The sequence below is a fragment of the Centruroides sculpturatus genome, unplaced genomic scaffold, assembly GCF_000671375.1.
Source record: "Centruroides sculpturatus isolate CEXI.00-Female unplaced genomic scaffold, Cexi_2.0 scaffold1, whole genome shotgun sequence".
Lineage (NCBI taxonomy): Eukaryota > Metazoa > Arthropoda > Arachnida > Scorpiones > Buthidae > Centruroides > Centruroides sculpturatus.
The window spans coordinates 439,130-583,308 of record NW_019384326.1 but is presented as its reverse complement, the minus strand read 5'-3'; the positions used below and the strand labels follow the sequence as shown (position 1 = coordinate 583,308).

The following is a 144,179-nucleotide window of genomic DNA, read 5'->3' as shown; positions in this document are numbered from 1 at the left end:
AGCGAAAACACGCGAAAAAAATTATCACTTAAAATTTAATTCAAAATAAAACTAATATTGAGCGTAATCTTTTTAAAACGGCGCTTTCTTTCTTGTAATAATTATAATTTAAACAATTGTATAATTTATGACTTCGCGGCGTCGGGAGTTGTTATCAGCGCATCGCTTACTACGCTACCTAAAACAATATGGCGGCTTTAAACGGTACAAATTGTTTAATGTATCGTGTAAGCATTAAAATCATACAAAATTTTTGGTATTTAATAGTAAATTTTAAAAATAAATTAGAAATTATATTTGTTTTCGTATTTTATTTTTAAAAAAATAACAATAAATTCGAAGAGAAATTCAAAAAAATTAATTTTTGCAGCGGAGGAAAATTCACTTGAATATTTTGGAAAATTTTAATTGGTTTTATATAATTAAAATAAAACATTATATATATTATATATAAATTTAAATTTTAACAACGTAAGGAAGTCCAAAAGTTAGTTGACTGATATATTTTTCTCCATAAAAAAATCCTCAAAAAAAAACTGTTAACTGACTTTTGGACCACCCTATACGTATAATATACCCGCCACAAAGTAGGCATTTAATATATATGTATAGGATGGTCCAAAAATCAGTTGACAGATATCTTTTTTCAGATTTTTTTAAGGAGACTGAAAAATATGTCTGTTAACTGACTTTTGGACCACCCTACACACATATATATATATATATATATATATATATTAAATGCCCACTTTTTGCCGGGTATATTCAGTTATGGCTGCAATAAATGCTATTTAATATGATAAGTAATGGTGGTTTTAAAAAGTGTTAATGAATCGAACCCATTAAAATGAATGAATTCTAATAAATAATATAACTTTTTTAAGAAAATTAAATAAAAAATTAAAGCATCTTAAATATAAAAAAAATAAATTTAAAAATTTATTCTATAAATATTCTGTTGCTTATTTGATTCAATTTTAAAATTTAATCGCATTTACCCACGTCACTAGATGCGATGCTAAAAAGATTACCAAATGGCCAATTTCAATATCTTCTTATCCAATAAAACTTGAGTTTATAACGAGGAAACTTTTTAAAAATTCGATTTTTTCTAGAGTTAACTTATAAAACTAATCTACGAATCGTTCTCCAACACTTACTTTTTTTTTAAAATTTAATTTAATTTCTGTAAGTTTTTAATTTACATATTTTAATTTTAGAATTTAAAGATGTTTGGGAGCTTTCAACATCACTTGATAATCATCACGTGATTCGTAAAGGAGGAAGGACTCCGTCGCTTCGTCTCCGTTTCGGACGTAGAGCTGTCACTCCTTTCATTTCACCATTAAAAATTCACTAATTATTAAATACATTCCATTGCTAATTAATTAAAAAAATATCAAAAATAATTTCTTTAATTAATCTTATTAACAAAGAAAATACATTTAAAAAAATATATGAAAAAAGCGCAGCATTACGTAAAATGTCAATTTATTTTATAAATGTCATAAAATAAATAAAATTTTAAGTGACGAATCAGTTTAAATCACTTTATTCCTTCGATTTACTTAAATAAGTTCAAATTGAGACATAATTAAATTAAATACAATCGAACCTGTACAAACGAACGAATTGGGTAATTGTAATAAGAATTTAATTTGAATTATTATTTAAATTCGATTATTTTTGAATATATTTTGAACATATTTGACCTTCTTGAATCTAGTTCCATCGCCAAATCGAACACAATCGTGGAATGATCTCAAGACACTAACCAATTCTTCAAGAGCGACTGGTTGTCTGTTCAACAGTCCCATCACTACTTCTGAATCCAATTCACCTGAATTAGGAATAATTGGATTATATACGGCATCGAAAATAATTTCTCTATATTAATTTTCCTAATAAATAATAAAAGAATTTAATTTTCACTACAAATTGATTCCTAATAGCTTAATTATAATTATATATATTTATATATAAATTATAATTAATTACATTCTCGAATCACAAATATTTAGAATGATTTACATTAAAACTAAAATAAAATCACTTAAAATCGGTTATAACACTTAAATTTAAATATACAATTAAGTATCATTTTAATTGTAATTAATTAAAGCAAAATTAAATAATCCACATGAATTAATTTATCCTAAGTTTATGATATTATAAAGTTTATTTTATTAATAAATTATTTATAAATTAGCCTTTTATTGATTAAAAATAATTGCTTATACAACGAACGTATATAATTCTCAATAAAATAACATTTTCACCTAATAAACTTCAAGTTTATTAACCCTTTTAAAAAATAAAATTTAATTTTGAAATTGTTACGTAATCAACCAATCAAAATAGAATATATTACAAATCTGAATTTTGAAACTGATTATCTGAAAAAAAATAGTAGTGGTTATAATGATTCCATTACCCAGCTGTAACGTTGTGTAACGTTAGCCGCATGGTGGCGCTTCTTAGTGGCTTAGAACAGGGTCTATAAACACAAGGTCAGGACACGAATGTTTCCTATGGAGCCGCCATATTGGGTCCTTACTTCCAAGTTTACGGTATAGATTTCACGGAATTCCTTTTATAATTTCAAATCGAGTATCTTTTCATTTAGAGCAGGGGTGTCCAACCTTTTTGTTCTTCTGGGCCACATTGGAAGAAGTCATGGAGTTTTGGGCTACAAGTATATATAATATATTTGTGACACAATCCTTAAATATACAAGTATATTTAAGGATTAACATGTCTAGATTGTAGTAATAAGTATTAAAACTTTATCACGAACAAGGATATTTTAAAAAATTACTTCTACAGACCCTTCCAATTTTTACTTAGAAATAAATAAATTCATTTATTATAAAGGAAACAAACAAAAATTTATTTGAAAAACACAAATATTTGTTTTATTTGGGTCTCTAATTAATAAAAAATGACGAAACACCATTTTAAAGTGCATTTTTATTCGACTAATATATTTATAAATAATANATTAAGGCTAGGGCATCTAGGCATTAAAATAATACATAATTAAGTTATAACTTAACACTTTGGGGGGACCCGAAATCGAATCTTGGCGGTCCAAAAGCGTCAGGAATTTTTGATGGTTTGGTCTGGATATTTTGGACCCGTCTTTAACTATCCGAATCCGCGATTGGCTTGAAGAAAAGCCTTTTGGTGCCTGTAAGGCAGAGAGAGAGTAAAAAAGGAGCCAATCGCCATTCGTTTTACTTTTAGTACGTGAACGCTTATTGGTTTAATAGTCTATTACTTTGTTTTCAATTGCGCGCCGACTGAAATCGGAGGCGATTCAAAACCGACCAATCAGAATTCAGTATATTCTGTACCCGTATGTAACAAGATGTCTGCGCATGTATCCTAGCCTGCCAGAGGCCGCGTTAAGAAATGAACGGGGATTCCCCAAAAACTTTCCGAAGTAAAATATTTGAAGTCGACACTGTACACGAGGTCTTCTAATTCAAATTTACCAGCACCCCAATGTAGCTACGCAACCATGAGACCCGATATATTTGGGACCATCCCGAAAATTTTTTTTGAAAAGATTTTTGACACAGCCAAGATTATATCCCAAATACCCCAGAACAATAAGCTTGCAGATTACAGATTAACCACCTCGGCTATTTCATATTGCGACTTACAATGCGATCAGTTTGATGTTTATTTGTATGCGACAACGAGACACTCTGCCGAGGGGATGCTCCGGGGGACTTTATATAGGAAACAGGCCCTTATTTAGCTGTTATTCAGCTGTGGAAAAAACCCCGAAAACTCCACGTGGATGGCCAGTTGGCGAGGTGCAAACCCGCAACCAGCTACCAGTGTTTATTATTTTGTCCACTTATTGATAAGTTAGTCTATTTGAAAAATATTCTTGGGTTGACTATTTTCGCCCCATTTTGACATCAAGATATTATGGTCGGCCTAAGAAATAGCAAACGAGAAAATAGCAATTTGGAATTTTTCATTGGAGTGAATTTTACAGAGTTTGTACTTATAAAAGCTTACATTGTCACATGCAATTTGTTGCATGTGGCAATGTTTCATGTTTCTATTTTAATAGAGCCTATAAAAATACCATTTTACATTGCAACTTTACGTATTATTTAATAAATTACAAGTAAATTTATTATAAATTTTAACGTTTTAATTTTAACGTTTAGGCTGCATATGTTATTATTATTACTTTTTTTTAAATTTAATTTTGATTTTACCACTGAAAACTTTAATACTGTACTTTGAATAAAAGTTCGTAAATTGATTTTTAAATTCCGTTATTTAATTTGAAAATTTAAATTCAATAAGGTGGAAATTAAATCGCCCCTTCTTAATGCACTAGACAGCCATTTTGCGGCAAGATGCGACTACAGCGCCAAATGTCGGGAGCGAAATTAATTAATTCGCCTTGCGTGAATTTCACGTCATTCTTTCCAATTTATCGTTGTAAAACCGGGAGAGATGACGTCAAATTGACGTGGAACGTATACAATGCCAAACAGAAACGAACAATAAAATCAGATTAAATTTAAATTAGCGATGTTACTGTCAAAAATTGTCATTTTTATCCTCTTTTAATTTATTTTATTCGAATATTTCAATGTAAGTAGATTAAATAACGAAGATTTCCATAAGCTGGTTTAAGTCACGTGATTCGATTGGGATATTTAAAGCCAATTACATGACTTTTTACTCGTCATTTGCGGGCGAAAGTCTAAAGGGTGAGAGAATATTTTGATTTAAATGTTTTAAAAAAATATTAAAAATTTAATTAAATTTTTATTCTTGCAGATAAATTAAACAATTTACAAAATGGCTCTCTTCAATTTCTTATGCTTAAATTTAATAATTTTCATCATATTTTCTGATACTTCTCATGGCTTTAAGAATCCCCCATTCGATGTGCAAAGTAAGTAGAAATGTTTTGTTACGCTATGGTGGCGCGCGCCAAACGCGAAGCGCCACTTTACTGTTTTGCTTTAATTCTATATTTCTTGCATTTATTAATATTAAATTTTACACTTTAAGATACGTTTTAAATCAATAAATAAATAATTTAATTTTTATTAATTAATAAAATAATAAATAATTTACAATCTGTTATAAAACGTTTAGGAATTTTTACAACGAGGTCAAGCGCTTCTCTCCGAGTAACGCGACGCGCATCCAGCGAAAACACGCGAAAAAAATTATCACTTAAAATTTAATTCAAAATAAAACTAATATTGAGCGTAATCTTTTTAAAACGGCGCTTTCTTTCTTGTAATAATTATAATTTAAACAATTGTATAATTTATGACTTCGCGGCGTCGGGAGTTGTTATCAGCGCATCGCTTACTACGCTACCTAAAACAATATGGCGGCTTTAAACGGTACAAATTGTTTAATGTATCGTGTAAGCATTAAAATCATACAAAATTTTTGGTATTTAATAGTAAATTTTAAAAATAAATTAGAAATTATATTTGTTTTCGTATTTTATTTTTAAAAAAATAACAATAAATTCGAAGAGAAATTCAAAAAAATTAATTTTTGCAGCGGAGGAAAATTCACTTGAATATTTTGGAAAATTTTAATTGGTTTTATATAATTAAAATAAAACATTATATATATTATATATAAATTTAAATTTTAACAACGTAAGGAAGTCCAAAAGTTAGTTGACTGATATATTTTTCTCCATAAAAAAATCCTCAAAAAAAAACTGTTAACTGACTTTTGGACCACCCTATACGTATAATATACCCGCCACAAAGTAGGCATTTAATATATATGTATAGGATGGTCCAAAAATCAGTTGACAGATATCTTTTTTCAGATTTTTTTAAGGAGACTGAAAAATATGTCTGTTAACTGACTTTTGGACCACCCTACACACATATATATATATATATATATATATATATTAAATGCCCACTTTTTGCCGGGTATATTCAGTTATGGCTGCAATAAATGCTATTTAATATGATAAGTAATGGTGGTTTTAAAAAGTGTTAATGAATCGAACCCATTAAAATGAATGAATTCTAATAAATAATATAACTTTTTTAAGAAAATTAAATAAAAAATTAAAGCATCTTAAATATAAAAAAAATAAATTTAAAAATTTATTCTATAAATATTCTGTTGCTTATTTGATTCAATTTTAAAATTTAATCGCATTTACCCACGTCACTAGATGCGATGCTAAAAAGATTACCAAATGGCCAATTTCAATATCTTCTTATCCAATAAAACTTGAGTTTATAACGAGGAAACTTTTTAAAAATTCGATTTTTTCTAGAGTTAACTTATAAAACTAATCTACGAATCGTTCTCCAACACTTACTTTTTTTTTAAAATTTAATTTAATTTCTGTAAGTTTTTAATTTACATATTTTAATTTTAGAATTTAAAGATGTTTGGGAGCTTTCAACATCACTTGATAATCATCACGTGATTCGTAAAGGAGGAAGGACTCCGTCGCTTCGTCTCCGTTTCGGACGTAGAGCTGTCACTCCTTTCATTTCACCATTAAAAATTCACTAATTATTAAATACATTCCATTGCTAATTAATTAAAAAAATATCAAAAATAATTTCTTTAATTAATCTTATTAACAAAGAAAATACATTTAAAAAAATATATGAAAAAAGCGCAGCATTACGTAAAATGTCAATTTATTTTATAAATGTCATAAAATAAATAAAATTTTAAGTGACGAATCAGTTTAAATCACTTTATTCCTTCGATTTACTTAAATAAGTTCAAATTGAGACATAATTAAATTAAATACAATCGAACCTGTACAAACGAACGAATTGGGTAATTGTAATAAGAATTTAATTTGAATTATTATTTAAATTCGATTATTTTTGAATATATTTTGAACATATTTGACCTTCTTGAATCTAGTTCCATCGCCAAATCGAACACAATCGTGGAATGATCTCAAGACACTAACCAATTCTTCAAGAGCGACTGGTTGTCTGTTCAACAGTCCCATCACTACTTCTGAATCCAATTCACCTGAATTAGGAATAATTGGATTATATACGGCATCGAAAATAATTTCTCTATATTAATTTTCCTAATAAATAATAAAAGAATTTAATTTTCACTACAAATTGATTCCTAATAGCTTAATTATAATTATATATATTTATATATAAATTATAATTAATTACATTCTCGAATCACAAATATTTAGAATGATTTACATTAAAACTAAAATAAAATCACTTAAAATCGGTTATAACACTTAAATTTAAATATACAATTAAGTATCATTTTAATTGTAATTAATTAAAGCAAAATTAAATAATCCACATGAATTAATTTATCCTAAGTTTATGATATTATAAAGTTTATTTTATTAATAAATTATTTATAAATTAGCCTTTTATTGATTAAAAATAATTGCTTATACAACGAACGTATATAATTCTCAATAAAATAACATTTTCACCTAATAAACTTCAAGTTTATTAACCCTTTTAAAAAATAAAATTTAATTTTGAAATTGTTACGTAATCAACCAATCAAAATAGAATATATTACAAATTTGAATTTTGAAACTGATTATCTGAAAAAAAATAGTAGTTGTTATAATGATTCCATTACCCAGCTGTAACGTTGTGTAACGTTAGCCGCATGGTGGCGCTTCTTAGTGGCTTAGAACAGGGTCTATAAACACAAGGTCAGGACACGAATGTTTCCTATGGAGCCGCCATATTGGGTCCTTACTTCCAAGTTTACGGTATAGATTTCACGGAATTCCTTTTATAATTTCAAATCGAGTATCTTTTCATTTAGAGCAGGGGTGTCCAACCTTTTTGTTCTTCTGGGCCACATTGGAAGAAGTCATGGAGTTTTGGGCTACAAGTATATATAATATATTTGTGACACAATCCTTAAATATACAAGTATATTTAAGGATTAACATGTCTAGATTGTAGTAATAAGTATTAAAACTTTATCACGAACAAGGATATTTTAAAAAATTACTTCTACAGACCCTTTCAATTTTTACTTAGAAATAAATAAATTCATTTATTATAAAGGAAACAAACAAAAATTTATTTGAAAAACACAAATATTTGTCTTATTTGGGTCTCTAATTAATAAAAAAAAAACGACGAAACACCATTTTAAAGTGCATTTTCATTCAAATAATATATTTTTAAGTAATATGCAGCCAAGAATGCAGCCGAGTCAAATTTCTGTAACCTAAAAAGTAGCCAATACGCCAAATCATATTTTTTACGCCAAACTGATAAAAGAATAGTGAAATTTGGCGCAAAGTAGCCAAATCTGGCAACGCTGATGCCAACCGAACCTCCCGAACAACAAACCAATATTGCCCTGTTGATTAGTATGCATCGGGTCATCTGGTATAGTAAGCGACCAATCACAAAGCATACTTTAAAGAACGCGTGACAGTCACTCGTTGAATATTGTTTTGGAGCTCTGACTGTTGAAAATAAACAGACTATACCTATATACATATGTTGTTTGAGTAAATTCGTTCGATGGTCATCTGATCGTTTTATTGCTTACCTTCTAAGAAATTCTCGGTTCCGTTTCGAATGAATTGCCTCAAACAATAGAGGCATTTCACCATTACTCTCAAACTCTCAACACATGTTTCAACCAACTGTGACAGAATAGGGTACCTAGACTACACTTATTTTAATTTAAAAAAAGTATATATATATGAAATTATTCAAACTTAAGACACCATTAAAAATAAAAATTGCATTATAGTGAATATTTTTTTAGTTTACCGTATAAGTTGGCGACCCCAAGAAAACCCGTCGCGACCCCCTTGCGGGTCGCGACCCATAGGTTGGGAACCCGTGGGTTAAAACATCGAAATATATAAAAATATTTAAAACTGGCAGACCCTGTCACGGGTTGTTGCGGCTCAAAATGTATCTATTATAAATGTATAACACTTCCCTCGTGGGGAAAGAGGGAATTTTTCGAAAAATTTCTTCTTAATGTACATTCCCTTGACGTACCCTATTAAAACGCAAAAAACCGCATCTAAAATAGTATAACAGAAGCCAAGTTCTTCACTTAATCCTGTCTCTCTCCCCTGCGGGGGGGATATCGAAAAATCCCTTTTTAGTATATATTCTGTTGACGAACCCTATTAAAACGCAATCAAAACCGCAAAAAACTGCAACTGAAATAGTATAAATAGAAGCAGAGTTCTTTTTGGTAAGCCTTAATTCTGTCCATTTCCCCCCAGTAAGGGAATTTCGACATGTATATTATATAAAAACACGTGCGTATTCGAATGCAGCATTGTATCAAAATTCAAAGAAATCGGTAGGAACAAACGAACATTACATTTTTATTTATATAGATAGAAGATGATGTGTTGTAGTTCATCCTCACAGAAAAGCAAACTTAGGGCGTAGTACTCGTAGCGCCANAGTATTCCTTCGTCATTTTCACACATCTCCAAGTATTTGAAAATATTTCCTTTTCACTCAAAAATAAAATATGTATAAAAGTTTACAGCTTTGTGAATTTTTTTTTTTTGAGTTTATGCCGTTGAAATAAATAAATAATTAAAAAAATAAAAGAATTTGTCGGTTTTGTTTACACGTTTATTGGGCCGCATTGGAACTTATCTTGGGCCGCGGGTTGGACACCCCTGATTTAGAGGTTACTCTGACATATAAATGCAACGTGTTTACACTAAAAGATAGTTTATGCGGAAAATAGCATTATTTCTATCAAAAGATGAAGTTATTAAAGCAATAATAATTATGCTTATTGAATATATTCAAACATCTTATATGGCTGCTGTTCCTGCTAAAGGAAAATAATGGTGAATATTTCTTATGACAATATTTATCACAGGAACCACATATTTTTTTGTTTTTTTAATTTGAAAAAGTAATTTTAATGGCCTAAAAACATTTGTTAAGAAAAGATTTTATAATATAAGTAAAGCATGTTTTTTCCTAATGTATATTAATTAAGAAAGTCGAGTAATTACCAAACAATAAAATGTCAGACAAAAATCTTTTAAAGCAGAATTTCTTCAATTATTTACGATGAAAATTTATTATTATTATTATTATTATTATTATTCAATTCTAATAAATCTGGTTTCTCTGTATATAATCATTAATAAACCATTACTAACTAATATTAACTCTTAAATCATCACTCTCCTGGATCTGTCAGCCGGAAAAACGGAAATCTTACACCTTTGCTGAAGAATTTTTACAGTTCGGTGCTGAATACCGAACTATTTTTTTAAAAAATAGATAACAAGAAATTTAACTAATTAAAATCGGAAAAACAAATAACTAAATTCTCTATAAAAACACAGTACACACATGGTGAAAGGACCCAATATGGTGACTGCCGCGATGCATCACTGTATTGTGTCCAGACCTTGTGTTTATAGATCTTGACTTAGAAAGTGCACCAGTGATGCCACTGCACTGGAATTTCCCGAAATACTGATAATATTGCATTATACATTACAAAAAGTTATAACTTTATAACTTACGTATCATAACTTATAGTTTTTTAGTACCTAGATGAACTTTTTAGGCTTAGTAATCACAGGGAAAAGGCAGGGAAATGTGAGTATTCCTCAAATAAAGGGTGGGAAATCTACCAATAAACTGTTGGCAGCACTGAAGTGCACAGCGGGATTGAATTGATGGAATAAGGCAACACAACACAAGGGCGATCTGCCAAAGTTGGAATGCTTCTCTAGAGGACTTTCTACGTGAAACTGGCTCATATTTAAGTGTTACAAACGTGAAAAATCTCAGAAAATTCTACGTGACCAGCTCGTTGGTAAGGTGAGAAGTCGCGACCAATTACCAGTGTTCGGTAGTTTTAGCCACTCCACCACTATTGGGCCTACAACTGGAATGTTAATTATTTTCAACCGAAATTTCTATCTGGGAACATGGATTTTATCACGGTTGGTAGCAAGTTTTTCCCTGTTTACTTAATACACGCTTATATTCTTAAATTTATTTAGTTTTATACTTTGTTTATTATAGGCATGAATGGTTTATTATAGGCATGAATTTGTTTATTATAGGCATACCTAGGCCGTATTTTATTTTATTTTAAAATAAACAATGTCATTTCCATTCCTTAAAAGTTTCGTTATGCATAATACAACTATGAAAGTAAAGATTTCATGGCAAGTATTATAGTTAAGTAGGTAAGTGAACTTTACAACTATGAATTTGCAATAGTGTTTTATATATTTCGTTGTATATGATTGTCAATCAACTAATAATAATAAAAATAAAACTTAATAGTATTTATAACACACTCATTGACAAAAAACAAAAAGTTACACGAAGGAGGTGTTTGACTCGAATTAAAATTTTAGTGCAAACATAATGGCCATGGTAATAAGCGGTTACAATATCATAACAAGAGGACGTAGCAATGATACAATTCAAAGCATCTTTTATACCCTGTTGGACTTCCTCTTGCTTGGATACATATGGTAATACGCTTGAACACGGACGCATACAGTTATTGTACGCTAGTCTGCGACAAATTTTCCCACGGATGTTGCAACTGTCGCTCTGGATCCCTCACACTTGTAGATGGCCGAACCCGGTGTACCATCTGGATCCACAAATATCCGATGGGTGACGCGTGGACACCGAGCAGGCCAAGCAAGTGTGGCAATATCACAGAAGCATTCCTGATAAACCCTATCCGTATAACAAATCATTATCTTGTTGGATGTTTGCAGCCATGCAATAAAAGGCAACACGTGAGGGACATTGACGACACAATTAAGGATGACCGATTGTTTACGAGATGGTTTCCCCGTTTATCACGTCGGTAAGGAGCTGTTCATAAATTACTTCCACATTTTTCTGGTGGAACTCGGGTTCAAATTCAGGTTAACCCAGAATATTTTTATGGGGTTTGATCAGATACCCTATTACCTACTATCCGCAAACCCGAATTCCGCATTGAATAGCGAATACTGGATTCGGTTGAAAATGCTGCAATTTGCCTTTCAGGCTTTGGTGTCTGCCTATGATGTCTAAGCAAAAAGGCCTCTCGACACCCGCAAACCAGAGGGGAGACATTTATAATTAGTATTAATTGATTATAACAGGGCATGAAACAAATCTTACCGTTTTTCTTTGCCATCTCGAACGTCACAAGTGGGCTTTGTCCACATCTTCTAGTTTTACAATAAATCAGAACAGAGACGTGAAGTAGTATGAGTAACTTGGGAGCGTTCATAATTATTCTACCACGGATAAATCTCCCTTTATTGTTATATACAAACCCGCTAAGAAGACATACAAATCTTTCTTAAATATTTAATATTATTTAAATTTGTACTTTTATATTTCTTGAATAATCTGACTTAAATTTTATTTAATTTAAGAGTGGTTTGTCCATCACAATACAATTTTACGTTAATAAAAGAATAAAAAAAAACAAAATTTTTGAGAAAGAAAACGAAATCATATTTTCAAACTATTTTCGTATAAATTCTTTAAACTTTCCTGGCTTCATCGGATTTCGAAAAATATTTAATTTAGTTTACGAAATCCCTTCGATATTTATTATACTAAATATGGAAATTATTGTTTTATAATGTATTTATAAATTATTTTATTTTATAATATTTCTTTTATTTTAATAACAATTTTAGAAACTAGATGGCGTACTGTGTTGTTGTTGTATTTTTTTAAAGATAAATTAAATTAATTACAGTAAAACGTTTTAAAAATGTACTATTTTACGATATTAAGTTTGATGATAAATTAAAATGTTTATATATTAAAAGTATAAATTTAAAAAAAAGAAAAGTTTTTAAGTTAAAAATAAATCCTGTCCTCTAGTGACCATTTTTTTTAACAAAATAAATGACCGTTATATTTTCGGATAAGTGACGTGTGACGTTATTTATCGGCTTTTGTTGATTCGTGATTGACATTCATGTAATATAAATGGCATCCAAGAATTCGTTTTTAATTAAAGGCTCTTAACTCAAATTAAATAAGAAAAATTTATTACGTATAATACAGTATTATATAATATACAATAATACATTGCATTTGTAGGCAATTTTACGTATGTAAAAAGTTTAAAAGGGAGTTGTTTTGGGGGTCGGGAACGGATTAATCCATTTTATATTGTTTCTTAATTAAAGAAAAATTTGTTTCGGTTGTAGAACAAATCGGCTTTCGAACAACTTTTAGGAACGACAAGTTCATTGCTGGTTTTTTAGTAGTTTTTTTTTTTTAGTTGGTATATTGTAAAGAGGAATTGCTTGGTATGCAATATTTCTTTTTTAATATAATAATTTCCAAGTGCCATTTAATGTATAACACTATGAAAATATTAACAGTATTGTGCTGCTTCTTTTCCTAATGTAAACAGTCGTTATTAGAAAGTGGGGTTTTAAATAATTCCAGTATTGACATATTTATTATTTTATTATACTCATCATTAATTAAATTTTCCTAGTTTTATATTTTATCACTTTTTCTTTTTTAAGTTTTCCATATCCATTTTCTGTAAAGTTAGACAAACATTAACTCTATGGTGGCGCTTCTATTGTAACCAGAGTCGATAGGTATACTGGGGCCTTATTCTGGTCACCGTCTCTGGTCTCGCGTCTCTCATAAGCCGGTCGCTGATTGGCTATTCCAAATGATTAGCCAATACAATGAGCAACATTACTTTGTGGAATTTGTTGATCGTTTAACAGAGTTCTTCCTATACAGCGTGATTGCAGTACAATATCTGAAATAATGCATACAAATTTCATAAATTATGTAAAAAAAAATATTGTATTTTATTATATCATTGTCTACGTTGGACTCTGTAAATTAATAGGACTTATTATACTGGTGTTTTTTCCATTTTAGCAAATAGAGGAGATCTTATTCAGAAAAACAAAATATCTTTCATTTTTTACCTGTACACTCCGTATTTGTATTCCGGACCTGACGATCTTTTTCGGTAGGTTTATATTACAATTCTATAACAAATTTTTAAATAAAAATTTAATCATAATTAAAAGTAAAANCTAAATATTGACACTTTCAGTTTTCCTCTATTTCCTCTCTTCTCATATCATGATTTTTCAAATCTAATACTGTATCTAACAATTTACTAGTTTTGTTTGATGTAGAATTTAAATTTATAATTAAAGTGTACTCATTCGCATTGTAACTTTTAAATATAATTTCCTCTCTTCTCATATCATGATTTTTCAAATCTAATACTGTATCTAACAATTTACTAGTTTTGTTTGATTTAAAATTTAAATTTATAATTAAACGTTTACATAAATTTTAATTATATCATATCATTTATTGCGGCGTGTTGTAAGTTACTGTTGCTGGTACACTCTGTTATGGTTGTCAAGTTACGCCGATGGGATGCCTTCCGGGAGGTCTTTTTAAGGGTAACTGGTCCCTATTCATGCGTTACAGACGTGGATAAAGCCCGGAAAGCTCCACGTGGCCAGTCGAGTGAGCCACGTCCGGGCGAGGCACGAACCCCAACACGAATTCCCAGTGTTTAAGAAATGGAATCGCTTGGCCACTGGTGGACCGTCTGTGTAAAGTATATTTGTTTAATAAGTAGGTGTATTTGCATTTTTCTATAGTGCATTTTATTGCATATCTGTGACAATATAATTAAAAAAATCATAGTTTTACCTTTTATTTTTTCATATAATTTATTTACTTTAATACAACGTGAAGTACACAATTTAATTTGATTAGGTATTTGGGATGTCATACACTTTGTATTTTTGACACATGAAATTGCTTTATTTATGACATTCGCATTGTGTCTATATATTTTAACAGTTTATAAGATATTATGTACCATTAAAAGTAGAGTATGAATGCAAAATTATCGATAGCCTACTCACATCTTTCCTTGTTTATATGTAGGTAAATATATATATATATATATATATAAGTTAACCCTCGATACACTCAAAATCCACTCTAAATTCACTTTTTGCTTTTTGTAACATTTTACACTGTGTCTATATATTTTTGAAGTAGGCCTTATTGCTTGCTTGCCCGCCCTCTGATGGGATGGTTGGGCGTTAGCGAATTATGCCTTAATAGCAGTTACAATAGAAGCGCCATCTCATGGAAAAAATTAAATAAACTATCTTTTATTTGTAAATATTACATTGAAATAGGTAAGTAAAATTTAGAGGTATGTCTATACATTAATTAACATTTTATATATTGTTGTATGACGAGTATTTATCAACTAAACTCGAGTCTTTTTGTCAGCGCACGCGTTAACTTTGGTCCATTCCTCCTATTTTATATATTGTGATCTATATTATCGCTGTATGATACGATTTATAAGGTGTAATCTTAGGTGTGTTCGACTGGTTGAGACAGGGCATACTTTTATGTACTTTTATTTTAAGAATTCGTTGGCTGCGTTCATCAGACCCATAGTTTCTAATCGGTTGAGTATTTTTCTGTTGAACGCCCTCTATACAAGCATTACCTGGAAAATCAGTGTTTGACGTCACGTTTAGGTAGCTGTCTTCCTTTGCCCTACCTTCAATAACATTTTTTTTACTCCTCTTCGAGCATTAAGAGGTCCTTTTAAGTAGCGCACACTGATGCCAATCCCAAAACGAACAGACTCCATTACAATTCAAATATTCAAATTACATTACGTAGAAACGAACCGATAACTGCAATTGGCCCATTCAAAACTAATAATAAAAACGTAATTCGAAATCACCAATCGGAGACAGCGTGATGATATAACTTGTGTTTAATAGGTACATTTTAAATAACGAATTCAATGACGTATTTTCCGAGAAATTTTTAACTAATTAATGATGAATAATAACAATTTTCAAATTGCTGAAATATANGTATGGTGGATTTAGGATGATGTCGTTTATGCTTAGTTATTATTATTATTATTATTATTTTATTTAAATATTTGCATTTAAAATTTTTGAATTTATAAAAATATTCAAATTCGATTTTCTAATCATCCCGATAATGGATTTACATAATAAAAAATCGAATCCGGATTAAGCGCCAGTGCCTTATTTATAAATTGATAACTTAATTTTTCTATACATTTACATTAAAATTTCTTAAAAACAACTTTCTTTTATTTAAAACTGAACATTTAACTTATAAATGAAATAGAAAACATATTTAATTTACAGCGTCATTTACCTTTTAATTTTATTTATTTATTTATTTATTAACTTACCACTTCTGTTAATTTTAACTTATCATTGACGCTTCTTCCAAACCTTAAAAAAAATTAAAGAAAAAATTAATTAAACAGAGATTAATTTCTTATGGATTAAACAATTGTTTTTGTGTCTGTCCATCAGGCCTTATTATAAGAAATAATTTTTTATGTTTTTATTATATAAAATGAGCATAAAATCTAAGATTATATTCTATTTTTATTAATATTTTTCAGGTAAAATAATATAACTGGTGTCATAATTTGTCAACAGATAAAAGTCCATTAGAAATGAATTCATCTTTTTCAATTTACAACTGGTTAATCCCATCAAAGTAATACATAAACTTCATTAAAGAGATTAAAGTAAATGAAGTAATAGAAGGTATCAAACTTTATTGACTTTTATTCTAGAGATTAATTTTTAAAATAACTTTTTAATTACTTCTTTGAATGATTTTCTTTCTCCATAAGCTCATTTACATAACTTTTCCCACACATTGCATAATGTTATTTTATTTTTATATTTTTAAACCTCTGATTTTTTTTAAATTTAAAATCAAATGCTTTTTAATAAAGAAAATTAATAAGTAAAATACATTTATAATAATTATTATTTAAAAAATTCTTACATTTGGAATTGTCATTTTTTAACGAGTTAAAAATAATAAATAATTTTTTAAATTTATAATTAAAATTATTGCTTTTATATTTTTTAATGATAATTATTGTTTTCTTTCTGCTAGTTTAAAAAAAATTAAACTTTTGCTGTTGATGTTTTTGTTTCTTGCGATTTTCTTAGGAACCTAAAAAAAGTTATGTTTTTTACGCTTTTTATAATATTACGGCAAATTTTCTAAAAAAATCACAGGTGTACACGTAATAAAATGATAAAATGTTATCGTTTTTAGAATTATCTCAATAATTTTTATTTTAACCTGCAAAGATTCAAAGGAACTACAAGTGATGTTTTCTCTTTTTCGCTATATTGCTATCAGAAAATTATTTTTTTCATTAAAAATATAATATAATATATATATATATATATTAATATGCAATATTTTTAAATTTTCAATATTTCTATGTTTAAGTAAGAATATAAAATTTTCAGCATGCTAATACTGTATAGTATACTGCGTTACATAAACGTGTATAACTACCAAACTATTAAACTAATCACAGTCAAAATTTGTGCATGTGTAGAACATGTAAAATGCATTAAAACGTCCAAAAATTATATTATATGATCAATTATTTAGAAAGTTACAGAATTTTGAAACTTGGTATAATGCCGCAAGATAGATGTAGCAAATGAAACAAATTTGATTTATGTAATTATCGTTTATTCACATTAGAACGCTTAAAATTTTCATAATTTTTAATCAAGAAATAAGATTTTTGAAATTGTAGGATGTAATACAGGGCTATACGTAGATATTTATCTTTAGGGGAGTGGAAGCTGATTTTGCTGATTGATATCTATGGCCTTCCCCATTCTCTCATCCCTCGTGCCCTTTTTTACACTTCTGTATTTCTCTTAATTCTGAAAAAATATATATATATTTTTTTTGTGGGGTTCACATTTGGGGTGAGACGACCCTCAAAACCACCCAATAGCTTCTCCCATAATAACAGAATATCTAGCATATTTTCTTTTTATAATTACCAAAACTCTACACTTACCTCGGTCGAGCTAGTTTAGAATAATAGCTGTCCAGACGTTCTAGAAATCGTAAAGTTTCGGCAACATTCGCTACGTCATCCCCTAAAGGATTTCCATCCGCATTCCAAACAGAAATTCCTATCAAGAAAATCAGGATAAAGAAAGTGAACTCGGAACTTACTCTACACATGTCGAGATGTGTGTGATGACAACTATTCACAACTAGCGATTTAATTGTATTTTGTACTCTGTGGTGCCGAATATATATTTTACACACTACAGACAACCAATAGGAGTAAAGGATAGATGATGACAATAGAGTAAATCCGTTTGGTCACCACCTCTTCTTAACATTAACCGATCGATCATTGAAAAGTTTCGAGTGAATTCGAATAATTTTTAATGTTCGAATAATGTTAAAATGTTACTAAATAAATCTTTAATAGGAAAATTTTATAAATTTCACAAATATTTATTAAAATCGGAAATACAGGTGAAATCGAAATGTAAAATTTGTTTGTATGTATGTTCTTTAGCACTTTAGAAACAATGAAATTTTTCATATAAAGGGAACATATATGTAAATCGCAAAATTTTTTACTGAAAATTTCATGTATTTCAATCATTATTAAAGTAGTATCGCGTTAAAATTCTTAATAAATATTTTTAAAGAATTTTTATAAATATTTTTTATTAACACAAAATTGTAATATAAAATTGAAAAGTTTGCGGATTTTATAATTATTTTAATATTAACATATTAATTAATTAAAAGTTAATATTGTTGACTACATGAAAACATTTGAAATCTTTGACATTTTAGATTATAAATTCGATCAACAACCCGCAGAGAACAAGAAAATTATTAAGTGTGGTCTTATGCCATTAATTTACATTTGTGTCATTAGTTCGATTTTCGAATAGAGGAAGTAAATTCCGTTCCCATTTAAAACGAAAGCACTTAAGTCGCTAATTAAGAAAGTATTATTGATTAACACGTGCCGAAAGTAAATATAAACACTTAGAAATTAAAAAATAAAAAAATACATTGTGCACAATTCGCGCACAATGTAAAAAATTTATAAAAGCAGCATCCAGAGGGCGCTTTTTTACCTTAATTTACAAGCACGCCCTCTGGCTATTAATTACAAAATGAAAAAAAGAAGTTTGTAATTATTTTTTAAATTTAAATTATGTACAATTTAATGAATATACTGTAATATAAATTCAATAAATATTATGAATATTTATTTACATAACTGTTTATTTAGTAACAGATTAGTCGTATTAAATCATAGATGCAGAAGCTCATTATGAATAAATTAGTTTTAAAATAAGATATATGTGCATTTTATTAGTGTATATAAATGTAAATTTATACATTGTAATAGAAATTCTTAATTAAACTACTTGAAAATAATTTTTTAAGTATAAATTTTTATATTTGACTGCTTGAAAGTTGTTAGTTTTGTATTATTAAGAACAGGTGATAACGTGCAAACTGGCCAACGAAGCAGTTCGGTAAGGCGTCAGTATAGCACTCCGGGGGATCCGGAATCGAATGCGTGCAAGCAACAACAGGAATTTTTGGGGATGATCTGTCTTTCAAAACCCGGCCGCCCCATTGTGGATCTGGACGAACCAATGACAGATATAGAGAAAAAGCAGTCTTAGTGCCCACAAGGCAAAAATACACATTATTATTTTAAAATGTAACAAATTATATTGTCGCGAAAAACAAACGGCAGCCAGTCGTTAGGAACACAAAGGGATATTTATTAACTCAGAGAACGTACTACTGCAGCTTGCAGTAAGAGAACAAGAACCGCCCTCAAACTGAGAGCTTGCGATTATATACTACGGAGACATGGTAGTAATATGTAAATGCTAACAAATTACCGTGTGTTTTCAGACCGGGAGAACGTACACACAAAAAAAACCCGCATCAACGAAGTTCGAACCGGAGACCTTTGCTCGATACGCGAAGACGTTAACCCCTGCACCATGAACGACACGGTGGGAAGAGCGAGCCGCGGCGGGAAGAGCGAGCCGCGGCATTATACCCTCCCCCAAAAGACAGCGCCTCGCTGTCGTTTAGGGATGCACTGACGGTAGGATTATCGACATCACTGGAAGAATCAGGGTATTGCAGACTGGGATCACAATAGGGCTTCATTCGGAGGACGTGGACGTATTCTTTGGCTTCCTTCGCTTGGACGTAGGATCGAAATCCTCGACTTCATAGGTAACCTCAGACAAGGGTTGAAGGACTTTGTACATGCCAAAGTAACGCTTAAAGGAATCCAGATTGCTTACGAGGAGCCAATTTTTTTTCCTCGATGGACCTTTATTCAGGGTATTGGCAGATTGAGGTCGATGAACGTGATCGAGAGAAAACCGCCTTCATTACACCAGAGGGGTTATATGAATTTAAAGTCATGCCATTCGGTTTATCTAATGCATCAGCTACGTTTGAAAGAATGATGGATAACTTGTTACGCTATCTGAAGTGGACCTGCTTATGTTATCTCGACGATATAGTCTTTTTTTCCGAAACGTTTGAAGATCATCTGGTGCGGTTAAAAGCCGTTCTAGGCTGCAGGCCTCCACCTGAATCCGAAAAAGTGTCTTTGGTGCTAACCAGATGAAGATCCTTGGACACCTCATATCAATAGATGGGATACGACCGGACCCTGAAAAATTACAAGCAGTCACCGATTTCCCTACTCCAGCAAATGTTCAACTACACCATTTGAAGAAAAAAGGTTTGAAAAACTACTTTCCAAGAAGTTTTTTAAAATGTAGTAAAAACAATTTTCTATCCCGGCAACATTTGGTGGTTCCATCTGTTACAATNCGGATTTTATAATTATTTTAATATTAACATATTAATTAATTAAAAGTTAATATTGTTGACTACATGAAAACATTTGAAATCTTTGACATTTTAGATTATAAATTCGATCAACAACCCGCAGAGAACAAGAAAATTATTAAGTGTGGTCTTATGCCATTAATTTACATTTGTGTCATTAGTTCGATTTTCGAATAGAGGAAGTAAATTCCGTTCCCATTTAAAACGAAAGCACTTAAGTCGCTAATTAAGAAAGTATTATTGATTAACACGTGCCGAAAGTAAATATAAACACTTAGAAATTAAAAAATAAAAAAATACATTGTGCACAATTCGCGCACAATGTAAAAAATTTATAAAAGCAGCATCCAGAGGGCGCTTTTTTACCTTAATTTACAAGCACGCCCTCTGGCTATTAATTACAAAATGAAAAAAAGAAGTTTGTAATTATTTTTTAAATTTAAATTATGTACAATTTAATGAATATACTGTAATATAAATTCAATAAATATTATGAATATTTATTTACATAACTGTTTATTTAGTAACAGATTAGTCGTATTAAATCATAGATGCAGAAGCTCATTATGAATAAATTAGTTTTAAAATAAGATATATGTGCATTTTATTAGTGTATATAAATGTAAATTTATACATTGTAATAGAAATTCTTAATTAAACTACTTGAAAATAATTTTTTAAGTATAAATTTTTATATTTGACTGCTTGAAAGTTGTTAGTTTTGTATTATTAAGAACAGGTGATAACGTGCAAACTGGTCAACCAAGCAGTTCGGTAAGGCGTCAGCATAGCGCTCTGGGGGATCTGGGATCGAATGCGTGCAAAGAACAACAGGAATTTTTGGGGATGATCTGTCCTTCAAAACCCGGCCGCCCCATTGTGGATCTGGACGAACCAATGACAGATATAGAGAAAAAAGCCGTCTTAGTGCCCACAAGGCAAAAATACACATTATTATTTTAAAATGTAACAAATTATATTGTCGCGAAAAACAAACGGCAACCAGTCGTTAGGAACACAAAGGGATATTTATTAACTCAGAGAACGTACTACTGCAGCTTGCAGTACGAGAACAAGAACCGCCCTCAACCTGAGAGCTCGCGGTTATATACTACGGAGACATGGTAAAAATATGTAAATGCTAACAAATTACCATGTGTTTTCAGACCGGGAGAACGTACACACAAAAAAAAAACACCGCATCAACGAGGTTCGAATCGGAGACCTTCTCTCGATATGCGAAGACGTTAACCCCTGCACCATGAACGACACGGTGGGAAGAGCGAGCCGCGGCATCATACCCTCCCCCAAAAGACAGCGCCTCGCTGTCGTTTAGAGATGCACTGACGGCAGGATTATCGACATCACTGAAAGAAACATCACTGAAAGAATCAGGGTCTTGCAGACTGGGATCACAATAGGGCTTCATGCGGAGGACGTGGACGTATCCTCTGGCTTCCTTCGCTTGGACGTAGGATCGAAATCCTCGACTTCATAGGTAACCTCAGACAAGCGTTGAAGGACTTTGTACGGGCCAAAGTAATGCTTAAAGGAATACAGATTGCTTACGAGGAGCCAATAGTTTCCTCGATGGACCTTTATTCAGGATATTGGCAGATTGAGGTCGATGAACGTGATCGAGAGAAAACCGCCTTCATTACACCAGAGGGGTTATATGAATTTAAAGTCATGTCATTCGGTTTATCCAATGCTCCAGCTACGTTTGAAAGAATGATGGATAACTTGTTACGCCATCTGAAGTGGACTATGTGCTTATGTTATCTCGACGATATAGTCGTGTTTTCCGAAATATTTGAAGATCATCTAATGCGGTTAAAAGCCGTTCTAGGCTGCAGGCCTCCACCTGAATCCGAAAAAGTGTGTGTGTGGTGCTAACCAGATGAAGATCCTTGGACACCTCATATCAAGAGATGGGATACGACCGGACCCTGAAAAATTACAAGCAGTCACCGATTTCTCTACTCCAGCAAATGTTCAACTACGCCATTTGAAGAAAAAAGGTTTGAAAAACTACTTTCCAAGAAGTTTTTTAAAATGTAGTAAAAACATTTTTCTATCCCGGCAACATTTGGTGGTTCCATCTGTTACAATATTTTATGTAAAGGATGTATGTACTGTACAAGATGCACTATTTATCTTCAATATTAATAAACGGCAACCAGTCGTTAGGAACACAAAGGAATATTTATTCACTCAGAGAACGTATAGTATAACTACTGCAGCTTTCAGTACGAGAACAAGAACCGCCCTCAACCTGAGAGCTCGCGGTTATATACTACGGAGACATGTTAAAAATATGTAAATGCTAACAAATTACCATGNCAATATTTTATGTAAAGGATGTATGTACTGTACAAGATGCACTATTTATCTTCAATATTAATAAACGGCAACCAGTCGTTAGGAACACAAAGGAATATTTATTCACTCAGAGAACGTATAGTATAACTACTGCAGCTTTCAGTACGAGAACAAGAACCGCCCTCAACCTGAGAGCTCGCGGTTATATACTACGGAGACATGTTAAAAATATGTAAATGCTAACAAATTACCATGTGTTTTCAGACCGAGAGAACGTACACACACAAAAAAAAAACCGCATTAACGAAGTTCGAATCGGAGACATTCGCTCGAAAGGTGAAGACGCTGACCCCTGCACCATGAAACACACGGTGGGAAGAGCGAGCCGTGGCATTATTGAAATCATTCATTGATATGAATGATTTCAATAGTGCTGGTTAATTATTTAATTTAATTGTTTTACTGTAAATAAATATAAACTTAAATTAATACTTAAAAGATTTGGTTTATTTTGTTAACGCTACACGTGGGGATGACTTCCAGAAGGACTTTTAAGTGAAACTGGCCCATATTTAAGTGTTAATAACGTGAAGAAAATGCGGAAAACTCCATATGGTTAGCCTGTTTGCTAGGCTCTATAATTATTTTAATATTAACATATTAATTAATTAAAAGTTAATATTGTTGACTACATGAAAACATTTGAAATCTTTGACATTTTAGATTATAAATTCGATCAACAACCCGCAGAGAACAAGAAAATTATTAAGTGTGGTCTTATGCCATTAATTTACATTTGTGTCATTAGTTCGATTTTCGAATAGAGGAAGTAAATTCCGTTCCCATTTAAAACGAAAGCACTTAAGTCGCTAATTAAGAAAGTATTATTGATTAACACGTGCCGAAAGTAAATATAAACACTTAGAAATTAAAAAATAAAAAAATACAGCAATCAGTTGCTTAACTTTCCCCGGCGACATTTGGTGGTTCCATCTGTTACAATATTTTATGTAAAGGATGTATGTACTGTACAAGATGCACTATTTATCTTCAATATTAATAAACGGCAACCANTTTTTTAGTTGGTATATTGTAAAGAGGAATTGCTTGGTATGCAATATTTCTTTTTTAATATAATAATTTCCAAGTGCCATTTAATGTATAACACTATGAAAATATTAACAGTATTGTGCTGCTTCTTTTCCTAATGTAAACAGTCGTTATTAGAAAGTGGGGTTTTAAATAATTCCAGTATTGACATATTTATTATTTTATTATACTCATCATTAATTAAATTTTCCTAGTTTTATATTTTATCACTTTTTCTTTTTTAAGTTTTCCATATCCATTTTCTGTAAAGTTAGACAAACATTAACTCTATGGTGGCGCTTCTATTGTAACCAGAGTCGATAGGTATACTGGGGCCTTATTCTGGTCACCGTCTCTGGTCTCGCGTCTCTCATAAGCCGGTCGCTGATTGGCTATTCCAAATGATTAGCCAATACAATGAGCAACATTACTTTGTGGAATTTGTTGATCGTTTAACAGAGTTCTTCCTATACAGCGTGATTGCAGTACAATATCTGAAATAATGCATACAAATTTCATAAATTATGTAAAAAAAAATATTGTATTTTATTATATCATTGTCTACGTTGGACTCTGTAAATTAATAGGACTTATTATACTGGTGTTTTTTCCATTTTAGCAAATAGAGGAGATCTTATTCAGAAAAACAAAATATCTTTCATTTTTTACCTGTACACTCCGTATTTGTATTCCGGACCTGACGATCTTTTTCGGTAGGTTTATATTACAATTCTATAACAAATTTTTAAATAAAAATTTAATCATAATTAAAAGTAAAATTGTAGTAAATAATTTTAAAGTTTGAGTTGTTTAATCGCTTCCTCTATCGTATAAAATTTTTTAAGTCGCCCGTCTTGTAAATAAATCTTCTATGAAATGAAATAAATTACACGTCATATTACTTTAAACATGTTTAAAATAAATATATTATTGATATAATCACGTCACACTGTATTGATGCAAGACTGTTTATTTTCTTCATGTTAATTTACACAATAAATTGTTGTTAATACAGAGACTGTTATCGAAGAAAGAGAAACAAAGAATGAATAATATCTAGAAAGAACTCGAAATAGCGTTACTTCTTGGATAGTAGTTACGATTGAAAAGTGCGCCATTACCACCGCTCCTCCCGAATCTGTAAGAAGCGAGAGCTGCGTAAACCACTTTTGTAAACAAAAGAAAAACAAAAATTCTATAGAAAATTGTAATTTTACCTTGGTCTTCCGGCTATAACGAAGAATTTATCCAGTTCTTGAAGATAAGATCTTAGTTCGTCGGGGCTGTTAAAAACCACAGGTTGCGATGCCACGTCCAACAACGAGACATCACTTCTATCACCATGCCCTTGAACCGTTACAGATGCAACCATGATAAATATGAGGCAAGTATAGTAATATTTACCCATTTTTGAAGTAAAAATATTCATCTGTACTGAATATAAACTGAGTTAATTTTTATTAAAAATTCTAAATTTTAACGTACTGTACCTTAAGGGATGTGCAGGTTTCAAGATCTAGGTTATATATGGGCAGCTCTGCACATCTCCAGTTATATTATCACCCTTTATATATATATATATATATATATATATTACAAGAAAGGATGATCTAAGTGGAAGCTGTCATGATCAGCCTGCTAACGAACAAAACACTGAGAACATTAAGCACTCTAGATGTATAAGAAACCTTGCTGTGCACCCACAATTAAGGAGCCTCCTGAATAGTATAGTGATTCATTTTGCTTAGAAAATAATTCCTGTGGAAATGACAACTTCTCAATAATATCTAATAAATCTCCCCCGTCTATCTTTGTTCTGTAAGTTTTTTATATCGATCATTATCCGCCTTTAAGCTATTTAAATACTATTATTGCTCTTTCCTCTTATGGATATTTTCGATTACACTCGGTATAATTAACGAATATAAATTCCTTTCTGTCGATATTTATTCCTCTTTCGTGATAAGTTATAGAGCCGGATAAATTTAGATGAGGGCTGAGTTAAGTTTATCTGAAAAAGTTAATTATAAGTTAAATACCATTAAATATAGTTTAATTGCTGTTTTAATTACTTAAACACGTGCTACAATATTTGTTTCAGTTTCATTTACAGTATTCTTTTCTTATCAATTTAATACTCGTTACTTATTTTTTACGTCATTACACAATTATTATTATTATTATTTTTTTTAATCAGTTTCGTTAATTGTAATTAAGCCTTTTAACTTGTCAATATCAGTATTTACAATTAAAACCACGTGTTTCGCTTAAATTAATCAATTCCTTCATTTTAAATAATCACTTTAACCAGCTGTTCTTTTTTTTTTAAGTCAATTTCATGATTTATTATTTAAAATAAAGAAACTGATTGATTTGAACGAAACACGTGCTTTTAATTTTTAAATAAATTGCACTAATAAATTAAAAAAAAGCCGGAGACAATTAATAAAACTAATTCTTACACCGTTAAACTATTGTTTAAAAAAAATCAGCTGATGAGTACGAAATCGATTAGAAAAGGACAGTTTAAACGGAAACAGATAATTTAATTAGAATTAAATTAGAGATGATGATGAATAAATTTGATAAAATAATCAGTTAAATATTGACTTTATTCGTTTTTAATTTAGTTTTATTTTAAGGCTAATTGTAAACTTTTTGTTTATGCACACGATCTCCACCAGATGGCGGTAAAAATTCAATGCTTTTTTCTATGGGATATGGGACACTGCTTTTTCAAAAATTGTCTAAAATGGAAGCAGATTTAAGCGTTAGAATCCTACTTAATTCTGCTTCTACTAATATATAAAGTTCAGAATTTGAAAAATTAAATTCGTTAATATTTTTATGAATTTTTAAAATGGTAATGAATTCGATTTTCAAACTTCCGAGCCTCACGTTAATAAAAGAATTAAATAGGATTATAACACTAAAAAAAAAACTGCTTGGTTCTATGCGCTTCCGTTTTCGACAATAAGTTTCCCATAGAAAAAGCATTAAATTTTTAACGCCATCTGGTGGAGATTGCGCGCATAACCGAAGAGGTTAATCAGCCTTTTAAACTGTTGTTTTCTAATAAACTTCATACTCATCAGCTGATTTTTTTAAAAAAAAATATCACTTTTTAATTTCGATTTTCATTTGATTTTAATTAATTTCAAACAGAAATTTTCTTGTAAATTAAAAAAAAAAAAATAATAATAATAAATTTCATCAGATTTATTTAAGTTAAATCAGCTGTTTCGATTTTAATGTTAATAAATTAATTTATTATTTAAAATATTCAATTTTATTCTTTACTAATCAATTTCGTCAGCTGTTTTTTTTCTTCTTTATTAATTAATCAATTTCTATTAGTGACGTTTTTATTGCGTCATTTTCATCAGCTGTTCTAATGTAAATAATCGATTTTCTATTATTTAAAACGACGAATAAAATTCGAATAAATAAGTTAAAAATGATTAATTTTTAAACATTTTTTAAAAAGAAAATAAATGTTTTTTTTTTTTTTTATTTTCAACTATTTTTGATGATTTCAATCGTCGTGACCTTCACGTTTTCTTCGAAAGAATCCCTGTTTTCTACGCCCTTGTTGAATGGTGAAATCGTTGTGCTTTACTTATTTGTGGTCGCCATTAGTCAGACGTCGCTACACAGAAAACATTTATTTAATGGTCAATAACCTCCTTAAAACTATAAAACTTTACGTCATAAATTCGTCTACGATTTTTTTTTTTAATTTCTAAAGCAGGAAAAAAAAACATCTTCGTATCACCTCGATGCCTAATCCTGTAAAGTGCAGCTGTGCATAGTTGACACACAAATCACTTCCTGGTGTAATTTATAAATTGAATTTTCATTTGTTAACTGTACAACCCGACCGATAATTCGTGTTAATTTATGATTCTATACTAAATGTACGGGTTTACACACGCGAGAATAAAGAAAAATCCCTAAAAAATTCGAACCCCTCCCCCTCAAAGTTGGTAAGTACAGAATTTTATTTTCTGAAAGGCGTCGATGTGAAAAATTCTGGTTTGCTCTTATATATATGTACTGTACTGTACACATCTCCCCAGCTGTCGATCACGTGACGGCCACTACTCGCACCGGTGACGTCAGCAACAGGTTGAAAGCAAAGTCGAACCCGAAAGACAGATAAGGAACGTACTTCGATAAAAAGTAAGTTTAATAAACTCTTTGTATATTTAAAGTGTTTTATAAACACGTAAAGGGTGTTACGTATAATTTAATGTGTAAAAAAATCTATTTACAAGTGTGTAATTTGTAAAGTTTGTAAATGAAGGAAGCTTTATGCATTTAGGTCAGAAGGTCACGTCTTTCATCTTCTAGCCAATTTCTCATACATTTCTGTTATAGACAATTTTTTTTTACACCTGTCAATTGCCCAATACGTTGACAGGATGTTATTTATGTACTGAAAATGCTGACGTTTTGCATAATCTATATGTATTATGTTGCATGCTAGCCAACACCCGTGCATAATTTTTCATTTATTCTTTATTAAATTACTCATTTACTGTCTAGAAAATAACATTATTCGTGTATAGATGCGTACAGTACGTGTATTTTTCTAATAAGTTTTCTTTGTGTGGATATATTTATGTATATATAGAGCTTAATTAGGAACAAAAGTCATTTTTCCCACTCCTATATTTAAACACGTTTTTCCTGCATTTTATTTAGGATAAGGATGGAGGATATGTTGTGTAATGTATTGTTACTTTGAAAATTTGCTCACCGCAGCACATTTTATTTTATTTTTGTGTGTGTGTCGGTTTTAAATATTCAATTTTTGTTGTTTTTTTTTAACTTTCAACTGAATAATTCAATAATAATGCAACAAGTTTCTTATTGTTCCTCTTAAAGCTGGAATTTGTACACTCAAATCTTAAATTGTGCCTTTAAATCTCTATATAAATTATGTTTCTGATTATATACGGCCATTTCTAATGCATTTGTAATCTGTACAGCTGTATACTTCCCTACAATTATTATATTAGTGACAGCAGAGTAATTCAGGATCAGTGGTGATGTCAAAATAATAATAATAATAGTAGTAGTAGTAATATTGAATACAGATTCTTTCAATAATGCAAATGGCACATTCATATTGAGTGTATCAAATTAATAATTGTAGATTTGTAGTAGTAATAATGGCAAATCTAGTTTGTATTTGGGGGTCCTGTCAGTTAATAAAATATAAACTTTGCAAGTGATTTTTGAATTGGGCTTGTAATGCTCTTGCTCATAGACCTTTCCAGGTTTTAGTATCATAATCATGTAATAATTAAACCCAGTGCATGGAGATTTAGATTTGTAACTATTTCTTTTGAATAAATAAGGACCTCTCGTGTGGAATGAAGCAATGGTGTCATGCTTCTGTTTTCTGCATTCATTCCCTTAGTACCAATGCATTTTTCAAGATTTGTTTTTCAATTTTTAGTAATGCTTGAACTGGTGCAGTATAAAGAAAGCAATGGAATTTTTTAAAGTTAATATTTAATTTGACATAAAGCTCTGATAGGTTGTTTGTAATTCTGCAAATTTGTTTATGTAGAATTTCTAAAATGTATAGTAGATTAGAAACAGAATATAACTTATATTTAGAAAAATAGAGTAGTAATCTGGCTTTTACAATACTCCAACACGGGTGCAACAGATTCATTCCTATGGGTATTACAAGATTCTCTGATACCTATATAATAACTTGCCCAATAATTTATTTAAATTGCAAGTATTGGGTGTGCCACACACGTATCCATTAACACATATCCATTAATGCCAGCTTCAATGATCTTGTCTAGTATTTTGATTATACTTGATGGTGGTTTGTAAGAAAATGTTCTGTGTAAATATCTGCTCAAAGATTGTATTAGATAACTAAGATTACAAATAAAAATTTATAATAATTTCTCCTAGTCTTAGTAATAGTAGCCTGAGTTTAATGAAGCAGGTGAAAGGAAGTTGCATAACTTCTTACATATTTCGGCATTTATAATGTGCATGTTGGTGACATTATTAGTGTAGCAGATAACTTCTAAACACAAGCAAACATACATTAATGATGTATGAAAACATTGACAATTATCTAAGATATCATGATAAAACAAGTGAAGAATTGAAGAAAATGCACATAAATGATATGGGTTTATTAAATATAATCACCCACTTGCTCAAGAGCATATAATGAAGGTGCACGTTCAATTTTTGATTAAAATTTACAGATTATCGCATGCAGATTGCTATGACGTACAAATGTTTATTTGATAGCACCGAACGTCGTAAATTAATCAAAGTTTTAGCGTCTTTTGATGTCGGTAGTCACTTTATTGCAAAATAGGATGTATTCTATAATGACAAACATCCTTTATGAGCAGGAAACATCTGCTAAATTTTATTACGTCCTGTAGTATTCTCTTTACAGGGAATATTAAGTGTTTTATTTTTCTTTATAATGAATTGTAAGGAATTTTATTTTTATTATTTTATGAAAGAAGGAAAAATAAAAGAAATTTATTCAGCTAGAAAACTTTCTTAAGAAGTTAGAATGTAATTAAAAACAAGACAAATGAATTGTCTTCGTCCACAATGCATAGGATTTCAGAGTATTCAAATTGCAAAATCTTGTGGCAGGATCTAATAATACTTACGAAATTCTAAACCGGTTGAGACGTGTGGATTAACTGTTGTCGAGTGCATTTGTTATTTTGTTTAATTCCGCTCTTGTACGATACAGCTCTTATTTAAAATTGTGGAATTGAGCATTCAGAAACTTGTTTAGAGATTCAAATTTATGTTCTGTAGTCTGATTTTAAACTTTTACACAGGTAGGATTTGACGGAGCATAGATCACTCACAAATTTTGGAACGTAACCGTAGTTGACATGATCAAACAGTCGTCTTTATTGAAGAGAACTCACAGCAACAAGAGTAACTCAAAACAAGGTAAGTTGCATCAAATTGCCACTTCTGCTTTGTATCGCATCGTTGTTTGAAAACATTTAAATTATTCGAACTTTAGGGAACAAGCACTGGATTCATTCGGCTGAGGCATTGAAAAGTGGACACGTCGTTTATTTGGTTAAAGTAAGCATTTTATAAATTCTGTTAAAATTGTTTTAGACAAACTAATTAATGATTTATTGGGTGAATTAATGATTACTGTAGAATGTAAGCAGTATTGTAATTATCTGCAAATTATGCTGTATGCTTCAAGCTGACTCTTAAAATTTGTAACAAATTGCCACTTTTGACTCTTGCAAACCTTAAATAGCATCTTATCATAAGGATGACAATGACAATTTGTGGCAGTGAAAACTGCAATTGGTCAGACGGCCATAGTGCAGAGAAGGATCTGGATTTAAATCCAATTCTGATGGCTGTTATTTATTGTGGGTAGATGGGCCATTGAGAACAGGAGAGCTGGAAATTTTTCCCCAATACAAGAGAAATAATTGGAGGACCATAGTGGTTCCTCTCCCTATAAATTAAGACTGTTTCTTTACTAACAAAAACCATTCTACTTATTTTATTTACCAAAAAACAAAATGGTAAAAGGGGCTAAAGAGGTCTTCTCTATCCTCTGGTCCTGTATAAGCTCTCAATAGCCTGTAGATTGAGGACGACACTTCAATCCGTCTTTCTTCCTTACCCGTGCTAGTTGACCTATTGTGGATTGGGCTTACCCATGACTAGTGTAATTGTGGTTGGCCATAACATTTGTGTGCCAATACTTCACATTTAGCATTTTTTTTTGTATTTATTTGTGTTAAACAGCACTGCAAAATAACAAAATATTAATGATATTGACTATTTAAGTTGCATTTAAAGAATAGTTAAACATTCAGATTAACTAATACATGTGCATAATTTAGCAATTTATCATTAATTTGCATTCAGCTATGCCTTGACTGGTAATGCTATAAAGTGCCATAAGTAGTATTGTCATCTTACTTCCATTTGTCTCGTCACATTCAAAGTTCTGTGGTTAATTTCTGTTAGTAAAAATCAAAACTGCAAGCTCAATTAATCTCTCTGTAGTTCTACACTCTGCAAAAGTAATTTCGCATTCTTCCTAGAAAAAAGAAATTACTTGTGGTTTTGATGCCAAACGACATCGGTACAAGGTCGACATTTTCCGTTAAGCACGGCTAATGCAAACTGTGTCAAAAACTTGATACACATCATTTGTATTCGGCACCACGACCATCATTATAATAGTAATTTGTTGGCAGTAATTTCAGCTTAAGTTTTCACAAAACAGGTTTTCTGGTAATTTAGAAAGAATGATGAAGTTTCTAGGAAAACAAAAGAATCGGATAAATATTAATTTAAACAATAAGGAAAACGAAAAATAATTTTAAAACAATTAGAATATTTTCATTTAAGTTTCTAGGAAGCACGGAAGTCGAACAGGCAAAGGGTATAGATGTTGTCAAGGAAGGAATCAGAAAGTTGAAGGTATGTAATTATTTTGTAGCAATAACAGTTTTAAAGCCAATGTTGAATCAAATTCTGGCCATTCAGTTCAACCAGCAAGTGAAGCGGGCCGATGGCACAAAGATTCCGAAAGTCGAACTGACCATATCCATAGACGGCGTGGCGATCCAAGAGCCAAAAGCTAAAGTTAGTATAAATGAAATAAAAAGCACACTAGAAGTCTAGCCAAAACTAAATATCTTTTATAATGTTTGTAGAAAGTATATTACACATATCCCCTACATAGAATATCATATTGTGCTGACGATAAGTCGGACAAGAAATTCTTCAGCTTCATTGCAAAGGAGATAGAGACCGATAAGCATAAATGTTTCGTATTTGTAAGCGATAAACTAGTAAGTAGCGTTACTTTAATATTCGTGTATATTTTTGCGGGACACTCGACTAACATGGAATGTTGTCCTCAGGCAGAAGAAATCACATTGACGATCGGACAAGCATTCGATCTAGCTTACAGAAGATTTCTAGAAACGTTTAACAAGGATCTAGAAATGAAGAAACGCTGCATGATATTGCAAAAGAGGGTTTGTATGGTTCTTAATTTTTTCTAATTCTTTTGAACCAAAGTTGAGCTCATTTTGTCGACAACTAGGTTTGTGATCTAACAGCAGAAAATGCCGAATTAAAGAAGAAAATATCTGAATATCAACAGCTTGTTGACGGCAATAAGAAATCGGATGTTCAGGTATAATTTCGCGTCTGATTTGTTCGTGATTAATTTTAAAACTTCTAAATTGTTACTTTTATATTTAAGGATCTTCTTGGTGACGAAATGCCAACGGTCGGTAGACGACTCGAAAATCTGTTGCTGGCCGACATGGAGGACGTCAATGTGGGAAACAAACATGTTACAAATGGTAAATCCTTCCAACGCAACAACATTTTGTAATCTTTGAAGCTAAAAGCCGAATCTTTCAGGTAACACAGATTTGTTTGGTGCAGAACCATTCAATCCAACACAATCGACAGTAGATGATCCCTTCGGAATGGGTGATTTCAGCGCTTTCTCGATAAAAGAAATAGATCTGGAGAATGCGATAGGTGCAATTGATAAAAAGCTTCTAGAAATGAGGGTAAGTCGAAGCTTGTTTTTTCACACCAAGCATAATTACAGATTTTTTTTTTCCTCAAATAGGATGGTTTCAGCTGTGGACTTTCATTTGGCAATGACGACTTCTCCGCAGATATTTTGGATACAAGTAAAAACTAATTGATATTTGTGATATATTTAGAGAGCGGAAGATTTATACACATTTTTAATGAAATTTATTGTATTTATTTAAGCAAAGATTAATAATATAGAAATTTTAGTAATTAAAACATTTTATTTTCTTATTTAAGTTTACATTTTCCTAGTCTGTGCTTCCTCATGATGGTTGCTATAAATTCAAACCGCTCCATACGATTTCTCAGTCGCTGATATGGATTCTGTCAGCAGGCAAAAGTTTAATTTAAAAACAGACCATCTGATATAGGTAATAATCACAAAAACATACCTGAAGAAATTCTAATGAATATGAAGATGCTTTGTGAGGAAGATGAATCACCCATGCATCGGAAAGAACATAAAACACAAACCTATATCGAAAACATCAATTTGTTATTAATAAGAACTTGTTAATTTTAAGATTTCACACAAGCTTACCCAGATGCAAATAGTTCTGTACAGTGTGTCACTTTATTCATACCATAACCGGTGAAACGCTCGTCGTACAGAGGTAAGTGAGCAGAATTTCTGTTAAAATAAAATCAATGTAAACACAAATTGATATTTTTCGTCGATATGAAAGCTAAACTCACTGCACAACTAGATACGGTTCGTATTTATCACTGTAGCCATGCACTTGATAAATTCTATCCGCCCTGTACCACTTCCAGTAGTCTGTGAGTCGGTGAGATTCTGCCGACTCGGATAATCCTGATCATTTGGTAAAGGAATGGCATTGTCTAAAGCTAATTTAAATTACAATTAATAGTCAAAAGGATACTAAAAGGAAGTATAAAGGGATCTTCTCTGTGAAGCAGCTGAAGTAATTCTTCTTTTGTTTGTGGAACATTGTCTCGTTTCTACTAAAAAAAAATTGATAAGAATCTCAGTCGAATTAATTAATTACAGATAATGCCAGGAGAGGGAGGAAATTCAAAAAATTACAACTGCTCTAAGAAAATACTTGGATTGCCTCTAGAAATGCAAACTTAGTATTCTTGCATATACCTTTTATTATTTTTACCTGAGGTAGTTCAATATATTCGAAGGCAGGCACTACAAAAGCAGTCTTCGGATTCGTGCGCAGGTGTTTAATCACCGATGCAAAGTGCTGTTGGAAATTCGGGGAGGGTTGGAAGTCCGCATCGAGCAGGAGGAGAAATTTAGTTTCTGTTTGTCTATTAAATTTAAGTAATTTATTTAAGGACATTATAGATATTGCACTCATAATTATAACTTACTTTATAGCAATGTTTCTCAGCAGATTGATGGGGTAGTCTCCGTCATTGCTTTGACCATAGACCAGTGTTACAGAGCATTTTGTTCCCAAGTTCAAACTCTTTAGCTTTTTCTGGATGTAAAGTCTAGATTAAAAAAATAATAATAATGCTATCATTATGTTTTCTCATTTTAATCATAGAAGAATTAATTTCAACAGCACCTTTAGTGTATTCAGTCTCCAACATTTTAGCAGAATTATCGTAATACTTTTACTAAATGTCACAATAATTTTGATATATTTTTATACAAGAGCTAGCCAAACAATAGAAATGACAAGTTTTCTCCCAGACCAATTATAGTTAACCCATAGCTCCTACATCACTGTCAAATTTTTGTATTATCATGCAATAGTGGATACAAGAGGAGATTACTGGCAAGTTGACTCTACTCACTAAAACAGTTAAATAATTTCCTAAAGGAAATTCCACACTTCTAATTAAAGAAAACTACCACCTCTATATAATGGCACAGTGTTGTGTTCAGTCTTTATTTACTTAACATTATATAACTAAACTGCTGAACTGTTAGTCAACGTAGGTAATATTTGATTCGGTCACCCTGTATAACGATAAATAAATAGAACACCGAACAGAGTCGGAGCTCAAGTCTCAAATTATTCACACTATTACATAAGAGTAGTCAAGTGGTATGGTTGGTGAACAATAAATGTATAACATTGAAATTCTCCAACTAAGAATAGGATTGATCTACTTATTATATGTATATGTGTGTTACAGTCTTTTCAAGCAAGCATCGATGGAAATGGTAGTCAATCATTGGTCATAGTTTTTCTACAGCATCTCACACACATATACCCATAATAAAATTAAATAAATGTTTTTAAATCTAGGAGGTCCCAAAAATGAACAAATGTAAGCCTAAATAGGGCATAAAGGTTGTAGGAAAGTTGTCAAGACAGACTAAACCATTTTAACTCAGTTGCAAAGGTCCTAGGGGAAGATATTTTCAGTTTTTCTGTTCTAATTGTTTATTGGTACCTCCTATTTTGTGAAATAGATTTAGTAGAAACATAGCAGGATCTTTAAAAAATGCTTTTGCATCTATTCTAAAAAGTTTAATTAATATTATATAGTATTTATTCATATAATTATAATATTTTTTAATATTTTGAATCTAATATCCCCATTCAGTCGTATGATATGCAATTATTTTCAGCTGTTTAATGAATTAGAATTATGAAACTTTTGTGCTTTACTAATTCATATCTTCCCCTACAATTTGGCAAAAGTGATTGTCTGTTTGACAACTTCAAGTTGGAAGGACCATGCGGTACATTACGTCAAGTATGATGGCAACCACGAAACTTTGGCCCAGTGCCGCTTTAACATTTTGCCAGTATTGCCCACTAGAGTGGCAATTAATGTCCCTCTATGTAAATGTTGTGAATGACCAGCTATTTGCATCATTGACTATAATGCTTTTTTCTAAGTACAATGGGTGATTGGTTAATGAACAATTCAGGTAGCAAACATTCTCTCTGAACAAATTACGTTCAGATCACCCACTGTATATAGGTGTTAGTCTATATTAGGAAGCAAAGCTCTCTAGTAATTATACCTTCATATTAATTCGTTGACAAAAATGCTATGCACCCAAACAGAATTATCTGATTTACTAGAAAACTCAGCATACAGCTATGTCTCTGACAGATATTTATATGATTACAATTGTAATCTGATTGCATGCCAGGTAATGCCACCATATGCCTTAAAATCACTCAGTAATCCGCTATCCAATAAAATGGCTGTGTTCAGAATTTTTAGTGTACCTGTTGTTTGGAGGTCTTTGAATGCCAAGCATGCTTGAGAATGTCTTTAACAGTGTGTACAAGCTTCCATGAATCCATTGCCCGAAAATCAGATCAGAATGGCCAGCCTATGACCTTTACATACAATAGATGGAGTTGGTATGACAGTCACCAGGAGAGATGATTACAAGACCAGCACAAACAGATACAATGGCATATTTTGTCCCCCATCCAGAGACAGGTGGGAGTCTTACTACAGAATTCCTGCCTCTTATCATACCATTGACAGACAAAAGCAGATGCAAAGCAACTGTAATGCATCATTGGCTTCACTTGTGGTCCCGTGAGAGAAAAGCACAGACTGCTACAGACTAGCATCGCATTGTCTTTACCAACAAACCCCAATTCTGTTTGGGACCGTGCTTCAATCCCTCCATTACTGTTGAGTGGCATAATGTCCCCACTGCTGGCTTGCTGGTCCGAGGAGCCATCTCGTACAAAATTAGTCACCCCTAGTAGTAGTGCGAGGGACACTGATGACATGACATGGGCACAACATTTCGTGTGTACTGTTGCCTTTCGTGGCAGGGCTTCAAACAGCTATCTTCCAGCAAGATAACACATGGCCAGACAGACATTCCTGGGAAATGTCTGTCTGGCTAAAAATAAATGGTCGTCTTTTAATTTGAACTGTTTAAGCCATCCCTCTGAGTTTGAATTAATAAGAGTTATACCATATACCCAACTATCACAGGCAATAGATCTGATCATGGCAAAGAAACCTTTAGTACCTTAAATTGTAATCATTGTGCAAATGTAATGATGGAAATTAAAGAGGAGACATTGGAATTAATGAAACTTTGTGCATATCTGGGTGCTTAGTTTTTGTTACTCTTATGACATTCCCAAGACATTTTTATTGCTATATGGTATGAGTACAGCACCACCTCACTTTAGGAGACTCCCCATGCTGGAGATCTGGTTGTTTCTTAGTCTAGCAGTTACAAAGATAGTCTTGGAGATTAACTGCAGAAACTAGACTTGTATATTTTTTTTTGTATTGTGCATCCCATTTGAAGGATTCAATGAATAAAATATTAAAGTTCTGTAATATGTAAAAGATGACAATCGAAACAAAATTATCAAGTTGGAGTTTCCTTTAGACCCTTTTTTTCTTTATCCACAATAAATAAAAACCAAAAACTCCTCATTAGGTCAATAAATGAGGTGCTTATACACTAACACTTTAATATTTTGTCTTGATTTAGAAACACAAATGCTTTGAAAGTGTCCAAGAAGCTTGGTTCTATATTGCCAATACTATGTTCTTTGTCTATGCATTATTTAATCAAAAATGTCCTATCCCAATGACTATTTCTCACAAAAGTCCATAAATAAACAAGCAATAAACTAAATGCTTAAAAATACATATATTTTAGCTGCAAGATTTCATTGCTCTCCCTTTAACTGAGTGATCAATCAGTAGCTAATGACATTTTGTTGCTTTACAATTTGCATACTGACCTGATTACATTGTATAATAGGTATCAGACCAAAAATTATGGTAATTTTTATATATTTTGGTCCCCCTAATGAGTGGTTTTCATGTACAATTCTCTGCTTTTTTGGAGAACAGGACAAAACATTCTGTTTAAATCCTAATACTTTCAGGGTTTCAATTCCATCCTTTAGTACCAAAAGCACAACATAGATTCTATCACTTCAAAGCTCCCAACTAAACTAAACTCAGCCAAACATATTAGTAGAATGGATGCGAAGGTGTAAACAGATGACCCCTAGCTTTGTATGCCTCCGAAAACTTCCCTTTGGTCCCTCATCTCTACAAGCCTTTTCTAGCTAGAAAGGAAACATGTTCTCTAACATCAACAAAACTCCCCTCAGATCAACTGGTTCTACACCACTCATTCCCATCCTTCCAAAAATCAAAACAAAATGTCTGTGTCTTTATTTTCCAGGTGAAAATAAAGACAAAGACATTTTGTTTTGATTTTTGACTAAGACTTCCTCTCTTTTTGCTAATCAAAAACTACATCAGTATAATAAGTCCTATTTATAAACAAGGTCCAAGTAGACAATCTAATGTCATTTACCACCAGACAATCAATTCTAGACAGTGCTAATTTTTTATAAAATATAGCTAATAGATGGCTGCCACTTGAAAAATAATAATACTGCACTTGCAACTTTTAAATTGACCAACCAGAGCAAATAAATGACATCAAGTTTTAAAAATGGAGATTTTCATTCTTGCTGTATTGGGAATTTGGCCAAGAGTCAAATCTGAAAGTTCCCTATAATGCAAGAATATGGCCTTAACACACTTTCTTGCCATCCACCTATAACTTTGTTCTTCTCCTTGAAAAATGTCATTAATAATAATGCCAGAACACAGGTGGGAGCAGACATGGATGCCTCTTCCAATATTCTAGGTAGGAACTAGGTGGATTTTGGAAAATTTTTGGCATTAGTCCCAAAAGAAAATACATTCTCAGGATGAATAGAAGGTGAGTGGTCATTCCTGTAGTGGGAGGTAAGAGGAATGGATATAATTGCATAATCTGTCCACAATATTTAGCATTAGAATCTATATCCTGCTTGTTGCAGGTGTTTTAGTACAACTAAGAATTGGTGAAGTCCCAAAAGTACTAAGTATTTAAAGTGAAATTTTTCATCTTCATCTCCAAAAAGGCTGAGAACTATACATATTTATTGCATTAATTTACCTGTTTTAGTTTGAATACATCTTGTATCAATTAATTGTACTTTAAAGAAGTCACTTTGCAAGTTAGTAGCTGAGACCAAGGTGATGCCAATGCCATCCAGGATACCATGCTAAGGCAATAAGACATTTTGATAAATGAAGGAAATCTAAATAACATTTCTTTCAGTTTTTGCATTTACATTAATACAAGAGAATTATACAACAAATTCAATGTACTTTACTTGTTTACATGACGAATAAATTTTGCAATAGTTGCATTTTGTCACACCATGGCAGCAAGTTTAATGAGTTGTTTTTAACCTTAAGGAACATTACTTGAGGTGACTAATCAGTAAAATAGCAATATATCACCATAGTTACCAAATGAACAATCAACCAGTAACTCAAAATCAAATCAAATCATCCTCTTGGTTAAAACATACCGATGCCACATTATGACACTTTTATATATATTTTTTAAATACAGACTAAAATCAACTACTATTACAATTACCTTTGCCATTCGACGTCTTCTTTAGTGGTTCCTTTCAAAGGAATGTACACGACTAGCGAAATCGGACCATTCCACTGAGTGAGACTTCTTTCCAGAATAGATATTCTGTCCATGGAAATTTGAGTCACCAGAGTCACTAAATCCGTCACGTCGTTAGTTTTGATGCTAAATGATTTAAAATCGAAATAAAGGTTAAGAATTGTTCTGCTATTTAGCAAAAAAAGTTAAAAATAAATTATAGTATACTCTTGTTTATTAGCTTTCCATAACGATTCTTCCTTAAAAACCCAATTCTGCAGTTTTCTAGAAGAAACTCGATGAGGGCATTTCTGTATAAGCTGCTCGGCGGAATTCCATAACTTCTGATGAGTTTCTAGAAAGAAAAGAGCTGATATTCTCAGATCCCAACTAGATTTTTTTCAATTACATAATGCAATTTGTAACACACTCAAAACTTAATACTTTTATGTCTTAGAAAAGGTCAATTTTGATGCGTGTGCATCGAGTCTATGGCTAGTATTAAAGATCTGCAGTTGTAAAAACAATTCAAATTGCTTTGTACTATTATAGTACATACTTTTATATTTAGCTACATTTCATTTTTAGTTTGTGTGATTCTATTGAAAGATTTAATAATATAAAGTTGACCATAACCTTTGTATGCCATGTGTATATCTCGCTAGAAACAGTTTTACGAATGCAAATTGAATTTGCACTCATTTATCGGTGCATTCATTTTAATAAAGCCAAAAATATAAATGAATTTTGTGTCTAATTTAATAAAAATACACACAACTCCTTCGAGAATTCTTAAAACAGTTTGCAGAGGAGGAGATTGCAGAAAGCAATGCATTTAGAAATTAATTTTGGCAAAATCTGCAACCAAAAGGCTTAATCTTAGTGTTTCTAAGAATGGCCATTTTAGCATGAACGTAATGTATTACTCAAAATTACTCAGTTTGGCATTTCAACAACGAATCAAAAAACTTTGTTTATGAAAGTCATGGCAGTCTACTGCTCCAGAGATCCAGGATCGAATCACCCGGGAATTTTTTTGGGGGGGTGGTCTGTCCAGATGTCTGTCCCTTGTCACCCAGCCATCCCGACCTGGGCCCAGCTGAATCCAAAACGGACTTATTAAAAAGGCCCTCTTAATGCCAGCAGGGCAGAGTGTTTTTATAATGTATAACAGGAATTGCTTTCTTTAAATACTTTTAAACATATTGTCGTTCTGCACGAGGTGACGATTAGTCACACCGTTTCCACTATTGGAGTCATCATAACTGATACAAAAAATATAAATATATAGGTATAAATGATTAAAAATACTTTTTGCTCGTGTTTATCTTCAAAAATGCATAGCCTATCTCAACTTGCTAAAATGAATAAATTCCTTGTATTAAGAAATCTTTCATGACACTAATGAGAAGTTTATATTTATCATTGTATAACTACAGTGCTGTATCTTATGTACTATTATTATAAAGCTCATTGTAAACTATTTAAATGTATTTACATCCAATTTACTTTAAAAAAACTTAAAATTACACACTGTTTTCTTACTTTAAATTTAAATATTCTGCCTGCCTGCCAGATGGCTGTATGGTAAAGTCCGAGCAATCCAAACAAACCCTTCTGAGTTTAAATGGTGTAGTATAGACTAAACTAGACCATCGTTCTCTATCCATCAATACTGCTGGATGATCTCTTTGCCGATCAGAGCTGCTCATTTGGTGTAATGTATAAACGAGGCAGTTCTAGTAGGTATGCAGTTCGTGCATACTTGCATACAAGTGGCTGGATCCCCAGACTTACCATTAGTGTACTTTAATGAATAAAATGAATATTTTAATACAGTGGTTGTCAACGAAATAGATTGATATTTGCATAACAATGGACAATATAGCCACACAGTTTATGGTTATAAATAAAGCCAAAGTGTACACATTGGGTGTTTCACATGGGTGGCAGTGGGTTTGTTTGTCAAACTGGAGGATTTAACAATGAGACTCCCACAAACCCTACGATTGTGTCTTCAGGCCTTTAGTCCCATACTACGACAAAACACTTGTAAAGTTTGACAGTATGTGTATATATATATATAAAATTAAAGAAATTTTTATTTTATGGAAGCACTAAAACATAACTTTGAACAGGCGCCTCTTACCCACGGGCAGCTTGATTTGCATGGAATTAAATATATCAAATATTTTTATTGATTTTTTTACTCCCATCAACTATATGGAGCTGTCAGTGCAGTAGGCTTTTGCAGGTTGGACGAAGTTATGAATCTACTTGTATTGATAAGGAGCCAAACTATCTCTAGCATGCAGACAGGTAAGGGTCCAGAACTAGCTCGTCAAGTGAGCAATGGGTGATTATGTGGAAGTTTTGTCAGTTACCAAACAGGAATACTTGATTGCACTATGTATTTTCCAACATAAGTATTCCATCCAATAGCAATTTCTAATTCTTCCAAAATTTTCATCCATATATTATTATTTTTTTTTTAAATTTTATCATGATATTCTCCCCATGACCAATCATATAAAAGTGGATTTTTACAGGTGCGATTTCGACACCCGTAAAGGAGTTGTCGCCGGGCAATAGTCTATACAAATCCATTTATCTGAACAAAATTGTATAGTGGAAACTGTAATTTAAGGCACTATGGCACTAAAAGAGAGTTCTGTGTTTAAGCTGATTTGAAAGCAAGTGTAGATTATATGTTGGTTTTAAATTACAGGTAACCTCCGTATAACACGGCACTTCTATAGCATGGATTCACTCTAACACAGTTTGAGAATTGGTACCATCCCCCGTATAACACGGTACTTTTATAGCACGGATTCACTCTGACAAGGTTCGAGAATTGGGTAAAACCCTCGTACAACAGGAAATGTAATAAACTTTTACATACTTAAGTAATAATAGTTCACGAAAATTATTATTTTCGTGAACTATTAGTACTTAAGTATGTAAATTTTCTCTTCTCGCCTTCTGTCGATACACGTGGTCCTTCTCGAAACTTGTTTCAATGTTGCCAGATCGCGACGCTTCTGCTTCTGATGTTGCCGAATGTTTTTCCCTTATTCCATACTTGCTTTATTCTTCATAAGTGCTTAGCACCATATAAGGAAATTTATAAAGACCTTTTAACTAGAAGCAAGCAATCTAAAATTACATACATTTTGCAAAAGGTAAAGCATGGATCTGAAGATAATGCAGAAAAATGCTCAGAGGATAAGGATAACTTGCCAAAAAGAAAACGCTCTCGGTTAATTAATAGTGTTTTTAGTGATGACGAAGAAAACATTGTTTAATTTATATTAATATGTATCACTTAAAAAAATTTTAATGAAGATATTTATCTTAATTATGAAAATATACTAGCATGTTTTTTAATTTTTGGAACCTAACCCTCCTTTTCGTATTAGTTCTTTGTTTCGTATAACACGGATTCGCATAACACGGCAATTTTTTGGAACGTAACTACCGTGTTATACGGGGGTTACCTGTACAATTATAAATCAATCGACTAGCTTTTCTTTTGTCCAAAGTCACTAAGAGCATCTTTAGAAAATTGACAGACATATTCATCTGCACCTCACTTTTCAATCCCCATTATTCATTTTCTTTGTGTCGATTCACACCATGGTGTAAGAATACGGGTGATACCACTCTCTGTTCAAGGATGTTGACAAAGTGGTCGAGCTTACTCGAGTATCCACTAGACATTGTGACAGTGTAGAAGTCCACTTTTTACAATTGATTACCACTATCAACAATTGCTAATCAAACTCTAATTTGATTATTTTATTGAAATTAACACAAAGTAATAGAATACACATATAATTTTTTAAAAATCTTCATTAAACTGATATTTTTATACTCTAAAAAGGTTGTTGACAGAGAGTGATGAGTTTTTCCTTATTTCAAGGTGTTTAATGTTTCTCAAAATTGTTTGTCAAGGAGTTTTATAAGGAGCGCTAATGATATCCTTTCCATCATTTTTATATACTCTCCACGAACAAAGAATTTGATGCGGAGAAAAATGTTTTTCACAAACATCGTAGCATTCGGTCAATTCTTGAGCTGCACATAGTATTGCTTATTTTCATTTTTTTAATAATTCCAAATCTTTTGGTGCCTTAAATACATTTACTATTGTTTCTTTAGATAATAAATAATTGCCTTTTCAACTATTTATGCATCATTTAAGACATGATTTTGTAAGAATTTCTTAAAAATACTGTCAAACGAGGTGGTAATAATTGGTAAATGACAATACAAAATGGACTTCCTGATAAGACAGGACCCAATGACAAATGTATGGAATACGACCGCATTCCTGATAAGTCTTTGACAGTCAAACAGTTTATAGGAGTGGTATCCTATAACCTGTATTCTTACACTATGATTCACATTTTAATTATTACTACACATTCTTATTTGAACTTTAAAACCTTGAAAATCTTGGATTTTTGGTTAATTCCCTCAGTTTTTATATAATGTGTCATCATTTCAGAGAATTGCTCAGAAACTGACTGTTGAGTTTGTCATGTATCATTACTTGTTTTTATTGCTGTAATGCAAATTTTGACAATTAAAATATAATTATATACATTTAAAACGATAGACTTAACTTCATTGTGCAATATGGTTTACATTACATTGGTGAATCATTTTACTCTACTTCATAAGCAATCCAGATATCAGTCCGGGGCACTGGGTAGCTGTGACATGTTCCTGCATCGCATAGTTTTAAGATGCCCTGGATAACACAACAGAGTCTTTAGATTTATCCACTCCAATTGCGACAGTATTGTGATCTCCATAGTCTCACGTTAAGTGGTTACGAGATGTTGTTTACATACAACAGCATTACTTTCTGCCATACTATTAACAAAACAGAAGCTAAATACAGTGTCATTACCATTTTGCTTTGTTTTATTCATTTTTTAAACTCTGTAGTGTACGAATCCATTTTATATTAATTAAATTAACATTCATTTAAACTTCAAAGTTAAGTATTAAATTTAAGAGCTGGCAATCGAGTTTTCAACTTGCGTCAACTTGGAAGCAATTGTATATATCATAAGATGCAAAGCATAATTTTCTCCCCTGTCATTATCGGAAACCAGGTTAACTCAACACAGAAACCCAGCTTTTGATGTTTGCCAATCAAAGGCTGCCTTTGCAGGACTTTGCGGCATCTCTTCTGATCTTTTATTTTTTTTAAATGGATAAAAATTATATATAATGCTCTCAGTCCCAAGAAATCCACATAAAAATGTCTATGACCAAAGTAAAATTTGAACTCAATCTACACAAACTAAAAATCCAATTTTGACAATTAAGTGAAGTATATATGGATCAACCTTGTACTTTCCGACACTGTTCCAAAGACTTGCCAAACCAAGATCATATAATAATAATAATCAGGGGCGTGCCTTGACATTTGACGATAGGGAAGCTGTGTTTCTGTAAGAAGCCGACATCCAGGGCAATCAGTCAATCGCGCGTCAGTAATGGTCTAGGATCCATTCGTATCGTTTATTCGATAAGCCAGTAAAAACCGTAGACTTCTCTAAATGCATTTTTAATATCACAATTACATTCCGAATCGCTAGCCATGATATAAGGGCTACAATTAAAAATAAAATAATAAAAACTTACTNAGAAATTTGTAATAAGATACATAATGCGGTTATAATAAAATATTGTGCGATTATTTTCATATAATTAAAATTGATATTTATTTATTTTTTAGAGAATACGAGGGAAGCGGCGCTTCCAACGCTTCTAATGACGGCACGCCACTGATAATAATAATAATTTGATAATATAAATCTTAATACTGCTAATTGTATACCTTTAGTACCTCTAAAGCATTATAAACTGCTAGAAACTTAAATATGGATTAAAGTTTTGATTGGCATTTGCATTTAATATCACTGACACTTTTTTCTGCTTAGAAACATATTAATAATTGCAATGCAACAATTCAAATGAACATGCACTACAAAATGCCATCTGTGACCATTCTGTCTGACAGACGGAATTTTACCTGACTTCTCTTAATTCTGTCAGGATTAAAAGCAGTGCTGGATCACCAGATGCCAGAATATAAATGCATAATTTGTATAATTTGATCATGATTAAACGAAGCATCATTATTACAAAATTACAAACAGATTATCGCTTACTACTATTTAAATGTTTCGTATTTATTTCATTTAAACTAAAAATTAACTTAGTAAAAGATAAATTGTTCTTGCGACTCACCGTGTTGAGGAAGAATGCTGACATCCGTAAAGTGGACAGTACCCGAGAAGCCATAACATGTTAGCATGACGGTGATGCTTGCAATGGTTTTGTTTTCTGGAGTTTTGTAATTTGCACTGTGTAGAGTTTGCGGTTTTATATTGGGCAAGAATTGAATCCTGAAATATTTTGCAATCATTAAAATCGAGTGAGCAAATCTAGGGAGGGCAAGTTTTTAATTTGTGTAAAGAAAATTGCTTTACACAGTTTAATTTAACACTGTTTAAGTTCATTATTTCTTTAAAAAGTTTATTAAAGCTCTTGTTAGCAATAAAAACTCTTAAGGGGATGATTGCACCATCTATCATCCCTCCTCTAGATCTGTCCCTGGTTAAAATTATAATTTTAAAGAATAGGAAAATTTAAATGTATGAAACATTGAAAAATAAACAAACAGAACAACCTGACTACATCAGAACTTTCATCCGATAATTTTATGAGAACAAAGGCACCAAATGTTGCTCCACTTGTCTGCAAATAAAAATAGTTTACATTATTTTAAATATTTAAATTAGCAATTGTATATTATTATATGTATATTATATACAATGTCTGTCTGGTAAATCCTTTGAAACATTTCTGGAATGCTTCATTTGAGATACTGCACAGTACAAGTCAATCGACTCAAACAATTTGACTTCAGTTTTAATTTGGGGAGTAAAAACAAATTCCACCAGTGCTAGATCAGGTGAGTAAGGAGGGGAATAACAGTTTTCTTGCATTTTGCCAAAAACTGACAGATTAATAGCAATATGTGCACAGAGCATCCATCAGTTTGACTTCCAAGCATAGAGCCTTTTCCAATGATAGTCTCGTGAAGACGTTTACTTCAAGACATTACTTCAAGATAATATTCCTTTGTCATTGTTCTGCTTCTTCAAAGAAATTCCTGGTAAATAACTTTCTCAGCATGACTTTAATGCTAAGAAAGTTAACATCAAATACTATTTTTAACATTTCAAATGTCTTCACGATAAAGGATTTTCCCAATTTAACACAAAATTTCACACAAATTTGCTGTTTGTGAAAATCATTTGAAACACTTTATTCTCATTTTAAATACAATAAAAATCACAAACACACAACACTCGTTGATACAAATGGGGAGAGCTATGCAACATTGTGCAGTGCAGTTTTCACTAAAATACTTACCAATGCTGCCACTGCATGGAAGCATGATTCACATTCCGTTTGCACTCACTAGCAGGCAAATTGGAAAGTTCAGGAACTTACCAGACAGACCTTGTAGAGTGGAAACTCAATTATCCAAACTGGTTTAAAACAAGTAGAATGTGTAGCATTGTATGCACCACAGAATATATAGACTCTCACCGAAAACCTTGACCTTTAACCACAGAATATAATATAGAGAGAGAAACTTTTTATGCAACTGGTAATCACTACATTGTCTGCCAAAGAGCCTATTGCTATTCACAGGCTCTCTAGTCACCTGTCGATCGTAGCACCATGAAGCTATATCTCATATGCAACACTTCTTTATGAGTACATATATGATCAAGTTTTTCAGAATTATAATCAACAGATGAAATGTCATGAAACTTTAAATGCACAGTGTTTATGTTGTATCCAAACACAAAAGCAAGTGTCTGGATTATCCAAAAGATCCTAAGCTCCTGTCAAGTTTGGATGATCAAGTTTCCACTGTATATATGTATATATATATATATATATAATTTAACATGCATTAGTGTCAAAGCAGAACATATCTAAACAGATGAAAAAATGCTAGACTTTTTGGACTATAATTGTTAATTTTTAGTTAGTTAATTAAAAAATTTGCAGAATTATAGCCAAAAAATCCATTATTATTTGACTTATCAAACAAATTAAATTAAAAATGTAGTTCAAACTACAGTCGACCCCCCTATAAGATATAGATACGTTCCAATTTATTAGGAATCCGATTTCTTACAAGTCGTTCCAATCACAGCCCGACACGTGTCAAGTTTACGGACTACGGCTGATTGAAAGGTTTTCTTCCATAAAATTAATTGATTCTACACTAATCCGACTCAACATTTCCAAAATACGTATATTTTTTCGTAGTTTTATAGGAATCGTAATTATAGGGGGGTCGACTGTATATAATATTATGAAAGAACAACTAATAAAAACAAAAAAATCTAACAAGTGTATAATTTTCCAAGTAAACAAACACTAGTACAAAATTAAAATTGTTTGTGGCACTATCTTCTTTGAGATTTTGTTAAAAAAAATAATTTCTATATTATTAATTATTATCAAACAACAAAAGCTTAATTTTCAGAGTAGAGATGAGTTTTATAAAAACAAAGATGTAAATGTTAATAACAAATAAAACCTTAATTAAGTCTAACCACACTCGAGATATGACTCAACCTCTCTTATCTTCCCATCCTTTGACTTTTAACCACCAAAAGTTAATAGCATTGATGCCCCTTATACACGAGTTTGTTTGTTTAGTTAAGTTACGGCAACACAACACTTGGACGATCTGCCTAGGAGAGAATGTCTTCTGGGAAGTGTTTTAAGGGTAACTGGTTGCTATTTGGGTGTTACAGACATGGAGAAAACCTAGAAAACTTCACATGGCCTGCACATCCTGCTGAGGTGCAAACCCACAACCGGATTCCCAGTGTTCGGAGAATGGAACAGCTTGGCCACTGGTGGGCCTATACACTAGTTACCATGTCATATTTCATTTCATCTTTACCACACCTTGTGACATTAAATGAATTAGATGCCAACACACATGTCCACAGAATTTTTCCTGTCTTTTTCTTTTTTTATTTTTTAATTTGAGATGTCTCAAAACATGAAGATTTGCAAAATACTCGGAGGATCTAATTTGACACGATTCTAATACCTTTCCTTGTTAGGTATACATAACAGCCAGGAAAGTAATATGCCACTTAAATACAGCATTTCATACAGTCATAGAATGGGTTTCAACTGTATCATCATCAGCCTTTTGACATCCACTGTTGAACATAAGCTTCCCCCAACTTCTCCCAAATTTGTTAATACAGGTTAATATAAAATTATAATCAATTTGCCTAGAAAAGGCAACAAATTTATATTATACATACATCAGGGATGGCCAAAATGCAGCTTGCAAACTGCATACAGCTCTTCTAGACCCTTACTGTGGCTCCCTTATAGTTATACAATTGCTTTTTATAAATTATACTACAACATCGCACAACTTTATCATATCGTAACACAATTGAGGCAGAGCCAGAAAAAAGCAATTCATACACTTATTAGGCACAGAAGAGGCAATCTTTGTACCTGATGGATACAGATAGGAAAACTTCACACTTACTGCCACAAAAGAGACAATCCTTGTACCTGCTGGCCACAGAAGTTGCGATCCTTGCATTGGCCAGATACGAAGAGACAATCCTTGCACTGGCTGACATGGAGGGGGTGATCTAAAAACAAAACAATCTCATTGACTGCTTTGTTATGGTGTTTTGTTTGTTTTTCACACCTATTTTCCATTAAGTACACACAATGCTGTTTTTATTTTTGACCTCTAGGCCTAAGTCCATTAGTCATATCAGAGAGCACATATATTGTCAGTTTAACTCCTCTGTATATCGAAAACCCCCGAATCCCTATTTTTTACATTTAAATGTACCTTCATTACATTTTTAGATTCCTCGTCTCAATTAATAGAAAATGGCAAAGTTTAATCAAAGTCAGCCCATTCAATTTTGCAAACATACTTGAGTCTATAGTGAAGACCACCAAAGACTTGATAGCAACTGAAACATCGCACAATTCATGCAATATCCTTTGTCTTGTGCACTTGTGAAATGACCTTATATCTCAAAAAGATAGACCAAGATGGTGATTGTCTATAAATTAACACAAATTATATATCTTTCAACTACCATCTCACCCCTTGCAACACCACTGCATATACCCACCTCCAAAATTATGTAACATCAATTAATTATATTAAGAAATAATACACAGCATGGGATACAAAACAGCAACGTAAACAGTATGGTTTCTTATGCAACATTTCTGAAACAAAAATGAATCTATTCTATTACCCAAGAGTTGAGACCCTAGCATTATACTTGTGTAATGTTTTTGTAAACATGTGTAATGCATTAAAATGACTATGCGCATTCCCTCCATCCTTTTCTATATTATGTAATTTATGGACAGTCCCATCACCTTTGTACTTGTACTGTTGTGATTCTGTCAGTAGCATAATAAGAACTGACATTAGAGGGCCCAAGTTAGAACAAGCAATACTATGTTCACCCTTACTCTACTGTGGATGTAGTCACTAGTGGTGTGGATAAAGAATAAGCTCTTATATATTGTATATACATGAGTACAGGTGCATTTGTCATTTCAAAATTTTTCCTGTACATAGTACTTTTATTTATTTATTTATAAAGACAATGCACCCTCCCTGAATACATTGTTGGATTTTGCCGATGAAATATTGAATGTGAGAGACAGGACTCAACATACTGGTTCAAAGAATCCAAGAAAAATTCCCAGTAGATCAAACCAGATTAAAATTAGAATCACTCAAAATGATACCCCTCTTTGGGTACAAATGCAGCTCTGAATGAGATGGTTGGGACCTTATCAGAGCTGCAGACTATGCCCAAAAGAGTAAAAAAGTCAAAGAAACTGATGATCTGCAAGTGATCTTTCTTGAGATATAGATTTCCTAAAATTGGTCCATCTGGATTTCTGGACCCTCAAAAATGGGGTAAAATTTAAAAATGAAAAGCCCAAAACTATTTCTCAAAAACATGCTAGAAAACACCTCTTTTCCGCTTTACTAGAGACGGCTGAAAGCTCGTAAAATACGAGAAAGGCCACTTAACTGATTACTCCTGGGGCACAATTGAAGTCGTGCTGCATGCTCAATTAAGTCTATCACAGGTTTAACAACCAGAGGGGCTAAATTTCAGAAGACTATACGTCACACATAGACCATCAGTTCCTTTGACTTTTTTACTTGTAGAGGCACATTCTACAGTTCTGATAAGTTCCCAAAAAACCAATTACTCAAATCTCTTACCTGAGGTTCTAATTCATCAAAGGAAGCGCGAACATTAATGTCTATAATCCGTAACAGACTTTGTTCACGAATTGGAAGATACTGATAGACGGCGCGCACTCCGTCGCTCTTACATTTGGTACTTAACACCTGAAACGGAAATGGAAATTAAATGCTTTTACGAAGTTTTAAAATCATGTTTTCATGATTTTAAAGCTTCGTAAAAGTACTTTTGAGCAGAGGCTCCACTTCTGATTGAAGCATTGCACGTCGACGTCCCATTTGGCGTGATCCATCCACCACCCATGAAGGGAGATCTCGTGCTGAGGTGTTACATCGCTTGATAACAGGTTCATTGCCGATTTCCTGTTCCATATCACTCTAGGCAAATTTCTTTGCTGTTTTTCATTGATTTTCCTGTAAAATTTATTTAAAAAATCATATTAATAATTATAAATCGTTATTATAATGCCTACATAGTCCAGATGCATCTTTCGTATCCCTTTATCAGGTAATATACAATATAAACTTCACTGGATAATTATCCAGCATCACTTTGCTAGGGATTCTAAGAGGCTGACATTGAAAATACACTTTAATTGTAGAAAATATCAAAATATAAGTTACCAATTCTCATCATCTGTTATGTAGGATATCAAATGAGTATATATAATGAATATGGATATCAACGAATGGAGTAATATAGCAAATAATATCATCTGAAATGTGCTGGCTTGCATCACTAACTTCCTCCATCTTCTCCAGCCTATCATCTTCAATTACACTTCTGTCCACCAGATGGAGTCGATTTAATTTGCTAGTCCCCGCGTTTCTTTATGCAGCACTCGAGAAGCGCTTTACAGCGAACACACTGAAACTGGTTTCTAATTGGCCAACACTGCTCGTGACGTCATTTCGCTACACTCTCGCTGCATAAAGAAACGCGGGGAGTACAATAATTGCGATAAATTAAAAACTAACATATTATACTGAAGTAAAATAATAATAAATTAGCTTTAAAATAGATAATTTATTAAATAATTAATAATATATAAAAATTTGAGAAAAATTTTAATAGTAGTGTTATATTTCACGTTCTGTCATTAGATGGCAGAGCTAAATGCTAATTTAACTGTTGCCAGCTGTAGTTCTTTCCTAATTAAATTAAATTTAAAAATTAGCCCTTTACGATTAAATAATGTACTAATTACTAATATGAATTTTAATATCCAAGGCAAACTTTTTTAACTCTCCACCCTATGGGCACTAAGAGGGCCTCTTTTAGCAAGCCCATTGTGGGTTCGGCCAGGCCCACAATGGGGCGGCTGGGTGATGAGGGACGGGGACCGACATATCCGGTCGGACCACACTCCGAAATATTCCTGATCTGTACGGATTCGATCCCGGGTTCCCCAGAGCGATAAGCTGCCACCTTGACCGTTCGGCCTTCCGACCGTCTATATCTGGGAGCTGCTCACTCGAATTCGATTTTNAGAGACAAACTTTGTCACCAGGGCGGTACTGCCAGCAATTCGGGTCACTTTAGTTAGTGCTATAGCGGGTTTGTTAATTAATATAGAAATCGTTTGATTTTGATGTAATGATGCCTTCTGAGTAACGTGTTCCAAAGTGGCCATGCCTCTTGTAAAAAAAGTGCCATGTGTTCGTTTCCGAGAGATCCGGAGAAACAAAATGCGCGGAGAAGGTATATACCAAGAGACTTCGAAATCACCAAGAACTGCTTCCTTAGAGTACAATTGCAGATGCGAATGACGCTATTGCAACCTTAACAGAACTGTAGAGTATGTCCATAAGAGCAAAAAAGTCAAAGGAAGCATACCTCTAAATGTGACCTTTCGCGAGATATAGCCATACAGAGTAGCGTTTACAACCAACACTAAAGACAGGACGTAATTCCTACTATTTTCCTCAGGAGCAGAAGGGACCAAGGGAGAAAATTGTAGGGCTGACCATAACCAAAAGCTATGGAAGACTCCTACATCCTTCCAAACAGCTGCTGTATTTACTACTGTTGTGAAAAACACATCTCTCAGTATGTAGAAGATAAGAAATTTGTTATTGTTAGGATATTTGATGATATTGTAACAGATAGCAACTCGGTCTTAATCACTTTAGGATGTAAAGATCATTATGTACTGTACAGTACATCAGTATAAACTGTATAGAACGATAGCGTACAGTTTAATGCTGTATTGTGCGTAGTGTCACATACTCTGGATGAAAATAGGCCCGAGTTGCTGATAGCGCCGCCCTGGTGAGCTTATCCTAGACAAGTTTTGGGCGTCCTCCAACCTTATATTCTAGTAATCGTGGCCGAGAGACCAGTATATCGATCGAATCTGGTTAAGCTATATATAATTTAAGATGTCTATGGATTAATTTTATAAAGATATAAATTAAGATACATTTAAAAAATGAGGCTTAATGTGGATTATTTTCATTATAGAATTTAAGATAATAATTATACGCATAATAAATAAATATATAAAAGAATGGTTTGAATTAAATAGGATTTAATGTAATTAATACAAATTTAAAAATTCGTTAGATTCCTTCCTTGCAGATGGCGCTTTACAGAATACGGCACACGAACGTTGGATTACGTCACTTCCTTCCAATTCATTCTTTATAATAGCTTCGTCTTACAATAGCCATAATTATAATAGGCACAACTTATTGCGGAAATGACGTAGAATCGTCGATTCTACGTCATTTCCGCACCCTATTTTGTCTCTGCTGTTAAACAAGCTGCTCTGTTGTAACAAAACCAATTTTTTTTCTTTGTAAAATTATTTAAATTTAGTATAATTATAATTAAACGTCATTAAACAATTTCTTGTTAATATAACCTGTTATACGACATTTTTACATTCGGTTCCTCCCAAATTAATAAAGTTTTGAATAATTTTTGTCAGGCGCGTCGCTTCGCATGGCGACGACGCCATGCGCGATGCATTACGAAGCGCTATGATAAAATAAATATAAACAAACTTTATTGTAGTTTAGTACTTTTTAAATCAATTCGTTAAGTAACTTAGTAACACACTTATATATAAAATATCAAAATAAATCTAAAGCGAACACATTATTCTAATACAACGTGACGCGTCGCATCCACGACGCGAAACCTTCCGCAGCGCATGATGTATATAACAAAACTTAAAAAGTATATTTACGATAAATTTATTTGTAGATTTTATATTTAAACATTTTACTATTCAACGAATTAATTTATATCTTATCGTATAATTAAATGACATTTGTGTATTATCGTAAACATACTACGAGACGTGTCGCGTCGCATCTGTGACACGACACGTCTCGTAGTATGTTTACGATAATTGGATAAACGCTTTAGAATAAATGGTTGCGAACCGCGACGCGACGCGTCTCGCAACCATTTATTCTAAAATTGTTTTATCCAAAAATATAAAATTAATTTTTTTACAAAGCGCACTTTCCGCGTAATAATGTCAACTTTTTCTTTAAAAAGCCAAAATATATGTATTTGAAATAAAGACAATTTGTTCCTATTATTTCTGCTGCCAAAATATCCTCTTAAATGGACCATTCTGTTGTAAAATGGCACAGAAAAACATGAAATAATTGTCCATAAAAAGGGATAAATTACTATTTAATCGCATATTTCAATAAAACAATAATAACCGAGTTTTAAAGCGTGACGGACAGACAAGAGTAAGAAACCATTGGAGAATTTATATATAGAATTCTGCTTAATGTGTGAGTCGAATTTTGTTAAATTTATAAGATTTTTAACAAATAACCGAGCAATTTAGAGACTTTAGAATAGGGGAGAAAACGTTTAAAAGAGCCGACATTTTGGATTTATTTCGATTTATTTAAAAGTTTATCGCTAAAAATCGATAAAAATTAAGTAGAAACACGATAAAATTGTCTCGTTTTTTACCTGTTTAAGAGCCAAGTATAACATTTTTTTCGCTTCGTCTTGCCTGAAAGAAGATGTAGTCAACCGATTTTCAGACAAGCAGAGTTTTAACTTTTTTTTCTTTTTGTTCTTTTTCTGTTTTACGCTTTTGGAAAATTCAATCTAAACAATAATAATCTTTCTAACTATCGTAAAAATCTTTTAAAGATGTGTTTTATGTCTGAAAAATGCGTCATTTTCAGACATAACATTTGAAAATTTGAATTGGAGACAATACTTATGTAACTGTGACGTATTGGTTTAATTTCACACATTTTATCATTGTTGCCAATTTGGAAAAAATTTTATAAATTATTTCCGTTATGCATAAAACAGTATTATTATATTATATTATTTTTAAAGATTTTTTTCATTTTTAAGTAAATAGAGAGAAACGGCCTTTTTGCAATTTAACTTAATAAAATATTAATAAAATCGAAGAAATTAGCGTGGCGTATTAGGTTAATATCGTTTGGTTTTGATTTTGATGTGTTGCCAATTTCGAATGAATAGTTAATTAATAATTAATTAATTAATTAATTAAACTTGTTATTATTATATAAATTGAATATTTTAAACACGCGTTTACAGTACTTCCAAAATTGCAACTTTATTAACCCGAAAGTTAAAATAATTACGGCTAAAACTTATAAAATCGATTAAGACAATTACGTAATATCGACGTAATCGGATTAAACAATAATCGTCTGGTTTATATTTTAGCATTGTTGCCAATTTTAGTTAATAATTAACGCGAATTTATAACATAAAAGCCTTAACACGTCGGTTAGAAACTTTATAATGGTCATTTTTACGTCTTTTTATTTCTCGGAGGGTTAATCGAAATGTTTAAAAGAAAATAAAAATAAAAATAAAAAAAAAGGTGAACGTCCACCAGGTGTTGCGCACACCTGCTACGTCCGGGGTTTGTTCAGTCGTGTGTTGTGGGGTGGATGCTGCACTTAGACTCCAGGTGCTGCCGTGTAGAACCGTTTCTATGGCAACGGACCAACTGATGCGTTTCCGTCCGTTTCCTTTCTCGTACGATTCAGGATCAGCGAATTTGTTCTCAGTCGTTCGTCGCTTTTCGTGTTATTGTTGCGTAGATTCGAGTTCAAGGTAAGTTCGACTGTTTTAAATCCGAAATTTCAAATTTCGCCCCCTGTCGTCCGTAACTAAAAAACACCGAGTTGCCATGGTTACCAAAAATTACCTTTCGGACATTTTTTTTCTAATTTTCAACGGTTTTACATCGGTAAAACACGAGGAAATTTTTTTATAAAGTATTTTTCGAGAGGTTTTACGCGTAAAATCGTAATTTATGTTAAGCCTATTTGTCAGAATTCGCGTTTTTAAAACGTAAAACCAGACGTCGCCGTGGTAACAGTTTTAAAAACATTCGTTAGTTGCCATGGCGATAGATGTTATTTAAAAAAAAAATTACCATCACCATGGTAACAATTTTAAATTTATAACCGAATGGGTAATATTAATGCCACCTTTTGGCGGCGGTTTTCTAGGAAATTGTCACAAAAAGGGCGATTACTATGGCAACATCCTGTTTACTCGAAAGATACAAAAGGCATGAATGGTTTTATAGTCAAATGATGCTAAGCAACTGTACAATAATCGCCATTTTAGTTTTTTCTGCTGGAAATTGTTTTTACACGTTACTATTGAGCTAAAATTCAATATTTTGGATGATCTAAACACCAAATCATTTCAAAAATTTAGTTAAATGATAAAAGAGACTAATTTTGAGCATGATCTGTGATTTATTCATTGAAAATCTTGCTTGAAATCAATTATTTCTATTAATTTAATCATCACAGTTCAAACAGTTAATTGATTCGGCCTCATAATCACGATTAAAAGCAGAATGTGGCTTAAAATCAGCTTCAATCTTATCAATTAGACAATTTTACATGCTTTCTTCTCACCAAAAATCTGTAAACTGTACTAAATTACTGTGTATTCATACATGTAGCTGTATAAATCAAAGGGATGTAGCAATACATTCCAGTTTAACATCTTTTTTATACTAAAACTGGAAAAGTATCCATAATATTTTGATTTTTGAAAATATAGTACAAGTAATCATTTAAAAAAAAGAGCTATAAAACCATCCGAGCTTATCCTTTAACCATAAGTTCTTTATGTTGATATTTGCCGTTGCTTCTTTACAAATTTTATGGTTCCTCCGGGTGCTGGTAACTCGATTTGGTGTAAAAAGAACTCGACTAGTTTTAAGCTACAAAAAAATATTATTTAAATTGTCAAATAAAACTCCACTTAACCTTTGTCGGAGGTTAATACTGTCTTATGCAAATTGCTCCCTTCCTACTCAAGTGTTGACAGTGCACCACACCACACCACGCCCTTCCCTTACCCAAATGTGGCCTCAAGCATTACCTTTTTGGAACTACTTGAACTCTAAAAACAGTCAGAAATGTTGGGGGAAAAGTGGATCGGTGAGCAGCAAGATATATTCGAAGAGTGAAAAGTATTTTTAGTGAGGGTGTCGGTCGAAGTTCTCCGAATTAGTTTCGCGTGTGGTGAAAAGTTGACAAGTTAGCTCTTAAATTAGTCGCGTAACTTTTCTTAGTGGCGATAAATCGAGACGAGTTAAGATGAATGTATATCCTACAATTAATTGTTTTGTGAAGTCTTAAACACTAAAAATTATCTTACATTCGTTTTAGATAACACATGGCATCGCAGTCGCACATTTATCCGCCAAAACATCTTGCTTTCGTCTCGCTTGCCCTAGGTTTTCTGGTCATTTGGACTGCAGTTTTGGCCGGATTACTAGTATCGAGGGCAGTCAAGGTAGTGTCTCTCATTTATTACTCTTACACTTCATAAATCTTGGCTTTTTTAATATTAAAGTGTATGTTAATATAAATCTTAAACTTTCTGTAGGATAGTCACATAGCAGAAGAAACTACAAGAGTTTTTCACACGCACGAAGACGTTGGGAAAGTAACATTTGCACTCGGACATGAATTGGGTAATTAGCTTAATACAAAATAACTTTTTGATATGTTTTAAGCAAGACTTTTTTATAATTAAAAATCTTTTTGTAGTGTCTATTGTTGATTGGTTACTCTCGAAAATTTCCAAAAATATGACAGACAGAGACGTTCTATCTGTCACTTGGAAATTCACCGATAGCGTGCTCGAGAATGTACAAGAGACCAGTTCGCAACGATGGGTTCATAGTGTCGTAACTCTTCTAGACACGATAGAAGTGAAGCTGAATAAATTTCGAGAGACATTAACTCCAAATACAAATCCTCTACAAGTTATAGATTTTTACTTAGAACTAAACAACATGATCATTAGAAAGTGCTTCCTTCTCGACTACGCAGGTCAACACCTGCCCATTCCCAGTCTGTCATATACTTTGTTTCTAAAGGGAATGACTCAGAAATTCGGAGAAATGGCCTTCGGAACTGTCTACGTCAAATCGGATTTGCCCGTAAACAAGTCTGAATTTCTCTCCCTGAGAACAGGCGGCGACGAACTGATGGAATCTGCCTTTCACTTCACGCCTAGAGCCCGAACCAAATGGTGGGAATTACAAGAACAGGAACCCCGGGTACAGAAAGTACTGGGTGCCATGGCGGAAGATCTCGTCTCCGGCGGATCTCTGAGGGGTCACCGCGAACTGGCAATTCCCTATTTGGATGGCGTGAGAGAACAAATAGCAATGTTGCTCCTGACCAAAGAAGTACTGAATTCTACACTCGCCAGTTGGGTAGAAAAATTTGCTCAGAAATCAAACAACACGCTTGCCTTTCACACGTCGATAGCCTGCGTGGCAATTCTGGCCGTAGTTCTGTGTCTGATAGTCACCGGATGCTCGTGTAACAGTCTGAATCAAACGGAACAGAAAGCCGAAGTCACACAAAATCAAGACACATCATCCGACAGAACGCAGATCTTAACGACTCCAGATTATTTGAAACCTCAGTGTTATTTGTAGATTATTAATATTATATTATTATTTATCTAATTTAATTACTTAATTTGCTTTTATACAAATTTATATATAGTATTTTTAATATACAATAAAAGATTTTATAAATAGAATTTATAATCATTATTCTATTTAATAATAATACTTACTTCTGCTGTCATCTAGTTACTTCTTTTCGTCATTCATCCATTCGAATATTTGAGTTGTAGCACAAATGGCATCTGTATCCGTTACGTCCAAACAATAGCAAACTAAATTTTATAAATCACTATGGTACAAATTATACAACTTAGCTGGAACACACTACAGTTCTTTAATTGGAGATGAAATTACAGTCATACTCCGGTATCCAAATCTCACCTACAACAAACGTTCTTTGATTTTTATATTGCAACAGATACTAAACAATCCTGCTATTACAAATTTCTTTAAAACATGAAAAATTCAAAAGTTGTTTCACTCCTGGTGTCTGTTTTGTTTCAAAGGTGTGCACACATTCTAATAGTTAGTTAATTTTTTCACAAATTGCATAAATGGTTCATTACAATAGACTCACTACTATAGGTTTGTTTTATTTTCATTGTTGTATTGTTTGTACAATAGTAATTTATATACAGGATCTTCCAAAATGAAAATTACAATTCAAAATGGTAGCAATGTTAAATTATTATCTGAGAACGTTATGTAGATTAAAACATTAAAAAACAGTCCAAGTTTCACATTTGCCTATTACAATTTAATGCATGCACTTTGTGTTGCATGATGACGAGCGACTCCGGCTTTGCAAACTACAGAACATGAAATGTCTTCTTCCACCAAGTCACCATTTTTGTTTACAGCACTTCCTAGAGGTGGTACACAAGATGTTTGAATGCAAACAGGAGATGAAATTCAACGGTTACATGTCACACCTCTTTGGATAATAATTAACATAATTACAGTAATTTGAAATGGTATTCATTTTCGAAGATCCTGTACAAACTATACAACAATGTTACATTTCCATAGCTGTCTATTGAGTATTAAAAAAATAGTCTTATAGGGATGTTAATAATAATGCAATGAATAAATTGTTTACTAATGAATGCTTACGTGATGTTTGCATGGGAATTGGAATTTTTAGTATGTTACAAAACAGTTATTCTGCATTATTTTAGCATCATTTGGGTTATTCAGATGGACAAGTTAAAATTAGAATTTTCCCATAAGAAATAAACACTTCCTGATTTCAGGAATACATTACGGCTGTAATTCATACTGTATTGATTGGTAGATTAGTTGTTTACAAGTATTTACGAAATAAAATACTAGAAACGAAAACAAGCCTGCCATACAAAATACACAACCACACCAGACTATAATCTTGCCAACTATGATTTTTATTTTACAGGTATTTAAATTACATTAATAAAAAGAAATCTTTTAACATTTTAATTTTTATGCAATTTGAAATCTACGTTAAAACATCGGATAAATCTAATAAATACTTTTTGTAGTTTCAAATTAAAATATTTTCAAGGAAAGTATTTTAATGATACGTGCCAAAAAGCGTAAAGGTAGTGTCGATAATTAGCATAAACTGTGCACTGTAATAAATTATTCTAAATTAAGTATTTTATATGAAGTTTCGAGAACTGTGCCGACAATTATTGCAAAGGAAGTCAATTTCCATTAGTGTGCTTTCTAATAGCTGCACGTTTGTGATATTGCTTTGGTTTCTAACTCTAAGACGCAAATTCATATAATGGAAACTAGACAAAATATCGAACTGTTGATTGCCTGACGTCAAATGTATATATTTGAGGTTGTCTTCTTTGATCATTCGTTTTAAAAAATATCATAAATTGGAATGTCTCAAGTCGTTATAGAAGCATATCCATCGTGGGGCCACGAAGAAATTGCACTTTATCACTTGCGACTCTAGCCGTCATGCTTCCTTTATTTCTACGTTCTATGATAATTTTTGTAAAGTGCTATCAAGAAAGATCGAACTCAGCAAAATTGCTTGTAAATAAATCTACTACTTGCATAAATATTCCTTGTTTTTTTTGTCTTCCAAACCGGCTCTTGTCTTGCATATATACAGATAAAACAGCTTTAAAGAACTTAACAAAATATTTATAAATAAATAAACGTTCTAAATTATCACATTACCCGTGAAGCCTTAAAACTAACGTGTATATGTATATACACTACTATATACAAATACAAGATAACAATACCACAATTATGCATGTCAAGGAATCTCTCATTCCGTAAACAGAAGATAATCACTAGAATAGTGTCTTCATTGAAGATACAATTACCCATAGCCATAAACTGCCTTTAAAATTATATATGTATGTATATATCACAGTAGCTAGTGCAGTCGCTTGTCAATCATCTGGATTATTTCTGCATCGTGTAAATAAAAAATTTAAAAATCAGTGCTGTATTCAGTAACATAGTTAAAACTTTCTTTAAATAATCCAGATAACTGATGCAATGACTGTATCTAATACAATAAATTTAATAATTTATATATGTGTATGCTGTCATAGTACTAATATCAGCTCTAGGAAAATAAAAACATAACAGTAACAAAGTATAAGAGTTAACAATCAATCACTTATAAATAATTTTCTAAACGACAGAATGTTTATAAATTAAACTTATCTTGATTCGTTTTGTAATGTCAAATATCTATAAAATTAGATAATAGTACTTTTTCAAAGGTCGGAGTTAATTGCCAGGTCCTCACACGCGTTCGTCAACGTCTGGAAGTCCTCCTCGAAGAACTTGTCAAGTAGCAGACACTCAATCTGATGATCGTCTAGTGTGTCTGCAGTGCCTCCGCTTGCCAGGCTGTCTGTGTCCGAGAGATCCTCTTTCTGAATGCGCAGCATGTTACAGTCTGCACCAGAGACTTTCCTCGACTGTATTACGGGACTGTTCGGATTGGTCAGAGTATTGTTGTCCTGAGTTTTCGTTTCATACCTGTCAAATACTCCGTTCGACGAAATGATATACTTGTCTTCTTGAAACAATTGTATACTTTTGTTTCCGTCGCTCGTATTCAACTGATTAATACCCATGTACTTTGATTGATCTAATTCATCGCAGATACTCAGCACGGAAGGACTAGGAGAGCAACTATCTTGCGAGCAACCCGTAGGATCAAGATGGGACCCATTCTTGGATTCGTTAAGTAACTTTTGATTCATTTTCTCTTTGGAATTTAATGCAGATGCCGATATGATAATTTGTCTATTGCTATCCAGATTATCTGTTTGAATATTCTATGGGAGAAAATATAAAAAACAAAGTTATTTGAAAAATTTACAGAATTTCCTATATGGAAATATAAAGTCAATATTTACAGCAGTATTTGGTAATTCTCCATCATCAAAAGATTTTATTGACGAAGGTGAGGAGAACGAATTAACAAGAATGGCTGTTTTAGTACTCAGAGAATCAGGAAGCCTTAGATATATATCATCCGTTTCCGTTTCTATAGATCTCCTGCAGATTTGTTTCTGTTCCTGTAAATATATCAAACAGAAAAAGTTAATATAATACTGCATAAATACTTGTTTACAAAAGGAAAGGCTTAAAGGCAGTTATAAAATGTGTTAGTTTTCTGGTTAAAGGCAAAAAGACTGGGGAAAAAAATAAATTTAATTTTTAAAAGAATACAAATTTACATATTTGATAACAGGTAGCCTTTCAACATAATGCTTCAGGCAAGAATGCAATTGTCTGGTTTTAGACAATCAAGCTACCTTTAACAAAATCTGCAATTATTAGGCCAAGTAAATGCAGCCAAAATATCCAATAAAAAGAAAACAATAACTGAATGGGTAAATATTTAGTATATATACTAGGGGTGGTCAAACCTCATTACAATTGGAGCCATATACCACATATCAGAAATACATGAGCTGCATCATGTATTGAAATGTGTATACATACACACATATAGAAGAAAAGCACTTAAGTCAGATCCTCTACTCCTAATTAATAAGGATCCAATATACGAGAGCCACAGTTTGGCCACCATGGATTTATGTAATATAATAATTACAGCACATTCTTTCCAAACAATTCAATGCTCCTGCATTGTTAAACACAAATGCATAAAACTTTATGGACAAAATTCTGGCCTTTGATGTAATATATAGTTTAAAGAAAACACTCAATAAACCACTACTAGTTGAATAGTATTTAAAAGATTAAACTACTTTTGAGCTAGTGTTTTTTTTACTAATAAGATTAATCACACACCCCTTGGCACAAATTCTATAATATAGTTAACTATTTTTGGACTTTAATTAAGCTACCTTTTACATACAACCAGCCATTCAAAATACATTAAAAATAAATAAGTCTTGTGTAATATTTGTTCTGTGGAAGAATAAGCACTGACTCGTGCTGTAAAACCTACAAGTGAAAAAAATAAAAAGTCAAGTCACTTTTTGCATTAATTTTGCAGGTGCCAGGTGCAAAATCACCTAACGAGAGCTAACATTTGTTTCGTGCCATCATATCTTGATATTTTTTTTTTATAAATATATATTATTAAATGATGATAAATAAAATTTGCATGTATATTAGTAAAGCAAGATCATTATATAAACTTGACTTTTGTAGTATGGACATTTTACTGTTTTGTTAAAAAAACCAGTTGTCTTTTTTTTTAAGTGCAGAAGTAACATTTTTACGTGCGATTTTATGACTAATTTAGCAAATTTTTTAAAGCATTCAAAATTAAAATGCTCTTCTGATAAAGGAAAATTTAACTGAAATTGATAAAGCTCATTCATCGATTCAAAACAAATCACTTCTCGGACTCTTAGCTGACTGTAAAAAATATCTTAAAACTATTTTGTTGTTTCATATATTCTATAAAATACTTGACTAGGAGTGTGTCCTTTCTCTTCTCTGTATTGGAATATCTAATCTGTATTAACACTTAATTTTACTATTAGATCGTACATTGATAGAAAATTTTCCAGTTGAAGCTTGGAGACAAATGATTACATTAATAAATTTTTAATTTTTGGGGTTTTTTTTTTTCACAAGTAAATTATAAAATACAGAATTGCATCAATACTAAAAGATAAAGCGTCCCTGTGAGATTATGTATGTCAATCACTTTTACGATTATAATCCATGGATTATTTACTCAATTCCAGGAGGGGCAAGTGCCCAGTCTGACACCCTCTGCAATACCTACATTATGATATAATAGTAAAATTAGTACATGATTTTTCTCAAAATTTCTATGAAGAAGAACAAATTAAACTCGAGGAAAATCGATCAGATTCTCTTAATTAAATCAACGTTATTCTTGTCATACAAACATGGCAAGAAAATTTCTCAAGCTTTAATTCAAATACCTTAATAAATTATCCATATATCAATTTAATTATTGATAACATTCATGTGTAAATTTTGTCATAAAATATTCCAACACAGTTGTTCTTCCCTCATCGATGTACGGTATTAACAAATTTAAATGTTTTTCCTCAGAATTCTTCTCTCATATACTAAATTTACCTTACACTCTGACTACATATTAATACTTAACCTTTTAAACAAATAGTAGGCATTTTTAGAAACTAAAAACAATCTATTGTCTCACTACAAAATGTCATCAATAAATCAAAGCAGCGGTTGGCTGAACTTCGGTACGGCTGCAAACGACTTGTCTGTCAAACTTGATGCACTATTTTTACAAAACTCTGAAAACTTTCTTCAGTCATGCAGACGAGTAGTTGGTTTATCCATATTTACATTTTAAATTTAGTTAAATTGAACAAAACTGCATTATGTAATACTCCTTACAGAATAATTCAAAACAGAGCTTTGCATGCAAAGTAAAATTTTATTAAAGACAGTTAAGATTTACTAAAATCTGCATAAAAAATTTGTTGTTTTGTAATTTACTATATTTTTTATCATCAGGAAGTTTGCATTTTACATATATATATATATATTATTTAGCATCTGTCTACTTTCAAATGTTTGGTTAAAGTTTTTTAAAAGCATTTAATCATAAATTACTTAATGCAATTCTAATTTTATAATTTGTTTAGCTTCCTTTTGAAAATATATCATTGTGGATTCTATAAATATACTGTATACATATATAAATCTAATCTTTTGTTTGTGTTTATATATTTTGCTTTTGAAATTATATTTGGCAGTTGGGAATGAATTTGAAATTGATCCAATTTTGTTTGCAGATGGAAATACTTCAATTTCATGTACGTAAAATGTCTGTATAATAGAAATTTCACCACTTTAGAAACTGGTATTAAATTTTGTAAGTCGGTAACCTAAAATTAAACAATGAGATTAAATTTTAGACATTATATTGTTTGAGAGAATTTCTAGCTGCATAAAAAGCAAACAATCATTTTAGCAATTATTTATGCACTTGCAGAACATATTTTAAAAACTTAAATATATTTTTATTGGGACAGTGAAATTAGTATACCAAACCATTGACTCTGGTGCCTCGGTTTTTAAACTTCCAACTCTGATTCTTTCATTAAAACTACACTGTTAGTACACAAATCTGACAAAATTGTAAAAATTTTGTTGTAAACCATCAGACTACACCTTTAAGTATAGGTCTAAAGTCTGAAATTGTCACATTTTTCAACTCTCTGAGGAATTACTAGTCAATTTGCACAAATATAAGCCTGGATTGTGTGCAAAGAACTTATTAATATGTTATACCAACATTATTTATATAGAGTTTAAGTACAGTAAATTCAAAAATTCCATAGTGTTGTCTAATTTCTGTAATGTTTGAATTCTGTCCTAATTTATTAGAATCCAATGATTTATTTGCCAAATAATTTGATGCCGATACGGTTTCAGAAATAGGTAATAAGCCTGAATGGAATATAAAAATACTAATTGAAGCAGAATCAAGAGAGTCTAAAAAACTAAAACTACTCTCCTAGTAGTTTCAAACTTCTTAGATCTATCTTCGGGGAATGCAAAAAAAATTCAAACAAAGTCAAATACTGTAAGTCTGATCCCATGGGAGTTACATTGATGTTTGTTTATTCTTTTATGAATGAAGCATGGCAGTGAGTAAGGAGGAACACACTGAAGTTATCTTGACAAGAACCCTCTGTTGGCACAAAGTCACCGAAGAGTTTGAAAGGCTAGATTTGGACTATCATGCACAACTGGTGGAATGTCTAGATACAACCCGTTAAATGTTTTGGCATTGACAACAGGTCATTATCAAATTAACTCAAATTCATTCTGCGTTATTCGGCACTATGCTTCACCTCAATGTGACCCCTATGGGTCCAGACTTATCATACATTCCAAATAAATGTTTCACGTTTTGATTTTGTTTATAATCCATAAAGACGAATTGCTGTTTTTATCATTTTTGACTCCAATAAAGTAATATTTTTATGTTTGACTTAAATATTTGAAGTGTTTGTCAGTAAATACAGAGAATTTTCTACCGTTCCATTATAAAAATAAACTTATTTTTTTAAGAGATAAAATTTTTAATAGCTGATAAAATTTTTTGGCATATTGCTCCTCTAATCTGCAAACTTGCATTCAAATATTATCAAAGTAGTAGTAAACTTTTAAAGTATTTCAATTTTATTTACTAATCCAAAGCCTTTAATTTAGCAAGATCCATAAAGAAATACTAAAGTCAAATAAGTGCTGTAAGATGTGTTTTTAATACAAAACTGACTTCCAGGAGTATTTTTCTGGCTTCACTTTCAGGAGTTTCATGTAGTGAACTGCTTTGGAAATGTTATAAGACTTCACAATACAAGTTTTTTTTTTTTTTTAAATAATGAAATCCTATTCTGTTTAACTACAATTTCTGATTTTAACATCTAAAAATAATCACAAAATAATTTATTCAAGCTTGAGAGAACGGTACCAGGATATTCCATTAGAGCAGAAACAAATAGGATTCAACTATTTCCTTGGTTTTTAAAAAGATTAATGAGATTCTATTACCAACTTATAAATACAGATGATGAGAATATAAAATTTTTACACCAAAATATGTTTCAATCAAATGTTCTAAATGCCACCATAGATACTTGGCAATACAAATTCAATAAAATACTTCAAACATATGGAATCTCAAGTGTTTTATTAGATAAATCTGACATAAATTGGAATAACGCCTATACACTACTGATAGAATCGGCCATATCGCAATCAATAACCCAAGATCAAAACTCAATATTGCAATCGGCTTATCATCCATGGTATTCTCAAATTTTAAAAATTCCTTCTGACTCCAGATTTATTATAACTGAAATAAATATGAATATTAAACGATTATTATTACAACTTCGTCTAAATAAATATTCCTAGTTGGTTAATGATACATATATAAATTGTTCTAAAAAAAAGTGCTATTGGTGTAAATCGGAAAACACTTCTATTCTTCATCTGTTGAAAGACTGCACAGCTATTAAAAAATTTCGTCAGAAATACCAAATAACAGAAATTCTTGGCATGAACCACGATCTAAATTATATGGTAAGAATTGGAAATTTATTAAAAAATGATACGTATAATCTATATAACTTTTTCACCCAGATTACTAATATATTTGATAATGATGTTACAAATTAATATTTAGCTAATGATATGCAACTAAAACTTGTTTATGTATATTTTTTCTATCTATAAAATTATTTGTTAAAAAAAATAATATATATATATATAAGATGTAAAACAAGCTACTATGGATTTTCATGTATAAAATAACCACTCTGTAACAAGGACTTTTCCTTAGTACAATAAAAAACTTTGATTGATTGATTGAAAATAATCACAAAAATGTTTTGTAAGAACTGCGACGACACTTTATTTAATAAATTTCATCAATAAAAAATGTTTTTGAAGAAAAAGCAAATTTAGCAAAATCTTTATTTGGTATTGTCTATTATAATAAGTACAAAATATATTTAGACATGTTGGGCTATAAAATAAGGGTTTAATAGAAACATTTTGGCCCACTTAGGCTAAATAGCTGAAACTTTAACAAGCAGTTTGAGTTTCCTGTTTATTTACATATGGCACCAACTTCCATTCATTTCTTAAGCTATTTAATTTCTTATAGGTTTGTGAATTATCTAATCAGCTCTTGATAAAATTATATTGTGATTACTTTAAATACAATTTGTGTAAAATTAAGCACACTCCAAGTATTGCTACCAGCCAGTTAATGTTATCAGAATTAGCAAGTCCTAAAGCATACAATTTAAAATACATATTCATACCGGAATTTAAGTTTTTATTAAGTGATACTTTTATCATCATCTTTGCATAAGTTGGTTTTTTAAGCTCTCTTTTTGTGTTATCAGCCAAAGCTTGAGGCTGATAACACAAAAAAGAGTGCTTAAAAAACCTACTGAATGCATGCTGTCAGTCTTAACCAGTGCTTTAAGTGTTAATTCTTATTTGCTTGAAATATAGTAATTTAAATTTTAATACCAGCTGTAACAGCTGGTATTAAAATTTAAATTACTATATTTGTTTGTCTATATATATGTTTGTCTGCTAGAAATTTTAACATTAGATGAATTATGTATAATGTGAAGATTTATTAATTATATTTTAATTATAACATGTCTTTTTAAAAAATCAAGAATTCCCTCTAATTATAATCTGATGTACTTACCCCACTTAACATTATCTGTGAATTTGCTTAAACCAATAAAAATAACAAAGCAATTAATTACTTTATAAAAAGCTGAGTCTATATACATATTTTGTACAAATCCTAAAGAAATGTGTGATCCTAAAATAGAAAATAGTATGTGGCTCATGACCCTATCAAAGAAACAGTAATAGCAGTGATATTTACTATAAACAAATTAATAATAATGTCTTTTCTTCAACATTACGATCTTACCACTTGTTAGACAAATATATAAACAGAGTATTATTCATTACAAATATAAGCCAATGTAGGGATTAGTTATGTGCTGGATCATTCAAAATGTATATCCATGGATACGGATCATTAGTGTCTAGATCCGTGGATACAGATATGGATCTCAACTTTCGTACTCAGTCCGTGCCAGTACGTGTGATCTTGGACAGATAGTTGACGCTTTGCGTTAGTAACGCAACGCGTTTTGACTTGCACTGCACGTGTTTTTGTTTATAGTTTAGTGTGTCACGGGATAGCATAGATTACATTTGTGTTTTTGGAGTGTTGAGTTAAATTAAAATAAAAACAATGACAACAAAAAAGTTTAGCAGTGTAATATGGAAATATTTTACGATAGTAAATGATTTTTGCATGATAAAATTTTTGCAATATGAATGTGCCAAATATGTGATTTTAAGAAATAAAAAGTGATTTGAATTGAAGTTATTAGTATTTTATTGCTACCTATCTTTAAAATTTCATATAAGTAATGAAATTCATTAAGATAAAAGATCCATTAAAGATCCACTAAAAAGTAATGGATACGAATACGGATCTTTTCTCCCTCGGATATCTGTGGATACAAATACGGATATCCGGCACATCACTAGTAGGGATCTCAAAAATGTTATTGGACTGATTCCAAGAGCTAGAAGTAGAGGGAATCAATCTACAGGACAANTATATATATATAAGATGTAAAACAAGCTACTATGGATTTTCATGTATAAAATAACCCCTCTGTAACAAGGACTTTTCCTTAGTACAATAAAAAACTTTGATTGATTGATTGAAAATAATCACAAAAATGTTTTGTAAGAACTGCGACGACACTTTATTTAATAAATTTCATCAATAAAAAATGTTTTTGAAGAAAAAGCAAATTTAGCAAAATCTTTATTTGGTATTGTCTATTATAATAAGTACAAAATATATTTAGACATGTTGGGCTATAAAATAAGGGTTTAATAGAAACATTTTGGCCCACTTAGGCTAAATAGCTGAAACTTTAACAAGCAGTTTGAGTTTCCTGTTTATTTACATATGGCACCAACTTCCATTCATTTCTTAAGCTATTTAATTTCTTATAGGTTTGTGAATTATCTAATCAGCTCTTGATAAAATTATATTGTGATTACTTTAAATACAATTTGTGTAAAATTAAGCACACTCCAAGTATTGCTACCAGCCAGTTAATGTTATCAGAATTAGCAAGTCCTAAAGCATACAATTTAAAATACATATTCATACCGGAATTTAAGTTTTTATTAAGTGATACTTTTATCATCATCTTTGCATAAGTTGGTTTTTTAAGCTCTCTTTTTGTGTTATCAGCCAAAGCTTGAGGCTGATAACACAAAAAAGAGTGCTTAAAAAACCTACTGAATGCATGCTGTCAGTCTTAACCAGTGCTTTAAGTGTTAATTCTTATTTGCTTGAAATATAGTAATTTAAATTTTAATACCAGCTGTAACAGCTGGTATTAAAATTTAAATTACTATATTTGTTTGTCTATATATATGTTTGTCTGCTAGAAATTTTAACATTAGATGAATTATGTATAATGTGAAGATTTATTAATTATATTTTAATTATAACATGTCTTTTTAAAAAATCAAGAATTCCCTCTAATTATAATCTGATGTACTTACCCCACTTAACATTATCTGTGAATTTGCTTAAACCAATAAAAATAACAAAGCAATTAATTACTTTATAAAAAGCTGAGTCTATATACATATTTTGTACAAATCCTAAAGAAATGTGTGATCCTAAAATAGAAAATAGTATGTGGCTCATGACCCTATCAAAGAAACAGTAATAGCAGTGATATTTACTATAAACAAATTAATAATAATGTCTTTTCTTCAACATTACGATCTTACCACTTGTTAGACAAATATATAAACAGAGTATTATTCATTACAAATATAAGCCAATGTAGGGATTAGTTATGTGCTGGATCATTCAAAATGTATATCCATGGATACGGATCATTAGTGTCTAGATCCGTGGATACAGATATGGATCTCAACTTTCGTACTCAGTCCGTGCCAGTACATATGATCTTGGACAGATAGTTGACGCTTTGCGTTAGTAACGCAACGCGTTTTGACTTGCACTGCACGTGTTTTTGTTTATAGTTTAGTGTGACACGGGATAGCATAGATTACATTTGTGTTTTTGGAGTGTTGAGTTAAATTAAAATAAAAACAATGACAACAAAAAAGTTTAGCAGTGTAATATGGAAATATTTTACGATAGTAAATGATTTTTGCATGATAAAATTTTTGCAATATGAATGTGCCAAATATGTGATTTTAAGAAATAAAAAGTGATTTGAATTGAAGTTATTAGTATTTTATTGCTACCTATCTTTAAAATTTCATATAAGTAATGAAATTCATTAAGATAAAAGATCCATTAAAGATCCACTAAAAAGTAATGGATACGAATACGGATCTTTTCTCCCTCGGATATCTGTGGATACAAATACGGATATCCGGCACATCACTAGTAGGGATCTCAAAAATGTTATTGGACTGATTCCAAGAGCTAGAAGTAGAGGGAATCAATCTACAGGACAAGGTGATGGGCAAACAGGAAATTAAGAGGCCAGACAGGAGTTGGAATTTCATGCAAAAAAGGCAGTTTAGATGCACTTTAGAAGTAGACTTGATTCACATTTTTAAAACAATCTTCATTTCCTCACATCAAAGTCTTATATATATATATATATATATATCTGTTTGCATGTGTGTGTGTTTGTTTGCACATGCACACACATGCTGATAGTTGCTGAAAAAATTGTATTGCATAATCTGGAAATATTTATACAAAGTATATACATCCTCTTCCATAACATAATAGTTCAACAACAAACTCTGAATATTTAACCAGTGATAAAATTCCAAATATAGAAAAAAGAATTAGGACTGATGATAAATTTCAATCTTTAGAGACAACACCCACTAAAAGAAAATTGCACCCGTCCAAACCACGTCAAATACGAACAAAAGATTTTTAAAAATGTTATCAAAACACACTTCAGCATGCCAAGAGAAACTAATTTTATGTTTAAGAATGTTTTAATAAACTCTTCAACAGTTTTCACGACACTTCCGATTACTTTGTATTATTTTTCTGAGAATAGTTTGTTCTCTGGTACGATAGCTCATTTGTTGTTCTTATATCAGATGTCTATACCCTATAATTTTTGTTTATTTGCTATAAATATGATCACTTCTGGTGCTAAAGGCAATACCATATTTTATGAGAACTTGCAGGTGGCATTCTACAATAGATCAACTAAAATCTGATAGTGGAACTCTGTATTTCTTACTTTATGTAACAAGAAGTTCCTAATGGAGCAAAAACATGGCTGGATTTTGATCCTTTTTTTGCTCCATTTAATCCATACTTTAAAAATCATACAATTTAGAAGTGGCTTCTATTTGCATTCACAAGAAAATGCAATTCAAATTTTGTGATCTATTAAACTTTACAAGTATGTAACTTGTAATAATAAACAACAGTGGGATATAATTAATATAGCATTAAAGTTCAAATCACATAGATTTAATTTCTTAAAATTCAAAATAACAAAATTTAAACTATCAATTCTTTTAATACCCAAACATAACAAATGCTAATTTTTCATAAAAATTTTGAAGTATATTTTATATTTATTTTAAACATTATTATAATTATAACGTTCATTTGAAAATATTAAAGGAATCATTAATTATTTAATGTGTTTTTAAATTCATAAAATGAGTGCTTGTGATTAAAGAGATATATTTATTATATAAACAGTCATTTGTATCACCACATTGTTAGTAACAGTTGATAAATATGGCGGTTTCTCATTTGATGACCATACAAAGTTACTTGTTAACTGAATGTATTATTTTGATAGGATAAGAAATTAATTCCAGTTATAATAATCTTTAAATTAATCAAAACATTAACTTCAAAGGAAACTTCTGTAATGATAGATTTGCTAACTTTCTTGACTTTTACTGTAATGGATTGGACTGATAGAACAACAACACTTGGGTGATCTGCCAAGGAATTATCACCCAAGAGAACATTTTAAGGAAACTTAGTCTCTATTTAAATGTTAGATATGTGAAGAAAACCTAAAAAACTCCACATGCAGCCTGTTAATGAAGCACAGACCAGTGTTTGATGGTTCAATCAATTCAGTCACTGGTAGACCATTTACTATAATTGTTAAAAAGGTTTAACTGAGAACCGACCACTGTATTGATTTCATATTTAGGCAATAATATCAAAATTGGCATAACAGTGTCTTTAATCAAATTCCCATTCATTTATAAAACTGAGCATCTTTGTGAGATATAATTCACAAACTAAAATCTTATTAACTAGCCACTTGATAAATGGGGTTCTACTATATCGTCATAAAAAATTATTTCTTAGACTTAACTGATTGCATTAGTTGTTACAGATGAAGCATAAAACATTTAAAAAATTTTTTTACATATATTTTTCTTATAAAATAATTACTGAGTTATCGAGCAATATTTTTTGTAAAAAGTACATGGGGTATTCAAAAAGTTCCCAGAAAATTTAAATAAAAAGACAGCCAATCAAATTTAGCACTTTATTTTTCAACGTACATTCTATTCAAGTTAAAACATTTTTCCGTACTATGCAGCCCAGGGGTGGCCAACAGTTTTTGCCCCTGGGTCAAATTGGAAAGAAAACTTTTTCCATGGGCTGAACCAGAGGCTGCCCTAGGAAGATTTTGAGGTGGTGCGATATCTCATTGTGGTGTCAACCCGTAGAGACTAAATTGTAGATAGAGATTACAGATACATTTTTCACATTATCATGCTTTATCAATATTTTACGCTGTACTTACGAGATTTGTAATGGAGGGTTAATTCTAAATGCAGTGAGTTGTTGACCTTTGTTTTTTTTTTCAGGCATCAGAATTTTTCATCAAGATATTCGGACTTGAGTAGCTAATATTGAAAGATTGATCATGGGCCACAAATTCATTAGACGGGCTGTATGTTGGCCATGACTGTGTAGCCACTCTTCTAACCTCTTCCAGTAGAAATCAGTTCTCTTTGTTTCTAGCCACTGTACTACAAAACATTTCACTTGATCTATTGATCACCAGCAAATGTCTTTAATATCAATTTTTAAATTTCAGAATTGAAAAAAGTCTGATGGGGCTAGATATGGACTAAAACAAGCCTCAACAAATTTATACTCTCATCAATTAATTATAAATATAGCATTCTGTTTATGACTAATAACCATTTTCTGTAAACTTTCTGAAGAGCTCTTACAAAGGCCCCTTTGTTGCCAAACCTTTACAACTTAAAAAAATTTAAACTTCTGTTTATGTTTCTTGTTTTATCACTGCAAGATGTCAGAAACATTGATTTTTAGGACAGAAATCATCAAAGCTGTGGGCCAGATACAAAGCTTTAATGGGCCGTATCTGGCCTGCTAGTTTGAAACCCCTGCTTTATAACATTTCTTTAAATTGACTTTTTTCAAAAAAATTAATTGATAAATATGTTTTCCCTTTCTTGTGAAAAGGTAATCAATCAAAGGTAAAAATCAATTGGTAATTATACAAATTACCGATTGATTTTTATATTAATAATTCTGATTTACAATAAAATAAAATTAATTAATTTATTAAATTTATATTCAAATGATTTAATTTTATCATCAAATCTAATTTAATTTTTCTGGAAACTACCACTGTAAAAATCAACAAATTTTTATAAATCATCAGTTTATTTACTCATCATTTTCTTTGTGAAAAGAAATTGCTACTAGAAAACTAATTTAATCTTACAAGATTTATCTTAATCAATGACTCCAACAACTTTTATGTTGTACGTATAGTATAACATAATTGGCGGAATCAAGAAATAGTTTCTAACCTGTTTCCTCTCATTTTTCACATCATTTATATATGGTATACGATGGTGTGAAGGTAAAGGTGATTCAGCTCCTACTCCTTCACCTCTCTCTTGATTTTGTAGTTCTTTGGATTTACGCCTATGATGTATTTCATCACTAATTTCTTCCAAATTATGAAGGGCATCAGCATAACTCATTTTTACTTTTGTTACATTTTCTTCTAACTGCTGGACTTTTCTTTTTTGTTCCTATACAAATATATATATATACTAATTACCAACTGATTTTTATATTAATAATTCTGGTTTACAATAGAATTAAATTAATTTATTAAATTTATATTAAATCAAGAAAAAATAATATTTATAATCGAAATTATAACTGTTATTAAATTATAATGCACTTAAAGATTAATTAGCTATTTTATCACTTACAAGCAGTCAGTCAGTAGTGATTCAGAGATTCTAGTTTATTATACTGTATGTTTGAAAGCTTTTATTAAGTGTGTCATGATACTCTTTTCAGTTTACACTGTTTTGATTTTGTTTGGCCACTATAGCATATTAGTGCCCAACAGAAAAATGCATTAATATAAGTTATATTGGTCTACAAGTAATATTAATTGGGTAAAAGGAAGGGCTACAGTATTAGAAGTGTTAAAAATATAAAAGGTGAAGTAAATACATTTTATTGAAATTTCAAATGACTAAACTAATCAATGCATTTATGATATGTATCAGAATCAGATGCAGAAAAACGAATGAAGCATAAATATGATTTACAATGCACAAATGATTTACAATTTGAAGGTATCCCAAACAATCCTTTTCTGGAAGAATGATTTCAAAGCTGAACAATGGAGTATGATATCTCATTGGAAGCTCTCACACACTTGAAACCAAAAATATTTGATCATTTATTTGTAGCAACTGACAGTGAACTAATAGTGAACAAAAGACTATGTTTCATGACTGTGTTTCACTATTGCAGAGGAATACTCATCATCATCAGAAGAATGTAGTCAGAAATATGTCTTCTAAGTAGAGAAGAAGAACATGTCTATAGGAAGAACAATTTATGTGGTCTTGATATCATTCTCATATTGATTGTTAGTCCTTTGACTCCCTGGATTTAAATCCAGGTCAAGCATCATGAAGAGGCATGGCTGTCTTTGATGGCATTTTTTTTTTTTTACTTCTGGAAAGAAAACATCAGTAAACAAGTCTTTAGTCAGATTTTTATCAGTCTTACTAGATGATGAACGCTTCAAGTAAATATTTCCACGGACAGAATGGGCTGTCTTCAATTTTCAGGAAAATTAAATTTTTCTTAAAGATATAAGTAGAACAAAAGATGCAAGATTAATTGATTCTGATCATAGATTGAAATGTGTAAGAGTGATTGGTTAGCATCTTCTGACTGAACCAAAGAAGTAATAGTGAGTTCCTTTATAATCAAGAGTTCTTCCAGTAGGCATTTAATTCCAAATTTATCGCTGTTATACATTAACAGCATAAAGCCATCCTTTTCATTGTTGATATTGCTGGTTTACTCTTCAGCTGTTGATTGGATAATTCTTTTGGTAAATAATTCTATTGATCTTCTGGCTAACAATGTAATTTACTATCTTAAATCTTGTAACCCATGATTCTGATGCTTTGAACTTCATGAGTTTTATTTCCATGTTGACTTCACAAGCTCAGAATAGAAAGTGACGAACATGGATTATCTTATAGTCCTGCTTCCACAAACCATTAGATAATAATAGAGTAATTTCTTGATCTTCTCAAGAAACCTTGGCACTTGATAAACTCCTTAAATATGTTCAATTTGTTACTAACAGAATTCTTACTGTGACAACCAGAAAAAATCTTGAATCTATTCTGTGCAATTCCAATTGTTTACTTCATTCTGGAACCTGTTATCTTACATTCATTAACAATTTGAATCATCTGTGAAAATGTCATAACTACAGTCTTTGGAATTTTTGTAGGACTTGAACTATAGAATAATCTGCTTTTAGAGACTTCCAAAGTTACAATCAGTTCAAAGTTCTTCATCAAAACATATCATGAAATCCACCTCGTGTACTTGATCCTCTTCCTTGTGCATCATTCAAAAATCTCCAAAATCCAAACCATTGACTGTTTTGAAGCAATAGTTATGGCAAATGTTCATAGTTATTGACAAGTTCCTCTTCAACAACACTAACAAGGACTATCTGAAAAATTATGAAGTGAGATGTCACAAGTTGGGTGACATTCTTCAGATTCACATTGACAGTGATACCAAGAGTTGTAAAGTAAAATTTAAAAATAAAAAAAAGAGATTAATCACTTCTCTTAAGGTATGATTCATCTAATATCTGCAGCTAATCAATAACTCGAAGAGCATTACTAGTGATATTCATGTAATACAACTAATATGGAGAATTTGTCAATTTTATTACAGCACTTACTTTGCATCTCCTATTGGCCAAACAAACTGAGATAGTGCCAACAGACAACGGTTTCATGACACATTTCATAATGCCTTTCAATGTACAGTAATCTGGAATCTGTCTGAATTACTATTGATCATTTGCTTTTTAGAACAAATTAGAATATCTGAACATTATGTAACTACATTTTAATATTTCTGAGAAATTTGTCAGCTTCAGTAATTAACAAAATATAAAAATTTCATATAAATAAAGTACTTTGGAATTAATTTTCATGTATAGTCTAATAATCTTTTTATGAATATGAAAGCAAATTCCATAAATAATTTATATAATAGTTTCAATAAGATAATTATTAAATTTTCATTAATTTTGTTCATGGGCATGAGACCAAAAGCTTATCTTTATTATACTAAACTAAAATAATACAGCAGAGCATCAATTATCCGAATCAATTGAGGACTGGGGTTGTTTGGAAAATCAATTTTTCAGATAATCGATTATGTACGAAAAAATACCTTATTAATATAGTATATTAGTATATTCCAATAATAGTATATTAATATATCCCATGTTTAAATTTTTCTCCGTTGCATGTCGCTTCGCATTGTATTTTCGTCGATGTTAAGCCTAACGAAAATTTTTATAATCATCGTGGCTATTGTATCGTTAAAAATTATTTCTTTATTTTGTACAAGCAAAATAAATATATTGAAAAATATAAAAACAAAAAAATTTATGCTTTAGAAGTTAATCTAGTATCAAAAATGTTCGATTCATCACGACACAGTCCAACTGGAACGCTTTCGGTTGATCGACATTCAGATAATCAACGCTCTATTGTAATAATATTCAAAGTTTGGAAATATAAATTATCTATATCAGTGCTTCTCAAACCCTGTGTTTGCAGACCTGTTTTCTTCATTCCAATCCCTTACAGACCAGTATTTTTATAAAATTAAATAATTATAAAACAGAGAAAAGCTGCATTTTTTTTTAATTTTAATTTTTAGATTGAATTAGCATGAAAAACAACAAAATCTGATTCTAATCATTCTGACAAAAAATAGGTTTGTAGGCATTTCCAAGAAATTTCCTAAGCTGATTCCAATCATCAGTCCTTCTCTAGCACTAAATTTAATTAATGAAATAATAGACTTTTAAAACATTTTTAAATTGTTTTATTAACTTAATATATAAAATTATTAAATCTTAAGTGAAATCTTGCTGCAGCTCAATAATAAATCATTCACAGACTGGCACTGGTCCACAGACAAGTTTCAGTAGCACTGATCTATGTGATTAAAACTGACCTCTAGCATGTGATTAAACTGAGCCTTCATTTCAAAGTATGGTCTGAAAAGAAATATAAATACATATAAAAACAATTTAATAAAACAACTACATATAAAGTATTTTAAAACTACTTAATGTGAGAATATCTTAATTTTAAATTAATTATATACAAAAATATAATTTTTTGTAAGTTATAACTTAAAATGATAAATCAGAACATTGTTGGCTCTCATGCAAGGTTTTTTAAAAAATAATAAATGTTAAGAGAATAAAATATTTTTTAAAAATTACAGATTATTTAAATTTTACTAGCAAATGTATATAATTATAATGTAGATAATAAAAAAAAAAAATCTCTTCTAACTAAACATTTTACATTTTAAATGCTGAAGAATATTTTTAAAATGAATCTAGTGTGATCATATAAAACTTCTTAGATTACATACAAAAAATTTAAATTAATGTTTAATTAAAACCTTCAACTTCATTTGTGGTTTAATAATAATAAATACAAAATCTAATAATATTTTTGGACAAAATTTTACAGTACATAAATATACAGCCGATTCTCCTCAATTTGAATACCAAAAAGAACAAAAAATAAACTTTTTAATCATCTTTTCCAAAAATTAAAACTAGTTTTCTACGAGGTTTGTGTTTGGAAGTATTCCATATTTTTGGCAGTATCCCATTTTCATTCCTTTAATCACTTACACAATATTGTTTTTGCTTAAAAAGTTTATGTTCCATTCATTAGACATAATAAAAATTTGGCTGAACAACTTTTATATCTAGACAGATAGCATGAAAACTGCTGAACATGACAATTTTGTCAATACTTTAGGAGTGTACAAAACACACTCCTAAACACCCCAAAATACATTCTATATATCAGTTAACCACATGCTTTCTCTTTTTGAGTTTTATATTTAAAACAGAAAATATACTAACTTCAAATTATCAGAATTTATACTTAAAAATTTGAACTAACTATATATATTTTAAACACTAACTGAAATACAAATTTCAGAGCAGGTAAAAATTATCCAATAATTCAAATTAACCAGATTCGACTGCATTTGTTTACTATTAATTTTTGAATAAATCAATAATTCTTTAAATTAAAATTTTGTTTATTTAAACACGAACATAAAACAAATATATTCATGTAAAACAAAATAATAATAATAATAAACCAAATTGTGTTTATAAGACTGTAAGATTCATTACAAAAAGAAAAAAAAACCAAAAATACAGATAATAAAAAAGTAAATAAAATAAAAATTTGTATTCATGACCTACTGCTATACTTACAAGAGTTGTAACTGATGTTGATTGGCTAGATTGTTTATTTCAAGTAAACTTCTGCGTGTTGAAAGACTGTGATTTAGAAAAATCAATATATTAGAAAAAATGAATTTATTCATTTCTTCAACAGTATTTAGATTTTTGGGTCAAAATCAGTGTGTGATATTTTATATAGATGTTTTAAAATTAAGTTACTTAGAAAATTTTATAACTATTCATGAATTTAAATTCATTCAAAATTTGTATATTATGCATTTTTTATACAAAGATATTTAAATATAATAATATGTAAAGATTTTTTGTACATTTTTGCTAGAATGTATTTAATTGAATCATTTGTTTTAATTCTTGAAAAGTAAAATCTACTTGGAATTAAAATATTTTAAACTTTAATTCAAATTTTTCTTAAAAGAAGTTTGTCATATGGTTTAAATTTGTTAAATATATTATTTTTAATCTTAAATCTTTCTCATTTTAAGTAATGTTTTAAAACATCTCTGCAATTTGCAAGTCATTACAAAGATTTCATTTGTTATTAATATGAAGTAAATATTTCATCTTATATTTTTTCAGTTAGTAATGCATTTATATAGAGTTAGAATCTTTTATATTACATACCATATTCAATAAACTATATCATATTTAATATGAAAATATTCTTAAGCAAATTTCTTGACAAATTAATGAAAGTCTATCAATAAATCACTAAAACAACCACTTCACACCTAAGCGATAATTCCAGCAAATGAACAACAAAAAAATTTTAATGTTCAAACGTTTTCAGCTGTCTTTCAGAGGCCCTCGTCAGGAAAAATTGCATAGAATAGAAAAACAGTTCCATCTTTTTAACAGTTTTCGAACATAGCTGTGTTCTAATTTTTAACATTTAAACGATGTTGAATACAAAGATCGTTATGTATTACAATATATAATTAAAATATTTATAAAGTTATAAATAAATACAATAATAATATATATGGTGCTAATATATAAAATAATATATATGGTGGTAATAATATATTCATTGTTAAAAGTTAGCCCGATGTTTTAATGTATAAACAATGTGCGATAGGGAAAAATTGTTCCCTTTACATCACCTAAAGCTAACTTCATACTAAAAAATCATAGTTATGCTTTGTGGCTTTGTAAATAATACTTCCACGATTGTGGAACTGGAATATAGTCAGAGTTAATGCAACCTCCCTTCATGCCCGCTATATAAATTTCAATAGCCTCCAACAAATGTAAGTTGTTCAGTCAAACACCCTGTGTAAAAGTGTAGCTTCATCCCAACAAGGAGAAATTCCAGGTTCAGTAGCATACTGGGCTAGTGCAGTATTATACTTCCCCTTGGACACATCATACTTGTAGTCTCGTATTCTAGCCTCTAGAGATCAATACGTGGACCCAATGTATGTTATACGACTATTGAAACGATTGTCTTGCAATGGAATGTGGTACACTCCTGGCGCTTTCTTGACCTCAGACTTGTCTTTTTCATTAGATAAGATTCGAAAAATGTTCTGTTTTCTCCTATAATTTAAGTGCAAGTTTAAATCCTTAGCAATTCTATTATAAATTTGTTGGAGGGACGGTTCGTAAGCTATAACCACCCGTGCTTGCATCATTAAGCCTCGTGTCGGTGGTAGTTATCGTAGATAGCTGGTTGGCAGCAAGCCTGTTTATTAAGGATTGGTGGTACCTGTGTGCAGATGCTATAGACTTGATGCATTTCAGTTTGTTGTGTGTATCGGAAGTGTCCTAGCAATGGGAGAAAGCCCTAGCAACTACGGCCCGGAAAGCCACTACCTTAAAAGGTCAAGGGTCAGCTGAAATCTGTTGTTCATTTGCTGGAATTATTGCTTAGGTGTGAAGTGGTTGTTTTAGTATATATTTCCAGTTTGTGTGCCAGTTTTTTATGTCCAATAAATCACTATCTAGACACACATATAACTTACAAAAATAAATATTTTATGCCAGAACATAATATGAAAAATTACTTTTTGTTTTTATGCATTAATGCAAGAATGAATTTTTCATATATTTTGACATACAGCTATATTTATTTTCATCAATTTTATCTAGTTTATAAAAATAAAAATATACACAAGCACTGCTGAATTTCATATTTTTTTTGCTCTGATAAGTTTTAAATGCAAAAGATTGAATAATATTTGAAGTGAATTAACATTTCAAATCATAATCAGAATAAACTTTCATATTTGAAAAACTTTTAATTTTAATTAATAATTTTTTTAAAACTATAATCACTGGAACAGTTTTAATTTATTCAATAAAAAACCTAAGGTTTGTAATAACTATGATTTCTTATCTTCTTGAATCTAACTTATGTATAATTGAATCTATCATTTCCATTTATAATATACACTACTTGACAATTGCTAGGGAACAGTGACATTTCCCATGAAATGCTTTTCAATGGCAACACAACTGCTTGAATCAACCTGCCTATTATACAATCCCTGCAATTTGCATAAAAGGTGTTCATCAGCAGTTGTTCTCAGTGCATGAATGTTTATATTATAGAATTTTGGTCTGGAATTAATAAAATTATTAATTCATCATTTATGTCATTGTTCTTCTGTAACTGCAATATGATCATGGATGAACTGTTGAACAACTTCAGAAGCTAGCAGAATCACTGAAGTTGCAGCAGTATTGGGTGTGTCTAAGTGTGATTTCCCAATTGAAAATAGCTTTTGGGTCCAGAGGAACAGCCTTATGTATGCACAGTGGTGGTCTGGAAAGGCACAAAACATTCCAAGAGAATAAGTATGAACCCCTTTTAGCAAAACAAAACAGTACTTCTATATCTCACATAACTGCCAACCTAGTAAATGCTTCAGGCACTTGGGTATCCCCTGAACTATATCACAGACTGAATGCTGTTGGTCTATACGCTTGGAACACACTTCATGGACTTCCCTTATCATCTTGTCATAGTTGTAAGGAACCAAGTCTGAGCTTTATTTTTTATTTTACTTTTATTTTGCTTTCATTATATTTTGTTTGGGGCTTATGTTTAGTTAAGACGAAGGTTTCCTCACCATTCACCTTAGTAACTTAAAAATAGAAGAAAAACCAACTCACCGACGAAAGAAAAGCGCCGTAGAAAAACTCGCGCACACTTGCGCTTCCCAAGCGGAAAAAGTAAGTCCGCACCGAGAAAAAGGGGGGGGAAGACCCCACAACCCAGTTAGGAATCGCTAAACCTTAAAATAATAAAGCATCCCGATAATTGTTAAAAAGAATAATGTAAAAGGTTAGCGAAGTATTGTCGGAAAATAATCTGCCAGATAAACAAGAAAAATTTAATGTTACAGATAAGTATGTAAATGAGGAGAGTGAGCTCATTCAGAATTGTGACGTCACCTCACACTATAAAGCCTCTAACTCAAGTGAAAACGAACGAGGTGAATTCCTGATAGCAACGAGCTTTGGTGAGCTTCGTAGCAGTGAAAGAGAGAGGTGTCCGATAGGATTTTGAAGTTATTCGATTTGTGGATCGACGATTATAGAAAGTCTTGAGAGTTTGAGGAAATAGGTTCCTAGTATATTGAGGTGACGATTAGGATCTTTAATTTATAAGAATTATTGTTTATAAGTTAATTCTTTGATTTTGTCGAATTCCAAAGGGGAATAGAATTAAGTTAGAAATAGATTGATTTGAGTTTGTCGGATTGATTCTTGTTGAGTTCCATTGAATAAATTATTGTTTGATTTTTACTAAATACTGTATAGAGTTTATTAATAGAAGTTTAATTAAATATTTGATTTTTGTTATTGACAAACTTTGTCATTATTTAATTCGGTGCACGCTTAAAGTCCAGGCCTGGCACACTAACGCGAATCCGCGTAAAGTACCCGTTAGGGAACGGCTATTTCCGGCACACAGTAGTGTCGATAATCGTTGGTAAGTCGGAAAAATAATATAGTACTTTACATAGTTACAGCAGAGTACAGTGTAGAGTGTAGAGAGCAGAGAGCATTGTGACTGAGAAAATCGACAGTGATCTAAGGGGATGTATTCAAATAAATCTTGTTCAGTATTGTATGCAATGCTGGATATTAGTTAGTATGGCAAGAATGGGAAACATGATACCACAACAAAGCATTCATGCAATTTAGAATTATGATCCTGGTGTGTCATACTTTGAGCAGGTATAAAGATTAATAGAAAAATAACAACTTTGCATCTTTTCAATAGAATCAGTTGTGGGAGAGTGGTATTATCACAAGATTTGGAAGATTGTGTTTGTCTTTCCGTGGAACAGAATCCAAACTTTGTATTTATAGACAACAATGCCCATCCACACACTGCTCAAGATGTTCAAGTACTGGAAAGTGAAGTACATCCAACACATGAAATTGCCTGCATATTCCTTGGATCTCAACCCAACAGAACTTGCCTAGGAACTTATTAACTCCTATAAAAACTGCACTTGTACAACTACCAATCCTACAACCATCATATGCAGTAAAAATTTTCTTTATTCATTTTTAATCATATTAAATGATCTTTAAGAAATCTTATTTGCCTAGGAATACTCAGATGTTTTCCACAGAGAAAACTACCATCTGGGACTCTTCAGGATCTTAAAACAGCCTTAAAGGAAGACATCTCAACCATACTCCTAAACAGTCTTGTGTACAGTATGCCAAACAAGTGCAAATCATGTGCTGTTTGAGGTACACTATACTAATTTTGTCGAATCTGCAGTATTAATATGGGCCAAAACATTTACTGTTATGACACCACAATGCTCTATATGCAACACTTCTTGTTTTTGTTGTCCTGTTCTTTCCATAGCAAGGAATGCCTGCCATTTCATGTTAACAGCAACGATCATAATGCCTCTATTTAAATATAATATGGAGTTCTTCCTTTAGCATTGCCCACTAATGATTATGCCAAAAATTGGCACTGTTCCCTAGCAATTGTCAAGCAACATATATAACTGTGTGTCAATGAAACATAACTTATAAAAAATTTAAATACAAAAACCTAATAATATAAAACAGAAACTATACCTTCCAATATTTATTATTAATTTAAATAATAAATATTGGAAAGTATATTTTCTATTTCATATTATTATGCAGACTGAAGAAGAGAGAACTGTGATAAAATAGCTTTATCATCAAATACTCTCTGCATTAAATCAATTTTTAAACATGCACTATTTATACTTATTTATAAATTATAAAATAAATATTGTTATAATGCAAATGTTACTTAACATTAAATTTATTGTGGTGACTGATGCTATTTCTAAACAATTAAGTTATAAGCTATAGTATGACAAACTCAATTTAAGAAAAATTTTAATGTTTAAATTAAAATACCTCTTTTGAAATATTCAAAAATGATTCTGTACATTATTAGATATAAATATATATTTTTGAGATTTCACTGCAGTCTTACATATGTAACAAAATAAAATAATTGGCAGTGTAAGAAATAATATAATGAAAGTGTAAATAATTTGCAATTAAAAACAACACAAAATAAAACACAAATTAATATAAAATCTGAAATGTAATTAAAGATTTAGTTTACAACAAACCTTGATTTTACAATAGCTCTCTTTAGTTCTTGATGTAAATGTAAAACCATTTGCTCAGCTTCATTGTAAGCAAGTGACGTTTCTTGATGCTCTCTCTCACTTCTAACTCTTTCAATTTCTGCTTCATTAACCTGACAAGAAAAACAAATTTAAATATTGAAAAATGTTATATGTTTATTATTATTAAAATATCTAATAATTGTATTTTACCCTTTTGGTTGCATGATTAAGCATCTCTTGCCATGCGGGATCAAATGTCCTTCCTTCTTTTTGCAAACCTTCTTCTGCCAAATGAACCATTTCTTTAGCTACAGTATGAGCACTGCTTGCTCTTTCATAACGTAGGGCAGCTTTCTGTGATTCTGCCTGAATCTGAAAATTGATAAAAACTATATTTAAAAATTTTTAATTTATGATATCACATTCAAATATTGCTTTCATATAGAACTTACCTCTTTAGCTCTAATGCGAGCATCGTAATATGGCCGAGCTTTCTCAATACAAGACCCTAATTTACCGGTTAACTGATTTATTTTTTGAGATGATTCACTCAATAGCAGTCTAAAATTGGAACGTGCTTCCTGTTTTCAAACAACAGATGATTATAAAATAAGTTTTAAAAAATAAAATCAAAATACATCTCAAATTACAATTAAAAATATTGCTTTACACAATCAAAAATATTTTTACTTTTCTTATTTATAATATTTTTATATTAGAGACTCCACAAAAATCAAAAATTAAGACTTGATTATTTATTTAAATTCAATTTTGTTCAAATTAAAAATAATCTGGAAAAAGCTGGATTTGGACCAACATTCTGTAGATTTAAGCCAGGAAAATAAATAAAAGGTTCAGAAATATAACTTCTTTGATTAATGTACTACAGAACATCTAAGCAAGAGTCACACTATCATACAAACAAAATGAATGATAAAGACAAATGTTGTTTGCTTTGTGCTACATGACAAACTGAATTAGAATGTGAATGGTTGAAATTATTTCAAACATTAGCCGTGAAAAGTTGATTTGTCAAACAAACAGAAGTTTGACAAAAGTTGAGATATTTCTAACTCCTAACAAACTGGGAACAGTTGCCGAAAGGGGACAAGCTGGCAGTTTGTATCTACTTCATAGTGGCTTGTATGCCAATGTGTACCTTGCTTAAAATTCAGAAGTAATTTATTATTTTTTTTTTTATTTTATAAATTTAACTTTTTAGAATTAAACTTTTATCCTCAAATTCTCCAAATGGGAAATAGAGAAATGCATTTAAATAGAATATTTTTAAAATATTTATTAGGTAAATATAGCTTAAAACATTGATATATTTTAATATCTGGTGTGGTAGCTGATGAATACATAGATTTAGTATGTGTCTCTTTAATCCGAATTAGTAAAAACAGTAGACTTTCTCTCAGCTAAATAGCTGAGAGAAAGTCTACTGTTTTTACTAATTCGGATTAAAGAGACACATACTAAATCTATGTATTCATCAGCTACCACACCAGATATTAAAATATATCAATGTTTTAAGCTATATTTACCTAATAAATATTTTAAAAATATTCTATTTAAATGCATTTCTCTATTTCCCATTTGGAGAATTTGAGGATAAAAGTTTAATTCTAAAAAGTTAAATTTATAAAATAAAAAAAAAAATAATAAATTACTTCTGAATTTTAAGCAAGGTACACATTGGCATACAAGCCACTATGAAGTAGATACAAACTGCCAGCTTGTCCCCTTTCGGCAACTGTTCCCAGTTTGTTAGGAGTTAGAAATATCTCAACTTTTGTCAAACTTCTGTTTGTTTGACAAATCAACTTTTCACGGCTAATGTTTGAAATAATTTCAACCATTCACATTCTAATTCAGTTTGTCATGTAGCACAAAGCAAACAACATTTGTCTTTATCATTCATTTTGTTTGTATGATAGTGTGACTCTTGCTTAGATGTTCTGTAGTACATTAATCAAAGAAGTTATATTTCTGAACCTTTTATTTATTTTCCTGGCTTAAATCTACAGAATGTTGGTCCAAATCCAGCTTTTTCCAGATTATTTTTAATTTGAACAAAATTGAATTTAAATAAATAATCAAGTCTTAATTTTTGATTTTTGTGGAGTCTCTAATATAAAAATATTATAAATAAGAAAAGTAAAAATATTTTTGATTGTGTAAAGCAATATTTTTAATTGTAATTTGAGATGTATTTTGATTTTATTTTTTAAAACTTATTTTATAATCATCTGTTGTTTGAAAACAGGAAGCACGTTCCAATTTTAGACTGCTATTGAGTGAATCATCTCAAAAAATAAATCAGTTAACCGGTAAATTAGGGTCTTGTATTGAGAAAGCTCGGCCATATTACGATGCTCGCATTAGAGCTAAAGAGGTAAGTTCTATATGAAAGCAATATTTGAATGTGANAACATAGCTGTGTTCTAATTTTTAACATTTAAACGATGTTGAATACAAAGATCGTTATGTATTACAACATATAATTAAAATATTTATAAATAAAGTTATAAATAAATACAATAATAATATATATGGTGCTAATATATAAAATAATATATATGGTGGTAATAATATATTCATTGTTAAAAGTTAGCCCGATGTTTTAATGTATAAACAATGTGCGATAGGGAAAAATTGTTCCCTTTACATCACCTAAAGCTAACTTCATACTAAAAAATCATAGTTATGCTTTGTGGCTTTGTAAATAATACTTCCACGATTGTGGAACTGGAATATAGTCAGAGTTAATGCAACCTCCCTTCATGCCCGCTATATAAATTTCAATAGCCTCCAACAAATGTAAGTTGTTCAGTCAAACACCCTGTGTAAAAGTGTAGCTTCATCCCAACAAGGAGAAATTCCAGGTTCAGTAGCATACTGGGCTAGTGCAGTATTATACTTCCCCTTGGACACATCATACTTGTAGTCTCGTATTCTAGCCTCTAGAGATCAATACGTGGACCCAATGTATGTTATACGACTATTGAAACGATTGTCTTGCAATGGAATGTGGTACACTCCTGGCGCTTTCTTGACCTCAGACTTGTCTTTTTCATTAGATAAGATTCGAAAAATGTTCTGTTTTCTCCTATAATTTAAGTGCAAGTTTAAATCCTTAGCAATTCTATTATAAATTTGTTGGAGGGACGGTTCGTAAGCTATAACCACCCGTGCTTGCATCATTAAGCCTCGTGTCGGTGGTAGTTATCGTAGATAGCTGGTTGGCAGCAAGCCTGTTTATTAAGGATTGGTGGTACCTGTGTGCAGATGCTATAGACTTGATGCATTTCAGTTTGTTGTGTGTATCGGAAGTGTCCTAGCAATGGGAGAAAGCCCTAGCAACTACGGCCCGGAAAGCCACTACCTTAAAAGGTCAAGGGTCAGCTGAAATCTGTTGTTCATTTGCTGGAATTATTGCTTAGGTGTGAAGTGGTTGTTTTAGTATATATTTCCAGTTTGTGTGCCAGTTTTTTATGTCCAATAAATCACTATCTAGACACACATATAACTTACAAAAATAAATATTTTATGCCAGAACATAATATGAAAAATTACTTTTTGTTTTTATGCATTAATGCAAGAATGAATTTTTCATATATTTTGACATACAGCTATATTTATTTTCATCAATTTTATCTAGTTTATAAAAATAAAAATATACACAAGCACTGCTGAATTTCATATTTTTTTTGCTCTGATAAGTTTTAAATGCAAAAGATTGAATAATATTTGAAGTGAATTAACATTTCAAATCATAATCAGAATAAACTTTCATATTTGAAAAACTTTTAATTTTAATTAATAATTTTTTTAAAACTATAATCACTGGAACAGTTTTAATTTATTCAATAAAAAACCTAAGGTTTGTAATAACTATGATTTCTTATCTTCTTGAATCTAACTTATGTATAATTGAATCTATCATTTCCATTTATAATATACACTACTTGACAATTGCTAGGGAACAGTGACATTTCCCATGAAATGCTTTTCAATGGCAACACAACTGCTTGAATCAACCTGCCTATTATACAATCCCTGCAATTTGCATAAAAGGTGTTCATCAGCAGTTGTTCTCAGTGCATGAATGTTTATATTATAGAATTTTGGTCTGGAATTAATAAAATTATTAATTCATCATTTATGTCATTGTTCTTCTGTAACTGCAATATGATCATGGATGAACTGTTGAACAACTTCAGAAGCTAGCAGAATCACTGAAGTTGCAGCAGTATTGGGTGTGTCTAAGTGTGATTTCCCAATTGAAAATAGCTTTTGGGTCCAGAGGAACAGCCTTATGTATGCACAGTGGTGGTCTGGAAAGGCACAAAACATTCCAAGAGAATAAGTATGAACCCCTTTTAGCAAAACAAAACAGTACTTCTATATCTCACATAACTGCCAACCTAGTAAATGCTTCAGGCACTTGGGTATCCCCTGAACTATATCACAGACTGAATGCTGTTGGTCTATACGCTTGGAACACACTTCATGGACTTCCCTTATCATCTTGTCATAGTTGTAAGGAACCAAGTCTGAGCTTTATTTTTTATTTTACTTTTATTTTGCTTTCATTATATTTTGTTTGGGGCTTATGTTTAGTTAAGACGAAGGTTTCCTCACCATTCACCTTAGTAACTTAAAAATAGAAGAAAAACCAACTCACCGACGAAAGAAAAGCGCCGTAGAAAAACTCGCGCACACTTGCGCTTCCCGAGCGGAAAAAAATAAGTCCGCACCGACGAAAAGGGGGGGGGAGACCCCACAACCCAGTTAGGAATCGCTAAACCTTAAAAGAATAAAGCATCCCGATAATTGTTAAAAAGAATAATGTAAAAGGTTAGCGAAGTATTGTCGGAAAATAATCTGCCAGATAAACAAGAAAAATTTAATGTTACAGATAAGTATGTAAATGAGGAGAGTGAGCTCATTCAGAATTGTGACGTCACCTCACACTATAAAGCCTCTAACTCAAGTGAAAACGAACGAGGTGAATTCCTGATAGCAACGAGCTTTGGTGAGCTTCGTAGCAGTGAACGAGAGAGGTGTCCGATAGGATTTTGAAGTTATTCGATTTGTGGATCGACGATTATAGAAAGTCTTGAGAGTTTGAGGAAATAGGTTCCTAGTATATTGAGGTGACGATTAGGATCTTTAATTTATAAGAATTATTGTTTATAAGTTAATTCTTTGATTTTGTCGAATTCCAAAGGGGAATAGAATTAAGTTAGAAATAGATTGATTTGAGTTTGTCGGATTGATTCTTGTTGAATTTCATTGAATAAATTATTGTTTGATTTTTACTAAATACTGTATATAGTTTATTACTAGAAGTTTAATTAAATATTTGATTTTGTTATTGACAAACTTTGTCATTATTTAATTCGGTGCACGCTTAAAGTCCAGGCCTGGCACACTAACGCGAATCCGCGTAAAGTACCCGTTAGGGAACGGCTATTTCCGGCACACAGTAGTGTCGATAATCGTTGGTAAGTCGGAAAAATAATATAGTACTTTACATAGTTACAGCAGAGTACAGTGTAGAGTGTAGAGAGCAGAGAGCATTGTGACTGAGAAAATCGACAGTGATCTAAGGGGATGTATTCAAATAAATCTTGTTCAGTATTGTATGCAATGCTGGATATTAGTTAGTATGGCAAGAATGGGAAACATGATACCACAACAAAGCATTCATGCAATTTAGAATTATGATCCTGGTGTGTCATACTTTGAGCAGGTATAAAGATTAATAGAAAAATAACAACTTTGCATCTTTTCAATAGAATCAGTTGTGGGAGAGTGGTATTATCACAAGATTTGGAAGATTGTGTTTGTCTTTCCGTGGAACAGAATCCAAACTTTGTATTTATAGACAACAATGCCCATCCACACACTGCTCAAGATGTTCAAGTACTGGAAAGTGAAGTACATCCAACACATGAAATTGCCTGCATATTCCTTGGATCTCAACCCAACAGAACTTGCCTAGGAACTTATTAACTCCTATAAAAACTGCACTTGTACAACTACCAATCCTACAACCATCATATGCAGTAAAAATTTTCTTTATTCATTTTTAATCATATTAAATGATCTTTAAGAAATCTTATTTGCCTAGGAATACTCAGATGTTTTCCACAGAGAAAACTACCATCTGGGACTCTTCAGGATCTTAAAACAGCCTTAAAGGAAGACATCTCAACCATACTCCTAAACAGTCTTGTGTACAGTATGCCAAACAAGTGCAAATCATGTGCTGTTTGAGGTACACTATACTAATTTTGTCGAATCTGCAGTATTAATATGGGCCAAAACATTTACTGTTATGACACCACAATGCTCTATATGCAACACTTCTTGTTTTTGTTGTCCTGTTCTTTCCATAGCAAGGAATGCCTGCCATTTCATGTTAACAGCAACGATCATAATGCCTCTATTTAAATATAATATGGAGTTCTTCCTTTAGCATTGCCCACTAATGATTATGCCAAAAATTGGCACTGTTCCCTAGCAATTGTCAAGCAACATATATAACTGTGTGTCAATGAAACATAACTTATAAAAAATTTAAATACAAAAACCTAATAATATAAAACAGAAACTATACCTTCCAATATTTATTATTAATTTAAATAATAAATATTGGAAAGTATATTTTCTATTTCATATTATTATGCAGACTGAAGAAGAGAGAACTGTGATAAAATAGCTTTATCATCAAATACTCTCTGCATTAAATCAATTTTTAAACATGCACTATTTATACTTATTTATAAATTATAAAATAAATATTGTTATAATGCAAATGTTACTTAACATTAAATTTATTGTGGTGACTGATGCTATTTCTAAACAATTAAGTTATAAGCTATAGTATGACAAACTCAATTTAAGAAAAATTTTAATGTTTAAATTAAAATACCTCTTTTGAAATATTCAAAAATGATTCTGTACATTATTAGATATAAATATATATTTTTGAGATTTCACTGCAGTCTTACATATGTAACAAAATAAAATAATTGGCAGTGTAAGAAATAATATAATGAAAGTGTAAATAATTTGCAATTAAAAACAACACAAAATAAAACACAAATTAATATAAAATCTGAAATGTAATTAAAGATTTAGTTTACAACAAACCTTGATTTTACAATAGCTCTCTTTAGTTCTTGATGTAAATGTAAAACCATTTGCTCAGCTTCATTGTAAGCAAGTGACGTTTCTTGATGCTCTCTCTCACTTCTAACTCTTTCAATTTCTGCTTCATTAACCTGACAAGAAAAACAAATTTAAATATTGAAAAATGTTATATGTTTATTATTATTAAAATATCTAATAATTGTATTTTACCCTTTTGGTTGCATGATTAAGCATCTCTTGCCATGCGGGATCAAATGTCCTTCCTTCTTTTTGCAAACCTTCTTCTGCCAAATGAACCATTTCTTTAGCTACAGTATGAGCACTGCTTGCTCTTTCATAACGTAGGGCAGCTTTCTGTGATTCTGCCTGAATCTGAAAATTGATAAAAACTATATTTAAAAATTTTTAATTTATGATATCACATTCAAATATTGCTTTCATATAGAACTTACCTCTTTAGCTCTAATGCGAGCATCGTAATATGGCCGAGCTTTCTCAATACAAGACCCTAATTTACCGGTTAACTGATTTATTTTTTGAGATGATTCACTCAATAGCAGTCTAAAATTGGAACGTGCTTCCTGTTTTCAAACAACAGATGATTATAAAATAAGTTTTAAAAAATAAAATCAAAATACATCTCAAATTACAATTAAAAATATTGCTTTACACAATCAAAAATATTTTTACTTTTCTTATTTATAATATTTTTATATTAGAGACTCCACAAAAATCAAAAATTAAGACTTGATTATTTATTTAAATTCAATTTTGTTCAAATTAAAAATAATCTGGAAAAAGCTGGATTTGGACCAACATTCTGTAGATTTAAGCCAGGAAAATAAATAAAAGGTTCAGAAATATAACTTCTTTGATTAATGTACTACAGAACATCTAAGCAAGAGTCACACTATCATACAAACAAAATGAATGATAAAGACAAATGTTGTTTGCTTTGTGCTACATGACAAACTGAATTAGAATGTGAATGGTTGAAATTATTTCAAACATTAGCCGTGAAAAGTTGATTTGTCAAACAAACAGAAGTTTGACAAAAGTTGAGATATTTCTAACTCCTAACAAACTGGGAACAGTTGCCGAAAGGGGACAAGCTGGCAGTTTGTATCTACTTCATAGTGGCTTGTATGCCAATGTGTACCTTGCTTAAAATTCAGAAGTAATTTATTATTTTTTTTTTTATTTTATAAATTTAACTTTTTAGAATTAAACTTTTATCCTCAAATTCTCCAAATGGGAAATAGAGAAATGCATTTAAATAGAATATTTTTAAAATATTTATTAGGTAAATATAGCTTAAAACATTGATATATTTTAATATCTGGTGTGGTAGCTGATGAATACATAGATTTAGTATGTGTCTCTTTAATCCGAATTAGTAAAAACAGTAGACTTTCTCTCAGCTAAATAGCTGAGAGAAAGTCTACTGTTTTTACTAATTCGGATTAAAGAGACACATACTAAATCTATGTATTCATCAGCTACCACACCAGATATTAAAATATATCAATGTTTTAAGCTATATTTACCTAATAAATATTTTAAAAATATTCTATTTAAATGCATTTCTCTATTTCCCATTTGGANTCAAAAGAAAAAAAAAAAAAATTTTTAGAGCAGAGACAAATGCCAGATAGTAGCTTGGCATGATACCATTTTTCCACCCATTCCATTTCGGTTTTATTATTCATTTAATCAGTAGAAGTATAAACCTTTCTATTCATAACTTTTTCAATAATTTAAAGAATGAATGAATTTGTCATCAAAGTCAATATTAAACAGAAATAAAATCACTCTGTATAAAAGTTCAGCCAAGTACGAACATCTAATCTCTTCCAAATTTTAAATACTTAAAAGTGTAACTTTGAAGTAGTATGTTTGGTAATTAGCATGTCTTTACCTAAAAATATGACATTATTTGACTATTGTATAGAGTTAAAAAAAGAATAACGATTAAATTTTGAATAAACAATTAATATTTGATTAATAATTAAATGATTGGTAATTAATTTAAGTAATTTTTTTTTGGTTTTACATCAAAATTTTCATGTTTTTTCTGATTATTTTATCAATGTATTGTCAAGTTGATGAGCATATGTGTACTCTCCCAATCAATATGGCTTGGAAGCTATTTACGTGCCAGTTGTAATAAATTAAATATTTATTTGAATGACATTTAAAAATTAATTAAATACACACTTACATCCAATTCAATTTCCAATCTATTTATTAAATCTGTTGCAGTATTAAGTCTTTCTAATTCTATCTGAAATATAATGAAATATAATTTAAAATAAAATACTTGTAATTAAATATTTAATCAGAATTACAAACAAAATTAACTTTAAAATGATTTTCATAAATCATTAGTAAAGTTCTAAATCATCTTTAAGTAGAGTCATTAATAGAAATAAAAGAATATATTACATTAAAACTTATAATCATATTTAGATTGATATTAATGTTTATTATATTTTATATGACTAGAAGTAACTTTTTTATTTACAAATAAACCTTATAAAACAATAGTACGTTAAGCTCGAGCCTTAAGTTTCTCAGAGCTTTAATGATATTAATTTCCTTGTGTTCACCAGACAATATCAAAAAGGCACCTATTCTATGATTAAACAATTAAATATCTTCCCTTAGAATTTTTTTACTTTTTTGAGTTTGGGTTCTCAAACTTGCAAATAACCCAGAGGATTAAATTTGACACAATTACAACACTTTCCTGTGTTACATTGTAACAGCCAGAAAAGCAACAGTGTATGGCACCATCTGTTATGAGATTTTATGAAACAATAATTTTATATTACTAATTATTATAAAAAGGCAAAAGGCTCATTTTTTAGGGTAGAGATGAGTTTCTAAAAAGAGCTTAAACTCACACTAGTGAAATTTTCATTAAGTCTTACCCTATCCAAGATATGACCCTCCATCTCCCCACCCCAAGTTCCATACTACAAAATTTAATAGCATCAATGCCCCTTTATATACAAGTTACCATGCCAAATTTCATTTCTTATCTTTACCTCATCCTGAGATATTAAACAAAATAGATGCCAACATACAAATACATGGAATTTTATCCTTTTTTATTTATTTATTTATTTATTCAAGAGGCCTCAAAATGTCAAAATTTACAAAAAATCTAGAGGGTCAAATTTGACATAATTACAATACTTTTCCATGCTATATACATAACAGCCAAGAAGTACCTTACAGTTCTTATAAAGTTGATGTAAATAAGTCCACTTACAATTTGTTTCTAATTTAATTAAAATATATAACTATTAAGTTATTTTGTATTACAATCACTATGTATTTTTCAAATGATTTCTTTCCAATTGGATCAATATAAGACAGAAAAATGACAAAATGAATTACAAACAACATTCCTGAAATTCTAATTTAAGTAATGAAATTCAATTTCTTCAAAGCATACTCCAAATAAATTGAATTTCATTACTTAAATTAGAATTTCATTTATGTCTTGACTAAAAAAACAATATATTATGTCAAATATGAGTTGTTAAATTCAAACTACTATTTTTGAATTTGATAATCTTATTAGATTTAATCTTTATATTTATTTATATTGCATATAAAATATTAATGCAAGTAATTTTCCTAATCTACCAAAATAGAAGTAATTAAAAACTGATAAATAATATTCATACAATTTATTTTGTAAGCATAAATCAGCAATTTTGTTTATAAAGATGCATTTTTAAAAATATTAATCAATTCCTCCTCCTACTCCTTTCTTTTCTTCTTAGCATAGATGCTTTTCTGCTTCTCCCACTTCCAATCTTCTTTCTTTTCAATATTCCTTTCCACACGGACCTCCCGTACTTTCTAATTCTTATCTACCCCATACTTCTACATTACAAGATACCTCAGTGTCTCTCAATTCGTCATTCAGACCAACATCTAACGTTTGGTCTAAAACAGTAGGTTTTCCCAATTGAGGAGGGTCTTCCTCTAACACAGTCTCATCGTAATTGAGCTTTTCACTTTTGTAACCTGGAAAATTGCTCATGATGCTTCTTGATGTGTAGAAAGCAAAAAATGAACTCATATAAATACAAGTATACCTCACCTTACGTCGATAATTGGTTCCAGGAGAGGCAACTTAAGTCGAAAAACAACGTAAGTCGAATTTACTTGTCTCCAAATTTACTTGTCACTAGGCTAAACCACAAATAATCATTCCCAGTTCTGTATTTTATTTATAAATGCATTTTTAATAATATATGGTTAATAAGAATCTATTTTAAGCTTACAAACAAATAAATTTTATTTTTAATGTAGTACAGAAAAAAAAGTAATCTAAATTTATGAATACATGTATGTACAGTACATACATGTAAATGCACATGTTTACAATTTGGTGATGTTTACAGTACATCTCGGACTCTTTATTTCTGAATATGGTTTCTCTACGACATTATAAAATAAGATGATTTTTAAATACAGTTATTAAAATTATTTTACAATAGAAAAGATTTATGTTAAATTTACCAATATTGAGTGGCACTGACAACTATGCTAAATCGTAGATATTGGAACTACCATGGAAAACGCCAATAATGAGCACTTAAAGACTGCTAAATAAGATGACAACACAAACACAGATGTTTTCATGTTTCGTTCTCTAGGATTTATGATGATTATATTAACATTTACTGTAAATGTACATATTTTAACATTATTTTATGTGCTTTTAATGTTTTTCTAGTGATATCATGACTTCAATATTTATGGCGGATGGACGTAAAGCCAAATAAAATAACTTAAACTTGATTTTTATTTTTCCATTTACTACTTTTTTGACAAACAACGTATAATCGAGAACAACTTAACTCAAGGTATACCTGTACATTAATTCAATTTTAATAAATATGAAGCATGACTATTGTCCATTATTGTCAGGGAGGATGGCAAATGCCCCTACATATTACCATTTCTGTATAATTGATGTGGTTTCTTTGTAGCTATTATGTTGGCTAATGTCCTCCTGCTCAAAATGGGTTTACTGTACAACAAGAACTGCATATATTAATACATAAGGTCCTTTCTTTATCCATAGAAGCATGACAAATTCCCAAAAAATGGAAAATGTAAGAACCAAATGATTACATCAGCAGCTTATAATACTAGACCAGTGGTTTCCAAAGTGTGCGCCACAGCTTCCTCCCAGAGGTGCCACAAAACGTTATAAAATTTTTATAATTTTACTTAATTTAAAAAAATATTGCCTATTTTGCAAATTGTTAGAATTCGACATAGGGGCCTTGGAAAAATCTGGATTTAGCAAGGGTGCCGAGAATCAAAAAAGTTTGGAAACCACTGTACTAGACTATGATTATTTTACAACAGGGATCAGAACGCGACACATTTCAGATGCACCCTCTAGAACCATCATTCAGGCACAAATATAGATACTTGTAATTTTATTTCATTTGATTTTGTGTTATTTTATGTATGTGCTTTTAATTTTCCTTTTTTAGTTATTACAGGCAGGTATAACAAATATATATACAGTATTTCAAAACATAATTATTTTGTTAATTTATTGATATTACAACAACATTGAAGTTTTTTTTCAAAAGTTAAACTATCTCAACAAATTTTAAAATTTTTATTGTGCCCTTAGGAACAAAAAGTTTGCCGACCCATTGTACATTATTAAAAACAATTTTATGTAAGGTATTTTGAATAGCATGTCAAGTTACAGGGAATAAAAGCATTTATATAATGAAAAAAAATTTAATATCAAGAATTTAAATACTATTAAATTAACATTGAAGTCATAATTTCAAATAAATTATGACTTCAAAACCAAAGTAGTATGAAGATTTTTAAAACATTTGTAAAGTTCTTACATCTCAAAAATCAAATATAAAAGCCACTTCTGATATATTTTTAAAAATGCTAAATTAATTTTGAAGTGATAAAATATATTTAATATATAAATGTAATAGAATTAAATTTAAAAAGAAATATATATAATTTTAAATTACAGTTTGATTGTGTCAAGACATTATGCCATTACTTAAGAAAATTATTAAATTCCAAGCACACAGACAATTCCTATTGATTTATTATTGTTACAACCTGTCTTCCAATTCGATAATGTTTAACCTCTACAGTGTCATAAAATAATAAATCTTGTCATACATCTTATGCTCTTTCAGTCATAAAATTTTACAAGTTTAAAATTTGGCATTAAAATCAATCAAGCATTCTTTTCTTATCTAATTTAACTTTAAACTTTTGACCTTTAGAGTTAAAAATATTTGTTTATTTCCTTCACTTCATCTCAGACTTATTTGAATAATAAAATTCTTTGTTAAAAAATCTGTAAAATATTTTTAAATAGTCCTGTATAATTTATAAATATGATTATAAACAGTTCTATAGCTCTTTAAGCTTTAATATTTTTAAGGAAAAAAAAAAACATGAATAGTTTCATTTCTTTTAAATTTTCTCAATCATGTAATAATGTTCCTGGTAATAAGGAAAGAAAATCAATAAAATAATGAGCAAGGTAAATGGTAAATCAATTTACTCGAATAAAAGGCATTAATAATATATTAATCATAAATATTTTGTTCTATTTTCTCTGTTCATTTGCTTTATTTCAAAATAAATTATTTTATTCAGAGACAAAAATCGAATTCTACATTCATTCTTGCATCAAAAATATCATTCACTACAAAATTGTAAATTCTCATATTTATTTTGTAAAAATTAATACATGATTATTTGTACAATTAAAGTATAGAGTTGTTTTAAATCTTAGTAATTAAAAATTTTATTAAAGACTAAGACAAAAATAATTACATATGTATGTAGGCTACAGTACATTCAGGGCTTCCAAATGAATGATACCATTTTAAATTATTGTAATTATGTTAATTATTATCTGAGAAGTATATGACATAAGCCAATCGATAGAATAACTATCCAAGTTTCATTTCCCATCTGCACTTAAACACCTTGTCTACTACTTCTAGGAAGCAGGTAGACAAAAATGGTTACTCTACAACAGAGAAGGCATTTTGTGTTCTGCAGTTGGCAAAATTGGAATTGCTCGTCATTGTGCAACACGAGTAATTTGTGGGAGCCTTAGAATTGTGACTGCTGTGGGAAGACTGACGACAGATATGCCCTAGTGAGCTTAGGAAGAATATGAGTATTGGTTGGTTGGATTTGTGCCATGTGACATGAGGTGTACACATTGAGAAATTATAATGGGCAAATCTGAAACTTGGACAGTTTTCCAATATTTTAAATGTACATTACAACATTTTCACATAATAATTAACATATTTACAATAATTTAAAATGGTAACATTCTTTTTGGAAGACCTGTATGTATGTATGTACGTATGTATATATGCATGCATAAAACAACCTGCCAAAACAGAAAAATATTTGGTACCATGCAATCCACTTTACATAGGTTACTGTATGATTTTCATCTTAGGTTTTTATTTAATATTTATAGAAAAGATCCATTCATAAGTTTACTTGTGAATAGATCTTTTCCATAAATATTAAATAAAAACCCTTCAGTATCTATGAATTACTAAATATACAATTTTGCAAGCGCACAGCATCATTATCACCAATCATTTGACTTTTGAACACTCATTTATAGTGATGAGAATACAATTCATATCAATTAAGATACTACAGTTTAGTGCAACACTCGATTTATTTAGTGCCAATTTCAAGAAGTGAATCAGATTATATAATTACGATTTAAAAAAAAACTCTCAAAAATGTGTGAAATTTGCAAGCTAAACATAATTAAAAGTATTAACTCTTTATTGCAGAAGATAATTAAATGAAAACTTTTCCTTTTTTGTTAAATTACAAAGTTTCTAAAATCAATAATAAAAACAATTAATATTTTCATTTGTATTGTCACTAAGAGCAAAAGATATTAATGATAATCTGAACTGGCTATTAATTTTGTATGTTAATAAGGAAATCCAATTAGTAAGTGAAATTTCATGTACTCATTTTTTTTTATTATATATTTATATATTAAACAAGTTCATAGATATGATTATGATTAATACTAGTTTTTATACTGTAATCTCTGAAGTTAACTAATCAGTCATTCACATCTGTATCAGGATGACGATTAGAGTTATTCTAATTTTGTGATTCATTCTAGATAAGTATCGGTGTATTAATAGTCAAACATCAAAACATAGATACAATGACACCGAATAGGTGATGAAATATTGCTATATTGAACTTTTATATATAAAACTCCACTGATAGAAGGTACATAATTTCTTGTATTTAACTCAAATAAATAAATAAAATAGAACTCTTCAAAAAATTATTATAATTTTTTTTTCTGAAATAATCTAATTTCAGAAAAAACAAGTTTTCAGTATAAAATTAAATTATTCTAAAGATATTACAGTAGTGATTTATAAACTAAATTATTATTATTATTATTTTTTTGTTTTTACTTTGTGAGTTACTAGGGAAAATGTTATATAAATTTTTCATTATTTATTTATCTAAAAAAAGAAGAAATACATTCTTGGAATGAAAATCAAAACTTATTTGTGAAAAAAAACAGTGTGAAACAACTTTATTTAACAACTTCACCATGCAATTGTAGTAACTGAAATTTTATACTTGCTCAAAAAAATGAGTCTCATAATGATTATCATCAATGGGAATCATAAGGTCAATTTCTTTTATAACTTACAGTGATTATGTTCTTTATTTTTGTAAGAATGTTGGGTTATATTCAATCACTTTTGTTTGTTAATGATTAGAATTAAGTAACAGTTATTGTCTTCAGGTAAATATGTATTTTTAAGTTATTTTTCCGCTATCAACTTCAACAAGCAGTTAACATGCAATTGTTATCAGTCTTAAACAGTGCTTATAAACTAAATGTTAATCATTTTAATCATTATTTGCTTGCAGTTAAAATTGTTATTTCTTACTTCAATTAAGCTATTGTAAAAAAAATGATATTGCAAAAGACAGCAGACAGACAACACTAATTAATTAATAATAATAATACAGTGGGTAATCGGTTAACGAACAGATCGGTCAACGAACAAATCGGATAACGACCACTTTCGCAAAAGATTTTTATGATCAAACAACGAACACTTCACTGAACAAACATAAAAAGAAGCAACGGAAAATAATGAATACCGATTGATTTTCCCTTGTCTTCAGGTAACAATTTGAAACCTTTTGGAGCATGGGAGACATCAACATCGACGCTCAACCCAAAACCGATCGAATAGTGATTCCCCAAACTTTGAAACTCTCCATTGTAATTCCAGCTTTTTGTTTATTTTTCTGACAAATAATTTTTTTATAGTCTTTGCAAGACTGTCAGACACTCCATAAGTTTTGCATCAGTTTTTATTTTCTAAAGGTAAGAGTTTAACTTTCATATCAAGTATTCATTAATGTTTTAACACCAAAATTTCGAATTACATTCAGGCCTCACATTTACATAATTCTTTCATGGGCTGGTTAATTTCTGTTCTCTGAATTTTTGTGAGTGCTTTTCTGAACTTTTTATTTCAACAGAAATTGATAATATTATGGAGCATAAAAAGAGTGGAGTGTCAAGAACCATGCTCACCATAGAAACCAAGCAAGAAATAATAACCAAAGTAGAGAGTGGGCAGAAGATGTCTGATGTTGCTAGGCAATATGGCTTAAACAGGTCTACAGTAGGCACAATCTTAGCTAAGAAAGATATAACCAAGAAGACTCAAAGAGCTAAAGTAGTAACAAAAATCACATCTGATTTGCAAAGATGTTCCATCCATGAAAAAATGGAGAGATTACTTTTAATTAGGATAAAAGAAAGGGAAATGAAAAAAGATGTAACTAGTATGACCATTCAAGAAAAAGCTAGAGAAATTTTTGAAGAACTGAAGAAACAAACTCCACATTCATCACATGAGGAGATAGAATTCAAAGCTACTACTGGATGGTTTTCAAAGTTTAGAAGGAGAACTGGCATTAAACATGTGGTAATTCACAGTGAGTCTGCTAGTACAGATAAAGAAGAAGCTGAGAAGTTCTGTCTCAAATTTGAAGAATTCATTAAAAAAAGAAGGATATTATCCACAACAAATTTTCAATTGTGATGAAACTGGTTTATTTTGGAAGTGCATGACGAACTGTACCTACATTACTAAAGAAGAGAAAAATATTCCTGGGCATAACCTATGAAAGACCAATTGAAGTTACTTTTGGGAGCTAATGCTAGTGGTGATATGAAACTTATCCCGCTGATTGTCTATCACTCTGAGAACCCTAAAGCATTCAAAAAAAATTCCATAATTAAAGAAAAACTGCCAGTGATGCGGAGATCGAATAAAAGGGCATGGGTCACACAGGCTCTTTTCAAAGAATGGCTGTTTGAAGTTTGTGCTCCAAGCATCAAAGATTACCTTCAGACCAATAAATTGCCATTAAAAGCACTGTTGCTATTGGACAATGCACCAGGACACCCAAAAGACCTTGAAGATAATTTGCTGGAAGACTTTCCCTGGCTGACAGTTCAGTTTCTATCTCTGAATACCACTTCGTTGATTCAACCAATGGATCAAGAGGTTATTGCAGGTTTCAAAAAATTGTACATTCGAGCACTGTTTCGTCGGTGTTTTGAAACATGCCAGTTTTCCTCAACGATGACATTAAAAACGTTTTGGAAAGAAAATTTTGATATTCTTGAATCTATACAGTTCATTCAAAAGGCATAGTCAGAAGTCACTCAACGACAGTTGAATTCTGCTTGGTGAAAGCTGTGTCCCTCCTTTTGTGTCCATCAAATTTATTCTGTACACATTACAATTGTCTATATATAAAAATTGAATGTCTGTCTATTTCCTTTACATTTCTAAACCCTTTGACCAATCTGGATCAAATTTTTCAGTCACACTCTAGAATCCATAGGTGGACCTAGGCTATCATAAAAATCCTGGACACCACTGATTTAATTCCCTCTACACTTTGTGATGATTTAAGTTTAATGCATTATTACATAAGCATACAAATTAATGGAGGATGCTACACAGTCCATGAATTATATTCTTAGTGATAAATTCAACGAGTATAGGAGTTGTCATCTGTATGTAGTAGTTTTTGAAATAACACAGTTGATTTGACTTGGCATAAAGTATGATTTCAATATGGTTTAAATTTTAATGTTTGTTTTTATTACTTTTACTCAGCCATAAAACAGCTTAAAAATATCACAATGTTAAAAAAAAAAAACAAGTTCTGGTTTGCAAGGGTACAGAATATGTCCAAACACACAACAAGGTTCATGGGAAAAATTTAAAGCAGTCCCAGGAAAATCTGTGGTAGATAAATATTACAGCAACAGCCACAATAATGTTACAATAAAATGGAGTAGCGTTTCAGCTAAGCCAACACACTAGCAATGAGCAACCTTTTCTAGATGCGAGTCGCAAGCAAATTTCATAGGCTTCTGGTAGGTCTCATGCATTTTTTCCTATGGAATAGCAGGCTTTAAACTTGCTGAGTACCAGCATACTTCTTAATTTCCAGTGCACTAGGTATTAAATAATACATACTAATGATATGCACATTAGTAATGTATAGTTTATTCTCATGTGTTTACTGATCTAGTTTGGTTTGGATTTTCATCATGAACAGTAGCTTAATTTGGGTTGTATGACAGCACAAAACAGAAAACAGGAAAAAAATTAAATTGCCAAAGTCCTGGAGGTTGCATTTGGCCTGCTCAACTAATTTAGACTTATAATTAGCCAGACACATTCATAGATGCAACTCAGGTTATTTATTCTGAAAGTTATTAAGAGCTCAATGACAATATTCTTAGTAGAGCAAGGAAGAAAAAGTTTCAGGAACATAAAAAAAGATAGTAGAAAACGAAATGTAAATTAGCTGAATATACTAAAAAAAATTAAAAATAAAATGATAAATGATAACGAAAAGGAAAAAAAGTTCCTTAGAACTGATCTTTTTAGATAAGATAAAAAATTAACAGTTTTTCTGATATCTATACAGAGAACATTCTTTATATAGGCTACAAGAGTAATAAAAAAATTTATAGGAAATTAACAACACTTCTACAAAAACATAACCACCACCATGCCTGAATTATTCTAATGACCAAAAAATATGCCTGGATTAAGTATAGTTAGAATGTGCCTAATATCCATGAAATTAATTAGCTAAGTTCTAGTCTGACAATTAATCCAGTTTTATAGCACTTCTACAATTGAAATTTGTGTAATTATATTTGTCAATGATAAAATTACAAATTACAAATAACAAATTCTGCTTTTTTGTCATTTTACTATCTTTTCATTTGTGATTCTGTACAATTCTATATAGCTTCTACTTTCTCCAGTCTTAACAAGATAATATTTTAACAAGAACAATTCATTCTCTTGTTGAATTGATTTCATCTATCAATATGTCATTCAATAATATTGATATCAATTTATTAATTCAGCATAGATATTAGAAACTTACTTCACTACATTTTGCTGCATAATTGTCAGATCATGCTGCAGAATGTAATAATTTTTTTTATAGCAAATGTCATAATTATTTTATATTTCCATTATTATTATTATTATTATTTAATATCATATTTCATACTTACAATTTCCAACTAATTCATTATTTTATTTGCTATAAATGCAAGTTTTCTGGATCAAAATTTCACAAAGTTTTCAAAAAGGACTACAATCAATGCTGCATGGAAAAAAAAATAAAAGTGCTAATATATATTTTCTTGTAATACCATCCAAGCCAAAAACCTTTGAACACAGAATTACAAGGGTTGCTATGTAAGATGTATGTTGTCTTCCAAACAGAAGTTAACCTGGAAATTTGTACAAACCTGTAACAGTTGCAGTTCCTTCCAGACAGGTTCAAAAGTTACCCCTTAACCTTTCAACAGTGGAATAGTCAGGTATGGTGCTAACCCTTAGTAGTGGAGAATAAACGTGCAAAATTTTTAGTATTTTTCCACACGTTTTTTTCTCATTACTATTTCAGAAAAAAATTTTGCAAACAGTTATGTCTAGTAAAGAAAAGTCTTTTTTTATTGTTACATACAGTAATACCCCGAACTTATGTGATAGGTGGGACCGAGTGATAATCGCATAAGTCGAATTCACGTAAGTCGGGGTATAATTTTGCAATTTGTGTAAAATCCAAGTCGGATATATGTAAGCTAATAAATGTTCTCGTTAATCTTATCTTGTCTATTGATTCATTCATGGTTACAAGAAATCACCACATAGAGCCTCTCAAGTCTCTGTAGATATAACAAACACAGAAATAAATAACACAAAATAAATTGTAGCTATGTGTCGATTCCGCACAACACGTCTGAACATGAAAGCTGAACAATAGTGTGGAAGGGTGAGTAATCAAGAGTTGCGTGGCGCTCAAACAAAAGACAAATCGACGAGATTTGAAAATCGTGTAACTCTGGGTTTGCGTAAGTCGAGGTATTACTGTAATTCATTTTTTATGTGAATTTTTTTTTCACGGTAGTTTTTGGCGATACCTCCAAAAGAATTTGACATATATATACATCCCTCACCACTGCCACATGATCACCCTTGACGAATATATTCATCACTCACTGCTGAGTGGTTAAGACATTCCTACTTAACTATGTTGCCTGTTTGGCCTGTGTAATGTTCCTTTGAGGTTTAGCAATATGAGTGGTCAACATTCTGGTTGTGGCTTCTATATAAGATGCACTAGCATAACAAGTTGTAATGCTTAACAGAGATTTTTAAAAGCCACATTTTTCCGATACAACAAGATTGTCTATATTATTTGTTAGTAGCCACCCGAGATGGGTTGGAAAAATATGGCAAAAATAAAACCTTTATTTTTAAAGATTTTTGTTAAAATTCTATATATCGTATACAGGAATCACAACCTGAATGCTTACCACTCGTACAGCCAAACACCGAAGATTACATAAGCCAAGCAGGAATGCCTTAAGTAGTAGCTTTGAACCTGTCCAGAAGAAAGTGCAACTTTTACACACTTGTACAAGTACCCAAGGTTAACTTTCATTTGAAAACTGTTGGACTTTACAAAGATTACAAATTCTCACTATACAAGTAAATAGACCAAATAAACCATAGTTTCAATAGTATTCTCCATAAAATCTGCCTGAAAATGTAATAAAACCTATGTACCCCTAATATGCATGTTTAATTTAAATTAATTTTAGTTACTACAGTGTATCTCATAAGTCTGGCCCCATTAGAGTTACATTAATGTTTGTTTATTCTTTCACAGCATGATACAGAGTAAGGAGGAATGAATTTAAGCTATATTGACAAAAAGGACATGCAGTCAGCGTAGTTACCAAAAAGTTTAACAGGCAGTTTAACCAATCACATAGTGGTATGGATGCAGTCTTTTAAACACTGATGACTTAACACTGACTGAGGATCCTCATCATTAACTTCAATTCCATGCTACAAAACTTATGTCTGTAATTAAAAGCACACATTAACAACTAATTTAACAAATTAAAAGTAATTATTATTATAAATATGAACTAGATCATTTCTACAATGTTTTCTTAATATCATAAGTAAATTTTAGAGTAAGATGTGAACTCTGAACGAGAGATTTGCCACCCCCTCAGAGTTATAGACCCCTGTACAGATAAAAAAGTCAACGGAACCATACCCAAGCATGCGGCCCTTTACGACATATTCACCTCCGAAAGTCAGTTTTTACTGTGTACTGGTACTACTGCCTATTCTTCACGCTCTGCATCAGTCAAGGCTGGCTATTGCTCGTCTCAAACAACAGTTCATGTGTAGTCATGCCCCCACATCCCCTAAAACCACATAACATCAAGTACCAACAAATGGTCAAGTGGACCTCCCAAAGCCGGCACAATCGCATGTGTCAATCGCGATTCAGGTGGGGCAATTTCGCGGGGCTGTATCTCACCAAGGTTCGCATGCAGAGCTGCGGTTCCTTTGACTTTTTTGCTCGTACAAATACGGTCTACAGCTCCAATAAGATCCCAACCCATCTCATTCTGAAGTGTAATTTTTGTGTTTTTAATGCACTTTTATGATGATTTTAAGTAAATTTTCATAGATTATGTATTAAAAACAATTCACATTAAAGTTTATTTATAGAATAAATACAAATGGCATCATTCACATAAATTAAAGCTTTGCTTTCGAATTTATACGAATCTGAAGCACGAAATGATCAAATTTCGGCAGAAGTTACCTTTAAGTCTCTTATTTATGTACGTACGTAGGAGCAAAGTAAATAAAAGTAACATCTACACAAATTTCCATATTAAAGTAATCAAATCACAGAATAATCCTTAATTCAACAATACAATAATATATATTAGGACTAACTTGTACTCTGGGATCTACAGATTCTTCCTGCGAATCATTCCACTGGAAATCATTAATTTCTGAGGACATATTCCTGTTTAGCTCAGAACCAAACGACCTTTCCACCATTTCCGACCATTTTTATCGTCTGATTACTAAGTCCATTCGAATAGCAGTGTTGCCAGCTGAGAAATTATTAATATTATTTTTATTTTTAATGTATTATTATAAAATGTTTTCAATAAATTTATATAATTTTAGTACATATTTTTAATTATAATTCCTAAAAAATTCTTGGAATTTTATCGATCCGTCCGGATTCAAACTCGGGTGATTCAGAGCAGTAGACTGTCACTTTGACCGCACGACCGTGCTATTGAGAGATAGCGACTGGTGTAAAAACTACTATATTAATTTAAAGTAGAGATATATTTTAAATTAAAAAATAAAAGTTTTAAAATAAAAAGTGGAAATCGTTACAAAACTAATTAATTCGATTAACGGAAATATGGCATCAAGTATTTTATTTCGTTTCGATTTATTCATCTACTAGATACATTGTATTTTCTGAAATTGTATAGGACTAGGAATAGAAACCGTACAGACTATAATGGTATAGTCTATAAAATTCCTTTTATGTTGCAATGTGGACTGTATTTGTTTTCGTCGTAGTTAAACATCAATACGAATTTTTAAGAATCTCTTTCTCTTTGGAGATCTGTTATTGCCAGCAGGTCCGCATCCAGACTTCCATGTCTTGATTTTAAGTCCTTGTAGCTATTGATAATTCCTTCCTTTCGGTCATCAATCATCATTGTTCTTCTTTCCCTCTTTCTTCTGCCGATTATAATTCTGTTTAAAGCATTCATGAATAGGCCACCTTCCCTAATCACATGACCTAACCAGTTAGTTTATTTTTCTCTTTACATCCTTTGTTAATTCCCCGTTTTCATTCACCTTTTTTCAGAACTTCATCATTACTCATCTTGTTTATCTATATATATATTTTTTCTATTCTTCTCCGGATGTACAGTACATTTGTAATCTTTCTATTCTCATTATGTATTTCTGCTCAGAGTCCAGGTTTTCGTTCACACAGTACTTTTTTCATTTTATTGTCACCTCCTTTTTCCATTCTAGTTCTTCTTGTTATTTTTTTTCCACTTTTGCAATCAAAATTAATCTATGTACCCATATATCTGAAGCCATCGACTTGTTCAATTTTTTAATTATAAATTCGTGTTTGTTCTGTCCTCTTCTTTAATTCAGAATACTTTAGGTTTACTTACATTAATTAAACTTCATCGTAAGTCTCTCACAACTTCTTTTTAAATCTCTTCAACATCTGTTACAGGTGGTTTTCGTTTTTCACAAGACGAGACACATCATCAGCAAATCTTAAACATTGTATTGTTACTCGTATTCCTCCTATTTTGGTGCCTCCTTTTTCACGAAGAGACTCAGGTACCATTTCTTTCAGATATATATTACAGAGAATTGGCAATAGACAGTATTCCTGTTTAATGCCCTTCTAAAACAAAACTTTCCACTGAAATTTTCTTTTATTTTTATGACCGCTCTCTAGTATTTGTATAGGTTGAGAATCATATACAGTCGACCCCCCTATAACGGAAATTCCTATAACGTAGCGAAAAAATTGCGGCAGTATTTGTATAAAGGGACTCATAAAACGTCGTCGCCGACTCGTGTCGCGACATGATTGGTCGAATCTGGACCAATAGTGGATGAGCAGCCGAACTACTTTCCACCGTCCAGCGCCACGCTACGGAAAGTTTAGGCGAGTAAGTTGAGTTTACTATCGTCTGTACAGTATGTAAATTAGTTACCGTAAGTCTAATACAGTACTAATTTTATACATTTTTTGTGAAAGAAACATTTCTTATTAAACGGCCATAAAAATTATTTATATTAATGATGTCTCCAAAGTTCAACGAAGTTTTCGCAGAAAAATAACTTATCAGAAATCGCGGCCGCCGTTTGGTGTGCTGCTTCGCGACGAAAACAAGCTTAAGCAATAGCGACGTCGAATGGTGCACACTCGGTAAGTAATCCTACAATCTTTTGTTTATAGCGTAGTTTATACGGATTATTTCCAAAAAAATATATACGTATTTTGGAAATGTTGAGTCGGATTAGTCTAGAATCGATTAATTTTATGGAAGAAAACCTTTCAAACAGCTGTAGTCCGTAAACTTCACACGTGTCAGGCTGTGATTGGCTCATGTATTTAAGGATTCCTACAACGTAAAATTCTTATAAAGTGGAACTTATCTAAGCGTTATAGGGGGTCTACTGTATATATATATATTTTTTTTTTTTTCTTTCCAATCAACACCTTTCTATCTTAAAATATCTAGTAATTTCCTCCAATCCACATTATCAAAATGCCTATGAAAAATCTATCTCTAGTGATACGTTTCCCTAAGGGCAAAAAAGGCAATTGCCTGGAGGTCCATCAATCTTTTATAAGAAAATACTGTATTTCAATCGAAAAATTTTATCGAAGAAAATGTCTGAAGTCAACACTGTATATGGAAACGTCTATTTCAAATTCTTATGGGCCTTATGAAAGACAGTGGCCTATAACACGCCACTGTCTTTCTCCAATTGTTCTCTATATTCCTATCCCATTCCTGGTACTTATTACTTTTCTGAATCCGAATTGTTCTTTTCCGACATATTAATTCAGTTTCCTATATGGTCGTTTTCCCACTATTCTCAGAAGAATCTTAGAAGTGTGAGAGACCAGGCTAATGATTGACGCCAACCCCAATGACTCGTAATCCGTTAGTCCCAATAATATTTTAAAATAATGATATGGTTAATTGATTTGCCTAACTTGGGGTTTCACATAAGAACCAATACATAAATGCTTTATGGTCTTCCACAATTTCTCTTATGACAAACAACCAGACCCACAATACTACTAGACAACATGATTGAAAGATAGGGCACGACACCTTGCTTTGTATTATGCATGATAAAATTATGGCATTAGGATTCAATTCGAACTGGAATCCTACACAGCTTTTTGGCATCTTACCATTTACCATACCGCTGTCTGAATGACATAAGAATAAATAAAAGCGTTGCGTGTCGCTTAACTAAGTATTCTTTGATAAGTCAAATTATATATATGTTAATTATAATTTGTGACAGTTCGCTTAAATCAGTCGATTCACGATTATTACATATTGTACTGCTTATTAATTAGATTAGATTGGATTAATGGAAAAAGGCAACGCGACACTTGGTCAATCTGCCAAGGGGATGCCTCCTGAGAGAACTTTCTATGGGGAAACTGGCCCTACTTAAATGTTAGATACATGAAGAAAACGCTACGTGGCCAGCCAGTTGATCAGGCGAGCGGCCGGATGACCGAGCGGTCAGGGTGGCAGCCTACAGCTCTGGGGGACCCGGGTTCGAATCCGAACGGGTCGAAAAAATCCCCAGGAATTTTTCGGGGGTGGTCCGTTCGGATATGTCGGGCCCCGTCCCTCACCACCCGGCAACCTCATTGTGGGCCTGGCCGAACCCATAATGGGCTTGCAAAAAGAGGCTCTCTTAGTGTCCACAGGGCAGAAAGAGTTAATTAAAAAAAAAGTTGGTCAGGCGCGAACCCGCTATCAACTTTCAAAATTTAATAATTTTATTCAATTGGACACTGGTGGCCACGTATGTTAATTTTTACATTACATACATTGCATGAAACTATAAGGAAACAGTAAGTTATTTGTATTAATATAGTATTGAATGTCGATTTTAAATCTGCCGTTTGAGAAATTTTTATACGTCTTGAGAACAATTATATAAATAATTGAACATTAGACCAAAATTATCCCTTTATTTTATATGTTAAAAACAATTTTTATCATTAAATTATTTAAAAGAGTCTTAAAATTTACATTAAATAATAATTCAATATTGAACACGTTAAAATTACAATGCAATCTTGGATACAACATTAAGGTGCAATTTGACAATAACGTCCGGTATAACCTTTACATTTGCAAGAAATATTAGTAGGCTTGAATACAGGCAGTTTAGGATCTATTAAATATTTCCAGGAAGTAAATGGTTCATCTGGCCAATAACAGTGTCCTCTTCCTTTGCAAATTACTTGACTACAACGATTTGTATTGAGTACCACAGTAGCTATTGTAGGAGCCATCACATCTTTCACATACGTAGCCGTCAGTTCACACTGTGATTTAGTTAAAACGTGATAAGAAGAACCCCAAATGATAGCGCCATCTAAACCAAGTGAAGCAATTTGCCCTAGCATCCTCTTGAAATCCATCTGCACAATAAAGTGTATATAAGGATTGCAGTTTTTTAAAATCGATCGTTATATTTATATATATGTAAATTTAAATTTTTACCTACCGATGGTATTGTTTCATTAGTACCCGGTAAAACATAATTTATGTACGGATAAATTGGTGTATTAGGGTTGGCTACCCTCATGGTTTCCCTCAATCGTGCATCAATCCACCAAGCTCGTTGAGACATATTATATTTTTTTATATGAGATTCTTGAGTATAAATAGATGGACAAAGTGCAGTAGATTGATTCCACAGCCAAGATAATCTGTAAAATATTGATGTAGTGAAAACTTTTGCGAATAGTTTGGTTAAAATAAAAGAAATAGAAATATACCTGCTATTTTGCTCCCGCACTCTAGCGTTACAAGTAAATTGTGATGGTTGATCTTTCCCATTGTAATTATAACAATCAGGAAAATAATAGTAGCACCAGCCTGCATCAGGTCTCATATCTTCAGCAAGTTTCAATGTTTTCAACATCCATTCCCTAAAATCGAGGAAAGTTAGTATTAATATTAAATTCAAAGCAATATACCTTTGAAATCACTTGATAATATTAAATCATCTTACTTGGCACTGTCTTCCCATTCTTTTATAGCAGCTTCTTCAATTTTCTTTGATGACCAATCTGGATGTTTACTTTTTACAAGATCTATCGATCTTTCTCTATATACTTTCATTTTGCCCCAGTTAAAATCCCAGCTAGGGCGCCACGATTCCCAGTCTATCACACCAATTCCATCAAACTTTGGATTTGGTATAAATTTCGTAATATCATCTTTCGATACCTTTAAATGCTCTTTTAAATCTGCTACCTAAAAGTAGAAAATATTATGAAATTAGACTACTAAAAAGATAAAAGCCATTTTTAGACGGTCACGCCATTGGGTTGCGCTACTCAGTCGCGTATATCAGCGACTCAGATGCCCCACTAAAGTGACATCACTCGGTGATCCGTGCGAAAAGCTTCACGCTATTGTGGTGCTACTTGTGATGGAGATCCGCGACTCGTTACCACAGACGTGCGACACTAACGCTCGTGTGAAAGCATAGCTTCAAAATACATTGATTTCAACGGAAAAGTAAATGGATGCGACTAAGTGGTCCATCTGAAAGCGACCAATGAACACTACTATATTTACGTTAGAAAACCATAAAAGTAACAATGATGCAATTGTGAGTATTAAGCAGTCCTAAGATGAATTCGCAATATAATTAGACATAAGACAGGCTTCGATTTTTTTACATTATGGAAGGTCTGACCCACAATGAGATTAAGTAGTATTTGAATGGGACGTAAATCCGGATCGATAGAAGGAACAACTTTTGACGAAACTTTAGAAAATCTGAGAGCAAAACAGTCTACTTAATTATTTAGCTTCTTCAAAATTTAATCGTTTTGATTCATTAATAATTACAAATTTTCACCGTAGTAAAAGTTCTTAACAGTTGCATTTCTTTAAAATTTCATTCAAAAATCTGTTTCGATTATTTCCAATCGATGGCGTTTTAGTAGCATTTCATTTCTTTTTAAAATCAAATAACACTTCTTGTAAATCATGAAAAGTAAAATAAGATCAAAAAATTATTAATGAAATTATTAAAATGGAAAGTGGAGAAGAAGGTAAAAATACAAACTTGGAGGAAAATTCGAATACTGGTCGGATCAAAGGCGGTTCCACGGAGGCTACAAGGACTTAAACCCTCCTTATTGATACAAAACAATTAAAATTCATTTGTTCGAACTTCAAAAGTTGTTTTTAAAAACTAGTTACTGTATTGGCGGCAAGTGTGATTTATCGAACCACTGCAATATAATCATGTTAATAAAAGATACTTGTAATTATTCAAATATTTTTACTTTTTGAGTTAGCTTCCTTTGGGTTTTTCTGGATCCGCCATTAGATTGGATCCTCAGAAATCTTCATGGATGTTGACAAATCAAGGTCAATCATTCATATATATCGAACTCCATTTTTTAATATCTGGCTATTCTCATTGTGAGCCTTATCGGTTCCATAATGACAAGAAAAAATCCTCTTAGTAGTTGCAGGACGAAAAGAGTTAAAAAAAAAAATAGAAGGTTAAATTTATGAAGATATCACTCATAAATTTTATCTTAGGATGCTCGATTTATTTACTAATAGACTATAAAATGGTTAAAAATTATACAGTCATAAACCCGTCATAAATGAATTTAACATTAGTTTATTTTTAAAGTGTAAAACATTTAAATAAATTATGAATGAGACTCAGTTTTCTTAAATTAAGCGAAAGACCATAACTTTGTAATTATTCTCTACAATTCACACATTGCAATGTAAAAAAGTTGATTCTGAACCGTTAAATAAATCATTCTTTATATGTAAATACTATTTCTTAACAATATTTCATATAAAGAATTTATTAATGTACTAGTATAAGGTATTTTTATTTCATCTTTTTATAAACCCAATAAAAACAATGCATATTCTTCAGTGCATTCACTTAGGCTCGTCATCGTATCATTTGAGTCATCTTCGTTTATACTTATTGTATATCTATAATGTAAATAATGGTAATGAGGTATTTTACAATACACCACATTACGATACATGCAGGGGTGCAAACAGGGGTTGTAAGTTAGGTAATTGCCCCTGAATTCTATTGATTTATCTTCCCGGAAATCGACATGCACCAAAAAGTTCTGGCACCACCTTAATATACATGATTCCTTTATTATATGCCACACGCAACTTTACACTTGAAAGTCGATTCATATATGTCCAATAATTTATTCGGTAAATTGCTATATGTTCCCTTAGAAGGCATTTTCATACATTCGATTGTAAATTGCACAATTGTATATACAATTTGATAATTAATTTCATTTCGATTTATTATGTAAATATAAAATTCTATAACATAATTTAATCCACTTTCATTAAATTAGAGCATGTATAAACCATACGAAACCATGATTCGTACTATTTATTAGCCTTGCAATACTTATTATTATTTATATAAAGATGATTCATACTTGAAACTGTATACAGCACACATTTATGACATATACAGTAAACAGAAATTTTGTTTAGAAAAGTTAATAATGTAAAATTTCCATGACCTTGTTTCAATAACTTTGCAGCGATTTCTTATCTTAATGATTCCAAAGAAAAGGATTTTGCTATGGTTCAAGGCTGAACGTAACCGACGTTTGTTTGTTCAATGACCCTTTTTTTTTTTAACCAGAACATGGTAAAGATAATATTGACCGGATATATTATAACTTTACTATCGTCATTTCCTTTAAAATATAGAGTTCAATAGGTTCTTTTCCGGGTTCTGAAACTCATTCCTCAACTCTTTTATCTGATAACAAACTACAACTTTATAATTGGAAGAGGCTTTGTGGAAAAGTGGATAAAATAAAAGAATTAAAGTTGCTTTAAAAAATATACTTTTGATGTTTTTATCGAGGGTAATACAGGCATAAAGATTACTGAAAAATTTGACAAAATATTTAATTTTTCGGAGTAAAGTGTAGCCTTTTCACTGCATTGCTCTTTTCTCAACTAAGGATTGAGGGTTTGAGTCAGAAGTTAACCAATAAGCATTCTCGTACTTAAAGTAAAATAAATGATAATTGGTTAACTCCTGACGCATGTTCCTTGATTAAGAATTCGAACATAAGAGAGTTGATAAATTCAATTTAACAAAGAGAAATAGGTAAAGAAAGTCATAACTTACTTGCAAGAGGCCTCCATTAACGTCACCTTTAGTAGGATCGATATAAGGGTATTTTCCGAGTTGATTTTCATAAAAAATAACTATTTTATCTCCATTAAAACCCTCTCCCTGATTAACTAATACTTTATGACTCGTTAAGTCTTGCGTTATATTAATTTTATACTTTTTACTGCAAAGAAAAGAAGGAACTTCCCAATATACTTTAAAATCTGCTTGAGCAGAGTAAATTATAGATATGAAGATAGAAAAAATACTTATCGAATGCATCTCTGCTGTTTGGATGTTCTGTGTGTGTCATCTGGGATGGCGAAACGATTTTTCTACCTTATGCGTGTGACGTAACATAATCTTAGTGACGTAATATGTGAGGTTTTAGCGACACCCCTTCCCCTAAAGTTAGCTTTCCCGAAGGCCGAACTAACTTCCTCGTTTTCATTTCCTTTATTTTCGGCTACCGATAATGTTTTTGCTATTAATTCTACGAAAATTTTTCTATCTTCTTCGATGAAATCAGATGGAAAAATATGAAGAATTAAAGGTGCGCTAATTAAACCCAACGTGATAAATGTCCTCGAGATATTTTGACAACTTGACTCATGAACATTATTAAAATTTAATGAGAAACTAATAATCAGAAATTAACATCAGCTGTTCCGATGACATTATCATCAAATTTAGTTTTGAGATAAGTAAAATCGACATTAATTTAAAAATAATAATTATTAAATTCGTTAATTATATATTATTTTATTGCATCGAGGTACGAATAATAATATAATGAAATTATATTAATTTATTTTTAAAAATTAAGTAGTATTATTTAAAAATTTCAAATGAAAAAAATAGCAGACGAATTTTGGCGCATGGTAAAAATCGTCTGCTTTTTTTTTATTCGATTTTTTTTTCTTCAAATCAAACTTTATTAATGCGTCATAAATTGAATTAATATCAATATTTTCTAAACAAAAAATATTAATTCAGATAAGAAAACAGAAGATATCGATTACAAGTAATTTTAGATTTAAAAAATGATATGACGCATTTCCGGTTTGTATATTCAAAATTTAAATGTGTAAACATGTTTAGATCTTCCACGTGTGTTATACGACTTTTAATATCTTCCTGTTTCTGTAAGTTATGAGTAAATATTATATTGAAATTGGGTTATTTTAATTAATGTATAGCTCCATGAAGGACAACTTATATAATATTTTCAAGAAAAATGAAAGTTATAATATTATAGAAAAATCATTAATATTACTAAAACATGAAAATTTATTATCTCTTCTCAATATTATTTATTATTTTATGATCACCTATGAAGCTTTAATGGTTAAACCTGTAGTTTATTCCTTGAAATAAAATAATTTAATATTAATTAATAATAAATAATAGTCTAAAATTAATTTAGAATTAAATCTAATCTAATAATTGATAAGGTAATGAAACATGGGAAAATACTTTTTTTTTTTAAGTTTTCAAAGCCTTAAATTATTTTATTTAAAATCATACACATTATTTTTTATCCTTATTAATTGGAAATTAGTAATGGTTTGCTTAAAGAATGAACTAGGCTTTAATTATTACTTTAATTTAAAGCCTTGATAAGTAAAAGTTATCATAAAACACTCTTTAATTTTATATTACACATGAAGTATCTATCTTATATTTTATGGCAGAATTTAATCTACAATATAAGTTTCTTACCATCTGTTTGTATTGTTTTATATGATATAATTAAACAGATAATTTCAATGTCACTTCTAAACTTTGCTAATGATAAAAAGAAAATTTAGTTTTGATAGTTTTGGATAAAATGTGTTACTATGCTGTTAAAAAAATAATAATAACAAGTTTTTAAATTAAAAAACCAAATTTCAAACTCAGAAGTTTTGTAAACAATTTTCTTAATTTTAGATTAATTAAAGTCTGTTTTTAACTGAATAAATCATAAATATTATAAGCAAAAGTATAGAAATTTTTTATATTATCTTAGAATAAGGAAGAAAACTTTCAGAATTGTAATTTTTGAATGATAAAAGGCCTATCAGTGGCCGAGTAGATAAAGCTGGTAAACAATGGTCGTGGGTTCGCGCCTCATGCCTTCCACGTGGAATTTTCTGGGTTTTCTTCGCATGTCTAACATCTAAATATAGGTCAGATTTTTGTAGCGCCTCACTATCATGCATGCCACATGTAGTTTTCTAGGTTTAACGTGTAAATAGTGGCCAATTTACCCATAAAAAGTCCTCCCCCTTGGCAGATTGCCCACGTGTTGCGTTGCCGTGTTCCATCAAACCAATCGTTCAATGATAAAAGAAAAATCATGTGTAATTGTGCTATTTAATTAAATTAATTAATTAATTTTTCGAAAAAAATTAAATATTTTATTATAAATAATAATGATAATGAGTATATTTAATAAAACATCAAGGAAATATTAATATTTTCATTACACTTTCGGCACTAAAAAAGACGTTTTACTATGCTCACTATGGATCCCGCTCCCTTGTAGACAATGATGAATCCATAATAGTTGCATTTTATTTTTGGGTCTATATGTCGTGAGGGCACTGAGAAGGCTTTTTTCTATCTATAACAGATTTGACAGGCCCTATAGTGGAGATGGATGAAGACTAACAGGTGCGGGACAATACCCGTTCAAGAGAGCGATCCCAGGAATCTTCCTGGGTTTGAACCCAAGTTCTCTAGCGATAAGGTTGTCAGATTTCTACGACTAGATTGAAGGACACTTAAAAGTAATTGATGTTATCACTCTCAAACCTTAATCATCGGCATTTAAAAATGGAAATATCAATAATTGAATAAATTGCATCCTTTATAATTTCAATAAAGGATGGAAACAGTTTAGTTAAAAAAAAAATTGTCCTTTGAAATAAAGGACGTCTGGCATCATTATTCAAAGTAGTAGGCTGATATATTGTAGAAACAAGATCATTTTATTGACCTCATACTCAAGTGTAATTTTTCGATTTTTAAAAGAACCATCATGTTTCAAAATTATTTTAAATTCAATATTGCCATACGAAAGAAATTCTAAAAAGTTTACTACATGTTCCTGATTCATTAGAAGTTTTAATGCACGAGGATTACAATGCCTCTGGGAGAACTTTGTATGGAAAATTGTTCCCTATTTAATTCTTTCTAGACTGCATAATATCAAAACACTTACTAAAACACCTTTTCTTGCAGCCGACGCTTTATTATAACGACTTTCAAACGTTTTCGATCTTATTAAAAGACCTTTCTCAAGAAAATAAAATTAACTAAGTAACAAAATAAACGACATAATCGTAAATCGAACGCTTAGTACGAATAACTGTTTTTTAAATCTTTCGAACTCGCTTATAATCCGTTGTACATGACGTCATTGTAACCGGAAATATATAAGATCGAAAACGTTTGAAAGTCGTTATAATAAAGCGTCGGCTGCAAGAAAAGGTGTTTTAGTAAGTGTTCCCTATTTAACACACGAAAAAAACCCGGAAAATTCAAGTAGCTAGCCAGTTCAGAGGTTTTGTGTACTCGACCATTGGTTGGCTTCCTCTAAGTTTGAAAGCAAGATGCAGCTACATGTAGTCTATTTTAGCGAATTCTCTGTTGAACAGATAAAGATATGACTTTCCGAAGATTTTTATTAGATCAATGGACGTTGCTTCTGGTGAAGAAATTAAGAAAAATAAATACTTGTGTGATCAACTCGACTTTCTAGTTTTTTTATACTATGGAAAATTTAGCTGATCAGACAAGGCTGTTCATATATGATCTTTAATGATAATAAAAATCACTCTTTTGTTATAAAAGCTAAATTTAGAGTTAAATAAAGTGCTACATTAACACTATGGCACTAAGTTCAAAATTTAAGCGCTAATAAACATAAAAAACCGCTTAAACTACGGCGAAATTTTTACACAGTGCACACAACATATAGCCGGATGGCTGAGCTGTTATAATGTCAGCCTACCTCTTTGGAGAACCCGGGCACGAATCCGAACGAGTTATAAAACCAGAAGCCTTTTTCGGGAGTAGGCAATCCCAGATATGTCGGGCCGACGCTCACCACCCACCGCCCCACTATGGGCTTAACCGAACGTACGATGAATTTGATAAAAAGGCCATTTTAGTGCCTGCAGGACTGAAAGAGTAAAAATTAAATTGCATACAACAACATTAGGCGTATCAGGCCCCTTGAAAGTTTCTGTGAATAGATCCGAACTCGAATCCAGACCTCTCAGGGAGCGGGTTTGACGCCTTTACAGCATTGACAACCTGCCAGTTTGTATAAATAAGTAATCACAGTACGAATTCCTTGCTTTTACTTTAATTTGTAAGCGAAGATTTAATCATTTCAAATGAACTAATAAAGAATATTAAAGAATTGAACTAAAAATATTAATTCAAATTTTCAAATGATCCAATCAGATGCAAGACTTTTAAATTTTAAATATTTAAATAAAAAAACACACACACACAAATTAAATTGCTTTTAATAACAAATATATACATAAAATAATATTTTATAAATAAATATAAAAAATTATAAAACATTTTTAAAACGGATTAATTTTTATATGTTTGAAATTACTGTATTAAGAAAAAGTGATAATAATAGATTTTAAATACATATCTGGCAACACTTTCTGTATGGTCACGTGTCAAACACGTTGTTGACTGGAAAAGTCGACATTTTTAACTTATGAACTATTTAAATTCAAAATAAGACTAAAATGGCCCGAGAAAGTCCAGAAAAGGCTGGGTAAATAATTATAAAATCGAATCTACATAAATTAATATTAAAAAATTTGTATTAAGTGAAAATGTGGTTTAGATTAACCAGAAGCTTTTTATGTAAAAATACAACAAAATTAACATTATATAAATTCTTTAAAAGGTGAGTTGGAAGCTTATCAATTTTATTATCCTTTTAAAGAATTTATATATATATAAAATATTCAATTAAATTGATGACTGAGATCTAAAGATCAAAACATGTATGGTAGAAGTTACTTGTAGTCCATTCATTTGTATATTTATATATAGTTCAATGACCTAATAGTAACTTCGGTATACCGTAACTTCTACCAAAATTATGTTAATTAAACTGTTGTTTTATTAATAATACATTTAGAAGTAAGATGTGAACTCTGAATGAGAGGTTTCTTACCTTACTTCCAGAATTGTAGACCCCTGTACGAGCAAAAAAGTCAAAGGAACCATACCCGTACAGGCTAGATATTTGCCTCCAAAGGTCAGAAGATCAGCTTTTACTATATACCAGTATAGTGTCTATTCTCCATGCTTTGCATGTATGCGTGAGTGATAGCCTGCGTGTGGACGAGTCTCCAAATCTCCCATATGACTGTATAACATCAAGTAACCAATGAACAGTCAAGTGGACTGCTCAAAGCCAGAATAGTTGTGTGGACTAAATAGCTAAATGCGGTAGTCTTGGCAGAGCGATGCGACTCCCGATTGCCTGCGATCTGAAAGTGGACCTATTTCGGGGATCCGTATTTTGCCAAGGGTTGCATGTAGAGGTGTGGTTTCTTTGACTTTATTGCTCCTATGGGTATGGTCTACAGCTCTGATAAGGTCCAACTGTCTTATTCAGAGGTGTAATTGTACACATTTGGATCTCAACATAATTAGAATTTTATCTATAATATTCTGTCACAAACTAAGTTATAATGTATGAAAATTGGTGAATATTTATTTAAGTTTCATAAATAACTTGAAGAAAATTGCAATAAATCAAAATTAGTGTTAAAAAGTGGTTTTTTTGCTTATTAATAATGTGAAATTAGGCTATGTGACTTTACCATCATTTTTACTCTATCATGTTTCATACATACGTACGTCAACAAAGGGGCTGTCCATAAATTATGTAACACAGATGTGAGTGGGTAATTAGGGGATGTTCACAAAACTAGATTCTTGACCCTTGGATAACAGTGATTTATTCTCGTTTCTGAAGTATCATATAGTGAATCATGTTTGTCATTGCTTTGTATGTTATACATGTAATTAAATAATGCAACAATTAGTATCCTCTGTTGAGCTGTTTTCTAATACTGGCACTCCAACTTGGTAATTTTATCTTGCGGCACTCTGCTTTTGTATTAGAATTAATGCACATTTCATACTTTTAATAATACTTGTAAGAAGCATTATGAAGCTGCTCGGCACTATATTCTCCAGCACTCTGGTTGAAAATCAGTGCCTTAGTTAAGGGGGTTGATCAGAGATATGCCTTATATAAATTTTAGTGGGGGAATGTAATTGACAGTATTAGAGAGCATTATAACAGGGATGGTAGTTGAAAAGGATAAAAATATAAAATAACATTATGTAACTTATGAGTAATTCAAATGTTCTGCATATTTTCTGCTTGCTTGCTTATTGACTGTAGTCTATAATATTTAACATTAGATCATGTATAGAATGAATGAAGCAATGTGAATCTTTGATATATTAAGAAATTAATATTTAAATATCATTTTAGTGAAGGTGATCAACCTTTATCCAAAAAAGCACTTAAAAAGCAGGCTAAAGAGGCCGAGAAAGCGGCAAGAAAAAGTGAAAGACAGGCTCAGAAGGTAAGTATTTTTTTATAATTTTTTTTTTAACCTTTCAATGTTTATAGACTGATGAATATTTCAGGAAGTCGTCGAAGAAGATGACTTTTCTAAAGATTTCTACGGGAAATTACCAATGATGCAATCTCATAATAAACCAAAGAAACTATTACATAAAATAAGTGAGTTAACAGCAGATTTGGCAGATCAGAAGCTATGGGTGAGAGGACGATTACATACAAGTCGAGCAAAAGGTAAAGTTTTGATGTTTGATTTTTATGGCCTTTCATTATATGTTATAAATGTTTATGGCCATTTTACATTGATCTTCATCAAGCATTAGCAAAAAACTGAATAAGATTTTTTAGAATGTAAATTTGTGCATACAAATTTGTGAATTATAGAAAAGGTGTGATTATATTGTAAACTTCCTGTTTGAGTTGTGTGTGTAATTTTAAATAACAATGTTTAAAGAAGTGAAATTATATGCTTTAATTAGAATAAATGTAAAGAAGCTAATTGAGGAAGGGATGATCAGTTGGTTGTGTCAAAATCATATATATTATGTGCTGGGTGATTTCTCACAACATGCCACAGGTTTGCGATTCTTACTCTAGATCACAGATTTGGATTTTGCTTTGGGTATACATGCTAATGTTTGTCAGATTTTAGTGAAGATTATTATAAAATACAAAGATTAACAAATTATACTGTCAAAACATGCTAAAACTTCAAACACTAAACTGGACTGTAATTCTATCTTCAACCACAGGATGTCTTTTATATAAATTGCTGTAAAAGTCCTGTATGAACATCATCATCATATACCTCATTATTTGAAATGCATTTCAGGTTTCAACTCTGTTAAGTCTTTGAATGGAAAAAACGTAACATTATTTTCTCTCGCTATCTCTTCTCATATCTAAAAGCCTTAGCAGTTATTATTTTATATTTAAACAATACAGTTATCATCTTATTGTATTAAACAGATCTAGCCACTGATTACTCAACTTAATTAATGCTTCTTTTAATGGCGGTGAAGTTTGAATAATGCACCTATGACAGTGATCAGATTTTACTACTGTTAATGGTGCTTTAATTAAGCTAAACAGTTAATTTGGAAGAATCTGTAATAATTTTAAAATTGATATTTTGTTTAGGTAAACAGTGTTTTTTCGTTCTCCGTCAACAACAGTATTCGGTGCAAGGACTTGTGGCGGTATCTGAGACCATCAGCAAGGCTATGGTCAAATTTGCCTCAATGTAAGTCTCTAATCAAGTTATAATAATTACACAAAATAATTTGCATGTAAATATATTTTTTTAATTAATTATATTATATATTGAACTGTCAAATGCATGTTTAGAATGCTATAAATTTTTATTGAAAGACAATCAGTAGCATGTATACTTCTTACTCCTCACAGGAGAGTCCACTTGAATTGGTGTCATGAACATCAGTCCTGGATCCAAGATTGGTGAGCCCATGTTATTTTCAGTGATGAGTCGAGATTTAGTCTAGACACTGACTCTCAATGAGTCTTCATATGGAAAGAACCTTGGATCCACTAACATCAGGGAGAGGGGGGTCTCATGGTTTGGGCAGGCATCATTTTGAATGGTCTTACATCTCTCCATATGTTTGAGGGAAGCTCTTTGACTGCTCAAAGATACAGGGATGAGATTCTTATGCCCTGTGTAAGACTTTTGAGGGGTACCATTGGTCTCCAATTTATTTTTATGGACAATAATACTTGTCTGCAAGGCAGTGCTGGTCAATGAATTATTTGAGAGTGGGGATATTTGGAGGATGATTTGGCTAGCCAGATCTGACCTGAATCCAATAGAGCATGTCTGGGATGGCCTAGGGTGCTCATTGGATCTTGTACTCTTCTAGAACACTCCCTGGAGCTAACAATTGCTCTACTGGAGGAGCAAGATTTACTGCCACAAGACCTCTTCTACAGCTTGGTATTCAGTATATAAGCTTATTGTGAGAGTTGTATAGTAGTTAGAGATGACCATACTCCCTATTGAACCTCTATTTTTTAGAGATTGGCTGCCTCAGTTTTGCATATATTTAGTATAATTTTTACATTTTGTATTTTTCTTATTTTTTTATTCAGTAAGGCTAGGTTGATTACTTATTGAATAAACTATCTGTGTACCAAATTTTATAAATTTTAATAAAGTATTTGGTAAAAAATTATAAATTTTGTGTTTGTTTACTTAATTTTGGACACCACTTTATTTTAAAGCAATTTGCCCAATCTGTTAACAAGAAAATAACTTGCTTTTTATTTTAAAATTCAAAATTAGGATTACTAAAGAATCTATAGTTGATGTGGAAGGATATATTCGTGTCGTTCCTCAGAAAATTGAAAGTTGTAGTCAGCAAGATGTCGAACTTCATGCAGTCCAAGTATATATAAACTTACTTTATTCTATTTATTATATATGTTCTTAAATTTTACATTGAATAATAATATCAGTTAGAATTATTAGAAATGTCTGATTGGTTTATTTGTTTCTACTTCTAGTTATTTGTTATAAGTGCTGCTGAAGCTCGCCTCCCTCTCCAGATAGAAGATGCTGCCAGACCAGAAAATCTTGATGTATGTCTTATTTTTTTTATACTTTAAACAACATAATTCCAACAAATATGTTTTGTGATTGATGATAAATGTTTGTAAACAGGATCCTGAAGGATTAAAAATTCACGTCAACCAAGACACTCGATTAGACAATCGCGTGCTTGATCTCCGAACACCTGCCAACCAAGCTATTTATCGTTTGCAAGGTGGTGTTTGTGAGTTGTTTCGAGATGCATTGAAAAGAAGACACTTTACCGAGATACACACACCAAAGATAATTTCTGGTAATGTCTAAATGCTTGATTATTTTTGTAATATATAAAGGCAGTTCCACGCATTCTGTATTTGCCAAGTGCTGATGAGCAAACATTTTGTCAATACAACATAGTGTGGATGATTTACTCATGAATAATATTCAGTATTCAGTGTTTCCCATGCCTTGTCGGTACATTGTATCAAATCAAAGGAAGACAAACAGGCAATTATTCAACAATTGGCAAATACTAAATGTGTGCTGTGGAGCCTTCTTAGATTGATGCTTTTTCATTTAATTTTACCTACAGCTGCAAGCGAAGGTGGAGCAAATGTTTTTGAAGTTTCGTATTTCAAAGGTAGTGCATATCTTGCACAGTCTCCACAATTATATAAACAAATGGCAATTGCAGCAGATTTCGACAGAGTTTTTACTATCGGAGCCGGTGAGAGTCTGGAAAATTTTGTTTAATATGTCAATGTATTAAAATATCTCTAATTTTACTAAAACTTTATTTAGTATTTAGAGCAGAAGATTCAAACACTCATCGGCATTTGTGCGAATTCGTCGGTCTCGATTTAGAAATGGCTTTCAACTATCACTATCATGAAGTTATTAATGTTATCGGTGAAATGTTTGTTGAGATGTTTAAAGGTTTGCAAACCAAGTAAGAATATTCAGCAACATAAATAGTTAAGAATATACAGAAAATTTTATTTTAAATATTTTATTCCAACAGATATGCTGATGAAATTAAAACAATCTATAAACAGTATCCTGCTGAACCTTTTAAATTCCTTGAGCCAAGGTGAGAAGAATTTTTATAAGCATTTCTAATGATTAATGAAAATTTAACATTTAATAATTTATATTTAGTCTGAGGCTTGAATTTCCTGAGGCTGTTGCAATGTTAAAAGAAGCCGGAGTAGAAATGGACGAAGAAGAAGATCTTAGTACACCAAATGAAAAATTACTTGGGAAGTTAGTGAAAGCTAAAGTGAGTTTATCAAAATTATATTGTTAACACATAAATATTTTAAATTTTTTGCACAATTTTCTTTGTATGTCTTAAATTTGTAATTTATTCTGTTGAACAGATACCACACAGTAAGTTATCAAGAATATATATATGTAAATTGGCATTCTACAAAGGTCAGATAATGAACTGACACTCACTGAAAAATTATGTCGATTCTAATAAATTCAAATAAAAACTTATGTTCATGATCATGCAAACATCCTTTTTAATTAATGGATTCCCCATAGAATGTCAGCCTACCATTGTAGGGTTAAAAATGTAGGTTTACACATCTTTGTTCAGATTCTCAAGATGGATGTATAATCTGGAAGTGTTAATGTTTTTTACATTTTTCTCTGAAGAAAAACATTTGCGTCATATTGAAAAATTCACTTGATGTGATACACTTGAAATGATAATATCTAAGTGATAAACATAACTAAAAGTATAGCAGTTATGGTAATGCTTACTGACATAAGATGATAAACATAATTAAAAGTGTCAGATCCGAATTTTATATTAACCACTCAGCAGTAAGCTGAATGGTTAATATAAGGGCGATCATGTGGCAGTGGTGAGGGATGACTATAGATGCCAAACTATATTGCGAAGTATTGCCAAAAACTAGCCTAAAACTACTGCAAAAAAAATTTCACACAAAAAATGAATCATGTAACAATAAAAAAAAAGACTTTTCTTTACTAGACATAACTGTTTACAAAATCTTTTTTTGAAACAGTAATGAGAAAAAACATGTGGAAAAATACTAAAAATTTTGCACGTTTATTCTCCATTACTGGAGGTGGAACCATACCCAACTAGTCCACTGTTGAAAGGTTAATCTATACTAATATTATAAAGAGGAAATGTTTGTATGTATGTATGTTAGTTTGTATGCAGCAGGTAATCTCCGAAACTACTCATCCGATTTCAAAAATTCTTTCACCAATATTTAGAATGGAACTTCAGGATAGAAACAGGCTATATATTATTCCGTTAAACATGGGGGATGGACAGTTCTTTACGGTAAGCCTTACGGAAAAGGTTACCATAAAGAACTCTGCTTCTATTTATACCATTTTAGATGCAGTTTTTTCCGTTTTTGATTGCGTTTTAATAGGGTACGTCAACAGAATGTACACTAAGAAGGGATTTTCCGAAAAATTTTTCCCCACTGGGGAAGTGTTATACATTTATAATAGATACATTTTGAGCCACAACAAGGCGTGGCAGGATCTGCTAGTTTACTAATAAAAACAAAGAAGGAATTATTCAGATGAATTTTTTAAAGTAGATTTTCTCTCATTTTGAGAAGTTTTCTAAGATAATTTGGATACTACTACTAAAAGAGTAGAAGAGAAACAAGACAAAAATTAGAAGAGACGGGGGAAGGAAGGATATATAGAGAGAGCTGTGTGTGCAAATGTAAATTCCTTGCAAGAGTTGTTTTCACTTCCATAAAGTGTACAAAATTACTGCTAGATATGTTGCTTAATGCCTTATGGCAGCATTGTTTTATTAGTGGCACTCTTGACTTGGTAATCTTTATCTTGTGGCTCTTATCAATGCAGTTAGTGTGTGTTTCGTCCTTTAGATATGTAAGTAGTGTTATGGCACTACTCAGCACTATTTTGCAACATCCTGCTTGAAAGGTACAGTGATACCTTGGTTTTCGTCGATAATCTGTCCAAAAACAATCTGCGAAATCTGAAACCAATGAAAACCAAGGCAATCATTTCCATATGAATCAATGTAAATCCAATTAATTTGTTCTAGACACTCCAAAATACATACCAAAACACATTTTATGGAGAATAGATACTGTGTTTAATACTAAAAATAATAAGAAATTAATATAAAAACTAATGTAAAGAATAATGAACATTTAACATGGCATTCGAAGGACTACTGGCTCTGGAAACTTTCTTTGGTTCCATGGTGAAAGGAAAGCAATGGAATTGTTTGGCTAGATGCACAGGGTAAGGCTCACACAATGAGAAACAATGCCAAACTGAGCAGGAAAATGCATGGGTCGTCCTATGTTTTCACAAAATTAGCAGGAGGTCACATGGGCACACTGACGAAATCCAAGAGAAATTTTTCGCAAAAAAAATCAATAATAACTGAAGGCAACGAAAACTCAGATATTACTGTACTGCCTTATTGCGTAGTTATACAGAGTAAGTGTCACCTAACAACTACCAGGAGTGCAGTCAATAGTGGTTTTACCTCAACACACTATTAACATACTATTAATACTGTATTTAACAACTAGAACAATGATGATACCTTGTGTTTTATATAAATACTAGCAGACCCCGCCACGCATTGTTGTGGCTCAAAATGTATCTATTATAAATGTATAACACTTCCCCCGTGGGGGAAAATTTTTAGAAAAATTTTTTATTAGTGTACATTCTCTTGAAGTACCCTATTAAAACGCAATCAAAAACGCAAAAAACCGCATTTAAAATAGTATAAATAGAAGCAGAGTTCTTTACGGTAAGCCTTAATTCCGTCGCTTACCGTAAAGAACTGTCCATCTCCCATGTTTAATGGAATAATATACAGTCTATGTCCACCCTGAAGTTCCATTCTAAATATTGGTGAAAGAATTTTTGAAATCGGATGAGTAGTTTCGGAGATTACCTGCTGCATACAAACTAACATACATACAAACATTACCTCTTTATAATATTAGTATAGATATATTTGTGGGATCACTTGGGATTTAGTGGTTTAAATTTATGAACAGTTAGTAATTACTATGTTAAAATGCAATATATAAAGAAAAAAAGATACTTGCATAATATTGGCTGAACCATTTTTATTTGAATTAATTTTATTATTAGAAGAGAATAGTTTTTTTTTTTAGAATACGCTTTAATTAATTAGAGTGTACACATTTTTTTGTGTGTAGTTTTGGCTGATCTAATCTTTGTATAAGGGAAAACCCACAGATAAACTATAATTAAACATCAAAACTATATTTGTCAGTTAGTTTTGATGTTTAATTACAGTTTATCTGTTTGACAAAGGAAATATTAAATTAAAGCACATTGTTCATGTTGTAGCAGGTTATTTAATAATTATTTAACTTAATGCCAAATGATTATCAGATTACATTGGACTACAATAACACTACTAATTATTAATTAAATGTCAAATAATTAGGCCTGAGGTAGGCATTAGGCACCACCTCTTGATAAATTTAATAATTATAATTAATACTTAATAATTGATTTAGAAAAATAGGACATGAACTCATAACTTCTACTTTTACAAACACATTGCCAGTTATGCTACCTGGACCTCTGTCTGATCTTCGCTTCCAGAACTATTAAATTAGCTATAACCATATTAATAATTAAATTATTCCAGAACTAGCTATATTAAATTAGCTATAACCATACTGGTTCCTCACTGGTTAGATCTACCAAATTAATTATTTAATATTAATTTAAGTAAAAATAAATTTAAAACTCACACCAATGTTTGTATAACTTATGGATACAAATTCACTGAGTTCATCATTAATAAAGTTCCTTTAGTATTAACACAAGCACTTTCGACGAATGTATAATCGACGTCTTCAGGTGAAAAGAACAAATTTTAACAAGACAAATGTGCAGGATGTTCCAAAAGAACAGAATATTTAAATTCAAACAGGCATCCAGAAGTTCCGTTAAGAACATGCAAATAATTTTTGATATGTTCGAATTTTTATATTTTATGATGCTAGTGGCGCATGCGTGGAAATGCTACCGCGTTGGTGATACGATGTTAGGTGCGTTATAAATTGGAACATATCAAAAATTATTTGCACGTTCTTAACGGAACTTCTGGACACCTGTTTGAATTTAAATATTCTGTTCTTTTGGAACATCCTGCACATTTGTCTTGTTAAAATTTGTTCTTTTCATCTGAAGACGACGATTATACATTCGTCGAAAGTGCTTGCGTTAATACTAAAGGAACTTTATTAACGCTGAACTCAGTGAATTTGTATCCATAAGTAATATTAATTTAATTAAAATTATTAAATTTATCAAGAGATGGCACCTAAAACTGACCTCTAGGCCAAATTACTTGACTGTTAATTAATAATTAGTAGCATTATTGTAGTCCAATGTAATCTGGCAGTCATTTGGCATTAAACCAAAAATTGGATTATTGGATATTTATATTTGTGCATATTTAACTACTTGCCACTGTAAGAGATTCCATTTCTTGTATATAAGAATCAGTTCCATTATGAATTAGGCCTATCATATAGCTTATGATACATGTAAGGTTATTACAGATGGCTCTGTGTGTGTTCCTTGTTACATGTGATAGCCTCTTCATAGTGTGTCTCCTTGGATGGTTGTAATTGCAGCAGTAATGTGGTCTCTGAGCCCTGCCAAAGATATGGGTGATGGTGGCATTTGAACTGTGTTTTATACATATTCTGACAGAAAAAAAAAATCACATTGGGTGAGGTTCGGAGATCTGGGAGGTATCTGTACAGCATTAAGTCGTCATTACTTCAATGCCCAATTCAGTGGTATGAGACTTCTGCATTCAGGTATATGCACCTCCATCCTGCTGAAAGACAGTCATCAGAAATGCCTTATGCTGCATAGCCACAATTTTGTCAACATGTGTCATGCTGCCACCTGGTCTGTTGCAAGGAAATCTTCACACATGTATTTCAAATTTAGAGAGTTGCTTTTTCATTTCATGTCTGGCATGGATGACCCAGCTCGATACTTTGGGAGTTAAAGAAATTTAATATCCAATGATTCATTTGTAATAACTCATATATTAGTGTCTTGTATTAAAAAATACAGTTCTATTTCTTTGTTGGTCCTTTGATCATAAATCTTTATAACAGCAATTCTACAGTTTATACAAAACAGACTCCATCCTATGGGACACAATTGCGATGCATATACATATCAATACTCATGAGTGGAAAGAGAGCATTCAGTTAATCGTCACTCACACATATATTCAATAACTTATCTTAATAAGGAGAACCATTTGCCTATGTATAGGCTTGAATCATCCTGTACAATTGTTCACCTTAAAGCACTTCTAGAAATTTGTAGTTTATAAACATATCTGTTTAAAAAGTTAACTGAATTTTTTAAATTTTAAATAAATATATTAATTGTTTAATCATTTATACCTTTAGTACGATACTGACTTTTACATTCTGGACAAATATCCATTGAAAGTTCGACCCTTCTACACGATGCCAGATCCTCACAATGCCGTAAGTGTGCAATTAACATTTCACATTTAAAAAAAATTTTTTCTTAAGTGAAATAACATTCAGTAATTCATTCAAATGACTTTTAGAAATCATCAAATTCATATGATATGTTTATGAGAGGTGAAGAAATATTATCTGGTGCTCAGCGAATTCATGATCCTGATTTTCTAACCATGCGAGCGACTGAACATGGCATAAGTAAGTGGATTTTAAACTAATTTTTGTTATTATGGCTACAGATATGTAACTTTTTTTCTATTTTAATTAGATTTAGAGAAAATTAAAGCCTACATTGACTCGTTTAAATATGGATGTCCACCTCATGCTGGAGGAGGAATTGGTAATATTTAAAACCGATAGAGATGATTATTCTAAATTTTTTTGGAAAAATACGTGACATTTCTTGTATTTCAGGGCTAGAACGAGTTACAATGCTGTTCTTGGGCCTGGACAATGTTAGAAAGACTTCAATGTTCCCAAGAGATCCAAAGAGGCTCACTCCATAATTGATATTTCAATTTGCATTGTGATACAATTAAACGCTTGTAGATTTGAATAAGCTTGATTTTTTAAGCTACGGAATGAAGTAGATGTCTATAGTATGATAGAATTAAAAATTTGCAAGTTTGTGATGAGAAAACAATTTTATTATTTAATACTTTTAAGATTTATATTAAATATTAAGCATTTTCTTTTACATAAATGATTCATTATAAACTTTATCAACCTTTAATCAGTTCTTACGATAATTTCAACATATAATAGTATTGGAAGCAAGGATTCAGCTTGAATATTTGTTAATATTTAAGTCTGAATATTTAATTTCAGATACTATTACAATCATTGGGTTGACTGAAATCTTCAGATCTGTAATTAAAATTCCTGATAAATCAAACTGTAATTTAATTTATATCAATGGTGGCTTATGAGCCACATGCAACTCAAGTTCCATGTGGCTCAGATGCTGGTAGTGCAGTTTGGTAAAATATCAGATCATTTTATTATTTAAATGTCTACTAGTACAGATTGTATTACTAAGACTTATTACACTGGTGTCCAAGTCCTGCAAAATGAGGAAACTTACCTAGAGAAAAAAGGAAAAATATTATTGGCCTGATTTACCTGTACACAATTTACACACTTTGTGTTTTGCACCATTCGGTCCCTCATCAGCAGGTTTACTGCCACCATGTGCTAAAAACAAGATTTAAAAAAGGGTTACAATAATGCTATAATAATTCACGGTACAATAATAAATATTAAAATGACTTACATTATTTTGGTCTCTAATAACATTGAAATATAAAAATAACAACATAAAAATCTGTTTTATGTGTCTGATCCTGTATATATAACACAATAATTTTAAAACATTCATATTTAAAAAATGGGGTTGTGAAAACATTTTCCTAAAACCAACATATCCATTTCTAAGTACGTTTCCTCTATAAATGTGTCAACCATGTCGATAATACTGTCTTAGGATTGGTGGATTTCTCTTCCCGTTGTTAATTCCATTGCCTTTTATAATTATTGTTTTCTTTTCTCTTTATTTTAACTATATTTAAATATATTTCGCATCCATTTGTATTGCAGTGTTCAGCCACTGCTGAATTTGCATAATTACCTTTAATAGCACGAATGTGTTCCTTTATAGGTATTTTCAATTTTCTTTTTGTTTCTCCTATATATGTTTTTCTTTGTCTACAATTGCAATCAAATGAGTATACTACATCTTTTTCTTCTGTTATTTCCTGTTTTTTATTACTTCTATAATATAAATATTTTTTGGTTGAGTTCATTTTTTCTAGTAAATTTATTTTATTAGCTAATATTTTCTTAACCATTTTAAAAAATTTAGGTATATTCATTAATTTCACAAAGTATTCATCTTTATCAAATAGTTTTTTCCCCTTGTATACATTATTATTTGATAAAGATAAATATTGGGCCATATGTGGTCACATACGTGGGCAACATATGGTGCGACAATTTCTCAAAGGAGAGATGCTTCACAGGTGTATTTTTTATGGGAAATTGGTCCTTAAGTGTTTAGATTGAAGAAGAAAACCTGCTCATTAGTGAGGTGCAAACCTATGAGCAATTATCAGTGTTCAATTGTTTATCCACTCAGCTACTGGTGGACACAGGCAATTCTGCCAAGAGGGTCTGTCTTGTTGGCAGATCCTCATGTTACATTGCATTACGTCACCAAAAATGATTACGTATTTTTTTGCATAAATCCTTAATGCTCAATCTATATGTATATAATCGAGACAAGTTAATGATGGTGATGATGATAATAATAATAAGTGCAGAGCCCAAACGGTTAGGAGTTGAAAGTTGAAATTTGGTACACAGTTAGGGTACGTTATGAGAACGCACACTAAGAAGGGATTTTTCGAAATTCCTCCCCACGGGGGAGAGGACAGGATTAAGGCTTAACACTTCCATCAACAATGGAAGTGTTAGTAACAATGGAATTGTTAAGAGAAAGCAACGTGCAAGATGCAGATGCAGTTTTTTTCGTTTTTGCGGGAAATCGAACATATTTTTAGAACCATCTAAAAATTCTCTAATTAGTCTGGAAACAAGGGGACCCAATTCTTGCATTCTGTGAAATCGAACATATTTTTAGACCCATCTAAAAATTCTCTAATTAGTCTGGAAACAAGGGGACCCAATTCTTGCATTCTGTGAAAATAGGTGAGGTTAACTATAACGTAATAATGTTAATCTTCCTTATCATTACTTTTGTCCGAGCAACACCGGGCCTACCTGCTAGTATTTTTATAATTTAGCACACTGTTTGTGTTTCTTCAAAATAGAGTCTAATCCAAACTATTCTGACAAGGAAAGGACGTTTCAGAGACAAAGGTGATAAACCTTATCTCTCGAGAGACCTTAAATAGGTGTGTTGACGCACAAAAGTCAGGTGTCGTGGCCAACACAAAAAGATATTTTGCCGAGAAAATGCGGACAAACATTAATTTTTCGCACCAAAATTATTTAGTGCTTACAATTGTTCGTCTGCTTTAGTTTTTGGTACCGAGTTTTCGGGAGTGGTCCGTCCAGATATGTCAGGTCCCGTCCTTCACCACCCAGCCGCCCCATTATGAGCCTGGCCGAACTCATAATGGGCTTGCTAAAATGGAGCCATTTTAGTGCCCACAGGGCAGAAAGAGTTTTTTAAAAAAATAGTATGCATCCTGTGGTTACATAGTACATAGTGGTTTTTTCTATGAATTTCTCAAAAATAAATAGTTAAACTGCAGGCTTTGTAGTACAGTAGAGCATCGATTATCCAACTCCCGATTAACCATCACATCGGTTAACCGACCGTTCTAGTCGGCAAATTTCAAATGTCCACTAGTGATGTGGCGCTACAATATTTGGCTATGTCTTGGCTACTTTAATATTATTTTTGTTAAATTTTTGCGTGTTTTAGCTGGCAACACTGACTCGACCATTGAAGGGAGGCCAGTATTTAAACAAGACTTAATTTTCTAATTATGAATGGTTTTGTTTTGTGAGCAATAAAATAATTTAAAAATAATTTTTAACGATACAATAGCGACAATTATTATTTTAAAAAAAATTTGTTAGGCTTAACATAGATGAAAATTCAACGCGAAGTTGGTTAATAGCGATATACTAATATACTAATTAAATACTATTAATATACTATACTAATAATGTATTTTTTTAATTCTTTTCGGTTATCCGATTTTTTCAGTTATCCGACCAACCTGAGTCCCCAATTGAGTCGGATAATCAATGCTCTACTGTATTTCTCAACTGATGTGTTCTGAAGCGATTCCTACAGCAGTTTTCAAGTTTATGATTCTTTTTAGAGAAATTTTACGAAAAACAATACCTTAATAACCACCTGCAATAAATTCTCTTGCAGCGTGAGAGCGTTGTTCTCTAGATTGTCGCACAAGAAAATCGCGATTCAGTAAAATAACAATGTAGCATAATTATAACTCTACAACAATCCTATGCGTTTTATCTTTCTTTCTGGTTTCAATGTCCGGACCAGTTCCAATTCATTTCAAATGGGCCATTACAACTATTTTTGACAACGCAATTTTTTCGCTTTGGTGTTATCACTCGGCTTTCTCGCAATCAGAGCATAAGAAATTTAATACTTTCAATTTTTCAACAATTAAAATTTTGTTTATTACGTAGCAATACTATTTAGTAATTGTGACTCAAACATTTATTTGGTAATTTTATTAGTATAATAAATTATTAGAAATCAAAATCATAAAGTTATATTCACATCTATGTAACAGTGTTGCAGACAGCGGTGTTATGTTACCTCATTAAAAACCATAGTATTTATAATTTTTGTGAACAGACACATGATTATTTTGGTGTACGTACAGTACGTTATTTTATGCTATACACGATGACATACCATTTCGCATAGCACTTGAACTAACCCGTTCGTTTAGTGAAGTCAGCTGCAGTTGCTTAGTGTGACCACACCTGTGTTACTCCGAAGCATGCTTCATACTGTTGATAGCACGTTGAGAAACCGGTAAACAATGGATCAGTGGCAAACGCTTTCGCAAACTTTCAAATAATGTCAAACATTATGGTACAAGGTCTTTTGCCACATCTAAACTGGTTTATTAATTGGTACAAATCCGTTGTTCGCGACATTGTTACATAGATTGAGAGATGCAGTTCGATAGAAATGGCATAACAAGCAGCGAAGAGAATGGTTTCTGTATCACGATAACGCATCGAGTACTTATCACTTGTGCTAAAAATGGGTTTCAAGTTGATGCCTTACTCAACCAAAGAGGATATTAAATTAAATGCATGCGAAGGTCAAACTCTTGAATATTCCAAAGAAAGCCTTTCAACGATGCTTCAACAATGGCAAGATCGACACACATACACACACTTGTGTGTGTGTGTGTGTGTGTGCGCGCGCTGAAGGGCCCTACTTTGAAGATTACATAAGCATTTCTATGTGTTCTACCATTACAGTGCTTTATCAGAATTCCGAGAACTTTTGACCACTCGTATAATTTTGATTTGGTTGGTTTGCTGGGATACAGCAATGCAACACGTGAGTGATCTGCTCAGGAGGGATGCCTCCCGGAAGGACTTTCTATAGGAAACTAGTCCTTATTTAGTTATTTGATATGCGAAGAAAACCTTGAAAACCACTTGTCCAGCCTGTTTGTGTATCGCAAACTTACAACCAGTTACGAGTATTTAGTGATTTAATCCACTCGACCACTGGTGGGCCAAATAATTTTGAATGCGAAACATTTAAATATGCATTTAGACAAAAATACTGTGTTGTTAAATGTGTAACTGTTTCTATTTTTATCATGTATAATAACTAGAATACTCTTAATTTTTATTTTCTAAATTAATATCACCTCCACAGAAAACGGCGCATAATAAGAAAATCGAATCCGGACCTGTTTTGTAAAATCGCTGCACGCTTTCACCCCGCCACAGATAATGTCGAATCACATAATTTCTAATAAAATAATTTTAAAATTCATAAATAAAAGCTAGTTTTGAAAAATATGAAAATTATTTAACACTTCCCGATTAAAAAAAAAAAAAATCAACATAAATTAGTTTTAAAAATAAGGAGGCGCTAAAGGATTATAAACATTTAAAAAAAAAAATACGAATGTTACGTATTATATTAATATTTTTAGCATAATGTGAATTAATCAGTTAAGTAATTAATAATATTTAAATTTAAAAATTAAAAAAATTCTTTCTATTAAAAATAAAATAAAACTTTAAAATATTATTCCATTTTAACCCTGCCCCCTGGTGCCGGTTTACGGAACTAAGTTAGTTTTTTTTTCTTTTAAAGGAAAAGCTTCCATCTTTTTGTTTTAAGTAAGTTTCTGTTGTTTATTCATTTACATTGACAGAATAATTAATTAATTACGTAACAAAGTGACGTAAATAATCTATTTACAGTGACGTAACCTTTACATTTCATTGTTATAAGTGTTATACACTTGACATTGTCTGCTTGTCACACACAAAACTACAGAAATTCACGAAAATTCAGTCAATTTACCTTAAAAATTGTATATTTTTTGTGTTATTTCAATATAAATTATTGTATAAATTTGGTAATGGAGTTTATAATTTTCATTTTTTTTTTTTTTTTGATAATTTTGGTTGTAGAAGGGTCAATTGAACAATAAGCAATGCCTCCAATGTTGTTGCTGTGAAGATATTGGATTTACACGTGTTTGACTGCATTGCGAATGAAAGAATGGGCTGGGGTACAATTACACCTCTAAACAAGACGGTTGGACCTTATCGAAGCCAATGATCGTACCCGTAGGTGCAAAAAAGTCAAAGGAATCATATATCTATGTGCAATCCGTGGCGAGTTGTGGTGCCCCGAAATTGGCCTATTTCCGGGTTGTGCGTGATTGAGAGTTGCATCACTCCACCGAGATTATTGCATTTAACTATTTTGCTGGCTTTGGGTGTTTGTGGAGTACTTGATGTTATATAGTTGTAGGGAAGTCTGAGAGGTGTGAGTGACTGCATGCGGAGTGTTGGTTGAGACGAGCAATGGTGAGCCTTGACTGACACGGAGCATGGGGAATAGGCAGTGTACTGGTACCCGGTAAGAACTGACCTTCGGAGGAGAATATCTGGTGAGAGGTTGTGTGTACAGGAATGATTCTGTTGACTTTTTTGCATGAACGGGGGTCTATAACTTTGTGAGGTGGCAAGTCTCGTTCAGAGTTTACATCTGGCTGTACTGGTTTTGTTACAGTATAAAGATTATGTGATTTAAGTTGGCAATGTGCAGAGAATATGGTGAAGAAATGAAATTCTGCCATTAAGCAGTTATTCATAGGCTTGGAGATAAGCTATCGAATCAACGAAAGACAGAACCTTACTCTTGTTCTAATTAGTCCTACAATTATGTGATATGCTTATTGTTTAGTCTTATGTTCAAATATACGAGCGCTAAGATGGCTTTTTCTTTTCCGCTAGACTTATTACACCATCAATGAAATGGAGGACAAACTGTAGAAAGACTTTTTATTTATTTGAGTATGCATTTTGGATAATTATATCCATTTTCAACTCTTTCGTTACAACTATACATGGAAAATCAGCATAATGTATACAAGTTAGCAAAATTTTACTATAAAGTTACAAAATTGTAAAAGAACATTAGGAAACTTACATGGATTGTGAGAAATGCAGGAGTTGTGACATTAGATAAAATACGGATGGTGATTATTGATTAACAGGTATAAGCTACTATAATGAATAAATTTAAAATGATTTACAAAAGGGAACATTTAACATAGATGTAAANGTAAAAGAACATTAGGAAACTTACATGGATTGTGAGAAATGCAGGAGTTGTGACATTAGATAAAATACGGATGGTGATTATTGATTAACAGGTATAAGCTACTATAATGAATAAATTTAAAATGATTTACAAAAGGGAACATTTAACATAGATGTAAAAATTTTTTGAACTTATAGTGAACATTATGGTCTGGTACATAGTGTTGGAAAAAACATCCCAGTATACACAACACAATGTTGAGTTAATATTAAGAAAATTGGGAACCTTGATCTTGGTTACAGTAAGGGTAATAGAAACCTTTTGGAACAACCAGTATGATGAAGTGAGGTTAGTACACCATTAAAATAAAGGGAACAGCAAGAGATTGTTTTAGTTTACAGTAGAGTTTCGCAGTGTGGGATGGTCCACAAATTGTAAGTGGGAAAGGATGCGTTAGGATGGCATCAACTTGAAAAGGGGAGAGAGGTAGTGGGGGAGGGGTGGACATAAGGGAGGGAGAAATCAAAAAAACAGGTGTTTTGGGGGTTAGGGAATTGTAGAAGAGTGAAGTAGGAGGGGAAGTGAGATATATGAGTACCCTGCTGGGTGCTGTATTTTAACACATAAATTAAGTACTACCGCCTCTGGGCTTCTCTTGGTCAAGTATGGATACCAAGTTTCATGTGGCTTTTGACCAATATTATTATTCATTACACTGTCTTTGTTTTTAAGGATCTCAAGATGTTCATACCACCTCCTTTTTTGTGTATGTAATTCTTTTTTGACAATTTTTACAGTTTCTTTTAAGATTTGGCAATGTTCGTTGTTATAATGAACCATGTTTTCTCACAATCCATGTAAGTTTCCTAATGTTCTTTTACAATTTTGTAACTTTATAGTAAAATTTTGCTAACTTGTATACATTATGCTGTATAGTTGTAACGAAAGAGTTGAAAATGGATATAATTATCCAAAATGCATACTCAAATAAATAAAAAGTCTTTCTAAAGTTTGTCCTCTGTTTCATTGATGGTGTAATAAGTCTAGCAGAAAAGAAAAAGCCATCTTAGCGCTCGTATATTAGTCCTACAATGGCTAAATATTCTGTTAAGAGAGTGGACAAAGACTGAATCCTGAACATGATCTTGAATTATCTTGCTTGTAGAATATTCATTTGAGCTTACATACATAGTTTGTTTTCAAAGAATTGGAGACTTGCCGAGCTAAGTTGACAGCTTGTTGCTTTACAAGAGCCGAAAGATCTGGGTCCTGTAGCCTCATATCCCATTAGCTTATTTAATAGCATTTATGTCTGGTACCATACAGTTCTTACAACTTTCTTAACACAAAGCTGGCATAGATGTGGAGTAGAGATTCACAACCCACCAGTATTTTCTGTATTAGACTACCAGTGGGTTGTAAATCTCTACTTCTACATGCCTGCTTTGTTTGAGGATACACTTCATGTGCAGGACCCAGACCTTTTGGCTCTTGTAAACTAAGTTGTCAACTTGGATCAGCAGTTCTCCTCCTCTTTGAAAAGGAATTATATATGCAATCTTAATTTATAGAGCATAGGGAAGAGAGGATAGCTGAAGAAAAGACGGAAAGTCTGGAATGGGCCTTATACATAAATTGAAGATTTGGTGGAAAATATTCTGTGTGGATCATAATTAACTTGGAATAATTAATTGAAATAAAGAAATAATTCTTGGTCCAGTAAACTATCTTGTAACATAAAACACATATATCGGCAATGTTTTTAGTAAAACATATAAAATTAACTAAACTGAAAAGTAATTTTGTCATCATTTACTGTATGAGTTGTTTTCAAAAATGTGAAAGATACAGCCAGCTTGAGAGATGCGTATTAGCAGTGGTGGTTGTGAAATTTAACGTACTAGCAACTTGGTACTGCTTGTTGTCTTAATCTTGTGATAATGGGGCACATGCATGTTTATTCTTTGAGTTAAGTGCCATCTAAGTTGAATAGTTAGTGACCTTTGTGTGTTGTGTATATTGGGTGATTACTCTGGTACATGCCTTGTATGTAACTATGTAGTGAAAATCTTAGTGAAGTCTTTTCCCAAACTCCGTCTTATTGAGTTGATTTCTGTGTGTATCACAATTTGATATAGTGATCCAAGTTCGATGGAAAGCACACCTCCACACTGAAATTATACAATATTTACAGTTTATTTACAGATTCTATATGTAGGGTGTACAAGTTCAAAAACATAGTATATACAGGATAACAAAGTATGGTGTCTCACATATTGGATTGGCTTTCGGGAACTATTAAACTCTGGAGATGCCTTAGTCAGTCCAGTCTCCGCACTAACCATCCCCTGAGATGTTTACCAGAGCAGAACACTCTACACTCAGCAGGCTTCCCAAATGCCTGAGACTACCGTGTACCAGTCTCTTGCCCTTCTCTCCTCTCCTGTTTGCCTCGCAATTTAAGCGTTTTTTTTTTTGGATGGGGATTCCAATCAATCATAACCCTTTCTTGCCCGAACAGTTTACACTCAGGTCTGCCGTCATCCGACGAGAGTCAAGCTTACAGTAACGTCCACCACTTGTTTACATTCAGTAGTTTACCATATGGCAAATGGTCTATCATCTGACCACAGGTGGGTCCAACTGACAAAGTTGGTGCTTCCTTTGTTTTCCCTCTGTTTACAAGTCAACACCTTACAAGTGGTATATTGCCCGACCGCATCTGGGTCCAATTGACAAGGCCACGCTTCCTTTGTTCCCTCTCTGCTAAAAGGCCAATACTTTACATATGTAATATAAGTTTGATAATATTTTTGAAAATGTGGGTCTAAAATTTTATGTATTATTGTAATTTTATGTATTTAAAAAGCTTTTAAATATGTTTAAACATTTTCCTGTTAATTGTAAATGGATGTGTAAATGTACAGTACATGCATATGTAGAAAAACATCTGGGCTATTTGGGCAAGAGTACAGATTTTTGTGGAATTTCATCTTTTTGTGTAAAATGTTGGCTTGTAAATACATAGACCCAACTGCATTTGTGATATGAAAATGCTTTAGATGGTAAACTTGTGAACATTAACAATTAACAAGATAGTCAGCATATTGCCTTGGAGATCTAGCTTTGAGTTCAATTTGTACTGTATAAACAATAATTGATTATAGATATTACTAGTTGGGGCATTGCTTATCATCTCTTATTTACCTGAGTTAGTTTTCCCCATGTAGCTGTTCATATACAGTAGAACTCCAATTATCTGAGGTAATGTGGACTGTTGCTACATCTGATAACTGGAAATTCGAACAGAATGGACGGTTGGTACATTCTTGGATAATTAATGTAATTAAAATAATTTAAAATGGTGGAATTCCTTTTGGAATGCTGGATTCTGTATATGGTTGAGTGCTTTGGATGGCAGTAGGTGTGTAATTGAAGAAGATCCATGTAGCGTAATTAATTGGCAATGCATCTACAAGAATTGCAGGTTCAAGTCCTACTCTGGATCGATCTTTTCTTGTAAAATATTCTAAATTAATTAACTTAATTCTAATTATTAAATTTAATACATGATTGTGATTTAATTGCATATGTTTAGTTCAAATTACATAACATCCGTAAATTGAATTAGTGAAGTTATAGTCCAATAACAAATCTGTCTTTATCATTCGATTATTAACGTGATAAGAGAAATATATGATAAGATGCTAAAAATATTTTAAGTAATTTATACTATAAGAAGAATTATTTAGAAAGTTGAACTAGCCACTGTAATTCATCTAATAAAGTAAGCAATGTGCCGTTAACAGTGGACGAGATTGGGGAAAGCTAATGTTTTTGATCCATTTAACAGGCCATTCCCAGGTAAAAATTACAAATAAACAGATAAAAACAAAAAAACAGATAAAAATGGATTGCATACAAAGAAAGATGGGATAGCATAAACAAACAAGGGGAGGTAGACTACAATGGCAATGGTTGATGCAAAAGACTAAGGAGATATTCTTATATAGCACTGGCATTATACTTTTATCTGTCCACACTTCAGAACCAAGTGCTGAACTCTAGCTCTGTTGGGCTTTATGCTTATCATCAGAAGTCTCTAATTTCACTTGTTCTGATGATATACAGTTCAAAAGCATGGATTTTCTAAAGTTCTTGCTGCAAGAAAGCAGTTTGAATTAAATTAATGTTAATCTACTTCAATCTCTAAATATTCAAAATAAAAAAACAATTGCTTTATTTGGAGAACTTGCACATCATCATACTGTACGTGTTCAGAACCAAGTGCTTTTGGATCCTTGGGTACACATTTGAAATTGGATCATCTGATTAGAATGCTTGATTTGTTTTTTTTCAGTTAAAAATTCCAAATGCACCATTTTGTTTTTATGCTTTGATACCAGAATAAGTACTAACCAAAAACTGTTTTTAGAGAGTGGCGAATCC

The 144,179-nt window shown here is 31.3% G+C and overlaps 7 protein-coding genes and 2 long non-coding RNA genes across 13 annotated transcripts in view; 6 read left to right on the top strand and 3 right to left on the bottom strand.

Annotated features, from left to right (window-relative positions):
• Window positions 1-1,466, top strand: part of LOC111627658 — an 8,809-nt gene extending 7,343 nt beyond the window's left edge. For both annotated transcript variants that reach the window (XR_002757046.1, XR_002757045.1), the window contains exon 6: window positions 1,221-1,466. This is a non-coding gene — a long non-coding RNA (uncharacterized LOC111627658). The remainder of the gene's footprint in view (window positions 1-1,220) is intronic.
• Window positions 1,467-4,404: 2,938 nt separating this feature from the next.
• Window positions 4,405-6,658, top strand: LOC111627408. The gene is made up of 3 exons (XR_002756999.1): window positions 4,405-4,745; window positions 4,816-4,933; window positions 6,413-6,658. It is a non-coding gene; the product is annotated as an uncharacterized LOC111627408 (long non-coding RNA).
• Window positions 6,659-28,000: 21,342 nt separating this feature from the next.
• LOC111627650 (PTB domain-containing engulfment adapter protein 1-like) lies at window positions 28,001-34,049 on the top strand. Its single transcript, XM_023371249.1, has 12 exons — window positions 28,001-28,180; window positions 28,274-28,376; window positions 31,046-31,163; window positions 31,240-31,304; window positions 32,607-32,678; window positions 32,745-32,843; window positions 32,915-33,052; window positions 33,125-33,241; window positions 33,310-33,402; window positions 33,472-33,574; window positions 33,636-33,790; window positions 33,853-34,049. Exons 3-12 carry the CDS (start codon window positions 31,103-31,105, stop codon window positions 33,925-33,927), a joined length of 978 nt encoding a protein of 325 aa, XP_023227017.1. The 5' UTR covers window positions 28,001-28,180; window positions 28,274-28,376; window positions 31,046-31,102; the 3' UTR covers window positions 33,928-34,049.
• LOC111627644 (glycosyltransferase-like protein gnt14) lies at window positions 34,023-52,462 on the bottom strand. The gene is made up of 14 exons (XM_023371235.1): window positions 52,202-52,462; window positions 51,805-51,991; window positions 51,596-51,724; window positions 46,940-47,007; window positions 46,498-46,655; window positions 40,456-40,582; window positions 40,210-40,374; window positions 35,166-35,288; window positions 34,949-35,102; window positions 34,706-34,784; window positions 34,518-34,635; window positions 34,363-34,452; window positions 34,214-34,295; window positions 34,023-34,145 (listed from the first exon to the last, which is right to left on the bottom strand). The coding sequence occupies exons 1-14, from the start codon at window positions 52,345-52,347 to the stop codon at window positions 34,050-34,052; spliced, it is 1,722 nt and encodes a 573-aa protein (XP_023227003.1). The 5' UTR covers window positions 52,348-52,462; the 3' UTR covers window positions 34,023-34,049.
• A 3,594-nt stretch (window positions 52,463-56,056) lies between these two features.
• Window positions 56,057-59,640, top strand: LOC111627626. Its single transcript, XM_023371212.1, has 4 exons — window positions 56,057-56,660; window positions 58,244-58,370; window positions 58,464-58,551; window positions 58,628-59,640. The coding sequence occupies exons 2-4, from the start codon at window positions 58,251-58,253 to the stop codon at window positions 59,527-59,529; spliced, it is 1,110 nt and encodes a 369-aa protein (XP_023226980.1). The 5' UTR covers window positions 56,057-56,660; window positions 58,244-58,250; the 3' UTR covers window positions 59,530-59,640.
• Window positions 59,641-59,785: 145 nt separating this feature from the next.
• LOC111627636 (SH3 domain-binding protein 5-like) lies at window positions 59,786-108,788 on the bottom strand. Its single transcript, XM_023371221.1, has 10 exons — window positions 108,631-108,788; window positions 95,391-95,453; window positions 93,622-93,750; window positions 93,380-93,541; window positions 93,170-93,300; window positions 80,421-80,486; window positions 79,124-79,166; window positions 75,391-75,618; window positions 62,883-63,044; window positions 59,786-62,801 (listed from the first exon to the last, which is right to left on the bottom strand). The coding sequence occupies exons 1-10, from the start codon at window positions 108,736-108,738 to the stop codon at window positions 62,232-62,234; spliced, it is 1,662 nt and encodes a 553-aa protein (XP_023226989.1). The 5' UTR covers window positions 108,739-108,788; the 3' UTR covers window positions 59,786-62,231.
• Window positions 108,789-112,474: 3,686 nt separating this feature from the next.
• Window positions 112,475-117,399, bottom strand: LOC111627617 (hyaluronidase 1-like). Its single transcript, XM_023371206.1, has 5 exons — window positions 116,686-117,399; window positions 113,527-113,771; window positions 113,291-113,443; window positions 113,017-113,221; window positions 112,475-112,930 (listed from the first exon to the last, which is right to left on the bottom strand). The coding sequence occupies exons 1-5, from the start codon at window positions 116,950-116,952 to the stop codon at window positions 112,595-112,597; spliced, it is 1,206 nt and encodes a 401-aa protein (XP_023226974.1). The 5' UTR covers window positions 116,953-117,399; the 3' UTR covers window positions 112,475-112,594.
• A 2,503-nt stretch (window positions 117,400-119,902) lies between these two features.
• On the top strand, window positions 119,903-133,046 carry LOC111627592 (aspartate--tRNA ligase, cytoplasmic-like). 3 transcript variants are annotated; one of them, XM_023371196.1, is made up of 15 exons: window positions 119,903-120,155; window positions 123,209-123,302; window positions 123,367-123,535; window positions 124,442-124,544; window positions 125,601-125,703; window positions 125,822-125,896; window positions 125,979-126,159; window positions 126,439-126,573; window positions 126,648-126,795; window positions 126,868-126,936; window positions 127,005-127,125; window positions 132,326-132,406; window positions 132,493-132,604; window positions 132,675-132,746; window positions 132,821-132,912. In XM_023371196.1, exons 3-15 carry the CDS (start codon window positions 123,418-123,420, stop codon window positions 132,910-132,912), a joined length of 1,410 nt encoding a protein of 469 aa, XP_023226964.1. In that variant the 5' UTR covers window positions 119,903-120,155; window positions 123,209-123,302; window positions 123,367-123,417. The 3 variants fall into 3 exon arrangements, with proteins under 3 accessions (XP_023226964.1, XP_023226955.1, XP_023226951.1); XM_023371187.1 differs by lacking the exon at window positions 119,903-120,155 and adding an exon at window positions 121,334-121,462; XM_023371183.1 differs by lacking the exon at window positions 119,903-120,155 and adding an exon at window positions 121,472-121,597 and having other exon boundaries at window positions 132,821-133,046.
• Window positions 133,047-138,218: 5,172 nt separating this feature from the next.
• The window catches only part of LOC111627572 (high mobility group protein 20A-like), a 14,560-nt gene continuing 8,599 nt past the window's right edge, over window positions 138,219-144,179 (top strand). For both annotated transcript variants that reach the window (XM_023371171.1, XM_023371175.1), the window contains exon 1: window positions 138,219-138,292. In XM_023371171.1, the coding sequence (XP_023226939.1) occupies window position 138,292 (1 nt within the window). In that variant the 5' untranslated portion in view covers window positions 138,219-138,291. The remainder of the gene's footprint in view (window positions 138,293-144,179) is intronic.

What these genes read in the sequence shown, in the direction of transcription:
- LOC111627650 (XM_023371249.1), top strand. Translation starts at nt 31,103, where the DNA reads ATGATCAAACAGTCGTCTTTATTGAAGAGAACTCACAGCAACAAGAGT. An exon ending in AAGGAATCAGAAAGTTGAAG is followed by an intron (nt 32,679 to 32,744) that starts GTATGTAATTAT and finishes CTGGCCATTCAG; the next exon opens with TTCAACCAGCAAGTGAAGCG. An exon ending in TCCAAGAGCCAAAAGCTAAA is followed by an intron (nt 32,844 to 32,914) that starts GTTAGTATAAAT and finishes TAATGTTTGTAG; the next exon opens with AAAGTATATTACACATATCC.
- LOC111627644 (XM_023371235.1), bottom strand. Translation starts at nt 52,347, where the DNA reads ATGATAGGCTGGAGAAGATGGAGGAAGTTAGTGATGCAAGCCAGCACA. An exon ending in GAAAGTTCTGATGTAGTCAG is followed by an intron (nt 46,656 to 46,939) that starts GTTGTTCTGTTT and finishes AAAATATTTCAG; the next exon opens with GATTCAATTCTTGCCCAATA. An exon ending in CTGAGAAACATTGCTATAAA is followed by an intron (nt 35,103 to 35,165) that starts GTAAGTTATAAT and finishes TAAATTTAATAG; the next exon opens with ACAAACAGAAACTAAATTTC.
- LOC111627626 (XM_023371212.1), top strand. Translation starts at nt 58,251, where the DNA reads ATGGCATCGCAGTCGCACATTTATCCGCCAAAACATCTTGCTTTCGTC. An exon ending in TAGTATCGAGGGCAGTCAAG is followed by an intron (nt 58,371 to 58,463) that starts GTAGTGTCTCTC and finishes AACTTTCTGTAG; the next exon opens with GATAGTCACATAGCAGAAGA. An exon ending in TGCACTCGGACATGAATTGG is followed by an intron (nt 58,552 to 58,627) that starts GTAATTAGCTTA and finishes ATCTTTTTGTAG; the next exon opens with TGTCTATTGTTGATTGGTTA.
- LOC111627636 (XM_023371221.1), bottom strand. Translation starts at nt 108,738, where the DNA reads ATGGTGGAAAGGTCGTTTGGTTCTGAGCTAAACAGGAATATGTCCTCA. An exon ending in CTGTAGATCCCAGAGTACAA is followed by an intron (nt 95,454 to 108,630) that starts GTTAGTCCTAAT and finishes ATTATATTTCAG; the next exon opens with ATAGAATTAGAAAGACTTAA. An exon ending in TGAAAAATGAGAGGAAACAG is followed by an intron (nt 63,045 to 75,390) that starts GTTAGAAACTAT and finishes ATATATTTACAG; the next exon opens with GAACAGAAACAAATCTGCAG.
- LOC111627617 (XM_023371206.1), bottom strand. Translation starts at nt 116,952, where the DNA reads ATGCATTCGATAAGTATTTTTTCTATCTTCATATCTATAATTTACTCT. An exon ending in GAATGGGAAGACAGTGCCAA is followed by an intron (nt 113,444 to 113,526) that starts GTAAGATGATTT and finishes CCTCGATTTTAG; the next exon opens with GGAATGGATGTTGAAAACAT. An exon ending in CTAATGAAACAATACCATCG is followed by an intron (nt 112,931 to 113,016) that starts GTAGGTAAAAAT and finishes TTTATTGTGCAG; the next exon opens with ATGGATTTCAAGAGGATGCT.
- LOC111627592 (XM_023371183.1), top strand. Translation starts at nt 121,524, where the DNA reads ATGTGGTTTAGATTAACCAGAAGCTTTTTATGTAAAAATACAACAAAA. An exon ending in ACATACAAGTCGAGCAAAAG is followed by an intron (nt 123,536 to 124,441) that starts GTAAAGTTTTGA and finishes TATTTTGTTTAG; the next exon opens with GTAAACAGTGTTTTTTCGTT. An exon ending in TTTAAAGGTTTGCAAACCAA is followed by an intron (nt 126,796 to 126,867) that starts GTAAGAATATTC and finishes TTATTCCAACAG; the next exon opens with ATATGCTGATGAAATTAAAA.